The sequence below is a fragment of the Myxine glutinosa genome, chromosome 1, assembly GCF_964187855.1.
Source record: "Myxine glutinosa chromosome 1, kmMyxGlut1.1, whole genome shotgun sequence".
NCBI lineage: Eukaryota > Metazoa > Chordata > Myxini > Myxiniformes > Myxinidae > Myxine > Myxine glutinosa.
This window is the reverse complement of record NC_136261.1, coordinates 429733654-429856649: the sequence shown is the minus strand read 5'-3', so window position 1 is coordinate 429856649 and position 122996 is coordinate 429733654. Positions and strand designations below refer to the sequence as shown.

Sequence of the window (122996 nt, the reverse complement as noted above, 5' to 3'; positions counted from 1 at the left end):
TATGTCGACCGACTCCCTGGGTGGCCATGCATCTATTTTTTCACGCGTTACCCCACGTCACGTGACCTCATCCGAGCTCTCCGGTTATTCTTTGTGGATCTGGGTGTCCCAGTTCGTCTTCGAACCGATGGCGGCCCACAATTTGCATCCTATGAATTCCGAAAATTCATGGACCGTTGGGGAGTTAACCATGGCTTCTCCACACCACACCTTCCACGCTCGAATGGACATGCAGAAGCAGCGGTCAACGCCATTAAGACACTGGTCGCTAATACGACACACAACGGCAATCTCAACGATGATACATTTTGCTCGAATGGCGAAACACACCACGCACATCTGGAAATTCGCAGCTCAAATTCTCTTCGGGCATCCAACACGTACTGCTGTTCCTGGACATCAGCGCACTTTCGCACTCGAGTGGCAGATGGCTGCTGCCGAGTGTGATGCTGAAGCCGCCGAGATACGGGCGGAAACCAGCAGGCATCGTCCAAACCTCTCACGCCATTTCGTGTCGGCACCGAGGTGTTGGTTCAAGATCCACAGACGAGGCGTTAGGATAAGACCGGTGTGGTCATCGGTGTTGGACATCGCCGGGACTATCATGGAAAATTTTCGTCGGGTAGAGTTTGTTGGAGGAACGGGTGTTTCCTTCGTCAGTATGTCCCTCAATGCTCCGCTATGGATGGTGAGGGTCAAAAGACATCTACTGTTGGAAGCAAGGACAGACCACCTTCCGACCCACCGAAGCGAGTGAGATTTGACTTACCACAGCGAGCAGGCGCCCGTCCGAGCGCATGGACTATATGCTCTCGTTGCTCGGTGAGCACTCTCCGGATTTTCTGTTCCGCGAGCTGTTCCTTCGCCAGCTGCCTCACCCGGTACGCCTCGCCCTGGCTGGCACGTTGATCACGGATTCCCGCGCCCTCGCCAGGGAAGCCGATAAGATCTCCTCGGCGGGCCAGCACATCGGCGCGGTTACCTGGAGCCCGCCGCCATCCGAGGCGACGCCCACGACACCCGAGCGCACTGCGTGGTTGGAGGCCGAACTGCCGGTGCAACTGGTGGCCGCCACGCCGCACCGCCCGCTTCCGACACGACGGCCGGGGCCTCCACCTGACCGGGCGTGGTGTTATTACCATGCCAGGTTCGGACACAAGGCTCGGACGTGCCGGCCCCCGTGCACTTTCGGCAGGTCGGGAAACGGCCGGGCCGGCGTTCATTCCCAGCCATGAGCGCCGGCCACTCGGGCAACTTGCTGTTTATTCGGGACAAAGCGTCTGGGCGGCGTTTCCTGTGTGACACCGGCGCCCAACTGAGCGTCATACCCGCCTCCGAGCAGGACAGGCGGGACGCCGTTTGCGGCCCCTCTTTGGTCGCTGCTAATGGCTCGGCCATACGCACTTTCGGCCCACGCGTCGTCACCCTCTGCTTCGGCAGCCAGTGTTTTCAATGGACTTTTGTGACCGCCTGCGTCCCCATGGCTTTGCTGGGCGCCGACTTCCTCTGCGCGCACGGGCTGCTGGTCGACGTCAAACGTCGTCGCCTTGTCAATGCCGAGACCTTCAGCTCCCTGGCGTGCACGATGAGCAGCTCCGCGCCGACCGAACTGGCGTGCGCCCTCCTGGCAGCGAACGTGTTCGTTCGCCTGCTCGTGGAATTCGCCTGCTCGTGATACGGGGCTACCACCAGGTACATGTCCGGGCGGCCGACGTCCCGAAGACGGCCGTCATCACGCCGTTCAGCCTGTTCGAATTTTTGCGGATGCCGTTTGGCCTCAAGAACGCGGCCCAGGCGTTCCAGCGCTTGATGGACGGCGTGCTGCGCAACCTGCCGTTTCTTTTCATCTATCTGGACGATATCCTCGTTGCCAGCACGTCCCGTGCCGAGCACCTCCTCCACCTCCAAACACTGTTCGGTCGCTTCAGCGAGCACGGCTTAATTGTCAACCCGGTCAAATGCCACTTCGGCGCGACGACCGTTGACTTTTTGGGCCACCGCATCACCAAGACCGGGGCCGTGCCGCTGCCGACCAAGGTCGAGGCCATCACCACGTTCCCACGTCCCTGTTCCATCAAGGCCCTCCAAGAGTTCCTCGGCATGGTGAATTTTTATCACCGATTCGTGCCCCGCGCTGCTCAGCTCATGCGGCCCCTTTACGAGGCCCTCCGGGGCAAGCCGGCCAAGCATGACATTGTTTGGTCCGCGGCCATGGATGCGGCCTTCGCCAGCGCCAAACGGGCCCTCGCCGACGCAACGCTGCTGGCTCACTCGGTGCTCAACGCGCCCATCGCCCTCACTACGGACGCCTCCAACTACGCGGTGGGCGCCGTCCATGAGCAATGGGTAGACGGGGTTTGGCAGCCACTCGCTCTTTTCAGCCGGCAACTCCGGCCGAACGAGTTAAACTACAGAACGTTCGACCGCGAGCTGCTCGGGCTATTCCTGGCCTTTCGCCATTTCCGACACCTCCTGGAGGGCCGCCCGTTCACGGCTTTCGTCGACCACAAGCCGTTGGTCTACGCAATGGCTAAGGTCACGGAGCCGTGGTCGGCCCGCCAGCAGCGCCACCTCTCCGCCATGTCGGAGTTCACCACGGACATCCGGCACGTCGCCGGCAAAGACAACGCCATGGCCGACTGTCTTTCTCGGGCCAGTGCGAACGCGGTCCACCTCGGCGTGGACTTCACGCTCATGGCGGCCGACCAGACCACCGACGCCTCGGTGCAGGCACTCCGTGCGGCGGACACGGGCCTCCGCCTGGCCGACATTCCCTTCGCGGGCACCGTCCTGCTCTGGGACGTCTCCCAGGGCCAGCCTCGCCCCATCGTGCCCGTTTCCTGGCAGCGCCGCATCTTCGCCTCCATCCACGGCCTTTCTCACCCGGGCCGGAAAGCTTCTCAGAAGCTGGTGTCAGCGCGTTTCGTCTGGCACGGCCTTCGACGAAACATCCGCGACTGGGCCAATGCCTGCACGGCCTGCCAGCGGGTCAAGGTCCACCGCCACACCCAGGCCCCGCTGGCACCTTTAGCCGTGCCTGAACGGCGTTTCGACCACGTCCACATGGACCTGGTGGGTCCCCTGCCCCCCTCGCAGGGGTTCACCCACCTGCTCACCTGGCTCACGCCGCTCACCTCACCTGGCCGTGCCCCTCGCCTCCACCACCACCGCCGACGTGGCGCAGGCATTCATCGCCACCTGGGTCGTGCGCTTCGGCGCACCAGCGGACATCTCGTCCGACCGCGGCCCACAGTTCACGTCTGAGCTTTGGGGCGCGGTCGCCCGTTCGTTGGGGGTCACGCTGCACCGCACCACGGCCTACCACCCCCAAGCCAACGGGTTGTGCGAGCGGTTTCACCGCTCCATGAAGGCCGCACTCATGGCCGGCCTTCAGGACGACGGTTGGGCCGACCGGCTGCCGTGGGTCCTTTTGGGCCTTCGCACGGCCCCCAAGGAAGACCTCCAGGCGTCCGCCGCCGAGCTCGTCTACGGCCAGCCGCTCCGTGTCCCGGGTGAATTCGTGCCCGACGCTACCAGTCCCTGGTCCGCTGCTCGCCAGCACTCGGACCTCCAGGAGGCCGCCCGACGATTTGCCCCCGTGCCGACGTCCCGCCACGGTGGCCCCCAGTCCTACGTCACCCCGGCGCTTCGCACAGCGGAGTACGTCTTTGTGCATCATGACGCGCACCGGGGGCCACTCCGGCCGCCATACGACGGGCCCTTCCGGGTCCTGCGACGGGGCGACAAGTCTTTCATCGTCGACTTCGGCGGCCGGCTGGACCGGATTTCTGTGGACCGCCTCAAACCGGCGCACATGGACGTCGACCGACCACCACGGTTGGCCCTTCCTCCACGGCGAGGCCGCCCCCCATCCACAGTTCCCCCCGCTCGACCACCCACCACCACGTCGGACCCCTCCCCACGACCCTCCAGGGGTCGCTTCGGCCGGGTCATCCGGACCCCCCTTAAATTGACCCTGCCGGTGCAGGTCGATTCTGGAGGGGCGTGTGTAGCGGTTACCGCTGAATGCACACAATCGCCTTGCACCGGCCAGAACATGGCCAGACGCACCTCTCCCGGGCATGCCCGGACTCACTGTTCCCGGGCACGCCCGAACCTCCCGGGCACGCCCGGTCTCGTCTTTCCCGGGCATGCCCGCTCTCGCCTTTCCAGGGCTCGCCCAGAGTGTCCGGGCATGCCCGCTATCGCCTTTTCAGGGCTCGCCCAGAGCGTCCGGGCATGCCCGCTCTCGCTTTTCCAGTGCTCGTCCAGAGCGCACGGGCACGCCCAGCCTCGACTTGCCAGGCCGCAGCCAAACACGCCCGGGCAGGTCCAGACTCGCCTTTCCAAGGCTCGCCCTTGACACCCGGGCATGCCCGGTATAGCTTTTGCCGGGCAAACTTCCCGACATAAATGTGTATATATATTGCTGCCCGATAAACGGGCTGGTCAGAATACCTGAGCTGTTTTGTTTCAATAAAGCAACTCGGACGAATTCCGTCTTTGGTCGCGTCAATTCTTTCGACTCGCGTTGGAGCGCAGTACCTTCAGTGTCACATTAATGGTAAGAGTAAGTTGAATGCCAGACTCTACCGGTCGTTCCGACTGAGGTCGACTCGGGACGAGTCTGGTCAGAGAGGGGGGTCGTGTTCCGGTTTTTGTAAATAAAGCCACCCCCCTATAGTTAGTTGCACCACAACATGTAGCCTCGCTTCGTCAGTTATTTCTTATTAAATGTGAAGTATAGTCTCCTTCCCAGTGTTACTATGCGTTGAGGCAGGTAGAGAAAGGGTAGGCCTCATTGAAGCTTGGAATGCCATGTCATGGGCCTAGAACAAGTCTATGAGGCCAGAGGAAGGAGCTGGAGGGCATGGCTTGTAAGCAGCGACCAGCCAATGGGGGCTAAAGGGAGTGGCCAATAACGGCGGCCAATGGGAGCCAAAGGGAGTGGCCAATAACAGCTGTCAATGAGAGCTAAGGGGAGTGACTAATGAGGGGCTGTCACGACACGTGACCCCGGGCGGCCCATGGAGGCCCATGAAACATTATAGTGGGGCTCCGGGGGATATAAAACCCGGCCCAGACCCCCGAACTCTCTCTGGCCGTGGACTCTGATGCTCTCTGGACTCTCTGGCAGGCTGGCTCTCTCTCTGGCCCTGGACTCTCTGGCAGGACGATCTCTCTGGCCCTGGACTCTCTGGCAGGACGATCTCTCTGGGCCCTGGACTCTGACGATCTCTGGCTCTGGATTCGCCCTCTGGTCTCTCTCTGTCCCGATATTCTGAACGTGCTCTCTGCCCTGACGACCTCTGCCTGGACTCCCTGCATGTGCGCTTTGCCTCGGTGACTTTGGGACATGCTCCGGGGATTCCCGTTACGTGCACGACTGAGATCGACGTCCCTGCCGTGAACATCCTCGGGGGGGGGGGGGGGGGGACCTGCCCAACGACCCGTCTACGCAAACTGCACCAAGCAGCTGCACTTTGTGCGCGTTCCCCTCTTCCTCACCTTCCCCGAACGAGTCTGAGGGCCCTTGTCTGGGGAACGTAAGTAAGGCTGTTTCATGTTCTCCACTGTGTCCCCTTTTCTATCACCATTGTACATTTGTGAATAAATCCTGTGGTTTGTTTCCAACTTGGCCATCTTTGTCCCTTCACCATTGGCCTAGCATTGCACGAGTTAAAACCGCTCGATCGGGTTCATAGTGATTAACGGCACGAGTTACACGACGCAAAAACCGCTCGGGCATACCAGACCAGCATGACTCGTGCGAGGTTCAGGCCCCGTTTGCACAGCTGCGTGTGTCGAAGGTACTCGGGTTGTGACTGGTAACCCTTCCACACGTTAGCTGCAGGCTCGGCAGCTGGAATTGACCAGCAATCCGTCCTCCACGAGTTTCACATGGGGGCGGCCTTGTGGACTCGAAGCTCGAGGGGGAGCATGGCTTAACCCCCCCCCCCCCTCAGTACTTCGATGAGCTCGAGATCCGCAACAATATATTTTATGATTTGAATGAAAATTAAAAATTTTTAAAACTTAAATTGTAAATGTAATCATAAATTACATAAATTAAATTATATAAATTATGTAAATATTAGAATTTTTTTTCCATAAAAAACAGGGTGGGGGCTGGGGGATGCCAGATATCGCCTAACCCTACTCATAGGGTGGGGGGGGGGGGGGAGATGCTCGAGAATGCCTTACCCTCCTCTTAGGGTGTGGGAAGGGGGAGATGCTATTGATTGCCTTACCCTCCTCTTAGGGCGGGGGGGGGGGGGGGTGGTGGAGATGCTAGAGAATGCCTTGCCCGCCTTTTAGGTTGTGGGGGGCAGGGCGGGGAGGAGATACTATTGATTGCCTTACACGCCTCTTATGGTGGGGGTGGAAGGGAGATGCTAGATATTGCCTTACCTTCAACTTATGGTGGGCGTGGGGATGCTCGAGATTGCCTTACCCTCCTCGAAGGGCGTGTGTGGGGGGTGGGGGGGGGGGGGGGGGAAGGATGCTAGAGATCGCATTACCCTCCACGAAGGGCACTTGGTGGGGGGGGGGGGATGCTAGACATCGCCTTACCTTCCACTTAGGGGCGGGGAGATGCTGGAGGTCACCGTACCCTCCTCGAAGGGCAGGTGGGGGGCGGGGGGAGATGCGCGAGATCGCATTACCCTCCACAAAGGGCGTGGGTGGGGGGAGGGATGCTGGAGATTGCCTTACCCTCCTGTTAGGGTGGGGGTGGGGGGGAGATGCTAAAGGTTGCCTTACCCTCCTCTTAGGGCGGGGTGGAGGGGGGGGGGGGGGGGGGAGATGCGCGAGATCGCATTACCCTCCACAAAAGGCATGGGTGGGGGGAGGGATGCTGGAGATTGCCTTACCCTCCTGTTAGGGTGGGGGTGGGGGGGAGATGCTAAAGGTTGCCTTACCCTCCTCTTAGGGCGGGGTGGAGGGGGGGGGGGGGGAGATGCTAAACATCGCCTTACCTTCCACTTAGGGGCGGGGAGATTCTGGAGATCGCCTTACCCTCCTCGAAGGGCGTGGGTGGGTGTGGGGGGGGGGGATGCGAGAGATCGCCTTACCCTCCTCTTGGCATGGGGCGGGGGGAGGGGGGAGTGAATGCTCGAGATCGCCTTGCCCTCCTCGAAGGACGGGAGAGGGTGGAGATGCTAGATATCACCATACCTTCCACTTATGGGGGGGGGGGGGAGGGGGGGAGATGCTATAGATCGCCTTACCCTCCTCGAAGGGCGTGGATGGGGGGCGGCGGTGTTAGATATCGTATTACCTTCCACTTAGAGAGGGGGGGTGAGGGAGATGCTAGAGATCGCCTTACCCTCCTCGAAGGGCGTGGGGGGGGGGGCGATGCTAGATATCGCCTTACCTTCCACTTAGGGGGGTGGGGGGGAGAGATGCTGGAGATCGCCTTACCATTGTGGCCAGCACAAGGGGCAATAATTCCGCGCACCAGTGGGTGGCGCGAGCGCCCAGGCGGGGATCGAAGGCACATGCCCCGCCCTTCGACCGATCGGTCACGCCCGGGGACTAGGCGTGGCCTCGGCACATATATGCGGGCTCGAAGCTCGAGCCCGGTCAGCCCGCCCAGTGCTGCAGTACGAGCTTTGGAGTAACGACTCTTTGTTATAACAAACGCGTTGTGGCCTACCTCTCTGGCAATCGAGTCGTGTGTGCGCAGCATCACACTTCACCATCCTCGAAGGGCGTGGGTGAGGGGAGGGATGCTAGAGATTGCCTTACCCTCCTGTTCGTGAAGTGGGGGTTCAGGGGTAATTCTAAAGATGTCTTTGTCCTGTTGGGGGGAATGTGAAAGATGGCCCTATCCTCCTGTTTTGCAGAGGCGGACGGGGAGGGACATGCTGATGTTATAATGGTCTCTTTTCAACATGCGATGTTTGGACAAATTTCTGTCCTTACCTCTAATCCTTCCCAGGGAAACTCATTTCTTGCACTGCATTAATGTATTATTTATTGCAAATATATAATCCATCGGACATAATCCGTAACTGTATATATTGTAATACTTTGTGTTGTTTATTTTTGTGCACTCGTCATTTTGACAGAATTTCCCCCGAGCTGGTGTCGTAAAGGAGGAAACAAATATAAAGTGCTGTTACTGGAGGCTCGTAGATCTACCAGGATTTCGGTTTCGGTGTTTCCAAGAACAGTCGGATGGATGGATGATTACAATCGAGGAGGAGCGGAACGAGGTGGGGCGGGAAGGGCGGAGCGGGACGAGGCGTGGCAGGCCGGGAAGGGGCGGGGCGGGACGGGATGAGGCGGGGCGAGACTGGTCGGGGTGTGGCAGTCCTGGAAGGGGAGGAGCGGAGCGGCGTGAGAGGCGGGTGGCTCTCCGAAGGGCGCGGCATTCTGGAAATGGTTCTGATATTCTTTCGTTTTGTACTAGGTCAATATAAGGGTTCTGTGTAACTCCAAACTTCGTGCCAAGTCAACAATTGAAAAGCAACTGAACTAAACGTAATTATTCTCAAGCGCCGTGAACGAGGGTGATAAAATGGCCGATCTGTGGCTTCAGTTCTTCATCTGACGCCAATTGGCCAATGAGCCATCAACTACCACGTGGTGGAGATTGGTGAATCCGAGTAGGCAGAAGAAAAAGAAGATTGAATTGTGTGCACAGGAAGGATTCAATAACGACGAAAACCTCCAGGTGATCTTGTAAACCTTGAACTGCAACTGTGACGAAGATACCCATGATCGGATAGGATCGATCCGTGTCCTTTTTGGTTTTGTGTCCGCGATCTTTTGTCCTCCGTGCTCGGCTCCGTGTCATTTTGTCCTCGTTGCTCGGCTCCGTGTCATTTTGTCCTCGTTGCTCGGCTCTGTCATTTTGTCCTCGTTGCTCGGCTCCGTGTCCTTTTGTCCTCCGTGCGAGGCTCCGTGTCCTTTTGTCCTCCGTGCGAGGCTCCGTGTCCTTTTGTCCTCCGTGCGAGGCTCCGTGTCCTTTTGTCCTCCGTGCGAGGCTCCGTGTCCTTTTGTCCTCCGTGCGAGGCTCCGTGTCCTTTTGTCCTCCGTGCGAGGCTCCGTGTCCTTTTGTCCTCCGTGCGAGGCTCCGTGTCCTTTTGTCCTCCGTGCGAGGCTCCGTGTCCTTCTGTCCTCCGTGCGAGGCGCCGTGTCCTTCTGTCCTCCGTGCGAGGCGCCGTGTCCTTCTGTCCTCCGTGCGAGGCGCCGTGTCCTTCTGTCCTCCGTGCGAGGCGCCGTGTCCTTCTGTCCTCCGTGCGAGGCGCCGTGTCCTTCTGTCCTCCGTGCGAGGCGCCGTGTCCTTCTGTCCTCCGTGCGAGGCGCCGTGTCCTTCTGTCCTCCGTGCGAGGCGCCGTGTCCTTCTGTCCTCCGTGCGAGGCGCCGTGTCCTTCTGTCCTCCGTGCGAGGCGCCGTGTCCTTCTGTCCTCCGTGCGAGGCGCCGTGTCCTTCTGTCCTCCGTGCGAGGCGCCGTGTCCTTCTGTCCTCCGTGCGAGGCGCCGTGTCCTTCTGTCCTCCGTGCGAGGCGCCGTGTCCTTCTGTCCTCCGTGCGAGGCGCCGTGTCCTTCTGTCCTCCGTGCGAGGCGCCGTGTCCTTCTGTCCTCCGTGCGAGGCGCCGTGTCCTTCTGTCCTCCGTGCGAGGCGCCGTGTCCTTCTGTCCTCCGTGCGAGGCGCCGTGTCCTTCTGTCCTCCGTGCGAGGCGCCGTGTCCTTCTGTCCTCCGTGCGAGGCGCCGTGTCCTTCTGTCCTCCGTGCGAGGCGCCGTGTCCTTCTGTCCTCCGTGCGAGGCGCCGTGTCCTTCTGTCCTCCGTGCGAGGCGCCGTGTCCTTCTGTCCTCCGTGCGAGGCGCCGTGTCCTTCTGTCCTCCGTGCGAGGCGCCGTGTCCTTCTGTCCTCCGTGCGAGGCGCCGTGTCCTTCTGTCCTCCGTGCGAGGCGCCGTGTCCTTCTGTCCTCCGTGCGAGGCGCCGTGTCCTTCTGTCCTCCGTGCGAGGCGCCGTGTCCTTCTGTCCTCCGTGCGAGGCGCCGTGTCCTTCTGTCCTCCGTGCGAGGCTCCGTGTCCTTCTGTCCTCCGTGCGAGGCTCCGTGTCCTTCTGTCCTCCGTGCGAGGCTCCGTGTCCTTCTGTCCTCCGTGCGAGGCTCCGTGTCCTTCTGTCCTCCGTGCGAGGCTACGTGTCCTTCTGTCCTCCGTGCGAGGCTACGTGTCCTTCTGTCCTCCGTGCGAGGCTCCGTGTCCTTCTGTCCTCCGTGCGAGGCTCCGTGTCCTTCTGTCCTCCGTGCGAGGCTCCGTGTCCTTTTGTCCTCCGTGCGAGGCTCCGTGTCCTTTTGTCCTCCGTGCGAGGCTCCGTGTCCTTTTGTCCTCCGTGCGAGGCTCCGTGTCCTTTTGTCCTCCGTGCGAGGCTCCGTGTCCTTTTGTCCTCCGTGCGAGGCTCCGTGTCCTTTTGTCCTCCGTGCGAGGCTCCGTGTCCTTTTGTCCTCCGTGCGAGGCGCCTTGTCCTTTGGCCTCCGTGCGAGGCGCCGTGTCCTTTTGTCCTCCGTGCGAGGCGCCGTGTCCTTTTGTCCTCCGTGCGAGGCGCCGTGTCCTTTTGTCCTCCGTGCGAGGCGCCGTGGCCTTTTGTCCTCCGTGCGAGGCTCCGTGGCCTTTTGTCCTCCGTGCGAGGCTCCGTGGCCTTTTGTCCTCCGTGCGAGGCTCCGTGGCCATTTGTCCTCCGTGCGAGGCTCCGTGGCCTTTTGTCCTCCGTGCGAGGCTCCGTGGCCTTTTGTCCTCCGTGCGAGGCTCCGTGGCCTTTTGTCCTCCGTGCGAGGCTCCGTGGCCTTTTGTCCTCCGTGCGAGGCTCCGTGGCCTTTTGTCCTCCGTGCGAGGCTCCGTGGCCTTTTGTCCTCCGTGCGAGGCTCCGTGGCATTTTGTCCTCCGTGCGAGGCTCCGTGGCCTTTTGTCCTCCGTGCGAGGCTCCGTGGCCTTTTGTCCTCCGTGCGAGGCTCCGTGGCCTTTTGTCCTCCGTGCGAGGCTCCGTGGCCTTTTGTCCTCCGTGCGAGGCTCCGTGGCCTTTTGTCCTCCGTGCGAGGCTCCGTGTCCTTTTGTCCTCCGTGCGAGGCGCCGTGTCCTTTTGTCCTCCGTGCGAGGCGCCGTGTCCTTTTGTCCTCCGTGCGAGGCGCCGTGTCCTTTTGTCCTCCGTGCGAGGCGCCGTGTCCTTTTGTCCTCCGTGCGAGGCGCCGTGTCCTTTTGTCCTCCGTGCGAGGCTCCGTGTCCTTTTGTCCTCCGTGCGAGGCTCCGTGGCCTTTTGTCCTCCGTGCGAGGCTCCGTGGCCTTTTGTCCTCCGTGCGAGGCTCCGTGGCCTTTTGTCCTCCGTGCGAGGCTCCGTGGCCTTTTGTCCTCCGTGCGAGGCTCCGTGGCCTTTTGTCCTCCGTGCGAGGCTCCGTGGCCTTTTGTCCTCCGTGCGAGGCTCCGTGGCCTTTTGTCCTCCGTGCGAGGCTCCGTGGCCTTTTGTCCTCCGTGCGAGGCTCCGTGGCCTTTTGTCCTCCGTGCGAGGCTCCGTGGCCTTTTGTCCTCCGTGCGAGGCTCCGTGGCCTTTTGTCCTCCGTGCGAGGCTCCGTGGCCTTTTGTCCTCCGTGCGAGGCTCCGTGGCCTTTTGTCCTCCGTGCGAGGCTCCGTGGCCTTTTGTCCTCCGTGCGAGGCTCCGTGGCCTTTTGTCCTCCGTGCGAGGCTCCGTGGCCTTTTGTCCTCCGTGCGAGGCTCCGTGGCCTTTTGTCCTCCGTGCGAGGCTCCGTGGCCTTTTGTCCTCCGTGCGAGGCTCCGTGGCCTTTTGTCCTCCGTGCGAGGCTCCGTGGCCTTTTGTCCTCCGTGCGAGGCTCCGTGGCCTTTTGTCCTCCGTGCGAGGCTCCGTGGCCTTTTGTCCTCCGTGCGAGGCTCCGTGGCCTTTTGTCCTCCGTGCGAGGCTCCGTGGCCTTTTGTCCTCCGTGCGAGGCTCCGTGGCCTTTTGTCCTCCGTGCGAGGCTCCGTGGCCTTTTGTCCTCCGTGCGAGGCTCCGTGGCCTTTTGTCCTCCGTGCGAGGCTCCGTGGCCTTTTGTCCTCCGTGCGAGGCTCCGTGGCCTTTTGTCCTCCGTGCGAGGCTCCGTGGCCTTTTGTCCTCCGTGCGAGGCTCCGTGGCCTTTTGTCCTCCGTGCGAGGCTCCGTGGCCTTTTGTCCTCCGTGCGAGGCTCCGTGGCCTTTTGTCCTCCGTGCGAGGCTCCGTGGCCTTTTGTCCTCCGTGCGAGGCTCCGTGGCCTTTTGTCCTCCGTGCGAGGCTCCGTGGCCTTTTGTCCTCCGTGCGAGGCTCCGTGGCCTTTTGTCCTCCGTGCGAGGCTCCGTGGCCTTTTGTCCTCCGTGCGAGGCTCCGTGGCCTTTTGTCCTCCGTGCGAGGCTCCGTGGCCTTTTGTCCTCCGTGCGAGGCTCCGTGGCCTTTTGTCCTCCGTGCGAGGCTCCGTGGCCTTTTGTCCTCCGTGCGAGGCTCCGTGGCCTTTTGTCCTCCGTGCGAGGCTCCGTGGCCTTTTGTCCTCCGTGCGAGGCTCCGTGGCCTTTTGTCCTCCGTGCGAGGCTCCGTGGCCTTTTGTCCTCCGTGCGAGGCTCCGTGGCCTTTTGTCCTCGCGAGGCTCCGTGGCCTTTTGTCCGTGCGAGGCTCCGTGGCCTTTTGTCCGTGCGAGGCTCCGTGGCCTTTTGTCCGTGCGAGGCTCCGTGGCCTTTTGTCCTCCGTGCGAGGCTCCGTGGCCTTTTGTCCTCCGTGCGAGGCTCCGTGGCCTTTTGTCCTCCGTGCGAGGCTCCGTGGCCTTTTGTCCTCCGTGCGAGGCTCCGTGGCCTTTTGTCCTCCGTGCGAGGCTCCGTGGCCTTTTGTCCTCCGTGCGAGGCTCCGTGGCCTTTTGTCCTCCGTGCGAGGCTCCGTGGCCTTTTGTCCTCCGTGCGAGGCTCCGTGGCCTTTTGTCCTCCGTGCGAGGCTCCGTGGCCTTTTGTCCGTGCGAGGCTCCGTGGCCTTTTGTCCGTGCGAGGCTCCGTGGCCTTTTGTCCTCCGTGCGAGGCTCCGTGGCCTTTTGTCCTCCGTGCGAGGCTCCGTGGCCTTTTGTCCTCCGTGCGAGGCTCCGTGGCCTTTTGTCCGTGCGAGGCTCCGTGGCCTTTTGTCCGTGCGAGGCTCCGTGGCCTTTTGTCCTCCGTGCGAGGCTCCGTGGCCTTTTGTCCTCCGTGCGAGGCTCCGTGGCCTTTTGTCCTCCGTGCGAGGCTCCGTGGCCTTTTGTCCTCCGTGCGAGGCTCCGTGGCCTTTTGTCCTCCGTGCGAGGCTCCGTGGCCTTTTGTCCTCCGTGCGAGGCTCCGTGGCCTTTTGTCCTCCGTGCGAGGCTCCGTGGCCTTTTGTCCTCCGTGCGAGGCTCCGTGGCCTCTTGTCCTCCGTGCGAGGCTCCGTGGCCTCTTGTCCTCCGTGCGAGGCTCCGTGGCCTTTTGTCCTCCGTGCGAGGCTCCGTGGCCTTTTGTCCTCCGTGCGAGGCTCCGTGGCCTTTTGTCCTCCGTGCGAGGCTCCGTGGCCTTTTGTCCTCCGTGCGAGGCTCCGTGGCCTTTTGTCCTCCGTGCGAGGCTCCGTGGCCTTTTGGCCTCCGTGCGAGGCTCCGTGGCCTTTTGGCCTCCGTGCGAGGCTCCGTGGCCTTTTGGCCTCCGTGCGAGGCTCCGTGGCCTTTTGGCCTCCGTGCGAGGCTCCGTGGCCTTTTGTCCTCCGTGCGAGGCTCCGTGGCCTTTTGGCCTCCGTGCGAGGCTCCGTGGCCTTTTGGCCTCCGTGCGAGGCTCCGTGGCCTTTTGGCCTCCGTGCGAGGCTCCGTGGCCTTTTGTCCTCCGTGCGAGGCTCCGTGGCCTTTTGTCCTCCGTGCGAGGCTCCGTGGCCTTTTGTCCTCCGTGCGAGGCTCCGTGGCCTTTTGTCCTCCGTGCGAGGCTCCGTGGCCTTTTGTCCTCCGTGCGAGGCTCCGTGGCCTTTTGTCCTCCGTGCGAGGCTCCGTGGCCTTTTGTCCTCCGTGCGAGGCTCCGTGGCCTTTTGTCCTCCGTGCGAGGCTCCGTGGCCTTTTGTCCTCCGTGCGAGGCTCCGTGGCCTTTTGTCCTCCGTGCGAGGCTCCGTGGCCTTTTGTCCTCCGTGCGAGGCTCCGTGGCCTTTTGTCCTCCGTGCGAGGCTCCGTGGCCTTTTGTCCTCCGTGCGAGGCTCCGTGGCCTTTTGTCCTCCGTGCGAGGCTCCGTGGCCTTTTGTCCTCCGTGCGAGGCTCCGTGGCCTTTTGTCCTCCGTGCGAGGCTCCGTGGCCTTTTGTCCTCCGTGCGAGGCTCCGTGGCCTTTTGTCCTCCGTGCGAGGCTCCGTGGCCTTTTGTCCTCCGTGCGAGGCTCCGTGGCCTTTTGTCCTCCGTGCGAGGCTCCGTGGCCTTTTGTCCTCCGTGCGAGGCTCCGTGGCCTTTTGTCCTCCGTGCGAGGCTCCGTGGCCTTTTGTCCTCCGTGCGAGGCTCCGTGGCCTTTTGTCCTCCGTGCGAGGCTCCGTGGCCTTTTGTCCTCCGTGCGAGGCTCCGTGGCCTTTTGTCCTCCGTGCGAGGCTCCGTGGCCTTTTGTCCTCCGTGCGAGGCTCCGTGGCCTTTTGTCCTCCGTGCGAGGCTCCGTGGCCTTTTGTCCTCCGTGCTAGGCTCCGTGGCCTTTTGGCCTCCGTGCTAGGCTCCGTGGCCTTTTGTCCTCCGTGCTCGGCTCCGTGTCCTTTTGTCCTCCGTGCCCTTTTTTCCTCCGTGCGAGGCTCTGTGTCCTTTTGTCCTCAGTGCGAGGCTCTGTCCTTTTGTCCTCAGTGCGAGGCTCTGTGTCCTTTTGTCCTCAGTGCGAGGCTCTGTGTCCTTTTGTCCTCAGTGCGAGGCTCCGTGTCCTTTTGTCCTCAGTGCGAGGCTCCGTGTCCTTTTGTCCTCAGTGCGAGGCTCCGTGTCCTTTTGTCCTCAGTGCGAGGCTCCGTGTCCTTTTGTCCTCAGTGCGAGGCTCCGTGTCCTTTTGTCCTCAGTGCGAGGCTCCGTGTCCTTTTGTCCTCAGTGCGAGGCTCCGTGTCCTTTTGTCCTCAGTGCGAGGCTCCGTGTCCTTTTGTCCTCCGTGTCCTTTTGTCCTCAGTGCGAGGCTCCGTGTCCTTTTGTCCTCCGTGTCCTTTTGTCCTCAGTGCGAGGCTCCGTGTCCTTTTGTCCTCCGTGCCCGGCTCCGTGTCCTTTTGTCCTCCGTGCCCGGCTCCGTGTCCTTTTGTCCTCCGTGCGAGGCTCCGTGTCATTTTGTCCTCCGTGCGAGGCTCCGTGTCCTTTTGTCCTCCGTGCGAGGCTCCGTGTCCTTTTGTCCTCCGTGCGAGGCTCCGTGTCCTTTTGTCCTCCGTGCGAGGCTCCGTGTCCTTTTGTCCTCCGTGCGAGGCTCCGTGTCCTTTTGTCCTCCGTGCGAGGCTCCGTGTCCTTTTGTCCTCCGTGCGAGGCTCCGTGTCCTTTTGTCCTCCGTGCGAGGCTCCGTGTCCTTTTGTCCTCCGTGCGAGGCTCCGTGTCCTTTTGTCCTCCGTGCGAGGCTCCGTGTCCTTTTGTCCTCCGTGCGAGGCTCCGTGTCCTTTTGTCGTCCGTGCGAGGCTCCGTGTCCTTTTGTCCTCCGTGCGAGGCTCCGTGTCCTTTTGTCCTCCGTGCGAGGCTCCGTGTCCTTTTGTACTCCGTGCGAGGCTCCGTGTCCTTTTGTCCTCCGTGCGAGGCTCCGTGTCCTTTTGTCCTCGGTGCGAGGCTCCGTGTCCTTTTGTCCTCCGTGCGATGCTCCGTGTCCTTTTGTCCTCCGTGCGAGGCTCCGTGGCCTTTTGTCCTCCGTGCGAGGCTCCGTGGCCTTTTGTCCTCCGTGCGAGGCTCCGTGGCCTTTTGTCCTCCGTGCGAGGCTCCGTGGCCTTTTGTCGTCCGTGCGAGGCTCCGTGTCCTTTTGTCGTCCGTGCGAGGCTCCGTGTCCTTTTGTCCTCCGTGCGAGGCTCCGTGTCCTTTTGTCCTCCGTGCGAGGCTCCGTGTCCTTTTGTCCTCCGTGCGAGGCTCCGTGTCCTTTTGTCCTCCGTGCGAGGCTCCGTGTCCTTTTGTCCTCCGTGCGAGGCTCCGTGTCCTTTTGTCCTCCGTGCGAGGCTCCGTGTCCTTTTGTCCTCCGTGCGAGGCTCCGTGTCCTTTTGTCCTCCGTGCGAGGCTCCGTGTCCTTTTGTCCTCCGTGCGAGGCTCCGTGTCCTTTTGTCCTCCGTGCGAGGCTCCGTGTCCTTTTGTCCTCCGTGCGAGGCTCCGTGTCCTTTTGTCCTCCGTGCGAGGCTCCGTGTCCTTTTGTCCTCCGTGCGAGGCTCAGTGTCCTTTTGTCCTCCATGCCCTTTTGTCCTCCGTGTGAGGCTCCGTGTCCTTTTGTCCTCCGTGCGAGGCTCCGTGTCCTTTTGGCCTCCGTGCGAGGCTCCGTGTCCTTTTGTCCTCCGTGCGAGGCTCCGTGTCCTTTTGTCCTCCGTGCGAGGTTCCGTGTCCTTTTGTCCTCCGGGCGAGGCTCCGTGTCCTTGTGTCCTTTTGTCCTCCGGGCGAGGCTCCGTGTCCTTTTGTCCTCCATGCGAGGCTCCGTGTCCTTTTGTCCTCCGGGCGAGGCTCCGTGTGCTTGTGTCCTTTTGTCCTCCGTGCGAGGCGCCGTGTCCTTTTCCACAAACATTGATCCGTTCGGATCTTCTGAGGAAAAGGTTTGTTCGGAGATTCTCATTTTATTATTTTTTCTGAGAAAGATATTCTGTAAAACGATAATTTGAAGTGATTCTTCATAATATTAATAGAGAGATCGGGCGAACATGATGATTATACATAGCACGATATGACAAAGCGATGTGGATGGATTTTTTTTTTTTTTTTTTTTGTATACAAGATCGAGGCTCGTGAAAGAGCGAACATTAATCACACAGAATGACAAACCGACACATAAAACAAATAACATCGGGAGCGGTAGACAAGATGGGGAGAGAGGGAGAAGGACACAAACACAACATTTGAGAGCAGGGATCGAGAGACATGGAGAACGAGAGATCTTTGGGGGGGAGGCATGGGACGGGGGGGGGGGGGGGTGGGAGAGGTATAAAACATATGGACACTGCCAGGACTTCCGGGAAAGAAGTTGGAATTTCAAACAAGGTGGATCTGGGGTGAATTAGTGGGGGTAGAAAAGATCAAGGTTTTGGATGGGGAAGATAAAAGATGGTGGTGAACAGCAGTTTTAAAGACCTGGAGGGAGGAGTGGGATTGAAGGGAGTGTGGGAGTTTGTTCCAGAGGTGGGAGAAAAGAGGAATGAAAGAGTGAAGGTGAGCAGAGAGCGGAGATTTCGGCAGTTTAACCATCAGAGGGTTGCTGGCAGATCTTGTGCGACCTGTAGGAATATTTGGGGGACAGAGCACAGACAGGGCTGGGGGGGGGGGGGGGGCTAGGCCGGAGAGGAGTCGGTAGAAGACAGAAAGACCACCTACCTGCCTGCGGTGAGTGAGTGAAAGGCCCTCAGAGATAGCTTCATCGTGGGAGATTCCAATGATTCTGAAGGCTTTGGTTTCAACAGCGTGAAACCGAGCTAGATGTGAGGCAGGAGCACCAGCCCATAGGGGAGAACAGTATTCCATTGAGCTGCGGATGAAAGCCTTGTATGTGGTGAGGAGCTCAGGTGTGCCTAGGAAAGGCTTCGCACGACGGAGGATGCCTCGGGGGATGAGATGGGTAAGTGAGAAGAAAAAGAAGCTGATTCGATTTAGGTTCAGGTCCGAATCCAGATCCGGTCTATCAGTGGATACAAAACGTTACCTGTTTATCCTGGTGGAGGTTTGTGCGATACAGAGTGTCGTTCTACTTCGTTACCTGTGAAACTAATCCTGGTGTTGGCTTCATGTTTAATGTGGCTGCTTTAAGATGTTAGGGTGACGCCGTTAAAATAACACCAGGTGGATTGACTCAGGTTGTCGTCCTTTTGAAGTCGGAAAAATGAGTGCCAGCCTCCCAGGAACGGGGGGCACTGCATCAGGGGGGTGCGAAACTGGAAGTGGGTTGTATCTGAGGGAAACAGGTCTTAGGTCACGTGATATAAATCATCAATTTTCAACCAATTCATTTCATGTATATTTATATATATATATTGGGGGAAATGCCAGGGGCATAGAAAAGGCCTCTTTATGTGGTGTGTGCCATGTGGCAAACTATAGAAAAGGCCCCTTTATATGGTATGTGCCATGTGGCAAATTATAGAAAAGGCCCCTTTATATGGTATGTGCGTTTAAAATCAGAGGGGAGGGGGGGGGGGGATGTCAATAACTTCAAAGTTCCAACAATAAGAACCAAGTTCCAGAGGAAGAACCAAGGAATGCTCTATAAATGTTCATATAAAGGGCCCTACATTTGGCAAATGAAATGCATTTACTTCTTCATGCACCTGTGTGAATCAAATTGGCATTTTTCCCAAGAATGTCCCTTCTTTTCTGTAGTTTGCCACACATGGCACATACCATATAAAGGGGCCTCTTCTATAGTTTGCCACATGGCAGATACCATATAAAGGGGCCTTTTCTATAGTTTGCCACATGGCACATACCATATAAAGGGGCCTCTTCTATAGTTTGCCACATGGCACATACCATATAAAGGGGCCTTTTCTATAGTTTGCCACATGGCACATACCATATAAAGGGGCCTTTTCTATGTCCCTGTTATTTTCCCCAATAATTAATGCTGACAGACTGGACAGCCAGCTTAACGTGCATCCCTGGGCCCAGACGAGACAGCTTAAAGGTGAGTGTGCATACCTGTAGACAATACCACAAGCCCTTCCCACATTGGACTAAATAACTAAATAACCTTCACTGTTTCTTAAAATACACAGTTTTGTTGAAAAAAAGGAAACGGGGTGACTTTTTATTAAAAAGCGTGTGTGTGTGTGTGTGTGTGTGTGTGTGTGTGTGTGTGTGTGTGTGTGTGTGTGTGTGTGTGTGTGTGTGTGTGTGTGTGTGTGTGTGTGTGTGTGTGTGTTCAAATTGGCATGTCATTTATTTATCATGGTAAAAGGTACATATTTCATTTTATCACTCATTTTGGGAGCTCAAATGTTTCGTGTCGTGTTCAAATTTGATGTGACGTAGATATAATCTGGTGATGTCACGGCCGACACATTTTTGCATGGCTTTGGTACCTTAAAATTTGTCACAATAGCACTGTGGACATGACTCGTAATGATGCTGAAAATCAGGTTTAAGAATTGATACGTTTCAAATATGAACAAACTGTATTTTGTTAATCATGCAAGACTTTATTCAAGATGATGTAAAATACTTGAAAAAGAAAGAGGAAAAAAATTATTTCATATTCCAAGTCGCGTGTGACCATATTCCAGGTTTCACACTGTGGTCGCTTCTTTGGTATTTCTCAATCCGCTTTAAGTCTATATGTATTGTGTACCTGCATATGCTGGGATTCTGCTGGTGGACTATGCATCCCCGAGGCTCGGCCCTTGTGCGAATTGTTTTCATGTACAGACTTGGCATTTAATATGGAATATTTTTTTTTTCTTGACTTGGGTTTACTTTCTTAACTCAGTATATCAATCTGGTGAGTTTATTTTACACTTTGGTGATTTATTTGTTAAAAGAACCATGTCACTGATTGTCTGTCGCAGCAAGAAGTCAACAACAGGATTATATCACAGGTGGCTTGGCAAAATGTACGGACAGGTGCATTTGATGATTGGCTTCACAGTCAGGTATACAAGGGTTGTTGCGTTCTGTATTAGTGGAAAACAACTGCTGCACGTTTGCAAAAGTTATTGCCGCTTCCTCTGGAGATGGTCCGTCAACTCGACAATGCTGTTTGTCATGGAGTGGTGGCTTCACGAAATTACGGCATGAAACAGCGTGGTATTGCTCGGCAGTATGGCATCACTCAAGGTCAGGTGTCAAAGATCCTGAAACGAAATGCTCAGAGGGGTGTCCCTACTCCAAGACCGAGGCCAGGACGTCCCCGCAGAACCACAAGGAGGGATGATTGCCAGCTGCACCGGTTAGTCCGCAATGGTCGTACCAAGTCAGCTAATCGGCTTAGGGCTGAGTGGCAGCAACTGACAAATGTGCCTGTATCCAGAAGGCTAGTCAACCAACGACTGGTTCAAGCAGGCTATCGTGCCAGGCGTCCCCTGAGAAAGCCACGCCTGACCAGACAACACCGCCAGCGCCGATTGCAGTGGGCCAGAGAGCACCGTCAATGACAGCCAGGACACTGGAATCACGTGATCTTCAGTGACGAGTCTAGATTTCTGGTCTATCGTCAAGATGGCCGCATCCGAGTGCGCAGACAAGTGCATGAAGCCTACAACAAAGATTGTATAGTGCCAAGAGTCCAAGCTGGAGGTGGTGGGGTGACCGTTTCGGCTGCTTTTCATGCAGGGGTCAAAACTGACCTGGTTGTTCTGAATGGAAACCTTAACCAGTTCAAGTACAGGGCCATTCTGGAAGAAACATTGCTTCCATTTGCTCGTGCAGCCTTTCGGGGAAACTTTGTCTTCCAAGATGACAATGCATGGCCTCATCGTGCTCGCATGATCCAACACTTTCTTGCTGACCGTGGTGTAGAGCATATGGAGTGGCCTGCCATGTCCCCGGATATGAATCCGATAGAGAACTTGTGGGCAGAATTAACGTGTCAAATCGACCACTTGGACCAGCAGCCGACCTCTGTGCGTGAATTGCAGCAGGCTATTGTCACTGCATGGCAAGCAATTCCTGTCCAAACATTGGCAAATCTCGTGAACAGCATGCCTCAACGTGTACGTGCTCTCCTGAATGCTCGTGGGGGTTACACGAAGTACTGAACTGTAATTTTACTGTCCGTAATCCCAGTCGTAATTTAAGTTTTGTTTTTGTTTAAAAATTTTTTGGCTAATGTGCAAAATAAAGATACTTCTGGAAAACGTACAGAAGTTTAACACAGTACTGTCCATGAATTGAGTTCGATATCAGTTTACATCACTTTCAAGGATCAATTTATTTGTTTCGAAATGTCAAATGTGGTTTTTGTTTCTTTTAAAGGTCACATTAACAAAATCTAGAATAATTTCAACATAATTCCAATGAACTTTTGATTCCAAGACATCTTGAAAAGTATGTTCACCCTGAAGGAGCTGCGCTCCAACGCGAGTCGAAAGAATTGACGCGACCAAAGACGGAATTCGTCCGAGTTGCTTTATTGAAACCAAACAGCTCAGGTATTCTGACAAGCCCGTTTTTGGGGCAACAATATATATACACATTTATGTCGGGAAGTTTGCCCGGCAAAAGCTATACCGGGCATGCCCGGGTATCAAGGGCGAGCCTTGGAAAGGCGAGTCTGGACCTGCCCGGGCGTGTTTGGCTGCGGCCTGGCAAGTCGAGGCTGGGCGTGCCCGGGCGCTCTGGGCGAGCACTGGAAAGGCGATAGCGGGCATGCCCGGACGCTCTGGGCGAGCCCTGGAAAGGCGATAGCGGGCATGCCCGGACGCTCTGGGCGTGCCCTGGAAAGGCGATAGCGGGCATGCCCGGACGCTCTGGGCGAGCCCTGGAAAGGCGATAGCGGGCATGCCCGGACGCTCTGGGCGAGCCCTGGAAAGGCGAGAGCGGGCATGCCCGGGAAAGACGAGACCGGGCGTGCCCGGGAGGTTCGGGCGTGCCCGGGAACAGCGAGTCCGGGCGTGCCCGGGAACAGCGAGTCCGGGCATGCCCGGGAGAGGCGCGTCTGGCCGTGTTCTGGCCGGTGCAAGGCGATTATGTACATCCAGCGGTAACCGCTACACACGCCCCTCCAGAATCGACCTGCACCGGCAGGGTCAATTTAAGGGGGGTCCGGATGACCCGGCCGAAGCGACCCCTGGAGGGTCGTGGGGAGGGGTCTGACGTGGTGGTGGGTGGTCGAGCGGGGGGAACTGTGGACGGGGGGCGGCCTCGCCGCGGAGGAAGGGCCAACCGTGGTGGTCGGTCGACGTCCATGTGCGCCGGTTTGAGGCGGTCCACAGAAATCCGGTCCGGCCGGCCGCCGAAGTCGACGATGAAAGACTTGTCGCTCCGTCGCAGGACCCGGAAGGGCCCGTCGTACGGCGGCCGGAGTGGCCCCCGGTGCGCGTCATGACGCACAAAGACGTACTCCGCTGTGCGAAGCGCCGGGGGGACGTAGGACTGGGGGCCACCGTGGCGAGACGTCGGCACGGGGGCAAATCGTCGGGCGGCCTCCTGGAGGTCCGAGCGTTGGCGAGCGGCGGACCAGGGACTGGTAGCGTCAGGCACGAATTCGCCCGGGACGCGGAGTGGCTGGCCGTAGACGAGCTCGGCGGCGGACGCCTGGAGGTCTTCCTTGGGGGCCATGCGAAGGCCCAAAATGACCCACGGCAGCCGGTCGGCCCAACCGTCCTGAAGGCCGGCCATGAGTGCGGCCTTCATGGAGCGGTGAAACCGCTCGCACAACCCATTGGCTTGGGGGTGGTAGGCCGTGGTGCGGTGCAGCGTGACCCCCAACGAACGGGCGACCGCGCCCCAAAGCTCAGACGTGAACTGTGGGCCGCGGTCGGACGAGATGTCCGCTGGTGCGCCGAAGCGTGCGACCCAGGTGGCGATGAACGCCTGCGCCACGTCGGCGGTGGTGGTGGAGGTGAGGGGCACGGCCTCCGGCCACCTGGTGGTCCTGTCCACCATGGTGAGCAGGTGGGTGAACCCCCGCGAGGGGGGCAGGGGACCCACCAGGTCCACGTGGACGTGGTCGAAACGCCGTTCAGGCACGGCGAAAGGTGCCAGCGGGGCCTGTGTGTGGCGGTGGACCTTGGCTCGCTGGCAGGCCGTGCAGGCATTGGCCCAGTCGCGGATGTTTCGTCGAAGGCCGTGCCAGACGAAACGCGCCGACACCAGCTTCTGAGAAGCTTTCCGGCCCGGGTGAGAAAGGCCGTGGATGGAGGCGAAGATGCGGCGCTGCCAGGAAACGGGCACGATGGGGCGAGGCTGGCCCTGGGAGACGTCGCAGAGCAGGACGGTGCCCGCGAAGGGGATGTTGGCCAGGCGGAGGCCCGTGTCCGCCACGCGGAGTGCCTGCACCGAGGCATCGGTGGTCTGGTCGGCCGCCATGAGCGTGAAGTCCACGCCGAGGTGGACCGCGTTCGCGCTGGCCCGCGAAAGGCAGTCGGCCACGGCGTTGTCTTTGCCGGCGACGTGCTGGATGTCCGTGGTGAACTCCGACACGGCGGAGAGGTGGCGCTGCTGGCGGGCCGACCACGGCTCCGTGACCTTAGCCATTGCGTAGACCAACGGCTTGTGGTCGACGAAAGCCGTGAACGGGCGGCCCTCCAGGAGGTGTCGGAAATGGCGAACGGCCAGGAATAGCCCGAGCAGCTCGCGGTCGAACGTGCTGTAGTTTAACTCGTTCGGCCGGAGTTGCCGGCTGAAAAAAGCGAGTGGCTGCCAAACCCCGTCCACCCATTGCTCATGGACGGCGCCCACCGCGTAGTTGGAGGCGTCCGTAGTGAGGGCGATGGGCGCGTTGAGCACCGGGTGAGCCAGCAGCGTTGCGTCGGCGAGGGCCCGTTTGGCACTGGCGAAGGCCGCGTCCATGGCCGCGGACCAAACAATGTCATGCTTGGCCGGCTTGCCCCGGAGGGCCTCGTAAAGGGGCCGCATGAGCTGAGCAGCGCGGGGCACGAATCGGTGATAAAAATTCACCATGCCGAGGAACTCTTGGAGGGCCTTGATGGAACGGGGACGCGGGAACGTGGTGATGGCCTCGACCTTGGTCGGCAGCGGCACGGCCCCGGTCTTGGTGATGCGGTGGCCCAAAAAGTCAACGGTCGTCGTGCCGAAGTGGCATTTGACCGGGTTGACAATTAAGCCGTGCTCGCTGAGGCGACCGAACAGTGTTCGGAGGTGGAGGAGGTGCTCGGCGCGGGACGTGCTGGCGACGAGGATGTCGTCCAGATAGACGAAAAGAAACGGCAGGTTGCGCAGCACGCCGTCCATCAAGCGCTGGAACGCCTGGGCCGCGTTCTTGAGGCCAAACGGCATCCGCAAAAATTCGAACAGGCCGAACGGCGTGATGACGGCCGTCTTCGGGACGTCGGCCGCCCGGACAGGTACCTGGTGGTAGCCCCGTATCAGGTCAATTTTCGAAAAGATGACCCGTCCCGCCAAACGGGCGGAAAAGTCCTGAATATGCGGGATCGGGTACCTGTCGGGGGTGGTAGCGTCATTGAGACGGCGGTAGTCGCCACACGGGCGCCATCCACCCCCCGGCTTTGGCACGATGTGCAGTGGCGAGGCCCACGCGCTATCGGAGCGCCACACGATGCCGAGGTGCTCCAACGCGTCGAATTCGGCCTTTGCCACGGCGAGCTTGGCTGGGTCGAGGCGGCGGGCCCTGGCGTAGACCGGCGGGCCCGTAGTGGGTATGTGGTGCTCGATCCCGTGCCGCACCGCGACGGCCGAAAACGTCGGCCGCGTGAGGGCCGGGAATTCCACGAGCAGGCGAGCGAACTCGTTCGTTGCCGGGAGGGCGCACGCCAGTTCGGTCGGCGCGGAGCTGCTCATTGTGCACGCCAGGGAGCTGAAGGTCTCGGCGTGGACAAGGCGACGTCGTTTGACGTCGACCAGCAGCCCGTGCGCGCAGAGGAAGTCGGCGCCCAGCAAAGCCACGGGGACGCTGGCGGCAACGAAAGTCCATTCAAAGCGCTGGCTGCCGAAGCAGAGGGTGACGACGCGTGGGCCGAAAGTGCGTATGGCCGAGCCATTAGCAGCGACCAAAGAGGGGCCGCAAACTGCGTCCAGCCTGTCCTGCTCGGAGGCAGGTATGACGCTCAGTTGGGCACCGGTGTCGCACAGGAAACGCCATCCAGACGCTTTGTCCCGAATAAACAGCAAGTTGCCCGAGTGGCCGGCGCTCATGGCTGGGAATGAACGCCGGCCCGGCCGTTTCCCGACCTGCCGAAAGTGCACGGGGGCCGGCACGTCCGAGCCTTGTGTCCGAACCTGGCGTGGTAATAACACCACGCCCGGTCAGGTGGAGGCCCCGGCCGTCGTGTCGGAAGCGGGCGGTGCGGCGTGGCGGCCGCCAGTTGCACCGGCAGTTCGGCCTCCAACCGCGCAGGGCGCTCGGGCGTCGTGGGCGTCGCCTCGGACGGCGGCGGGCTCCAGGTAACCGCGCCGATGTGCTGGCCCGCCGAGGAGATCTTATCGGCTTCCCTGGCGAGGGCGCGGGAATCCGTGATCAACGTGCCAGCCAGGGCGAGGCGTACCGGGTTAGGCAGCTGACGGAGGAACAGCTCCCGGAACAGGAATGCCGGAGAGTGCTCGCCGAGCAACGAGAGCATATAGTCCATGCGCTCGGACGGGCGCGTGTCGCCGAGCTCGGGCAGCTCAAGCAGGCGCCGTGCGCGTGCTGCCGGTGAGAGGGCGAAAGCGCCGAGGAGGAGCGTCTTCAGCGCGTCGTATTTGTCAGCAGCCGGCGGGTGCTGGAGGAGGCTCAAGGCGCGGGCCGCGGTGGTGGAACCGAGCGCCGCCACAACATGGTGGAAGCGGGTGTCGTCCGCGGTGATGCCTCGCAGGGCGAACTGGGAGTCCGCCTGGGCGAACCAAACAGCCGCGTGAGTCTCCCAGAAGGTAGGCAGTTTAAGCGTCACTGCTGTATCCATGTCGGTAGGTCACCAATGAAGGAGCTGCGCTCCAACGCGAGTCGAAAGAATTGACGCGACCAAAGACGGAATTCGTCCGAGTTGCTTTATTGAAACCAAACAGCTCAGGTATTCTGACAAGCCCGTTTTTGGGGCAACAATATATATACACATTTATGTCGGGAAGTTTGCCCGGCAAAAGCTATACCGGGCATGCCCGGGTATCAAGGGCGAGCCTTGGAAAGGCGAGTCTGGACCTGCCCGGGCGTGTTTGGCTGCGGCCTGGCAAGTCGAGGCTGGGCGTGCCCGGGCGCTCTGGGCGAGCACTGGAAAGGCGATAGCGGGCATGCCCGGACGCTCTGGGCGAGCCCTGGAAAGGCGATAGCGGGCATGCCCGGACGCTCTGGGCGTGCCCTGGAAAGGCGATAGCGGGCATGCCCGGACGCTCTGGGCGAGCCCTGGAAAGGCGATAGCGGGCATGCCCGGACGCTCTGGGCGAGCCCTGGAAAGGCGAGAGCGGGCATGCCCGGGAAAGACGAGACCGGGCGTGCCCGGGAGGTTCGGGCGTGCCCGGGAACAGTGAGTCCGGGCATGCCCGGGAGAGGCGCGTCTGGCCGTGTTCTGGCCGGTGCAAGGCGATTATGTACATCCAGCGGTAACCGCTACAACCCCCACAAAAAAAATATTCCATATTAAATGCCAAGTCTGTATATATATGTTAATTACACCTAATTTGTGTCAGGTTTTGTGAAACGAGATTGATATGAAAACTTTCATGTTGTCTTTGTTGTTAAATTTATTCTTGTTTCTTCAAACAAATCGCGATATTCTTACCTCATACCAACGCACGTCCGAGTGTATGCGCATGCGCTATTCAATAATTACACCTAATTTGTGTCAAGTTCTGTGAAACGAGATTGATATGAAAACTTTCATGTTGTCTTTGTTGCTAAATTTATTCTGGTTTCTTCAAACAAATAGCGACTTTAGTCCGCAATGTTCTTACCTCATACCAACGCACGTCTGAGTGTATGCGCATGTGCTGTTCAAAAAGGCACCCAACAACAACGTGGTCCTCATAGAGCTGCTCATCGCAGCTAAAAACTGCATTTTGTTCATTGTGCCAGACTTTATTCAAAACTATATAAAAGATTTGAAAAAGAAAGAAGAAAAAAATATTCAAACCAAATGGGACTTGAACCCCAATCCTCATCTGATGCCCGGAAGTCTGATGCCTCGTCCATTAGGCCAATAAAGGGGCGCCATTCGAATTCTCCACCTCATATTTCCATAGAAGATGTTGTAGCGGTTACCGCTGGATGTACATAATCGCCTTGCACCGGCCAGAACACGGCCAGACGCTCCTCTCCCGGGCATGCCCAGACTCACTGTTCCCGGGCACGCCCGAACCTCCCGGGCACGCCCGCTATCGCCTTTCCAGGGCTCGCCCAGAGCGTCCGGGCATGCCCCCGCTATCGCCTTTCCAGGGCTCGCCCAGAGCGTCCGGGCATGCCCGCTATCGCCTTTCCAGTGCTCGCCCAGAGCGCCCGGGCACGCCCAGCCTCGACTTGCCAGGCCGCAGCCAAACACGCCCGGGCAGGTCCAGACTCGCCTTTCCAAGGCTCGCCCTTGATACCCGGGCATGCCCGGTATAGCTTTTGCCGGGCAAACTTCCCAACATAAATGTGTATATATATTGTTGCCCGAAAAACGGGCTTGTGAGAATACCTGAGCTGTTTTGTTTCAATAAAGCAACTCGGATGAATTCTGTCTTTGGTCGCGTCAATTCTTTCGACTCGCGTTGGAGCGCAGTTCCTTCATTGGTGACCTACCGACATGGATACGGCAGTGACGCTTAAACTGCCTACCTTCTGGGAGGCTCACGCGGCTGTTTGGTTCGCCCAGGCGGACTCCCAGTTTGCCCTGCGAGGCATCACCGCGGACGACACCCGCTTCCACCATGTTGTGGCGGCGCTCGGTTCCACCACCGCGGCCCGCGCCTTGAGCCTCCTCCAGCACCCGCCGGCTGCTGACAAATACGACGCGCTGAAGACGCTCCTCCTCGGCGCTTTCGCCCTCTCACCGGCAGCACGCGCACGGCGCCTGCTTGACCTGCCCGAGCTCGGCGACACGCGCCCGTCCGAGCGCATGGACTATATGCTCTCGTTGCTCGGCGAGCACTCTCCGGCATTCCTGTTCCGGGAGCTGTTCCTCCGTCAGCTGCCTAACCCGGTACGCCTCGCCCTGGCTGGCACGTTGATCACGGATTCCCGCGCCCTCGCCAGGGAAGCCGATAAGATCTCCTCGGCGGGCCAGCACATCGGCGCGGTTACCTGGAGCCCGCCGCCATCCGAGGCGACGCCCACGACGCCCGAGCACCCTGCGCGGTTGGAGGCCGAACTGCCGGTGCAACTGGCGGCCGCCACGCCGCACCGCCCGCTTCCGACACGACGACCGGGGCCTCCACCTGATCGGGCGTGGTGTTATTACCACGCCAGGTTCGGACACAAGGCTCGGACGTGCCGGCCCCCGTGCAATTTCGGCAGGTCGGGAAACGGCCGGGCCGGCGTTCATTCCCATCCATGAGCGCCGGCCACTCGGGAAACTTGCTGTTTATTCGGGACAAAGCGTCTGGACGGCGTTTCCTGTGCGACACCGGCGCCCAACTGAGCGTCATACCTGCCTCCGAGCAGGACAGGCTGGACGCAGTTTGCGGCCCCTCTTTGGTCACTGCTAATGGCTCGGCCATACGCACTTTCGGCCCACGCTTCGTCACCCTCTGCTTCGGCAGCCAGCGCTTTCAATGGACTTTTGTTACCGCCAGCGTCCCCGTGGCTTTGCTGGGCGCCGACTTCCTCTGCGCGCACGGGCTGCTGGTCGACGTCAAACGACGTTGCCTTGTCCACGCCGAGACCTTCAGCTCCCTGGCGTGCACAATGAGCAGCTCCGCGCCGACCGAACTGGCGTGCGCCCTCCCGGCAACGAACGAGTTCGCTCACCTGCTCGTGGAATTCCCGGCCCTCACGCGGCCAACGTTTTCGGCCGTCGCGGTGCGGCACGGGATCGAGCACCACATACCCACTACGGGCCCGCCGGTCTACGCCAGGGCCCGCCGCCTCGACCCAGCCAAGCTCGCCGTGGCAAAGGCCGAATTCGACGCGTTGGAGCACCTCGGCATCGTGCGGCGCTCCGATCGCGCGTGGGCCTCGCCACTGCACATCGTGCCAAAGCCGGGGGGTGGATGGCGACCGTGTGGCGACTACCGCCGTCTCAATGATGCTACCACCCCCGACAGGTACCCGATCCCGCATATTCAGGACTTTTCCGCCCGTTTGGCGGGACGGGTCATCTTTTCGAAAATTGACCTGATACGGGGCTACCACCAGGTACCTGTCCGGGTGGCCGACGTCCCGAAGACGGCCGTCATCACGCCGTTCGGCCTGTTCGAATTTTTGCGGATGCCGTTTGGCCTCAAGAACGCGGCCCAGGCGTTCCAGCGCTTGATGGACGGCGTGCTGCGCGACCTGCCGTTTCTTTTCGTCTATCTGGACGACATCCTCGTCGCCAGCACGTCCCGCGCCGAGCACCTCCTCCACCTCCGAACACTGTTCGGTCGCCTCAGCGAGCACGGCTTAATTGTCAACCCGGTCAAATGCCACTTCGGCGCGATGACCGTTGACTTTTTGGGCCACCGCATCACCAAGACCGGGGCCGTGCCGCTGCCGACCAAGGTCGAGGCCATCACCACGTTCCCGCGTCCCCGTTCCATCAAGGCCCTCCAAGAGTTCCTCTGCATGGTGAATTTTTATCACCGATTCGTGCCCCACGCTGCTCAGCTCATGCGGCCCCTTTACGAGGCCCTCCGGGGCAAGCCGGCCAAGCATGACATTGTTTGGTCCGCGGCCATGGACGTGGCCTTCGCCAGTGCCAAACGGGCCCTCGCCGACGCAACGCTGCTGGCTCACCCGGTGCTCAACGCGCCCATCGCCCTCACTACGGACGCCTCCAACTACGCGGTGGGCGCCGTCCATGAGCAATGGGTGGACGGGGTTTGGCAGCCACTCACTTTTTTCAGCCGGCAACTCCGGCCGAACGAGTTAAACTACAGCACGTTCGACCGCGAGCTGCTCGGGCTATTCCTGGCCGTTCGCCATTTCCGACACCTCCTGGAGGGCCGCCCGTTCACGGCTTTCGTCGACCACAAGCCGTTGGTCTACGCAATGGCTAAGGTCACGGAGCCGTGGTCGGCCCACCAGCAGCGCCACCTCTCCGCCGTGTCGGAGTTCACCACGGACATCCAGCACGTCGCCGGCAAAGACAACGCCGTGGCTGACTGCCTTTCGCGGGCCAGCGCGAATGCGGTCCACCTCGGCGTGGACTTCCACGCTCATGGCGGCCGACCAGACCACCGACGCCTCGGTGCAGGCACTCCGCGTGGCGGACACGGGCCTCCGCCTGGCCGACATCCCCTTCGCGGGCACCGTCCTGCTCTGCGACGTCTCCCAGGGCCAGCCTCGCCCCATCGTGCCCGTTTCCTGGCAGCGCCGCATCTTCGCCTCCATCCACGGCCTTTCTCACCCGGGCCGGAAAGCTTCTCAGAAGCTGGTGTCAGCGCGTTTCGTCTGGCACGGCCTTCGACGAAACATCCGCGACTGGGCCAACGCCTGCACGACCTGCCAGCGAGCCAAGGTCCACCGCCACACCCAGGCCCCGCTGGCACCTTTCGCCGTGCTTGAACGGCGTTTCGACCACGTCCACGTGGACCTGGTGGGTCCCCTGCCCCCCTTGCGGGGGTTCACCCACCTGCTCACCATGGTGGACAGGACCACCAGGTGGCCGGAGGCCGTGCCCCTCACCTCCACCACCACCGCCGACGTGGCGCAGGCGTTCATCGCCACCTGGGTCGCGCGCTTCGGCGCACCAGTGGACATCTCGTCCGACCGCGGCCCACAGTTCACGTCTGAGCTTTGGGGCGCGGTCGCCCGCTCGTTGGGGGTCACGCTGCACCGCACCACGGCCTACCACCCCCAAGCCAATGGGTTGTGCGAGCGGTTTCACCGCTCCATGAAGGCCGCACTCATGGCCGGCCTTCAGGACGACGGTTGGGCCGACCGGCTGCCGTGGGTCCTTTTGGGCCTTCGCCCGGCCCCCAAGGAAGACCTCCAGGCGTCCGCCGCCGAGCTCGTCTACGGCTAGCCACTCCGCGTCCCGGGCGAATTCGTGCCTGACGCTACCAGTCCCTGGTCCGCCGCTCGCCAGCGCTCGGACATCCAGGAGGCCGCCCGACGATTTGCCCCCGTGCCGACGTCCCGCCACGGTGGCCCCCAGTCCTACGTCCCCCCGGCGCTTCGCACAGCGGAGTACGCCTTTGTGCGTCATGACCCGCACCGGGGGCCACTCCGGCCGCCGTACGACGGGCCCTTCCGGGTCCTGCGACGGGGCGACAAGTCTTTCATCGTCGACTTCGGCGGCCGGCCGGACCGGATTTCTGTGGACCGCCTCAAACCGGCGCACATGGACGTCGACCGACCACCACGGTTGGCCCTTTCTCCGCGGCAAGGCCGCCCCCCATCCACAGTTCCCCCCGCTCGACCACCCACCACCACGTCAGACCCCTCCCCACGACCCGTCAGGGGTCGCTTCGGCCGGGTCATCCGGACCCCCCTTAAATTGACCCTGCCGGTGCAGGTCGATTCTGGAGGGGCGTGTGTAGCGGTTATCGCTGGATGTACATAATCGCCTTGCACCGGCCAGAACACGGCCAGACGCGCCTCTCCCGGGCATGCCCGGACTCACTGTTCCCGGGCACGCCCGAACCTCCCGGGCACGCCCGGTCTCGTCTTTCCCGGGCATGCCCGCTCTCGCCTTTCCAGGGCTCGCCCAGAGCATCCGGGCATGCCCGCTATCGCCTTTCCAGGGCTCGCCCAGAGCGTCCGGGCATGCCCGCTATCGCCTTTCCAGGGCTCGCCCAGAGCGTCCGGGCATGCCCGCTATCGCCTTTCCAGTGCTCGCCCAGAGCGCCCGGGCACGCCCAGCGTCGACTTGCCAGGCCGCAGCCAAACACGCCCGGGCAGGTCCAGACTCGCCTTTCCAAGGCTCGCCCTTGATACCCGGGCATGCCCGGTATAGCTTTTGCCGGGCAAACTTCCCGACATAAATGTGTATATATATTGTTGCCCGAAAAACGGGCTTGTGAGAATACCTGAGCTGTTTTGTTTCAATAAAGCAACTCGGACGAATTCCGTCTTTGGTCGCGTCAATTCTTTTGACTCGCGTTGGAGCGCAGTTCCTTCAATGTTACCAAAAAGGCCCGCTTGCATGTGAAATCCCCATTTCCAAACGCATCACAATAATAACTCGATCACAGTTCATTTCCAACCTCATGACCACACAAAAACACAATACCTTTACACAAGAAGAAGTTAATGTATTTTATTTGCAAGATGTAGGGTGCCCCTTTTGGATCAACTTTTCTAGAGCATCCATTTGCTCGTGAACATTTGCTAAGAACTGTGATTTGCTAAGAGCATTTGCTAAGAACACGAGTAGTCCAGCATGCACACGAAATGTTTTGAATGTCCCTTATTTTCTGTTTGGCATTTTCTTCAAGCTATGGAATGTCACTTCTTTTCTATACTTTGCCACATGGCACATACCTTATAAATGGGCCCTTTCTATGCCCCTGGCATTTTCCCCAAGAATGCCCCTTCTTGTAACATGCATTAGAAATGAGGCGATTATGATGGGATATGATATATGTTTGAGATAATGAAGGGTATAGACAAAATAAGTGCAGAATAATTATTCAGCAGAGATAGTCACAGGACCAGTAGACTGTGGGCCCAGAGACCAATATCGTTTTAGTTTTTTGATTTAGTGACCTACCTCTGGGGTGGGGGCAAACATGATGGTAAATGAAAGGCTATAGTACCACGAGCAACATACTTTTTTTCACAAGCGTAAATGTTGCACATAAACGAGAACCGCTGGCCCAAAATATCATTATCGATCAAGTATACATTATTTAAAAAAACACATAGAGTTCAAATAACAACACAAAGTGTATGTAATTGAGTTGAAGATAGTATTATAGTGTAGCAGCATAGCAAACCTGTTGTGCATTTTGTGATACAAGCACCAAATTTGGCACAAATGTACATTAATATGTTGCGAACATTTTCAGATATTGGGCCACTTGAAATTCCGTAATTTTTTTTTTCAAATTTTTTCAAATTTCGTAATTTCAAATTTTTCGGGTGACACCGTCACAATTTCGGTCTTCGAGGCCGGCCGATATAGTGGGGCGGCTTAGCCCAAATATTCAAAAGAATTGTGCATTTTGTGATACAAGCACCAAATTTGGCACAAATGTACATTAATATGTTGCGAACATTGTGTGGTCAGCAATGAAGATGAGAGTCTGAATTACATGTATGCAAAAGACCTTGTGAACCAGTGAAGCAAATACATGGGTAAGCATGAATTAAATCTAGGGCATGATATAATTTCCATGATGTTTACCTCTACACTCAATGGTGGAAGGAGGTAATGTTTTGATCCCAGCTTGTCTGTATGGCTGTTTGTCTGTTAGTCCACAAAATTCCAGACAAAGCTTGTAGTAGTGGTAGTTGTAGTGGTAGTGGTGATAACAGAAATTGTTATATAGAACTGAACTTATATTATTATTATATGCAGAAAATAACTTCATTTCTATATGCCCTGCAGTGGACAGGTTAATTGGTTTATGCACTGAAGGGGTCACCCTGGTGTGCACTGCTGTGTTCTGCCTCACTGAGTTGTTCAGGTATGATGTACTCAGCACAAGCTTCCGGTCGGCCTGTCACGGTGGGGGTGTGGGGCCTGTCACGGAACGTCAAAACAAACGGCCTGCCGGGGCCGCCCAAAAGTCGGGCGTGAGGGGCGCGTCCACTAATGGAACGCCTCTCGCTTCCCAGATCGAGGGCCACGTGGTCAGGAGAACCTCGTCCCTTCCGGTCACACTTTGCCTATCGGCCGGCCTCGAAGACCGAAATTGTGACGGTATCACCCGAAAAATTTGAAATTACGAAATTTGAAAAAATTTGAAAAAAAAAATTACGGAATTTCAAGTGGCCCAATATCTGAAAATGTTCGCAACATATTAATGTACATTTGTGCCAAATTTGGTGCTTGTATCACAAAATGCACAATTCTTTTGAATATTTGGGCTAAGCCGCCCCACTATTAACATAAATATGTATTGATTCTGATTTAAAAAATATAAAAAAATGAGTGACACAAAGGTTTGCATGGAATTTTATTTCCTAAATTGCAGTGATCTAATATTGATGTCACTTTATACAAGTATGCCATCTTTCAAGATGAGAAATGCTTTTGGACCATGAGCACAAAATAATTCTTCACAGCAGTGAGGAAATTTTTCACAATGTGAATCAATTGCATGTTCCTGGTATTAAATTTCCGAGCCTAAAATGGACCACACACACTAAACTCATTCATTTTCTGTGTCAGGTTCCTCTACTTCCCCATCACTGCCATCATCAGAATCACTATCCTCACTATCATCATCTAAGTCATTGTGTCCAATGATATTGCAACAGTTATTTCGAGCACAGTTGCACAGATCTGTACATGGAACATTGTTTTGAAGACAGGTACAAGTATCAGCATCACCACATTTACTTTTCTTGCTGTTACCAGTGCAGTAAGGTAACTCCATAACTGTCTGGAGCAGGCGGAAGGTTCATCCAGTTGATGACTAGCTCACCGCTTTCCATCTTCCACCCATGCCCATCAGGAAGGGTATCTCTGCATTTGGTTGTAGGCTCCTCTTTTAAATACCTGAAAATATTGAAAAGGTGAAAAAAAACATTCAGCCTCAGTTGTTACCTTCCAATGTTATGTTGTGCTGCAATGAAGGTATTGAACAGTAACATTAAATTGTGGAGTCTGCCTCATAATGAGATCTGCTTCATTCCTTTTTCAGCCTTGTGTACATAGTAAAATGCATTTTGATCATGGAATATAAGATATCTCTGAATTAAACACATATTCATATTTTGGTTTTTTCACAATATTTGATCATTGATTTGATGTTTAAAAAACACTAACAAAAGGATATGAGCAAGGCATTTATTTCCTTACTGACTCCCAAAATATAGTATTATTTTTGCACCTGATTAACTTTACACATAATTATGACAGGTTTACATGTTGCACACAAGTCTTACAAATTATATCTTTCAATGAAACTGGAAACGTTATGGAAGACACATACCTGCTTGGTAGTTGGCCCGTTTGATGTGTTCCCTCAGAGCATCTTGGTTGAGAGGCATTGTGATTTCAGATTTACGTGCCAGTTGGAACATGTTGTACCTGGCCTCGTTGACAGTTGTGACGCTGTGTTGTCAATACAATTTGCAAACAAATACCTCCAGTGCTGCTACTAAGTCGAGCTGTATGTCAAAATGCTCGCCAAGGTCCTTCAAAGCATTGCACAGCTCCCTCTCCTTAAGAAGAAGATTAAAGGCTTTTTTCTTTCCCTTGCCGTAAAATGAGCTTACGCTGTCACACCCAGTGAAGCAATGTAGGCCTATTAATGCCTGGCTGACATCATCTCCGATACTATCACGAACAGACTGCAGGGCATGGAGCAAGTTGGCTTTGTTGGTCTTGACCAGAGACCCTTGAGAATTTGCGAGTGAGAGTGGTAACGGACCCAAGGAATACGTCAGTAGCTCCTGCAGATTAATATTCCTGTACCGTCCAATCATGACCAGTCTTGCTAGCAGATTTCTGTCGGCTTTCAGGGAGACATCCTTTCCATGTACTCTGTGTTTTACATTCTTAGACATACTGGTAAATGTCTTCAGCTTCATTTGCTTCATGCGGACAAACAAGTCCACTTCTCCTGTTTGTAGACGCTCTCTGGACAACATGGTGAATTCTGTTTCACCCCTTTCATACGCAGTCTGCATATCAGTTTGGACATCTTGTGTCGCTACTGCACCTGACGTGATGTGTATCAGCTCATCTTGTTCATAGTCGAAAGGATTGACCATACTGTTGTATCCACAATTTTCTTAACATCTGCCTTATCCCGTTTCATACGGCTTTGCAGGAGGTCTGATCATGTTGTGCTCTGCTCTTCTTTGCCTGCCAGGGCCTCACATTCTCGAGCGATTAAGCCTCTTGCATGATGGGACCATATCCACCTGTTTACAGTTCGTTTACTGGTTGTAATACCTGTCATACCTCCTTTTGTTTTTGAGTCACGGTTTGCTGTCTGTTCAATAGTTTGGTCATAAGCAAGTTTGGCGAAGGCATTATTGCTCCCCTGAACAGCAAAGTCACCTTCCAGACATTGCTGATGTATTGTTGGTTGGGTAGTTGCAAGATCAGACATTTCAAGCCAGTACACAGGAAGGTAGCTACTATAATTGAGGTGGTCATATGCAAACACCCATGGTAGCATACGTCTTACACTTGCCAAGTGAAGTTCCCAATTTGCTTCACGAGTACCTCTCAGGAAGAGCAGGAGAACTTCTACCATCTCAATATACGAACTCCAGCATCCAAAGGTCTGCTTCTTGTTGCAAGCTTCTATGAATTGACTGTAAGATGTCTCAAACTGATGAAATCTTTCTCCATTCAAGATTTCTTGATATTCAGGTGTGGGGATGGCTTGGGCCAAGTCTGCCATCAGCTGTTTTACTCTGTTTGCCTCTTCAGGAATGGTGTCCAGATAAGCATTGAGTCGCATTTGATGCATTGCATCCACCACCAGCTTGTGAGCTCTGCTCTGTTGTAGTGCTCACCAGTCATCACCCCATTTACCGAGCCTGTCGCAACAATCTCCGATTCTATCACGATATCTTGAAGGCCAGCATCTCTAAAGCGCTTTCCCAAACAACAAAGAAAGGACATAGCTGTGTGAAAACCACCAAGTCGTATGACCAGCCTGTTCATAAACTGCGCATTTCTCCACCTAATCAGTTGTGCCTTCGCATAGATTGCTTGATCCATCACAACGACAACCGTCTCCAAGCTAGCTGATCGGCAATCTCGACACTTCTCTGCAGAATTGTAAGGACTGTGTCCATTTCTGTGGGGCTCCCATCAATGACAGGTAAATAGCTTATTACAGACTTTGGTGGAACCTCAACTTGGGAAAGGAGCTGGTTGAACCCAGTCCAAGAGGGCAAGATCTTGTCTGTTCTGAATTTTGTGATGTAGTAGGCTCGGTCGACCTTCATAGGATTTTGCAGCAAGGATGCATTAGCAGACTGAAGGAGTGAAACATGCTCTGCAAACGGCACTGGACCTTCCTTTTTTCCCCCATAGTATGTAGCTAGATTCACCACTGGCGGCTGCATTGACCTGTTTCTTGTTCTTTTCACAGCTGGATCTTTAGTGCTAGAGGACCTAGGTTGATTAGTTCTTGGACTGATATTACTCTGGACAACAATGCCATTTGTGTTGTGGGTAGTTCCACGTCCAGGTAACGTTTCTTCTCCAAAGTCATTGTTATCCCATACTAACGTGGTTGGAATCCCTGGCTGTATGGTGGATGGAAGGGAATCTTCACCGTGACTAACCTCTTGTGTAGCAAGTGCTGTATCATGATTTAAAATCACAAAGTTTGAAACAGAGTGTCCCAAACCATTTAACAGTCCTATCAACTGGGCTGATCCTGATAGATGACGCACAGTCATACAACAACAACAACAACAGGCATTTTAAGGCCATTTTCCCTGCAAGAGCGGGGGTTAGCCTTGCGGTCCCCATGACATGTCATAGCAAGTGACATATGCTTAGGCATCAGTTTCCGTCCTTTAGAAGCCAGAGAAATTATATCCTGTGATATGGACAGGAGTTTTCTATGGATTGGTGCAGATACATCTCCCATCTTCCCCGTGTCTGGTTCGTCAGATGCGCCAACTGCCCATGCTAAAAAATTGTATGGGCTGCAGGGCACAATTGCTTCTGCCTCTTTCAAATTCAGATGTTCTCCTGGCGGTGGCCATGGCATAGTAGGTTTGACTTCTCTGATTGTTTGCCCGAGATCTAATGCTGTCACGTAAGTATTGCGCAGTGCATTTGGATCAGCATACACATAGCCCATTTGTGATTGGTGGCCTGCTTGTGATGGTGCTTCTGTGTCATCTGTTGTCGAAGCCATTTCACTGTGGGTCGTGCTTTGCGTGGCTTCTTGAAGGTTTGTCTGCTTTCCCACAAGAGTAGCTGTGGAAATGTCATTAACATAGACGATGTCTCCTTGTGATTTCATGTGAGGTGTTATAAAACATAGCTGTGGAAATTTCTTTGATAACCTGTGCTTCAAGTATCCAGACTTATATGAATTTGCCTCAACTCCATGGCTTATCTTAATTTGTTTGATGAATAAGTCATTCACTTTTTTAAGTCTCATGATCTCTTTGTTGTCAATGATGCAAGTTTTCACTGTCTTGCTGAAAACTTCAAATGCTTCTGAATAAGAAGTATCACTTCCTGTTTGTGTGTTGGCTGGCCTGGTCAGGTAAGGTGTAAAGTCCCTGCAGCATGAGTTGTGGTACCTAACTTCGATTGCCACACAATCCTTGTCTTTAATCTGCATGAGAAGTGACACATTTCCACTGTCTTCTGCTGCTTGCTGTAAATGGACAGCATCTATGGTTGAACATGTGACGAGGTGTTCCTTTTTTCTCTTGCCGGTGGATCTGCATCTCATAGTTTTTTCTTTCTGGCATAGGATACATATGTTTGGTAGAACATGCTGTGATCTTGTTGGCACTGGAGGTCTACCAAAGCTGGAACGAAGAGCCCGTCTCTTTGTTGGTTTTGTATTTTCTGCTTCAACTTTTTCTCCACCGACATCAGCTTGGGGCACGGTTGCTGAAAAAAAGAAAACACACACACACACACAAGGAAACAAAAATTAATGTGGAAAACCCATAATACCAGTAATATAAGAACATTGGAGAATAATTGATTTTTAACAAATTTTAACCTTATAAAGTGCAAGTTTTAAACCTACCCGTAGAGGCTAAGTCATCGGCTTTCTTTTTCATGCTTTTCATCACCCTTTCAACACGTTGGGAGTCTGTAAAGCGTGCGTAACACGGCTGATGGAATCCTCCGAGAAGTGGTATTGTTGGCGACAGCGCTGTTGGAATCTGCACTGAATCCTGCCGAGTGTTGAGCAACGTAATCTCTCGCAATTTTTGCTTGAGGACCATCCAAAGACTTCCATTTGTTGACATATTCTAAGAAACGGGACCATGTTTTGTCTGAAAATTGGACAATTTTGCACTTTTTGGACGGGAAGATGCACATAAAACACTCTTTTTCTTGACTATTTTCGTCACTCGAAGACAACACGTCCTCATCACTGGAGGCTGCAATGTTGTCTCAAGGCCTTACCGCACCGTTCCGGTTCCGGTTTGGCCAATTGCCGATGATATATTGAACACGTCTTCCGATTGGTTATTTTCCGTTCGAGGATACGCGCACATTTTAAACATGTAAATAATTATTTAAAATCTAAATTACTCATTAACGTACCAAAATCTTTCGTGTGAAAAGTGACGGAATGTTTCCTTTAATATTCTCTATAAATTCATACCAAAATCGTGTCCACCTGTTTTGTAGGTCATGCAAGAAAGCAATACATTACTACGGCTGTGTGCCTACTAAAGTTTACTCTGGGTTTATTTTTGTGTCTGTATATAAAAACTCATTCATTCGATGCTGATTGAGAAGAAAACTTACAAAATGGGACAGTGGTGAACAAACTGGATGTAAAAGTCCACATTTTTGGATAACAATTGATTGGATTGACAACGGAAATAACTCAAAAAATTCCAAACAGAGTGAAGAAAATAACATGTATAATTTTTCTGTGATTAACATAAGCATTGTATCCCTGGCAGATCATCGATGAAATGGAGAACTTCTTGGAATGGCTCAAGTCCCGAGGCCTGAGAGCAGAAACAGCCCAAGCAGTGATCGATAAGCTTGGAATTGAGAATCGGAAGGTTTTTCGGGCTTGTACCGAGTCGGATGCATTGCGGACCGAGCTCCTCTCTCTCTCCAAAGAGAAATTACAATTTGCATTGTATGCTGACTTCTCTAAATTTATGAATTCTTTTTCGAAGCCGCAAGATGTCCAGATTGCAGGTTCTTCTCTTTTGGGAAGTATTTTCGTCAACTTGGAGAATGTTATTCCGGAACTTTCCAGTTCCTGTGAAAAGATTTTCAGATCCCAAAATGTGCAGCTGGAAAATGTTCCTGGTTTATCTGGAATCGGGTTCAGTGATTTCTGCAATCTCCGCTCTCAGGATGATGGATCAAGAGCCATGTCTGGTATGTGAGTTTTTTAAATGCAACATCGCATGTTAACAAATATCTTGATCGTCTGCCATTGTTTTTTATGTATTCTTTTAACTTGTGTAATCTGTTTTGGTGCAGTTTTGTATTGTCTAATATTAATGGATTTTTGATGCATGGTACAAGGTAAATTTTAGCTCACCTAGAACATATTTCCGGGGAGCTTATGGGATGGCACGTCGTCGGTCTGTCCATAAACACATGCAACTTCTCTGAAACTGCTGATGCGATTGTGACCAAACTTGGCTAAGATTATATTTTGTGTGTTGGAACTCAAGTTTGTTCAGGGCATTGAAAAAATAATCGAGGTCTCAGGGGGTCTACCAGGGGTCAAAGTGGGTCCAGGTTTGACACCCCCAAACCCCGAAATTAGAACTACACAAACTATTTCGATGAAACTTGACCACAACCTTCATCACCCGTGATGTACCAAAGTTTGTTCAGGCATTTGAAAAATCCGTGTCTATTTCCCCAATTTTTTTTCTTTTTTGGAAATTGCATTAAATTCCAAGGTGTTCCGTGTTTAACGGTGCATTTAAGTTATCTGCATGCAGGAAGTAAATTGTTACCTCTCTTTAGCCATGGAAGGCTTGTCCTTGTTATTCCACGCTTTTTGAAAAATATGAAGACACTCCATCGTCGTCGTATTGTAATCAGCTATGTCCATCCGTATGTCTGTCAGTCATTTTGTCTCCTCCTGACAGAGTGTGTCAAAATTCACTTACTTGGTTGTTATGATCACCACCTGGCAATAAGGTGCAAGAATATTGAGTATTATTTTGACCCCGCAACCTGGGTGCATTACCAAAAATAGGTCAATACCCCTGGCACTCACCTTGTGGAATAAACAGTATATTACACTGACAAAAGGTATTTTAAACCAGTTTCAAAGCTTGCGAGAGACAGGGCAGCATGTAGAATAATACTGACATTGCAACGCGGTGCTATGCGCGTGACTTGTGTTGCCGATAAAGGAAGCAACAACGATATAAACACAAGCATCTTTATTCAAAGGGTCAAACTATAGCACTGACGTGCTCGGGGCTGCGTGCCCCGTGTATATCCTGAGGCCACGCCTACCCCTCGGGCGTGGTCGACGCCCACGGTGCGGGGGATGATGCCACCACGCCAGTGAGCTTTTGTGTCCGCCACACGTGCCCCCCCAGAATTCCCGCGCACCTGGAGGGTCAGTTTGTTGGGGCAAACGGATGACCCGGCCAAAGCGCCCTCTGGCGACTGGCGGCATCTGGGGTGCAGGGATGCCGGCTGGGATGCCTCCGGCTGCACCCGGGATGGGTGCAGGACCGGGGGGCGGCGTGCCAGCGGGGCTGGGCGGTGCCGGGGGTCCGCCCGCCGGGGGGCGTCCCCGACGTGGGGGCCGAGCCACCGGCGGTGGGTGGTCCACGTCGAGGTGGGCCAGCTTGAGACGGTCCACGTCGAGGTGGGCCGGCTTGAGGCGGTCCACGGAGACCCGGTCAGGAGTGCCGCCGATGTCCAAGGTGAAATGTTTCACCCCGGTCTCCAGCATGCAGAAAGGCCCGTCATACGGGGGCCGCAGTGGTGTCCAGTGGGCGTCGTGCCGGATGAAGACGTTCTCCGCGGTGCGAAGCTCCGGCGCGACATGCGTAGGTGGGTGCCCGCGGTGTGCCGTGGGCACCGAGGCGAACCTCTGGGCGGTCTCCTGCAGCGCGGAGCGCTCCTGCGCCGCGGGCCATGGTGCAGTGGAGTCAGGGAGGAACTCGCCCGGCACCCGCAGCGGTTGCCCGAAGACCAACTCCGCCGCGGATGCGCGCAGGTCATCCTTGGGCGTCGTCCGGAGGCCCAGCAGGACCCAGGGGAGCCTGTCGACCCAGCCGCCATTGCGGAGGGTGGCCCGGAGTGCGGCCTTCAACGAGCAGTGGAAACGCTCGCACAGGCCGTTAGCCTGGGGGTGGTAGGCCGTGGTGCGGTGCAGCTGGACCCCGAGCCCCCAGGCGACCGCCCCCCAGAGCTCCGAGGTGAACTGGGGGCCGCGGTCGGACGAGATGTCTGAGGGGGCACTGAACCGGCGACCCAGGTGGCGATGAACGCCTGCGCGACGTCCGCCGCCGTTGTTGACGCCAAAGGCACGGCCTCCGGCCACCGGGTGGTGTGGTCCACCATGGTGAGGACGTGGGTGAAACCACGCGAGGGGGGGCAGAGGTCCCACCAGGTCCACGTGAACGTGGTCGAACCGACGTTCCGGCACCGTAAACGGGGCCAATGGGGTTTGGGTGTGTCGGTGCACCTTCTTGCGCTGGCACGTGAGGCACGTCCTGGTCCAGCCATGGACGGCATTCCAGAGGCCATGCCAGACAAACTTGTCGGCGACCAACCTCTGGGAGGCCCTCGTGCCTGGGTGGGACAGGCCTTGGATGGCGTCAAAAACCTGGCGCTGCCAGCCCGCGGGCACGATGGGGCGAGGCCGCCCGAGGGAGACGTCGCACCAGAGGGCCGTGCCCGCACCGTCGAATGGCACCTCGGTGACGCGGAGGCCCGTAACGGCTGTCCGCAAGGCCTGGACGTCGGGGTCGGTGGTGGTCGGTGGCCTGGTCCGCCGCCATCCGGGCATGGTCGATGCCGAGGTGGACTGCGTGGGCGACGGACCGGGAAAGGCAATCTGCCACCGGGTTGTCCTTCCCCGCGACGTGCCGGATGTCCATCGTGTATTCGGACACGGCCGAGAGGTGACACTGCTGCCGGGCCGACCACGGCTCGGTGACCTTGCCCATCGAGGAAACCAGTGGCTTGTGGTCGACGAAGGCCGTGAACGCACGGCCCTCGAGCAGATGGCGGAAGTGCCTGACCGCCAGGTGAAGCCCGAGCAACTCGTGGTCGAAGGTACTATAACGGCGTTCAGGCGGGCGGAGCTGCAGGCAGAAGAACGCCAGCGGTTGCCAGGCACCACGCACCCATTGCTCGTGCACCGCACCCACAGCGTAGTCTGAGGCGTCGGTGGTGCGGGCGATTGGTGCATCGGGCGCCGGGTGCGCGAGCATGGTGGCGTTAGCCAAGGCGAGCTTCGCGCCCACGAACGCCGCGTCCATCTGCTCGGTCCAGGTAACGTCACCTTTGCCCGGCTTCCCTCGGAGGGCCTCGTGCAGGGGGCGCAGGAGCTGGGCGATGTGGGGCAGGAACCGATGGTAAAAGTTCACCATACCCAGGAACTCCTGGAGCCCCCAGATCGTGCGGGGGCATGGAAACCCTTTCACCACCTCCACCTTGTCCGGTAGGGGAACGGCCCCCGTGCCTGGTGATGCGGTGCCCCAAAAAGTCGATTTCGGCGACGCCGAACCGGCACTGGGCAGGGTTCACGATCAGGCCATGCTGGACCAGGCGTTCGAAGAGCATGCGGAGATGGCGGAGGTGCTCTTCGCGGGACGCGCTTGCGACGAGGATGTTGTCCAGGTAGACATAGACGAAATCCAGGTCATGCAAGACGCTGTCCATCAGAGGTTGGAACGCCTGGGCCGCCTTCTTCAAACCGAAGGGCATCCGAAGGAACTCGAAAAGGCCGAATGGTGTAATGACGGCCATCTTCGGGATGTCCTCCGGCCGGACGGGGACCTGGTGGTAGCCGTGTATGAGGTCCACCTTCGAAAAGCAGCACATTTTCGCCAACCGCGCGGAAAAGTCCTGGATGTGAGGGACCGGGTAACGGTCGGGGGTGGTGGCATCGTTGAGGCGTCGGTAGTCCCCGCAAGGCCGCCATGCCCCGCCAGGCTTCGGCACGATGTGTAGCGGCGACGCCCAAGCACTCTTGGAGTGCCGCACTATGCCCAGCCGCTCCAGCGTAGCGAACTCAGCCCTCGCCACCGCGAGCTTCGTCGGTTCGAGGCGGCGGGCCCGGGCATAGACCGGCAGCCCGACGGTGGGTATGTGATGTTCCACACTGTGCTTTACGGCCACCGCCAAGAAGGTGGGCCGCGTGAGGGCCGGGAAGCTGGCGAGGAGGCGGGTGAACTCGTCCGCTGCCGGGAGCGTACAAACCAACATCGCCGGGATCGGACCGCTCAGCAAGCCACTTGGCGAGCCGCTCGGTGAGCCGCTCAAGGAGCTGCCCAACGAACTGCTCAATGTGCAAGCCAGCGAGCTGAACGTTTCCGCCTGGACGAGGCGCCTGTTCTTAACATCCACCAACAGCCCATTTGCACACAGGAAATCCGCGCCGAGCAGTGCCTTGGGGACACGAGCGGTTACTAAAATCCATTGAAAGTGTTGCCCTCCGAACCGCAGGGAGAGGCAGTGCTTCCCGAAGGTGCGTATGGGCGTACCATTGGCTGCAAGCAGCGCGGGTCCCGACCCGCGGCTCGCTTGTCGGATGTGGAGGCGGAGATAACGCTCACCTGTGCGCCCGTGTCGCAGAGGAAGCGACGCCCGGACAAGGTGTCCGTGACAAACAGGAGGCTGCCGGAATGGCCGTCGCTCAGGGCCGCTACCGAGCGCCGGCTTTGTAGTTTCCCGACTTGCCGAAGGTGCACGGCGGGCAACAATTCCTCGCCTTGTGGCCAAACCTGGCATGGAAATGGCACCAGGTTTGCGGCGAAGGCGGAGGCCGCGGTTTTTGCGGTGGTGGTGGGTGGGGCATGGCGGCGGCCACGCGTTGTGCATCAGCCTCGAGACACACGAGGTGTGGTGCATCAGCATCAGGGTCAGCCCCGGGATCTGCGACGGCCGCACCGAAGCTCGCCCGCGTGTCACACGCCGCAAAAAACTTGTCGGCCTCAACGGCCAGCGCTCGGGGTTCCTTTATCTTTGAACCGGCCAACGCGAGGTGTACCTGGGCCGGTAGCTGGCGTAAAAAGAGCGCCCGGTATAAAAAATCCAGTACTTTGTCCCCCAGTAGCGACAGCATATGGTCCATTTGGACCGATGGTCGCGTGTCGCGGAGGTCGGGAAGGTCCAGTGGAAGGTCGACCCGTTCGTCCTCTATGAGGCCAAACGTGGCGATGAAGCGACACTTGAGCGCCTCGTATCTGTGGTCGGCCGGTGGGTTTCGCAGAACGGACACGACGCAGGCGGCTGTGCCGGGCCCGAGGGCAGCGATGACGTGGAAGTAGCGCGTCTCGTCCGCCGTGATGCCACGAAGCTGAAACTGGGCTTCGGCTTGCATAAACCATATCTCCGCCTGAGCTTCCCAGAACTCGGGGAGTTTCACCACGACCGCGTTGCTGCTTGTATGGCACGTTCTGTAGTTCAGCGTCGGCGGAACTAGTCGAGGTCACCAATGTAGCGCGGTGCTATGTGCGTGACTTGTTTTGCCGATAAAGGAAGCAACAACGATGTAAACACAAGCATCTTTATTCAAAGGGTCAAACTGTAGCACTGACGTGCTCGGGGCTACGCGCCTCATGTATATCCCGAGGCCACGCCTACCCCTCGGGCGTGGTCGACGCCCACTTGGTGCGGGGGATGCTGCCACCACGCCAGTGAGCTTTCGTGTCCGCCACAACATAATCATAAGACTTCAAACAAACAAACAAAAAAAGACCTATTTTGGGGGGCAACCCCCCCCCCCCCCCCCCCAACCCCATATACCTCCTCAGACCCCAATTCTTCTAATGCCTTAAATAGACATTGGAACATCAAGGGTGATTAAGGTTGTGGTGAAGTTTTATTGTAATTGTGCATGTCGTTTCGGAGAAAAGAGCAAATACCGACTTTGGGTGTGGGGTGGCAACATGCCAACTGTACCTTAGACCCCGATTTTTTTTTTTATGCCATCAACAAATGTTGGTACATCACAGGTGATCGGAACGTTGTGGTCAGGTTTCATCGGAATTGCATGTGCAGTTTCTTCCAAGAAAGCAAGTACCTATTTTGGGGGCAACCCCCCGCACTCCTTAGATCCCCTCATGGGCCGGTATTTTTAACTCACCTGCAACGAAGTTCAGTGGAGCTTATGCGATGGCGCGTTGTCAGTCCATCAGTCTGTCAGTCCGTAAACACTTGAAACTTATTTTCCGAAACCATTGTGGGATTGCGACCAAATTTGGCACAAATGATATTTGTTGTGTAGTGACTAATGTTTGTTCACGGCATTAAAAGAATCCGGATCTAAGGGCATTTACCCGGGGTCAAAGTGGATCCAGGTTTAACCCCCCAAAATAGGAATTTGCTTTTTCCTGTGAAACTACACACACTATCCTGAACCCACTTTGACCACACATAGACCCCCTTTGACTTCGATTTTCATCGTGCCCTAAATAAACTTCGGTACATCATGGGTGTGATGAAGGTTGTGGTCAAGCTTCATTGAAATAGTGTCTGTAGCTTCAGAGGAAAAAGCAAATTACTATTTTGGGGGATCAAACCTCGATCCACTTTGACCCCTGGAAGACCTTAGACCTTGATTTATTTTTAATGCGGTGAACAAACTTTAGTCACAATACAACAAATATAGTTTGGGCCAAATTTGCTCGCAATCCCATTCGTGGTTTCGGAGAAGTTTCATGTGTTTAAGGACTGCCTGACGGATGGACGACGCGCCATTGCATAAGCTTCTGTGAACTTGGTTCAGGACATTCAGAACTTCATTATATAAGCTCCCCTGAAAACACACACACACACACACATCTCGTTTTTTCATTTCTGTTCCTCACAATTCTATCCCTCTCTTTCACACACACACACACACACACACACACACACACACACACACACACACACACACACACACACACACACACACACACACACACCCATCACCTGGTGTTGGCCAAATGGTTAGGGCAGAAGGCTTGGAATCCTAATGTCCTGACTTTGAATCCCCTTGAATTAACGCCAGGTGGGGTTGAGTCAGCCTGTCATCCTTCCGAGATCGGCAAAATGAGTACCAGATAACTGGTTATAGAGAGGCATTGCATCAGCGGCAGATGCACCCACTGAAAATGATGCAACCAGCAGCAAGGTGGCTGTACACCGAACCACCACCACCACCATCACTTTAGAATTCAATCATTATCGTGTCCGAATCCACTTTTAGATCTTCACCAAAATCGAATCAATTAGTCCTTGTTGCACACACCTGTCCACCAAGTTTCGTCCAAATCCGTTCTTATCTTTTTGAGACATCGTGCTATGTATCGTTTTTGGCCGCATCTCCCAATGGTAAAGAATCACTTTTAAAATTATATTAGCCGGATCCAAATCAGGATCTTCACCAAAGTCTTATTATTTCGTCCTTGTCACATAAACTACCTCTGCCAAATATCGTCCAAATCCGTCAAGTTTTTGAGATATCTTGTTCACAGACGGACAAACAGACAGACAAAGGCACAGGGGTGAAAACATAACCTCCATTCACCTTCGGTGGCAGAGTTAAATATTGTTGCACGTGCACGCATAATCCACCCGTCCAGATCGCAATTTGTGAAGGGAGATAAACAGCCAATTAGTTGTACTTGTCGAAACGTCTGATTAGCCTGTGACACACCGCACATGTCTCGAACATCCAATTTAAATGATGCAATTGCATAGAATCGCAGTGTCACACAGAATTGTTAAAGGCGATTCAGCACGTTGCTTCTCATCGTAGGTTGATCCACGTGATCTTGCATAAGATTCAACAGCGATCAAAATGATTCCTTTGAGAGTCTAACGCTGGACAAATTTAATATTGCCATATTTCTTCAGAGGATTGCATCTATCCTCGAAGATTCACAATGCATGTTGGTGAACTGCCCTATTACTACCCTCTTCTTCCTCCTCTTGAACTTATACAAGCACTCCTAACGCATCTACAGTCACGTGAAAAAGTAAGTACACCCCATGTAAAGTTTTGACCTTTTCCACATATTTCAACATACAGCTATTTGATCTTCATTTCAACAATATTGATAGATAAAGGTGATATAATATAACAAATATCATGAAACGTTTACATTTTGAAGTCCATTGTATAATTTAAATAAACGTAAATGCAAATTTCGCATGTGGAAAAAGTAAGTACACCCCTACATTTATCACTACTTCAAATACCTAAAATTAGAATCCGGTGCACCAGCTCATGTGCAAATGATTAGAACATCGTTGGAAAAGTTCGAGGAGGAACCTGTCTTATTTAAACCTCAGATATTTAGTTTGGTTTGCTCTTTGTTGTTGAAGTCTGCGGCATCACCATGCCTAGATCAAACGAGCTCTCTGAGGCCTTCAGAAAGAAGGTTATAGATGCCTACGAGTTTGGGAAGGGATTTAAAAAGATCTCCAAACAATTTGAAATCAATCATTCGACTGTCCGCAAGATCATCTGCAAGTGGAGAAGATTCCAAACAACTGCCAACTTGTTCAGGACAGGCCGCCACAGCAAGTTCAGCCCGAGAGCAGACCGCAAGATGCTGAAAGAAGTCTCCAAGAACCACAGAATGTCATCACGGGACCTACAGGTAGCTCTTTCCACTGTTGATGTCAAAGTGCATGAGTCTACCGTTAGAAAGAGGCTGCACAAATTTGATCTACATGGGAGGTGTGCCAGTAGGAAACCTTTGCTGTCCAGAAAGAACATCAGGGCAAGACTAAAGTTTGCCAATGAACACCGAGGCAAAGACCAGCACTTCTGGAACAATGTGCTCTGGACAGATGAGTCAAAGGTAGAGCTATTTGGCCACAGTACCAGAAGACATGTTTGGTGAAAACCAAAGACAGCATTTGACCATAAGAACCTGATACCAACTGTAAAGCATGGTGGTGGAAATATTATGGTTTTGGGCAGCATTGCTGCATCAGGGCCTGGGCAGCTCACCATCATAGAATCCAATATGAATTCTTAATTGTACCAGAGGGTGCTTGAGGATAATGTGAGGCCATCTGTCAGAAAGTTGAAGCTCAACCGAAGGTGGTCCTTGCAACATGACAATGACCCGAAACATACCAGTAAATCCACCAAGGAATGGCTGAAAACAAAGAAATGGAGGGTTCTGGAATGGCCAAGTCAAAGCCCGGATCTAAATCCCATCGAGATGTAGTGGGGGGATTTGAAACGAGCTGTGCATGCAAGAAACCCCTCAAACATCGCACAGCTGAAAGAATTGTGCATGGAGGAGTGGGCAAAAATTTCTCCCAGTCGATGTCAGAGACTGGTAGACAGTTAGAAGAAACGCTTACTTGAGGTTGTTTCTGCCAAAGGGGGCAATACCACCTATTAGAGCCAAGGGTGTACTTACTTTTTCCATATGCGAAATTTGCATTTATGTTTATTTAAATTATACAATGGACTACAAAATGTAAATGTTTCATGATATTTGTTATATTATATCACCTTAATCTGTCAATATTGTTGAAATGAAGATCAAATCGCTGTATTTTGAAATATGTTGAAAAAGTCAAAACTTTACATGGGGTATACTTACTTTTCACGTGACTGTACATCCGTAGCATTATCTCGACATTTGGAAATGTATCCGCAACTTTCTTGTCCATCAACAGTTTGTAAAGGAAATGTTCTCTCCCTATGTTATCATCTTCGTATTCCAGTAAATGAGTGAAGAAGGCTGAAAATTGCACAAGTTCAACACCAAGTGTTTGATCTAGATCATCCTTGTACTCAGCAACCAATTTTGCTGCATCTGCTTCGATTTCATCACAGTCCAGTGATTCCAGTTTTTGCAAGAAACCGAAAAGAGAACAGGTGTTTTCATAGTCTTCCAATCGTTGCTCCAATGAACTTAGAAACTGATCAATTGCTGGAAGAAAATTCTGAACTCGAAATTTTCAGACAGTGAGAGTGCAGCTTCTTCAGATCGTCCATATGTGGAGGCCCCCTGGTTGTGGAGGCCCCTGGGCAACTGCCCAGCTTGCCCATTCATAAATCCGGCCCAGTCTCTATCTCTTTGCTGATGACTCCACTCTCTACCGCTCCATATCTCAACCCTGAGATCGGCAGGTGGCATCCTCTTCACTCCCTACGGACTTGGACAAACTCACAAACTGGTCAAACAAGTGGAACATGTCTTTTAAGTCTGGCAAATCTCTCACTCTCACAAAGACTCTCCAAAAAGACCATCTGGAAAAACCCTCCCATTTACTTTCTCAACAATCCTCTCGAAGAAGATCTGTCACTCAAGCTTTTGGGTCTCACAATCTGCCGTGATCTTTCCTGGGAAAACCACTTTTCTAAGATGGCCTCCAAAGACAGTCGCCGACTGGGCATCCTCCATCGTGTGACGTCCTTCCTTGGCACCTTTGATCTCCTTACCACATACAAAGCTTTCATCCACAGCTTGATTGAGTACTGCTCTCCCTTTTGGGTTGGTGCTCCTTTCCTAACACCTAGCTCGGTTTCACGCTGGGGAAACCAGAGCTTTCAGAATCATTGGAATCTCCCGCGATGAAGCTGATTCTGATGGCCTTTCACTCACTCACCGCAGACTGGTGGTCTTTCTGTTGGTGGTCTTTCTGTCTTCTACCATCTCCTATCTGGCCTAGGTCCCCCAGCACTGTCTGTGCTCTGTCCCCCAAATATTCCTTCAGGACACACAAGGTCTGCCTGTATTCCTCTTCTGGTAAATCTGCCAAAATCAAGACTCTCTGCTCACCTTCACTCTTTCGTTCCTCTTTTCTCCCGCGTCTGAAACAAACTCCCACACTCTCTTCAATCCCACTCCTCCCTCCAGGTCTTTAAAACTGCTGTTCACCACCATCTCTTATCTTCCCCCATCCAAAACTTTGATCTTTTCTACCCCCGTTAATACAACCCAAATCCACCGCTTTCAATCTCCGACTTCATTTCTGAAATGCCTAGTAGTGTCAATTTGTTTTATACGTTGTACCATACCTTCCCTCCCCACCCCCAGCCCTCTCTCTTCCACAGATCTCTGGATGTCCCTGTTCTCTACTGTTGTTTTGCTTGTTTCATTCGCTCTCTCTCTCTCTCTCTCCCCATCTTGTCTCCCGCTCCCTTCATTATGTTTTATTTGATATGTTTTGCGTTTACTGTTCGCTCTTACACAAGCCTCGATCTTATATACAAAAAAAAGTGAAGCTTAGGTGAGCAGGTCCTGGTGGCCTTACTTGAAATGGATATGGAGGAGCTCTTGGCCCAGGAAGCTGTATATGAATATAACGTTGTGGGAGAAGGTCCAGGAGGGGAAGCAGGAGAGGTGCTGATAGCGATTGAGGACCCAAGCCTCCCCCCTCTCAACCCCTCCCACCCTCCTCCCCAACCCCCACCCCCACCTCCCCACTTCCCGACCAGCCCCTGGAAAAGGCAGCACCAATAACACAGAATAGTGGGACACCATTGCCTTTGACTCGATAATGTTGTTGATTAGTCAACTAATCGCACAGGTGATGATTAAAATGCAGGAGGGACAAGGTGGCTGGCATTAGGCATGACATGCATGCAGGGCAGGTAGAGGTAAAGGTTGATATGAAGGCTATGGGCAATGAGGTAGCCGCAACACTCGAGGCTGTACTGAGAGGGGTGAGTGAGCATGTGGATGGTGTCCTGAACGAGATGGGAGCAGGTGAGGCTAGAATGATGGAGATAATTGTGATAAAAGAAGAGGTTAATGGACTTAAACAGGGAGTACAATGACCTGTGGATGAGCAAAAAGAACTGAAGCAAATCAGAAGTAAAACAGGATCTCAGGGCAGCTCGAGAAATGCCCTTAGATTCTGTATTTGGACTTTAACAGCAGGAAGGATGTAAAAAGAGAAATGTTGGCAAGTAAGAAAATAATTTAAAATGGGACATAATGGCCGGACACAGAAGATAAAATAAATGGGAAGAAGGATTAGAGATGAAAGAACGGAAAATGAAAGAAATATTGGAAGACACTAAAGTCATCTCAAGCACAAGAAGACAAGCGAGAGGGCAAAGAATGTTGAGGAGGAGATCATGGAATATGTAGAAACAATGTGTAAAGATCGGGATAACACATGGCAGGTGCAGGTGGAGAGGATATGAGCGATCAAAGCGGACCACGACGAGGTGAAGCTGTGTGAAATGGAGCAAATTCATGGTGTGAAAGGGTGTGTGCCGAGCTTGGGTTGAATAAAGAAGCCGGGGTTCCTTGGAGTGCCGAGCCTGAGTGTAATGGAGTGTGTGCCGTGAGCGGGCAGAGTGGAGTGCATGAACGAGCGAGGTTACGGGTCATGCATCGATTCAGACGGGGGTAACCGTTAGCTTGACTGAGGGGAGGGGTGAGGTTACCGAGCGGGAAATATTTTAAATGTTAGTATGTTCTCATCCTGTGCGTGGGAGATTAAAAAGAACAGGTTTGTAATCCGTTCCGGTCCAAGGGAGGGTACATTTCAAGGCACTCCATGTCACTGTGTGTTAACGGTCTGTGTCGGGCAAAACGCCCGAATGCAAATGATTGAAAAAAAAAATTGCCAAGAAATGGTGTGCGGCTGAGTGTGCGCGGCACAAATGCTGCATCCGGCACAATTGGCAAGAACAGCTGCGGGATCTCCGTGGAAAGGCTCATATCTAAAGTTGTGTGTGAACTGTCATGGAGAGACTCATGTGTGTGAATGGAGTGAGATTGACTGTGGAGTGGATCGTGTGAATAAATGGTGTGCGTGAGACGGCTGGTGTGTGTAAGTTGTGTACGCTGGGCCATGAGGCGATTTGGGGATGTACCACGTTGTGGTGAAGTGGTGTGGTTGTGGTGAAGTGGTGTGGTTGTGGTGAAGGTTTCGGGGCTGTGCATATGTGTGTGACGTCTGTGGGGGTTCCGCAGCGTGAGCAGTGGATGTGGAGAACACGTTCGGGTTCCCGTCGGGAATCCGCCGAATGTGAGTGCGAACATTTAAATCCATTGGCAGGTTCCAGATGTGCCGCAGAACTTTCCCACAGAGGGGGAATTACATAGGATAGAATATTTAGTGCGGAAGCGGGTTAAAACATGGAACTCCAGAGCAATCGCTGCTGTTTGAACGTGTTGGGCACCCGAGGAGAAGATGCCTACCTGTACATGCCATGGAAGGATCACCTGCCGAGATAAATTGTCTTGCCAGGTTTGGCGGTCTCAATCGGTGTCAGTCGTTACATAACATCCCGTTAGGCCGCGAAGCTAGTTCAGAGGTCGGGGAGAGTCCGAGAAATTCCAGAAAATGTTTCAAATAATTTTTCAATCTTTTTTTCATGGAAATTGAATTAAATACTTAAACACTGCTGAATACAAATCGCCGCCATGTTATTTCCACGAACCTTCAGGTTAGCATGTTTCAACAGCGCTTAACATCCGGAATTTTTATTTGTATAAATATTTAACTTCATGAGTTCACCTGGAACGATTTTCCAGGGAGCTTATGTGATGGTGCGTCATCAGTCTGTCCATCCGTCCATTTTTCCGTAAACACTTGCAACTTTTTCTCCTCAACCGCTGACTGAATTGTGACGAAACTTGGCACAAATTATGTTTGTTGCGTTGTCACTAAAGTTTTTCACGGCATTAAAAAACTGGGTCTTCCGGGAGTCAAAGTGGATCCACGTTTAACGCCCCCAAAATAGGAATTAGCCTTTGACTCTGAAATTACACAACCTATTTTGATGAAACTCGACCACAACCATCATCACCTTTGATGTACCAATGTTTGTTCATGGCACATAGAAAATCGAAGTCTAAGGGGCTCAATGGGAGTGGATTGGGGGGGGGGGGGCAAGTGTGTCCAGGTTTGACCCCTCAAAATAGATATACAGTGGTACCTCGGCTTACGAGTGCCCCAACGTACAAGTTTTTCGGGATACGAGCCGTCACTCGGGCGGTTTGTTGCTTTGGGATACGAGCCGAGATCCGATGTACGAGCTCAAAAAATTTATTTTTTTGAATTTTCCGGTTGTGGCTTCCGGTTCCGGTCACGCGGTTATCTTGCCGTGAAAGCATCTCTGCTTGGATATAAAACACGCAATCGTCGAAATACATGAGCGAGGAATCTCCTTGCTCCAGCCGGTGACGTCATCGGCGGGGATCCCCGCCTCCAGAGTGGCTGGTCACGTGACCGCCAAAGCGTGTCGCGCGTGCGGGTATAATGAGCTACACCTGTGGATCACGTGACCACGGAAGCACGCCTCGCTTGAGAGGCATGGCTTTCGGTTTGCGTTTTGCTTTATAAGGCGCGATAAATGGGCTTTTGAGTGTTAGCGGTTCATGGCGGTTGACGGTTCATGACGGTTCATGGCGTTGACGGTCAAAAACCCATTACATCAATTTTACCAGGCACTGTACAGTAAGTACAGTGGACACCAAATGCACGGTGGAAGGCTAGAAGTAGAAGATCGTCCAAGACAAGTGAGAATAAGCCATACTTTGGAGGAGATGACGTCATTCGCTGGTCCGATAACCAAAGATGTGGTATAAAAAACCAGGTGAGCTAACAATGCAGCAATGAAGGAATTCGGCCAAGGCACCGGCACACAACGACCTACCTACATCGAAAGACTCAATGCCAATGGTGACAGAAGCCAAGACGGCCGGCTTAAACACCACCGAAAGACCACGGTGTACCAACTTACGATGCAGAACATCTTGCACTTAATATGATGACAACAGGTGCCATCCTCTGACGTACCATTACAGGTACAGGTACAGTACACGTGAGCACAGAGCAAAAGTTCACTGAAACCGAGATTAAGAAAAAAGAAAAAACACCTCGTGGTCCGTGCTCGATATCCGAGTTTCAATCTTTTCAAACACATGATGCTCTCGGTCACGGTATCTCCTGCGAGCTGCTTCTCCTTCAACCACACAAACAACAACTTCTCCATATCTTCATGGATAGAGGTCCGGAGCTTTGAAATAATCGTAACGCCCTTGGCTGGCGTTATAGCCTTTATGGACTCCTTCTGCTTCAAAATCGTACATATCGTAGAAGGAGTACGATCGTACTGCCTCGCCAAGTCGACAACACGCACACCTCACCTGGCATGCTCTTCTCCTCTGCTTAATAAAACCAGTTTATTTCTTTACATTCTCTTGTATTATGTACAGTATATACGAGGTCGTGCTTGTTTATACATTATTTGTTATTTATAAAGTACATTTTTGTTATTTAAAAGCACCTAACAAAAAAAATTGGTGTTTTTTTTTTGAGGCTGGAATGGATTAATAGCATTTCAATGCATTTGAATGGGAAAATTTGCTTTGACTTACGAGCGATTTGGCTTACGAGCTCCGTCACGAAACGGATTAAACTCGTAAGCCGAGGTACCACTGTATGCTTTATTCTCTGAAACTACACACACAATTTTGATGACACTTGACCACAACCTTCACCACCCATGCTGTACCAAAGTTTTTTCATGGCATTTAAAAAAATCTGCCCCTTTGGGGTTGTGCAGGGGGCAGTGTCTGCCCTCCAAAATAGGTGTTTGCTTTCTTCTCAGAAACTACACATCCAATTCCAATAAAACTTGACCACAACATTCTGTTCATCACCCATGATGTACCAACGTTTTTCCCCAGCATTTACAAAAATTGGGTCTAAGGTAGTCTCTGGGGGTTGGGGGGCGTGGGTGAGGGAGGTGGATGGAGGTTGATTTTTATTTTGTTTGTTTAAAGTCTTATGATGACATGTGTATGATTGTACATGCTGCCCTGTCCTCCAGCATCCATTCAAATTGGTTAAAAACGCCCTGATATGGTTTAAAAGACTTTTAGTCAGTGTAGTATACTGCTTTGTTCTACCAGATGAGTGCCCGGGGTTATTGCCCCTCTGTTTATATTGAAATAGAAGTATACATTTCATGACGTAACATGTTCTATGATCTCTCAAGATGGATCTCAGTCTCATTTCCCTCCAAACTACTGATGCTGATTTGTACACAGGTGATGTCTATCCTGTAAATGTGGAAGGAAGACAACACAACAATGATTCATCTGTCACAGAAGATGCAAAATGTGCTTCGGCAAAGAGAGGTTCAGATGATATTCACATGACAAACAGAAGGGCTGCCTGTTTTGCAACTGGTGAGTGGAAACGTAAAAAATTAACTTTGCAGAAGAGATCTTTTGTGTTGAGAAAATATTAAATTTTTGGAAAAGTGTTAAATATTTAGCATTTTGATTTTGACCAAAAAAAAGAAAATTGTTGTGTTCTTTCTTTCTGTAGAACAATCCAGAAGTAATAAGGGACAAATAAGGTCCAGGCGCAGCTTGACAGTGAAGAAGAAGCCTTTTTTGAAGAAAAAATCACGAAATCAAGACTCACTTCCTATAAAATACAAGTGCATGTCTGGGCCTTACAACACCAATATTAATATTAAATTGAACAAACACAAAAAGGTTGTAGAAAGGCGAATACGTTATAAGTGTAATGTGTGCAGAATGGATTTTGCTTCAACGAATAACATCAAAATACACATGAGGATTCATACAGGGAAACATCCCCACAAGTGCTCTGTCTGTGATAAAGGTTTCTTGACAAAAAGCAATTTGAAGAAACATAGGAGGATCCATACAGGAGAGCGACCCCACAAATGCTCGATATGTGATAAAGGTTTCCCTCAAAAAGGCAGTTTGAAATTACATATGAGGATCCATACAGAACGACCTTACAAATGCTCGATATGTGACAAAGGTTTCTCTCATAAAGGCTCTTTGAAATCACATATGAGGATCCATACAGGAGACCAACCTCACAAATGCTCGATATGTGATAAAGATTTCTTTGAAAGCAGCAGTTTGAAATTACATATAAGGATCCATACAGGAGAGCGACCTTACAAATGCTCGATATGTGATAAAGGTTTCTCTCAAAACAGCCATTTGAAATTACATATGAGGATCCATACAGGAGAGCGACCACATAAATGCTCGATATGTGATAAAGGTTTCCCTCGAAAAGGCAGCTTGAAATTACATATGAGGATCCATACAGGAGAACGACCTTACAAATGCTCGATATGTGAAAAAGGTTTCTCTCAAAACAGCACATTGAAATTACATATGATGATCCATACAGGAGAGCAACCTTACAAATGCTCGATATGTGATAAAGGTTTCTCTCGAAAAGACAATTTGAAATTACATATGAGGATCCATCGAGGAGAGCAACCTCACAAATGCTCGATATGTGATAAAGGTTTCTCTCAAAACAGCAAATTGAAATTACATATGATGATCCATACAGGAGAGCAACCTTACAAATGCTCGATATGTGATAAAGGTTTCTCTCGAAAAGACAATTTGAAATTACATATGAGGATCCATACAGGAGAGAAACCTCACAAATGCTCGATATGTGATAAAGGTTTCTCTCAAAACAGCAAATTGAAATCACATATGAGGGTCCATACAGGAGAGCAACCTTACAAATGCTCGATATGTGATAAAGGTTTCTCTCGAAAAGACAATTTGAAATTACATATGAGGATCCATCCAGGAGAGCAACCTCACAAATGCTCGATATGTGATAAAGGTTTCCCTCAAAAAGGCGATTTGAAATCACATATGAGCATCCATACAGGAGAGCGACCTTACAAATGCTCGATATGTGATAAAGGTTTCTCTCGAAAATACCATTTGAAATTACATATGAGGATCCATACAGGAGAGCAACCTCACAAATGCTCGATATGTGATAAAGGTTTCTCTCGAAAAGACAGTTTGAAATTACATATGAGGATCCATACATGAGAGCTGAAATCTGTAATACCAGGATATGAAAAATGAGATGAAGAGGATTTGGAAATTGAAGAAATCTGAAATTGTTCCAGTGATAGTCAGAGCAACAGGGAATCCGGATGATCAAGAAAATCCCAAAGAAGTACTTATAAAGCATTCCGGGGAATATCATGACAAATAATCTACAGGTGGAAGCTGTCAGAGGTTCAGTGAGGATTCTGAAACGAGCCCTTGGACCAAAGCTATGAGAATGAAGTTTCATAAAGTGGTTAATGAAAAAGAATCCATGACCAAAAAAGGAGGTGGGGATTTTGAGTTCTGGGAGAACTTCCTTCCACCTTCTAAATAAAACCGGTCTGTGGAGATAACAACCAACGAGAGCATCCGTACAAATAGACCATGGGCCGAGTCCACTAATTCTGCTTGGTTTTCGAATTCCGTGTGCTACGATGAGAAGTATCTGCATATGTGCTTGATATGTTTAATAAGTGTATATGAACCATTAATGAAGTGTTCCCATGTTCGAAATTTGCACATTAATGAGCAACAGCCAAAAACAAAGAGGAAGATAAACTCCGTTGGTGAGGACTTCCTTTTCCCTAGCAACGGTTGCATAGATGCTTCTAAATCGAGATTTTGAGCATTGCAATCCTCTGATCATGCAAATGTATGATTTTGCAAATCATCTGATGTTATCAGATATTATTTTGTGGATTATTTCATGTACATAATTCCTACGGTGTCCGTTGCTATGGTAAAAATATCCTTAGCAACCAGGATTTCACAAACTGATTATATGCATCAATTGATTCACTAAAAGTATAAATGTGCCCTGTAAATTAGACTAGCCAGGCTCAAAACATACTGGTATACTTTGGGGACTCGTGATCCCACCCCACATCCCTATATTTATAACTTGGAATACAAAAATGAAGCATTAAAGAAACAAATATTTCAAAAAAACAGAAATAATTTTCACACATATACTTTAATGGGTATTTATATTTGTGTAGTATCCCCATACTACCTTTCTCTATTTTTGTCCTCTTGAGATATACAGACACAGACACACATAAACACACACATACTTTTACACAGATGACACGTGCACATCCCTATCATTCTTTTTTATATTCCAAATGATCCTCATTCACTCTTTTTCTTGTAAATATTTCCTGTTTTCTTCCCCTTTCTCTCCATTTAACACACACACACACACACACACACACATACACACACACACATACACACACACACATATGCACACACACACACACACACACACACACATATGCACACCCATGCAGACACACACACGCACTCCTTTTATAAGTCACATTTTTCATAATCTTAATTCATCCTCTTCCCCCCCCCCCCCCCTCCTCCTCTGTCTCTCATTCTCTCTCAAGCTGTGTGCATCCCTATCTGAAACAGCACTAAATAATGGCAAAACCCACTCAAATAAACCATTTATGTTAAATTTATAAACGGCTCGTGTGTTTCACATATTCTCTTTGACATGCATATGATATTATTGATGTAAACAAGTTTGTATGAGGACATCATAGTCTGAATCATTACATAAACGTGCAACTCCTCCAATTCCTCTGACTCTCGGCAAGTTAGTGCACATTAAGTACTGTACATATAATTTGGTTCAATAATAAATGGGAAAGGATAGATATTGTACTTGGCATGCATATTCATTGTAATTTTCCATATGAAAACCCAACCCTACAGGACAAAAGTTCACATTCTTAAAGGACATTCGTTTTGTTTTAACCCGCAGTATAAACTGTTCTCGGCGAAAAGAAAACATAGATATAATCTTTTAACTATGAAATGCATAATTTCCGAGTCTTACATTCATCTGTAATACAAAATTTTGTATTAATTAATCTTTCATTTTCAAATGGATATGACCCCATTGTATAGAAAGTGGCAAAACCTTTGTTGTTAAATGAAGAAAAAAGAACCAACACGCAGAGATTTTTGTTGATACAATAACATAATGCATACCTGTCAATCATATTTGTGCATTCAGTAGCAAAACATCAAAATAAATCAATGACTTATATAGACTCAAGTTATAAAAACCCACAGAGTATACGGAAGTAATTAAGCATCTTCATCTGATTCCAGAGTGTCAATTTCTTCCTCAATCTGGGTCAAGTCAGGAACAGATACCTGATTTGCACAGACATCGGTGTCTGGACTGATCATGATGATGATGTGATCACTGTTACTTGCAGCGTACGAAGAGTGTAGTAGAAGTCTCATATCGGCTTCTTGTGTTGAGAACAGACTTGGGATTTGCAAAATTTCCTCATCATTGCCATGATTTCCAATAGAATGACACTCAATGCAATGTCCAACAATAATTGTGATGTCATCAATCAGCTTCCCAGTCTTGCACCACTGTTTGAACAGAAACTGGAGCAGATTTTCCTTGTTGTCACCACAACATCGAAACTTGGACCCATTGTTTTGGAGTCCTCTGATCAGGAGAAAATATTTCACTAATCTGGGTCCCTCCCTCTGCTCGTCTTCCTCTTTCAGCATTCTTTATGCTGCCAGACATGTATCTGTCTGGAACAAAGTGCACAACTTTGGACTTGTTCATCTCTGCCTGTTTCACAAGGACTTTCAACATTTCATCAGCAAACTGTCCAAATGTTGGCTGTGGTTTGAAGACTCTGATGAGTGCCATCGAATCCCATACACACATTGAGCGAAATGCGATCTCCTCAACTGATCCCTCCAGGAAGTGCATGAGTTTGTCTTTGTTGGTTTTCACAGGAAAGCCATCCTAGTTTGCCAGTGGTGCAGGAAATGGACCCAATTAATGAACCAGCATCTCTTTGATGTCGACCTTTCTCACTGAACCAACAACAATCAGCCTGCGGACAGATCCTGGTCAGCTATCAAGGCGATTTCTTTACCCTTCACTTTTGTTATGGTGGACTTATCTGTTTCCTTGAAAGTCTTCAGCTTCATCTTCGTCATGGTGTCATGAAAACCAATATCATTTGATTGAAGTCTCTTCTGGCAGAATGTTGTGAAGGCAACTTCACCTTTTTCCCTAGCCTCATGAAGGTCTGCAACGACCGATGTGATGCAAGCTGACCTGATGTTATGTAAAACAGCTTGTCTCATTCTAGTGAAGGATCAAAAGGGTTGACCATATTTTGAATTGTATCCATGATGTTCTGTATGTTCTTCTCATCACGCCCTTTTTGTGTTCTGTCTAAGTCAACATGGGCCCAACATGGACTGTCATGACCAACCATCGCCATCTCCTGACAATTTCTCGCAATGGCAGTTCTTTCATATTTTAATAATGTCCATCTGTGCACTGCACCCTTGAGTGTGAATTCAGTCACTCCTCCTTTTGTCTTGGAGTCTCGGTTTGCAGTTTGCTCAATTATTTGGTCACAACCAATTTGAGCAAACCCATGCTTCTGTTGTGTTTGTGCAACAAAATTCCCAGCTTGAAACTCTGCATAGATGTCAGGGTGACTCTGTCTCAAGCAGCACATCTCAAAACAATACGATGTCAGATACCTTGCATTATTGATTCTGTCATATGAAAAGAACCAAGGTGGAATGGAACAGATGCTCGACAGGTGAAGGTTCCAACTGGCTTGCCTTGTAGCCCTGATGAATATAAGCAAGTCATCAACCATTGGAATATATATGCTCCAAAAGTGGACCGTCTCAATATTCAGGTTGTCCATGATGAATTCTCATAGCCACTGACAAGCTCCTGAAATTTCTTTGAGTTGACACGGTCGTCAAAGTCTTCAGCTGGGAATGCCTTCTGCAGGTGAATTGCAAGCTGGGAAGCGACAATTCTCTCCTCTTCTGATACAGTTTCCAAGTATGACTGCCATCGGAGTCGTTGCAGTGCTTCACAAAGTAATTTGTGAGATCTTATGCTCCTGTTCTAATTATGGCCACTTATTACTCCCCCGACAGACCCGGTAGCAATCACTTCAGACTCGATGATCATGTCCTGTAAGCCAGCATCATAATATCGCTTCCCAATACTCATTAGGCACAACATCATCTTCAATGACTCATTAGGCACAACACTGGCAGCAGCATCCATGTTGACTAGCCGAAACCCGTGGAACATCCACGGAAGGGAGGATGTGGTGTATGGATAGAGTGTACCATTATGGATGGCATAGGGGATTTGCTTGTCCGAGTAAGAGTTGGGAAGAAAGATGAGAATGATGAGTGCGTATATGAACAACGTATTTATTGCAATCTGCTTAAATGACAACGCTACGTTATACTTTTGAAAAATGAATGGATTCGTAATAGGAATCGGCACAGCACCACTCTGGGATTGTCCACTCAGTGGACGGCTTGCTGTCGCCTTCGACTGTCCAATCAGTGGACGGCTTGCTTCGCCTTCGCCCAGCAGATGCCAATACGATGGGGTCGTAAGATGGCGTCGTATCGGCAGTTAATCGGATGCTTTTGGGCCCCAACGTCGGCTAATTCAGATTTTTCGAGTATGCCTGTACGTGATAAACAAAGGACGCGGTTCGGAGATGGTAAATCCATTAGGGCCGTGGGCATCGGGTCACTGGGTGCGGCGTAGAAGGGATAACAAATTTGAGTCCTTACGCTATTATTATATAGATGTCTGCTGCTGTGGGTGGCCAGATCAGCTGAGGATTGGCACAAGTTCCATCGGATATTTTGAGCCTTTGAATAAATGGCCTGGTCCATGACTACAACAATCTTACTGAGTCCCAACCCATCTGCTATGGCAAGGCTGTGGCATTGGATCGTGTACCCTGTGTTTAACTGAGTCGGACTGGCATCCATGACAGGTAAGTAGCCAATATTTGTTTGTGTTGGAATAGCACCTATTTTAAACAATGTGTTGAAACCAGTCCATCCAGGTAAGGCCCTTTCATTTGGGTTTGCCGTCTTTGTGAGAAAGTATGCGCTATCGATTTTCCGTGCAGTTTATTGGACATGGATATGGTTCTCCAAGTCCGGTTGGACATTCTCAGCATATTTCCGGGGCTCTTTCCTTTGACCTCCACGATAGAATTCCATGTTGGTTGATGGTGGCTGCAGGGATCGTTTCGTCATTCTCTGCGCAGATATTGCTTCATCAAGCGAGTCATCAGTGGATACCTGCCTTTGAATTATTATACCATTGGTATTGTGGGTGGTTCCTCTGCCAGATACTTCTTCACCGTAGTCATTGTTATCCCGTGCAATCGTTGCATGGATATTTGTCTGGATATTTGGACGTATGAAATGCTCTCCTCGCTGAATCTGAAGTTGGGCCAGAGCTGTATCATGTTCAAGGACCTGGGAAATGGAAGTACAATGTCCCAGGCCATTCAACAGCCCGATAAGCTGAGCAGATCAAGTTATGTGTCCAACCAATATAGCCAACGCAGAGTGCTTAGGCATGAGCCTCCTTCCATTGAATGCAATGTTCATTATATCCTGGTAAGTTGAAATAATCTTCTTACTTCTATCTTCACCAACGTTTACATGTGCAATTTATTGAGGAAGTTTATCGGACGCTCTTGTTGACCATGCCATGAAGTTCAATGACTCATTCGGCACAACACTAGCAGCAGCATCCATGTTGATGTCTGCTGCTGTTGGTGTTCAGATGAGCTGAGGATTGGCACAAGTTGCAATGATACTCCTCTTCAGTGATTGTGCAGCATGGTAAAGAACTCTATAGTTATGCCCTGCATTCATATGAGATGTGGTTTCATCTTGGTTTGTGTCCGAGTCATCTGTCTCATCTGTGCTCACATCAGAGGAGAGTGGGAGAGCAACCTCCTCTCATACCTCCTCTGTGGACAAATCTTCCACAATCACGAAATCACTCTTGTTGCTGCGAGATGATCTCAAAAACTTCAGAAATGGGTATGTCTTCTGGTCTCTTCGTTAGATAAAAGGATTTGTATCCAATATCTACCCCCTCTACTTCACATACCCATTTCTTAAATGAAGATAGTAATTTCTTCAAGTGCAGCACTTCACGTTTCTTTATTATTCTTTCTTCTATGACTGATACACAGAAGTGTTTGGGTTCTGCCTCAGGTTTTTTTCAAGACCCTCTTCATTCTCTTTCCTATTCAGAAATATTTTGCAGCTCTGGTAACAAGTTAAATGGTACCTAACTTCTAACGCTACAAGATCCTGTCCAAGTATATGCAATAAAATGCTCATCTTTGTGCAATTCTGCAGCATTCACCAGCTTACCCACTGTTTCTATTTCACACTGGATAAGTTTTTCTTTCTTTCCTTTTTTGCTGAAGTGTTCAATGATGTACCTTTCTTTGCTGCAAATGATGCATTGGACTGGCAAAAGGTGAGAAGCCCTAGATGGTACAGCATGTCAGTCAGGTCCTTTCTGTCGGAGAAGTTGAAACTCGCGTGCTACTTCCTCACTCTGCTTTGCTTCTTGCTTCTGAATTTCACTGGTTGCAGCAGCTGCATTTGAAAAATAATTAAAGCAACAAAGTGAAAAGGGAGGAAATAGCATTGAGATCTAATCAATGAATAGCTTTATGTTACAATATTTTAATTTCATAGATTCTATATGTATATTATAGAGGCCAAAACAGTCATTAATTTTGTGTTTCATTATGCATGGTGATACAAACAAAAAGCTTAACCAAGACATACAACATGTAAGTATCTCCATATCAACAAGTTAGTGCAGTGGTCATACGTACGTCTGTTACGTCATACGTACATCAACACACAAGTGGTGCTAAAACGTGGTGAAGTTTTCATCCGATGGGCAGTGAGTGGGCCTATGCAATTTGTCGTGTGCAGGACTGTAGACAAATTGGTTCCAATCTTGGTCTTGTCAGTGAAACACATAAAACATGCACAGTGATATCCAACGGAGTTTGGAACAACATCGAGAAGATCTGGTGCCAAAACAAGCTCCAAATATAATCGTTTGATTTTGTTTTGGTGGCAATTGTACTTTCTCGAGTTCCCAAGCTTTTCCACTCATGAACACTTACACGAAAGTTTTGCAAACTTATGTCCGAAATAGAAATTAGATTTGTCTGCACATTGGTCCACAACGTGCATGCAGCACGCCATGTTGCTATGTCCCAACAACGTGTTCATGCACACACTGTACGATAACTGGGATTGGTTAATTTTGTGGAGCCTGTGTTACAACCGTCATAATTGGTCGAGTAAAGCTTACAATGACGTCATTATTTCAGAAGAATTGCCTGCTGCAAGGGTAATTGTATCGTCCTTATTACCTTCACAGTACATTGAGAAAATGTGCTGGTTTTAAAAATGGGAACATTCACAAATGTTCTTAGAAATCTTCCAGCTGATTAAAATATTTTAAGTAAAGTACTTCTCTGACGCAGACCATGGAAAGTAAGATTTTTGAGGGCTCGGCCCATGGCCTAAAATGTTATATTTGTGACGGATTTTATTTCGAAACGGAGCTTGAACTTCCATGGTGCAACCCACGCTGGAGCGATCACATAAAAGGTGCCACGCTGGGTTGTTTGTGTCACCCTTGTAAGCGATCCTCAGCAGTCGGCAAGGTATTCAGTGAACCAGTATGGAGAAAGCTGTCCTGAAAGCATACATCCCTGGGCATCTACCTTGAAAGCACAACTCCTCAGAGTACCATCAGTAACCCCTGACAACCAGCCGGCATCCCAAACCCCTTGATGAAAGCCATACAGCTTGCTGTCACCAGAATGTCCACAGCAATGACTGCAAACTGGAGTCAAAAGGCAGCAAGAATCTCAAAATTGTAACCCCATCGGCATCCTCAAACTAAGTTTAAATAAAATGACAGCTTTAAAAAAATGTAAAACTTGTTAATTTGGTTCTTCATCTTCTCATAATGTAGAATTGTTGAAAAATTGATGTCAAAAACTTAAATGGAAACAGAACTTAATCTCTCAATCTGATCTTGGATCTCATCGTGTTCCTTTCAAGGCCTTCCTTTGGTTTCCAGTTTGTAATTATTGTCTCTGTCCTTGCCATGTATCCAGCCAAGTTCCATTTGAGTTTTTTGATTGTGACCAGTGTTTAGGAATTTTGTTTTCTGCCTGATTTAGTTGTTTTTCTTGTCCCGTTTTGGTTATTCTCATATGGCAACTTTCCATTGTTTGAACATCAATTTTTACTCGATCTTTGCGGTAGTCCACGTTTCATTGCCATGTGTAATATGGGGAGAACACCCATGTGGTAAAATTGTTTATCAGAATAAGACTTCTACTTATGTTTTTCATGAAACTTGTATTTGTGAAGGGTTTCACAATAAAGAGAAGTCCTCAAAGCACAAATGCAGTGTCTGTGTGATTGTGAATATGTAATGGCACATTATGATCAATTATTAGTCATTTGAGAGTTTGGAGTTGTCCACATCCCGAAAAGTAATCCTGATTAAACCGAGAGTTGTTCACCAAAACACATGAAAGCCTTGCAGAGCACTTACCATCATGACATGACTGCACTTCATGCCATCGATGATTGCTGCCAAGCAGCTCAGTTACACAGGTCTCAAAGCGAAGGCCACACAGCTGGTTGCTCCCACATTTTTCTCAACATCAATGGTGATGCAATGTTAATGGAGGGAAAAGCTTTTAACACAGATGTGAAGAGTTGAAACGAACCACCCCCCCCCCCCCCCCAACACACAAAAAAGGTTGAGATTCAAGTCGATGTGGCCAGGATCTAACGAACAGTCTAAATATATATATATATATATATATATATATATATATATATATATATCCAAAAACAGATCCTTGAAACTACAGAACAATGAGCCTGCTCCCAATCATCAGCAAGGTCATGGAATCCATCATCACTTCTGACATTAAATCCTTCTTCTTCTCCAAAGGCTTAATCTTAGATCATCAATGTGGATTCAGACCAGGCCACTCTACTCTGGACATGTTGCTTCTGCTGTCTCAACAATGGATGGAGGTCCTCAATGCCAAACAGGAAATCAGAGCTGTCTAACTCGACATATCACATGCCTTCGATACGGTCTGGCACCCAGCTCTGCTCACCAAACTCTCCTCCTATGGTATCCATGGAAATCTCCACGCTTGGCTTGCGGACTTCCTCTTTGTTCATAGTCAACGTGTGGCCCTGAATGGATTTCTCTCATCACCCCCTTCTTGTTCTGGCTGGAGTTCCCCAATGTGGTGTTCTGGCCCTGTGCTTTTTCTGGTCTTCATCAATGATCTCTCTGACTCTCTGGAAAATCCTCTCTATCTCTTTGCTGATGACTCTACTCCCTGCCGCTCCATTCCTCATCCCTCAGATCGGCAGCCTTCAGCATCCTCACTCTCTACAGACCTGGACAAAATCACAGACTGGTGAAACAAGTGGAACATGTCTTTCAATCCTGACAAATCTCACACTCTTACTATGTCTCTCCAAAAAGACCGACTGGAAAAACCTCCCATCTACTTTCTCAACAATCGTCTCCAAGAAGTTCTGTCGCTCAAGTTTTTGGGTCTCACTATCTGCCATGATCTTTCTTGGGAAAACCACATTTCCAAGCTGGCCTCCAAAGCCAGTCGCCGACTGGGCATCCTCCGTCGTGTGAAGTCCTTCCTTGGCACACCTGAGCTCCTCACCACATACAAGGCTTTCATCCACAGATCAATGGAATACTGTTCCCCCATCTGGGCCGGTGCTCCTGCCTCACACCTTGCACGGCTTCACACTGTTGAAACCAAAGCGTTCAGAATCGTTGGAATCCCTGCGATGAAGCTAACTCCGAGGGCCTTTCACTCACTCACCGCACGCAGGTTGGTGGTCTTTCTGTATTCTACCGACTCCTCTCCGGCCTTGCTCCCCCAGCTCTCTCTGTGATCTGTCCCCCAAATATTCCTGCAGGTCGCACAAGATCTGCCAGCAACCGTGTTATGGTTAAACTGCCAAAATCTAGGCTCTCTGCTCACCTTCACTTTCATTCCCCTTTTCTCCAGCCTCAGGAACAAACTCCCCCACTACCTTCAATCCCACACCTCCCTCCAGGTCTTTAAACAGCTGTTCACCACCATCTCTTATATTGCCCCACTCAAAACCTTGATCTTTTCTACCCCCATTAATTCACCCCAGATACACTTTTTCGAAATTCCAACTTCTTTCCTGGAAGTCCTTGCAGTGTCCATATGTTTTATACCTTTCCCACCTCCCCCCAAGCCCTCTCCCTCCCACAGTTCTCTCGATGTCACTGCTCTCAAATGTTGTGTTTGTGTCCTTCCCCCCTCTCCCAATCTTGTCTACCGCTTCCCTTATTTTTTGTTTTATGTGTCGATTTGACTTTTTGTGTGATTAATGTTATCTCTTTCACGAGCGTCGATCTTGTATACAAAAAAAATAATTCACGCTGTAAAGTCCAGCAGTAGTCGCCCATCATGTTTGGATTGAATCGGCCTTGATATCGAGTCTCCATGATGGCAATTTCCTGGTAAAACCTTTCCTCATGTTCATCACTGACATTGCCAATATTTTGTGGAAAGAAGTCCAGATGAAAATGGAAGAAATGCATCTTGAGTGACATTCGAGTACCGAGTGCTTGGTAACTCTTCAACATCTTGTCCACAAGCTCTTCATAATTTGGTGCTCGAAAATTTTCAAGGTAATTGTTAGCAAGAGCCACAAAGCTATCCCAAGCAAGGCTTTCCAGCTCAGATAGTCTCGTTACAAAGTCCTGATTAGTGAGTACAAGAGGAATTTCGGCTGTGGCTGATATTCCTATGGTATGCTGGTTTCAAAAACTGGATGTGCTCGTGAAAATTGGATATCATAATCGAAATCTACAGGTTCATGTTGGTTAGAATCACCTTAATATATACTTGTGTAGCGGTTACCGGAAGCATGACACAATTACCGTGCACCGGCCGATGACGCAACCGGCGAGCGATCACGTGTCCGGACTCGCCCGGGCGTGTCCAGACTTGCCCTTCCCGGGCGAACACATGCCTTGCATACCACGCCCCGTCGAGAGGCGTGACTTACCTATTTTGCATACCACGCCCCGCCTGAGGCGTGGCTTTTGTGTATTCAGTTTGCGATATAAATTGCCGCCCGTTTGAGGGGCAGATTCAGTGTGCTTTTGAGTTCTTTGGTTTTGAGCTAAATAAATAGCTCGGTGAAACTGCGTTCCGGTGTCGTCCATTTTGTCTGGCTTTATCTTGCGAGCACAGCTCCCACAATTGGTGACCCCTTTCTAAGAACACGGCGATGGAGTCAGCTGTAGCTTTGAAGCTCCCGGGCTTTTGGGAGTCGCACGCGGCCGTTTGGTTTGCTCAAGCGGATTCTCTCTTCGCCCTGCACAAAAATTACGGAGGACACGATGCGCTACCACCATGTGGTCTCTGCGCTCAACGCCTCCTCTGCTGCCTGGGTCCTGAGCTTCCTCCAGCACCCGCCGAACGCTGACAAATACGGCGCGCTCAAAGGCCTACTCCTCGGTGCGTTTGGACTCACGGAGACCGAACGCGCATGACAACTACTACACCTCCCGGAGCTGGGCGAGGCCCATCCATCCGAAAGCATGGACCACATGCTTGCTCTTCTCGGTGACCACAGCCCAGACTTCCTCTTCCATGAGCTGTTCCTTCAGCGGCTACCCGGGCAGGTTCGGTTAGCTTTGGCTAACTCACCCATCACGGACCCTCGCGCCCTGGCCAAGGAGGCCAATAAATTTTTCTCGGGCATGCGACATGTCGGAGCGGCCACCTGGAACCCTGGGCCGACCGAGGCAATGCCCATGCCATGACCGGCGACACCACCGGCCGAGTCCGTGCTACTGATGGCCGCCGCGACACCCCGTCGACCGAACCCGAAGCGACCGCCGGAGCCTCCACCAGAGCGGACCATGTGCTATTATCATGCCAGGTTTTGGGGAGAAGACCAGAACGTGCTGCCCACCGTGCACTTTCGGCAGGTCGGGAAACGCCCAGGCCGGCACTTGCTGCCTGCCATGAGCGTCAGCCATTCAGGCAGCCTTCTGTTTATCATGGACACAGAGTCCAGGCGGCGTTTTTTGTGTGACACAGGCGCGCAGCTGAGCGTGATACCCGCCTCAGTGCAGGACAAACAGGCCGAGCTGTGCGGCCCCACCTTGGTCGCCGCAAACAGCTCCTCCATCCGCACCGTCAGTTCGCGCAGCGTTGCATTCTGCTTCAGGGGCCAGCGCTTCAGGTGGGACTTCATCACGGCGAACATGCCCATGGCCTGGCTGGGTGCAGATTTTCTTTGCGCGCATGGGCTTTTGGTCGACGTCAAATGGCGTCGGCTCATCAACGCAGAGACCTTCAGCTCACTCGCTTGCTCATTGAGCGGCTCCGCTCCGACCAAGCTAGCCTGCGCGCTCCCGGCCGTGGACGATTTCACCCGCCTACTCGCCGAGTTTTCCGCCCTCACACAGCCGACGTTTTCGGCTGTCGCCGTCAAGCACGGCATCAAACACCACATCCGGACCACAGGTCCACCGGTCTCCGCCAGGGCTCGTCGCCTCGACCCGGCCAAACTCGCCATGGCGAAGGCGGAATTTGATGCGCTGGAGCGATTGGGCATTGTTCGACGCTCGAATAGCGCATGGGCCTCGCCCCTGCACATGGTGCCCAAACCGGGTGGCGGATGGCGACCATGCGGCGATTACCGCCGCCTCAACTACACCACCACCCCCGACCGGTACCCGATACCACACATACAGGACTTCTCCGCCCGTTTGGCGGGGCGGGTGATCTTCTCCAAGGTCGACCTTATTCGGGGCTACCACCAGGTACCTGTCCGGCCGGCTGACCTTCCGAAGATGGCTGTAATTACACCTTTTGGCCTCTTCGAATTCCTCTGAATGCCGTTCAGCCTTAAGAACATGGCCCAGGCCTTCCAGCGGCTGATGGACAGTGTGCTGTGCGATCTCACCTTTCTGTTCGTCTACCTGGATGACATTCTCATTGCCAGCACTTCCCGGGCGGATCACCTCGTCCACCTGCGTGTGCTTTTCGAGCACCTCGGCCAGCACGGCCTCATCATCAACCTGGCGAAATGCCAGTTTGGCGTAACGGCCGTCGACCTCTTGGGGCACCGCATCACGAAGCGCGGGGCCGTCCCACTGCCTACCAAGGTGGAGGCAGTCACAGGTTTCCTGCGCCCCCGCTCCATCAAGGCCCTGCAGGAATTTTTTGGGATGGTAAATTTCTACCACCCGTTCGTGCCTCGCGCCACCCAACTCATGCGCCCCCTGTACGACGCCCTCCGGGGCAAGCCGGCCAAGCACGACGTCGCCTGGACCACAGAGATGGATGTGGTGTTCACGGGCACTAAGCTGGCCCTCGCCAACGTGACCATGTTGGCGCACCTGGCACTCGACGCACCCATCACCCTCACCACGGACGCTTCCGACTACGCAGTGGGTGCCATGCATGAACAGTGGGTGAACGGGGCTTGGCAACCGCTGGCCTTCTTCAGCCGGCAGCTTCGCCCTAACGAGCGCAAGTATAGCGCTTTCGACCGCGAGCTCCTCGGCCTTTACCTGGCTGTTCGCCACTTCCGCCATCTTTTGGAGGGCCGCCCGTTCATGGCGTTTGTGGACCACAAACCCCTGGTCTTCGCCATGGCCAAGGTCACAGAGCCGTGGTCGGCCCGCCAGCAGCGCCACCTCTCCGCCGTGTCCGAATTTACGACGGACATCCGGCACGTCGCGGGGAAGGACAACGCTGTGGCCGATTGCCTCTCCCGGTCCGGCGCGAACGCCGTCCACCTGGGTGTGGACTTCGCCCGCATGGCGGCCGACCAGACCGCCGACCCCGTGCTGCAAGCCCTCCGGACAGTGGGCACAGGCCTGCGGTTGGCTGACATTCCCTTAGAGGACACAGGCACAGTTCTACTGTGCGACGTTTCCCTGGGTCAACCTCGCCCCATCGTGCCCACCGGATGGCAGCAGCACATTTTTGATGCCCTCCACGGCCTTTCCCACCCGGGCCGGAAAGCATCACAGAAGCTCGTGGCAGCAAAGTTCGTCTGGCACAGGCTCCGTAAGGACGTCCGTGACTGGGCCAATGCCTGTGTCACCTGCCAGCGCGCGAAGGTCCAGCAGCACACCCAGGCCCCGTCGGCACCATTCGAGGTGCCCGCGCGGTGCTTCGTCAATGTGGACCTGGTGGGACCCCTTCCCTCCTCGTGGGGCTTTAACCACCTGCTCACAATGGTGGAGAGGACCACCACGTGGCCGGAGGCCATCCCGCTGGCATCAACAAGATCCGCCGATGTGGCGCAGGCCTTCATTGGCACTTGGATTGCCCGTTTCGGCATGCCCTCGGACATCTCCTCCGACAGAGGCCCGCAATTCACCTCCGAGCTTTGGGGCACGGTCGCCCAGGCCTTGGGGGTAAAGCTTCACCGCACCATGGCCTACCACCCCCAAGCCAACGGCTTGTGCAAGCGGTTCCACCACTCGATGAAGGCCGCTCTCAGAGCCAGCCTCCAAGATGACGGTTGGGCCGAGAGGCTCCCGTGGGTCCTATTTGGCCTCCGAACGGTCCCTAAAGAGGACCTCCAGGCTTCGACCGCAGAGCTGGTCTACGGCCAGCCACTGTGCATGCCGGCCGAATTCATCCCTGATGCCACTGGCCCCTGGTCCGCGGCTCGCCAACGCTCGGACCTCCAGGAGGCCGCCAGGAGATTTGCCCCCGTGCCCACATCCCACCACAGCTGCCCCCAAACCCACATACCCCCAGCACTTCGCATTGCAGAGTACGTTTTTATCCGGCACGACGCACACTTGGGACCGCTCCGGCCACCGTACGATGGACCTTTCCGGGTCCTGCAGAGGGACGGCAAGTCATTCATCATCGACATCGGCGGCAAGCCGGACCGCATCTCCATGGACCGCCTCAAGCCGGCCCATTTGGACCTCGACTAACCTCCACGGTTGGCCCTTCCTCCACGACGGGGCCGTCCCCCGTCAACCAAGCCCCCCGCCCGACCATCCACCGCCACGCCGCCTACCACCCCCACACGAATCGCCAGGGGTCGTTTCGGCCGGTTCATCAGGACCCCCCTCAAACTGACTCTCCCGGTGCAGGTTAATTCTGGGGGGGCGCATGTAGCGGTTACCAGAAGCATGACACAATTACCGTGCACCGGCCGATGACGCAACCGGCGAGCGGTCACGTGTCCGGACTTGCCCTTCTCGGACGAACACTTGCCTTGCATACCACGCGCTGTCGAGAGACGTGACTTACCTATTTTGCATACCACACCCCGCCTGAGAGGCGTGGCTTTTGTGTGTTCAGTTTGCGATATAAATTGCCGCCCGTTCGAGGGGCAGATTCAGTGTGCTTTTGAGTTCTTTGGTTTTGAGCTAAATAAATAGCTCGGTGAAACTCCGTTCCTGTGTCGTCCATTTTGTCTGGCTTTATCGTGCGAGCACAGCTCCCACACGAGAAGCATAAAACTTTTAAAATGTTGTTGACCAGTGTTATGGTTGTTATTTTTGGAGGTGGTTGCACGGCGGGCCTTGTAGATGTAAAAAAACGTAGGGGAAAAATCACTTGAGAAAAAACTTGCTCCAAACTTCTGGGGCGGGTAGAAAATGTCAGACATCACACAAATCATCTACCTTAACGACAAGCTTTAAATCTACCTTGATAAAAAAAATCTCCATTGATCAACAAACGTGAACCAAAATTCAATAACGTTTGTACAGCCTCCTTCTAAAGACTGCGTTCCCCAGTGGATGCCACAATACCCAACGTTACTTCCGGGGCCATCCCAATTTACCTAATCCAAATTTCCGTGGGCCCAGTCATACTGGTGCAGTTTAATGACATGGATCGGTGGACCTTCCCCCACACACACACATAAACCCCAATAATCAAAAGCATTCATTCCAACTTTGCAAATCCATGGTTTAAATGTTATTACACATGTGTGATCCTCAATTAGGCAGTGGGGAGGTACCAAACAACCAAGATGGTGGGGACGCTTCAGGCTGTGGTGCCCGCAGTCCAAAAACAAGTCACCCGACTCACGACTTCTTCATCGAACTCCCTTCCCCCTTTAACTATTCGGTCCTTGACAACCAAACAGCACCCTCGCTATACCTCCCACTGCGGAGGGTCTCCGCACCATCTAGGCTCTCTCAGCCTCTCCTGGGTCGCCAAGGGTCTCCCTGCCATTGGTCGCCCAACCAGACCCCCCCTCCGTTGGGTCCCATTTCCAGACACCACTGGCTGCCAGGGACAAATTACCTCAGAGGGGGCCGCAGTCACTGCTCCTCCAGAGCTTGATCCATTCCTGTTTACATTCACACCTTCCCCACCCATAAAATCCAACATGTCATTCCCTCCCCCGCTGCCATTCAATTCTCAAACACTGGTAGTGCAAAAATGGTGGTTGTGTTCATAACTGCCATGGCCTGCATACATCTTATAATCCACATTCACTCTCCAAACTCAACTCAACCCTTGACACAAAACAAACATAAACACAACAAGACAATTCTGGTTTCCAAACCGATTTACCAACCATTGGGTCACTCTCACCTGCTCCCATCCGAATTACCCATGTCCCAATTTCTGTGAAAGAACCGAACACTTGGGACAGTAAACATCAAGGACAGTAAACCTTACCTTAAGTGCAGGTCGTCGCAGGTTGGTCGGGTCCAAGAGTATCATCCACCACTCCTAATTTCCCTTTTTCCCATTGGGTCAATCAATTTTCCACAAATTTCTCCCTTTTGTCCGGCTGACCTGGCAAGCATGTGGATCCGTCTTCTCCGGTGACCTCTACTACACTACTACATTTGGCTATGACAGGTCCGCCCCTTACCATGCAAGGGCTATCGGATAAGTTGAACAGCCAAACCGCCAGCATAGGCCCACAAGTGTCCACGCGGATGTGACCCACCATTAATCATTTGGCCCCCTGTGAGGACAACGTCTCCACTAGCCCAAGCTGGCCAATGTGGTGAGCACCTGTTGCCACTTTATGGCCACAACCCCGCAACCCAATAATGGAGCCATCGCCCCCTTAGCCAGTTGGAGACTGGCTCCTGCTACCCTATATATTTTGTCCCAGCCTCCAACACTTTGGTCTAACACACCTGGATCAATAATGGTGCCACTGTGCAGTGTCCACCATGGCCTCACAAAGATAAGAGATGGTGGTGATCAGCTGTTTTAAAGACCTGGGGGGAGGAAAGGGAATGAAGAGAGTGTGGGTACTTGGGGGATAGAGCACAGACAGGGCAGGGGGAGCTAGGCCAGAGAAGATTCGGTAGTAGAGACAAACACCACCAACCTGCCTGTGGTGAGAGGGAAAAAGTCCCTCAGAATCAGCTTCATCGTGGGAGGTACCAATGATTCTGAATGCTTTTGTTTCAACCGCGTGAAGCTGAGCAAGGTGTGAGGACCCAAAAGTAATTGGAGCGTGCCCAGACCCCAAAGACCCTGAAGACCCAAAACACCCCAAAGACCCAAAAGACCCAAAACTCCCCAAATACCCAAAACACTCTGAAGACCCCAAAGACCCTTAAAAACCCAGAAGAACCAAAATATTTGAAAGACTCTTAAAGACTCAGAGGAAACAAAAGCCGCTGAAGACACCGAAGACCCAAAAGACCCCAAAGTCCCCAAAACAACCCAAAGACCCAAAATACCCTTAAAGGCTCAGAGGATCCAAAAGACCCTGAAGACGCAAAACACCATGAAGACCCAAAAGACACTGAAATGGTCAAAGATGCCTATCTCTCTGAAACGATGTGTGATGAGGTGCGCGGAGCGCACTGAGTCACACTAGTCTTGCTAATAGGCAACAATTTACAGTTGTAAAAATCTCTAATTCTTCATTGAGACAGATCAGCCACGGAGTTCTTCAAGGATATATACTTGGGCCTCTTCTTTACCTTCGCCACGAAAGGTGGATGGATGTTATGTTTTCACCCAAGTCTGTCTGTTTGTCTGTCTGTTTGTCTGTCTGTTTGTCTGTCTGTCTGTTTGTCTGTCCGTTTGTGAACAACATACCTTGAAAAGTTGTGGACGGATTTTGAAAAAATTTGGCAGAGATGTAGTGTATGTGAGAAAGACGAAATGATTAGATTTTGGTGAAGATCCGGATTCGGATCCGGCTATGCTAAAAAAATTTTTGTGATTCTTCACCATTGCGAGATATGGCCAAAAACGATACATAGCAGGATATCTCAAAAAGTTGTGGACGGATTTGGACGAAACCTGGTGGAGAGATTGGCTGTCTGACAAGGACGATTCGATTTGATTTTGGTGAAGATCTGAATATGAATTCGGATATGAGAATTATTTATTTTTAAGTGAATCTTCACCAATGGGAGAGAGGGCCAAAAACGATACATAGCAGGATATCTCAAAAAGTTATGGACGGATTTGGACGAAACTTGTTGGACATGTTGTGTGTGTGTGTGTGTGTGTGTGTGTGACAAGGAAGAATCGATTCAATTTTGATGAAGATCCAGATCCAGATCCGGCTCGTAGAAAATTTTAAGTGATTCTTCACCATTGGGAGATTGGGCCAAAGACGATACAAAGCAGGATATCTCAAAAAGTTGTGAACGGATGATTTTGATGAAATGTGATTCCATATTGTGGTTTTCTGGTCTACTCTGGGATACAAAACGTAAACTGTTCACCTGGCGAAGGTATGCTCTCTTCTGAGTGCCGCTCTCGTTTCTTATTATATGTTAATGACCTACATACTTGTTCTTCTTCATTATCGTTTTTCCTTTTTGTTGATGATACAACTATCATCTATTGCAATTCTTCTCATGACTCTTTGATCGAAATTCTCAACAATGAACTCATTAAGGTTTCTTTCTGGTTTAAATCAAACAAACTCTCTTTAAATCCCAATAAAACCAAGTGTTGAAGGAGCTGTGCTCCCACGTAATCGGAAGAATGGACGTGACAAAAAGCTGGAATTCGTCCGAGTTTCTTTATTGTCACAAAGCAACTCAGGTACTCTGAAAAGCCCGTTTATCGGGCAGCAATATATATACACACATTATCCCGGAGCGTTTGCCCGGGAAAGGCGAGAGGGGGCGTGGCCGGGCGTCCTGGCCGCGGCCTGGCAAGTCGAGGGCGGGCATGCCCGGGCATTACCGGGCGTCCCGGACGTGGCCTGGCAAGTCGAGAGCGGGCGTGCCCGGGCATGCCCGGGCGTCCCGGCCAAGGCCTGGCAAGTTGAGCGCGGGCCTGCCCGGGCGTCCTGGACGAGCCCGGCATGGTGATCGCTCCGCGTCCTTGGTAGGTGCAAGGCGATTGTGTAAACCCAGCGGTAGCCGCTACACACATCCCCCCAGAATCGACTTGCACCGGCAGGGTCAATTTGAGGGGGGTCCTGATGACCCGGCCGAAGCGAGCCCTGGCGGGTCGTGGGAGGGGGTCCGGTGTGGTGGTGGGCGGTCGAGTGGGGGGCACCGTGGACGGGGGGCGGCCTCGCCGCGGCGGAAGGGCCACCCGTGGTGGGTGGTCGACGTCCACGTGCGCCGGCTTGAGGCAGTCCACCGCAATCCGGTCCGACCTGCCGCCGATGTCGATGACGAACGACTTGTCGTCCCGTCGCAGACCCCGGAAGGGCCGGTCGTACGGCGGCCGGAGTGGCCCCCGATGTGCGTCATGACGCACAAAAACATACTCCGCTGTGCGAAGCGCTGGAGGGACGTTGGACTGGGGGTCACCATGGTGGGATGTTGGCACGGAGGCAAACCGTCGGGAGGCCTCCTGGAGGTCCGAGCGTTGGTGAGCTGCGGACCAGGGACTGGTAGCGTCGGGCACGAATTCGCCCGGGACGCGTAACACCTGGCCGTAGACGAGCTTGGCGGTGGATGCCCGGAGGTCCTCCTTGGGGGACGTGCGGAGGCCCAAAAGGACCCACGGCAGCCGGTCGGCCCAACCGCCGTCTTGAAGGCCGGCCATGAGCGCGGCCTTCATGGAGCAGTGGAATCGCTCGCACAACCCGTTGGCTTGGGGGTGGTAGGCCGTAGTACGGTGGAGCTTGACCGCCAGGTTGCGGGCGACCGCGCCCCACAGCTCGGAGGTGAACTGCAGTTTGCGGTCCGACGAGATGTCCGCCGGTGTGCCGAAGCGGGCGACCCAGGTGGCAATGAAAGCCTGCGCCACGTCGGCGGTGGTGGTGGAGACGAGGGGAACGGCCTCCGGCCACCTGGTGGTCCTGTCCTCCATGGTGAGCAGGTGTGTGAACCCCTGTGATGGGGGGAGGGGGCCCACCAGATCCACGTTGACATGGTCGAAACGTCGTTCGGGCACGGTGAAAGGTGCCAGTGGGGCCTGGGTATGTCGGTGGACCTTGGCCTGTTGGCAGGCTGTGCAGGTGCTGGTCCAATCGCGGACGTCCCGTCGAAGGCCGTGCCAGACGAATCGCGCCAACACCAGCTTCTGGGAAGCTTTCTGGCCCGGATGGGAAAGGCCGTGGAGGGAGGCGAAGATGCAGCGTTGCCAGGTAGCGGGCACGATGGGGCGAGGCTGGCCTTGGGAGACGTCGCAGAGCAGGCCAGTGTCCGCGAAGGGGATGTCGGCCAGGCGGAGGCCCGCGTCCGTCGCCCGGAGGGCTTGCACCGTGGTGTCGGTGGTTTGGTCCGCCGCCATAAGCGCGAAGTCCACGCTGAGGTGGACCGCGTTTGTGCTGGCCCGAGAAAGACAGTCGGCCACGGCGTTGTTTTTGCCGGCGACGTGCCGCATGTCCGTGGTAAACTCCGACACGGCGGAGAGGTGGCGCTGTTGGCGAGCCGACCATAGCTCCGTGACCTTGGCCATTGCGTAAACCAACGGCTTGTGGTCGACGAACGCCGTGAAGGGTCGGCCCTCCAGGAGGTGGTGGAAATGGCGAATGGCCAGGTGTAGACCGAGGAGCTCACGGTCAAACGTGCTATATTTGAGCTCGTTCGGCCGGAGCTGCCGGCTGAAAAAAGCAAGTGGCTGCCAAACCCCGTTCACCCATTGCTCATGTACGGCGCCCACCGCGTAGTCGGAGGCATCCGTGGTGAGGGCGATGGGAGCGTTGAGCACCGGGTGAGCGAGCAGTGTTGCGTCGGCAAGCGCCCGCTTTGAGCTTTGGAAGGCCGCGTGAATTGCTGCGAACCAGACGATGTCGTGCTTGGCCGGCTTGCCCCGGAGGGCTTCGTAGAGGGGCCGCATGAGTTGAGCAGCGCGGGGCACGAAGCGGTGATAGAAATTCACCATTGCCAGGAATTCCTGCAGGGCCTTTATGGAGCGGGGACGCGGAAACGTGGTGATGGCCTCGACCTTGGTTGGCAGCAGCACAGCCCCGTTCTTGGTGATGTGGTGGCCCAAAAAATCAACGGCCATCGTGCCGAAGTGGCATTTGGCCGGGTTGACGATGAGGCCATGCTCGCTGAGGCGCCCGAACAGTGTTCAGAGGTGGAGGAGGTGCGTGGCCCGGGACGTGCTGGTGACGAGGATGTCGTCCAGGTAAACGAAGAGGAAAGGCTGGTCACGCAGCACGCCGTCCATCAGGCGCTGGAACGCCTGAGCCACATTCTTGAGGCCAAACGGCAGCCGTAGGAATTCGAATAAGCCGAACGGCGTGATGACGGCCGTTTTAGGGACGTCGGCCGCCCTGACAGGTACCTGGTGATATCCCCGTATGAGATCGATTTTTGAAAAAATGACCCGTCCTGCCAGACGGGTGGAGAAGTCTTGGATGTGTGGGATCGGATACCTGTCGGGGGTGGTAGCGTCGTTAAGGTGGCGGTAGTCGCCACATGGGCGCCAGCCGCCCCCGGGTTTTGGGACGATGTGTAGTGGCGGAGCCCACGCGCTATCAGAGCGCCGCACAATGCCGAGGTGTTCCAAAGCATCGAACTCGGCTTTGGCCACGGCGAGCTTGGCTGGGTCGAGGCGGCGGGCTCTGGCGTAGACCGGCATGCCCGTGGTTGGTATGTGGTGCTCGATCCCATGTCGTACTGCGACGGCCGAAAACGTCGGCCGCGTGAGGGCCGGGAACTGTGTGAGCAGGCGAGCAAACTCGTTCGCCGCCGGGAGGGCGCATGCCAGCTCGGTCGGAGCGGAGCTGCTCAATGTGCATACCAGGGAGCTGAAGGTCTCGGCATTGATGAGGCGGCGCCGTTGGACGTCCACCAGCAGACCGTGTGCGCAGAGGAAGTCGGCGCCTAGCAGAGCCATCGGCACGCTGGCGGTAACAAAAGTCCAAGTAAAGCGTTGGCCGCCGAAGCAGAGGGTGACGTTGCGTGGGCCAAAGGTGCGGATGGCCGATCCGTTGGCCGCAACCAAGGAGGGGCTGCAAACCGCGGACTGCCTGTCCTGATCGGAGGCGGGTATGATGCTCAGTTGGGTGCCGGTGTTGCACAGGAAGCGCCGTCCGGACGCTTTGTCCGTGATGAAAAGTAAGTTGCCCGTGTGGCCGGTGCTCATCGCTGGTAATGAACGCCGGCCCGGCCGTTTCCCAGCCTGCCGAAGGTGCACCGGGGTCGGCATGTCCGGGCCTTCTGTCCGAACCTGGCATGATAGTAACACCACGCTTGGTCAGGTAGAGGCCCCGGTCGTCGTGCTGGAGGTGGTCGGCTTGGCGTTGCGGCTGCCAATTGCGTCGGCAGTTCGGTCGTCGACCATGCCGGGTGCTCGGGCACCATGGGCATTGCGTCGGATGGCGGTGGGCCCCAGGTCGCTGCTGCAATGCGTTGGCCTGCCGCGGAGATCTTGTCTGCTTCCCTGGCAAGGGCGCGGGGATCCGTGATCGTCGTGCACGCCAGGGCGAGGCGTACTCGGCTAGGCAGCTGATGGAGGAATAGCTCCCGGAACAGGCATGCAGGAGAGTGCTCGCCGAGCAGCGAAATCATGTAGTCCATTCGCTCGGACGGGCGCGTGTCGCCGAGCTCGGGCAGGTCGAGCAGGCGCCGTGCGCGTTCCGCCGATGGGAGGGCGAAAGCGTCGAGGAGGAGCTTTTTAATCACGCCATATTTGTCAGCGGCTGGCGGGCTCTCGAGGAGGCTCAGGGCGCGGGCCGCGGTGGCTGAAGCGAGCGCTGCTACCACATGGTGGAAGCGGGTGTCGTCAGCCGTGATGCCTCGCAGGGCGAACAGGGAGTCCGCCTGGGCGAACCAAACAGCCGCGTGAGCCTCCCAGAAGGTAGGCGGTTTAAGGGCAACTGCCGTGTCCATGTCAGTAGGTCACCAATGAAGGAGCTGTGCTCCCACGTAATTGGAAGAATGGACGCGACAAAAAGCTGGAATTCGTCCGAGTTTCTTTATTGTCACAAAGCAACTCAGGTACTCTGAAAAGCCCGTTTATCGGGCAGCAATATATATATACACACATTATCCCGGAGCGTTTGCCCGGGAAAGGCGAGAGGGGGCGTGGCCGGGCGTCCTGGCCGCGGCCTGCCAAGTCGAGGGCAGGCATGCCCGGGCATGCCCGGGCGTCCCGGATGCGGCCTGGCAAGTCGAGAGTGGGCGTGGCCGGGCGTGCCCGAGCATGCCCGGGCGTCCCGCCCGAGGCCTGGCAAGTTGAGCACGGGCCTGCCTGGGCGTCCTGGACGACCCCGGCATGGTGGTCACTCCGCGTCCTTGGTAGGTGCAAGGCGATTGTGTAAACCCAGCGGTAGCCGCTACAGTGTATGTTTTTAGGAAATCCACCAAACCTCTGTCTGATACTATTTCCTCTTTCTACATGGACAATGAACCCATTACTTTTGTTCATTCGTCGAAATTTCTCGGTGTTCTCCTGGATGACAAACTTTGCTGGTCGAATCATATTTTATCGATTCCTAAGATTATTTCTCGAAACACGAACTTTCTGTATAAACTTCGAACCTTCCTTCCTCCTTATATTTTATTCTCCCTCTATAATACCTGAATCCGCCCTTACCTGAACTATTGTAACATTGTTTGGGCGCGCTCCAGTTACAATCAGCTGCACTCACTCTCACTTTTTCAAAATCGCGCAATAACGATCTGCACCTTCTCTCACCCACGTGACCAAACCGCACCTTTTTACCAAACTCAACACATTGACGCTTTGTCATATTCATAAATTACATACAGGGATATTTATGTACAAACAAATTAATAAACTTCTTCCACAAGTTTATTCATCTTACTTTACAGTTGTCCATGATATCCACTGTCATTTCACGAGAGATCACAACATAACAAATTCCCACCTTTTACCCGCACAACGTACTCCATGAATACTCTGCGTTATTTTGTGCCACGTGTTTGGAATAGAATTGATGGAGCAGTGAAGGCCCCAGCCGTCTGTGTGTCGGTTTAACTCTTCCTATAAACAAAGTTTGGTCTTGAAGGAACTGCGCTCCAACGCGAGTCGAAAGAATTGACGCGACCAAAGATGGAATTCGTCCGAGTTGCTTTATTGAAACAAAACAGCTCAGGTATTCTGACAAGCCCGTTTATCGGGCAGCAATATATATACACATTTATGTCGGGAAGTTTGCCCGGCAAAAGCTATACCGGGCATGCCCGGGTGTCAAGGGCGAGCCTTGGAAAGGCGAGTCTGGACCTGCCCGGGCGTGTTTGGCTGCGGCCTGGCAAGTCGAGGCTGGGCGTGCCCGGGCGCTCTGGGCGAGCCCTGGAAAGGCGATAGCGGGCATGCCCAGACGCTCTGGGCGAGCCCTGGAAAGGCGGTAGCGGGCATGCCCGGACGCTCTGGGCGAGCCCTGGAAAGGCGAGAGCGGGCATGCCTGGACGCTCTGGGCGAGCCCTGGAAAGGCGAGAGCGGGCATGCCCGGGAAAGACGAGACCGGGCGTGCCCGGGAGGTTCGGGCGTGCCCGGGAACAGTGAGTCCGGGCATGCCCGGGAGAGGCGCGTCTGGCCGTGTTCTGGCCGGTGCAAGGCGATTGTGTGCATCCAGTGGTAACCGCTACAGTCTTGTATTATTCGGCCAAGTAAAAAAAATAAAAACAATGTTTCTTGTCCCCGCCCGCTTCCGTTTTAGTCGCCGCCTACTTTTATTTACTATTTAATACTTTTTTTTTTAAATATATACTTGTTTTAAAAAAAATCGTTTTGCGAAGAAACTCGGTCTAAAACTTGCCGTTTCCGGGCGTTTGCTGATCGTATCTTGTGCATTGATGATCTGAACTATTATGGATTCTGCCCTCTAACGGAACTTCCTGGTTAATACATGCTAGGCTTAACGCAGACACTTTGTGCTAAAGAGGGTCAAAGGCAATTCTCGCAGCGGTTGTGCACTGGACAAGTGTAATTTACGTGTAAACATCTTGCATTTCATACTTTTAATGGTACAAATTTGAGTGGGGAATATGACGATATTCGTGTGTGTAAGCATACGTTCGTCGACAAAAGGTTTGAAGTCTTGGTTCGCGAGATCAGTTGTAGATGAGAAGTGAACGTTGAACGATCTCTTCGCTAAGTTTGCCAGTGGAGAATTTGACGATGGAGATGACATTGGTGATGGATACCAAACAACGAAAGTAAGTTGGCGTCGTGATATAGCGTATTATATTTAAGCCATATCAAGACATACATTTTCTAGTGGACTTGTTTTTAAATACTTGGTGCATTAAAAAATCCATATGTAGCTGTAACGCTATACTTGGATGGCCTAGTACTAGTTGTAGTTTCGTGTATTCTGAAGTGTGAATACAGTCAGGCCATAGTCCTACCCTATGATGTAGGTTTAATGGTGGGAGGTGGGAGTACAACGCGGGTCTCTGAGTGAGAAGCTAGGTATCTAGGCCCTGTTGTAGTTAATAAAGTAGGCCGAGATTAGGCCTACGATATAAAGTAGGCCTGAAATTACAGGCCTTTCGGTAACAATCAACACTGGCATGTTTCACATTACATTGGACAAACTATAGAGTCTTTAAGTCAGCCACAGTGGTCATTCAATTCATGGCAGCCATCTTGGAAAAAAATAGCAAAAAAAATGAAAATAGTAAATAGTAAGGGCCTCCCTCCTCCTTTTTCAAAAAAGTCCGGACGAGAAACATTTTTATTTTTTTACTTGGCCTAATTTGTTTCCTTTCTACTCGTTCATTTCTTATTCACTTTTGCAAGTCTTGCCTTGTTGTTATTTAATTCTTTTTATTTGTTTACTCTTGTTATTGTTATTCATTGTATTTTTGACTATTTTCGCTTCATTTTTTACCATTCGGTATCTTAATCTAATTTATTGTTTATCATTTATATTGTTCGTCCATCGTCATATCGATGCAAGCCTTGGTTTCTGAACATGCCTCCATATTTGCTTCCTTTATGCATTATCTTTGATTATATCCCAATGAGTTTTTTTAAATTCCGAAGTATTACTTCTGAGAACGATCTTCAAAATGTGTTTCAGGTTCAACCCTGGACGGCTGGGTTTTTTTTTTGTTGTATACAGAGTCGAGGCTCGTGAAAGAGCTAACATTTATCAAACAAACAAATCAAACAAACAAGCAAACAAAGTATATAAAAAGGGGAAGGGTCGACAAGATGGGGAGAGAGGGGGAGGAAGCACACAAACACAACATTTGAGAGCAGGGACATCGGGAGATGTGTGGGAGGGAGAGGGTCTGGGGGGAGGCAGGATAGGTATAAAGTGCAAGGACACCAAGGACTTCCAGGAAAGAAGTCAAAATCAAGAAGTCAAGTCACCTCAAAAAAGTGGATTTGGAGTGAAATTAGCGGGGGTAGAAAAGATCAAGGTTTTGGATGGGGGAAGATAAGAGATGGTGGTGAACAGCCGTTTTAAAGACCTGGAGGGAGGAGTGGGATTGAAGAGAGTGAGGGAGTTTGTTCCAGAGGCGGGAGAAAAGAGGAATGAAGGAGTGAAGGTGAGCAGAGAGTCTTGATTTTGGCAGTTTAACCATAAGAGGGTTGCAGGCTGATCTTGTGCGACCTGTAGGAATATTTGGGGGACAGAGCCCAGAGAGAGCTGGGGGAGCAAGGCCGGAGAGGAGTCGGTAGAAGACGGAAAGACCACCAACCTGCCTGCGGTGAGTAAGTGAAAGGCCCTTGGAGTTAGCGTCATCGTGGGAGATTCCAATGATTCTGAATGATTTGGTTTCAACAGCGTGAATACAAGCTAGGTGTGAGGCAGGAGCACCAGTCCAGAGGGGAGAGCAGTACTCCATTGAGCTGCGGATGAAAGCCTTTTATGTGGTGAGGAGCTCAGGTGTGCCAAGGAAGGACTTCGCACGACGGAGGATGCCCAGTCGGCGACTGGCTTTGGAGGCCAGATTTAAAATGTGGGTTTCCCAGGAAAGATCATGGCAGATAGTGAGACCCAAAAGCTTGAGTGACAGAACTTCTTGGAGAGGATTTTTCAGAAAGTAGATGGGAGGGTTGTCCAGTCGGTCTTTTCGGAGAGACATCGTAAGAGTGTGAGATTTGTCAGGATTGAAAGACATGTTCCACTTGTTTGCCCAGTACCGACCCGGGTTCGAATACCGACCCAGGTATAAACTGCCATGCAGGTGTTTCGCAGGCAGGTGATTCATCAATGTGTTCATCTTTATTCCACGGATTGTCGTAAAGCCGGACGTCCTCTGTGCTAGCATTAATTGGTGAACGTTAAAGATCCCACGGTGTCCTTCAGGACGAACAGGTAACCCACCTGGAGTGTCATTGATAGATCTCGCCTTGAGGGCACCACCTGTTTGTTCATGATTTTGTCTCCCATTAGGTACCAGGTAAGTATGATTTGTTCATCACAGGACATGATGCGACACCTTCCCAGGATTCCGTCCTCACGTGATGACGCGAACTTTAACTTTGTGACGTCACCATGCCCATTGACGAATCGTTATTTTATCGCTCGATTGTGACGTCATCACAAGAATCTTTTTCATGCGATTGGTTCGCACAGGTGACATGAAACTACCACCAGGTGTACATCCTGACGTGTACAGAGAATTATCTTCCGGTAAGTTTGTTGTGAAGCCGACAGTTTTGTTTCATTTATTATTTTCGTTTATTTAAGTGAACAGTTTGTTATCTTGTCGAACAGTAAGTTATCTATCTATAATTCCAGCAATCTCTGTGTGTGTGTGTGTGTGTATGTGTGTATGTCTGTGTGTATGTCTGTGTGTTTGTATGCGACCGCTGTTTCTCGACAACTACCGGTCCGATATACTTGAAACTTGCCAGGTATATTGCTGGGGACCCGAGGATGTGCCTTTTCAAGGTTTTAAATTAATCGGAGAAGTACTTACCGAGCTATGTCCAAAAAACGCTTCAACCAATCAGAGAGCAGCGAGCTATCACGTGTGCCGAACGTGGCGAACAGACACTGCCTCGGACGGCACATTTGAGAGCGTATTCATTTATTTCACGTTGGAAAACTATGTTGCCGTTAAACTATGTTTTAAAACTTCTTCTTCTTCGTAACTTCTTCGTAAACTTCTTCGTAACTGCGATTTGCGACCTTCCGGACAGTGAAGACTTCACTTCCGGCAGCCAATCACAGAACGCTTTGTTGCGTAGGCGTGGCCGTTGTGAGAGCGAGCGGAGCTGAGCGCATGCGCCATTACGGTACGGTTCGTAATTCGATTTCTTCCGGAGAAAATAATAATTTCTCGATTTCTTATGCGCATTATTTCTCCCAATTCAGTCAGAGCGAAGGGCGGAAGCGAAGAGCGTTGTTTTTTTTGTTTACGGGCGTACGGGCGTACGGGCGGGGTAGAGCGTACGGGTAGCGTTTTTTTTTTTTTGGCAAGGAACGGGCACCCACGTACGGGCAATGCCCTAGTCATTATAATACAAGTTTAATGAATCACTATTATGAATGTCTATTGGTGTCCATTTAATATATTTTCAGGTAACCAATTGAGGAGGTGACATGATGGATGATGTATGAACGAGGAAACGTCAAATCACATGTCAGAACTTACCCCTGAGACGTTACAAAAAGTTACCCTTAAAGGGATCCCAGCACTCACCTGTGCAGTGGAGAACAAAACTGATGATGTAGCATTTTGTGTGAGAAGAATTAAATGAATAAGAAGAAGAACAATTTGTTGAGAAGGTACCTGTATGTCATGTCACATGTGGAAATTGTGAAAGAGTGAAATCATCACGTGTCCAACACATGTGACAAAAATGCAGCAACGAACTCTGGGATCATCAGGTGTCGATCCACCTTGGGTTATCCGGTACTAAATCCATAGACCATAGAAATCAGTGCTTCGTTTGTGTGAAGGAACGAGATCGCACAGGTGAACATCAACTACTACCTGTGAGTACGAAGGATCGACAAAATGTGATATGGGAGCAAGAAAAGGTACTCGGTGATGATGATATGGTACACCGTATCCAGGTATATGGTAACAATTGTATTAACATGATTGATGATGACTTCAGGTACCACAAGTCCTGTTTGTGTACAAATATGACAAACTCTCACCTGCAGATGAAACACACCTGTGATCCAGTACATGATGATACTCTGCAGTAGTTCACCTCTTACAAAGATGGTAACTTATCTGAAGATCCGAACACTATCATCTTTCTGAGTTCACTTCACCACAAATACAGGTGCTGGTTGTGCGTACCTGGTATAGTGAATACCACTTCATACAGGTGCTCCATTCTCAAAAAGGAACGAAGAATACCACGCAGACCGTGGATCAAAGGTCATGATAGTCCCACAAAAAGGTAAATCTTCGATCATTTGTTCATCAGATATGTCAACAGGTTATCTTCTATCAAAGGTTACCTGCCTGAAGAAAAGTGCAGAGGAAAGTGGTGACGAATCCACAACCACAGGTGCTCATCCTGAAAAGAACGTTATCTTCCACCATTCTGCTAAATCATTCCGGAATGATGTGAAGGACACCTCGGAGATACGGAGAAGAAGAAGAAGAATCCAGAAGATGATCCATCGCTGTTTATTCATCGCTTTGATTCTGAACCTGAATGTGTACCTGTGTCCCTCTACAATCATGTGACCTGGGTGGTGACTGATGCAACTCCAGAGATGAATGAGTCAGACTTAAAGTGGAACCGAATGAGAGAAATCGGGAAAAAGTGCTCAATGTGGATCAAGGTATTTGTGCACCTGTAGCAGGTATCCCCACGAGCATTTCACACCTTAAAACAAACCAGGAGTAAAGAAGGAGTTAAAATGTTGAACCGTTTTATCAATATCATCAGGTATCAAATAGCCAGAGATGTTTCGCTTCCATGTCACGGACTAGTGAGGAGGACCAGGATCAAGGTGAGCTCTTGATTCCCACAAACCCTAAAGGTGGAAAATTCACTCAAAGTGCCAATGGTAACCTGGACTTCCATGAACACACTGGAAGGTACAACAACGCGTGGCACCACCCACAAAATCTACCAACATTCAGGTAACGATGATGAGGTGTTGAAAGCTGTTACATCAGGACCATGAACCAAAACACCTGGAGAGTTCCATGGGCAGGAATTCAGCTCTTCCAGACTAAGGTGAGTGGTCTAACCTGGAGAGATCGACAGCAAAGTCGTTCCTTGTGCGGCCGGAAACTTGTACAAGAACCAAGAGGGACCAAGGTGTCTTGTGTACATCAACATGGTCCTCGTACTAAAAAGGTGTGTGGAAGGTGAAAGAGCTGGTAGTTGGGAACAGCACCTTGAGGTATAAACATGCTGCCATACCTGATATCGACTGGACACAGTAAACACGTGGCAGGTATCCCACAATATCTGATGGTGATGAAGAAGCATCAACCACCAGATATAGGTACAGAATTCCAACAGGTACATTTCACTGAGTGAAACTAGCGAAATGTTCAATGGTATTTGGACTGAAGAGGCATCAGAAAAGAACCAGGTATGGTGTTTAATCATGGATTCTTCTTCTTATTTTGAATGCGGCACAAGGTGTCAGGGTAGCATCATTGACTGAGTGCAGGGACCTGTGACGTTGATGACCAATGACCTGTGCAGGTGACGGTGGATTTGTTCTGTAATTTGTTCAGGATGCCGGCGATAGCTCACCTACTCTTCACGAAGGACACCTTGGGATCTTCAACGTTCAACAACTAATGTCGGTGGACGGGATCCCGTTTAATGTTCATCCGAGGGACGGTACTCGCATTGATGGATCATCCTACCTGTGAAACACCGTGATGAGCCCCCTACCACGCATTCATGGATCATCCTACCTGTGAAACACCCTTGTTTTCAATTCCACTGCACATTGTTCCTTATTGTGACGTCACAAAGCACGCTTCGTACATGTTTTATCGTAGGTTTTTCACTCACGATATAAACAAGAATACAAACGTAATACCTGGGAAGTTTCATCATTCAGGTTGTAATATCAACATTCAATTGCGTCGACACGTAAAATAAAAAAAGAGAAGTGAATTGGTGAATGTATAACATGAAGGTGTTTACCTGTTCTTTGTTTAAATATCCAGGGATAGCGAGATCGAAGTCCGCACTACCAAGAGTTGTCGGGTCGAGTTTCCACCAATTGGAGAAATTCGAGGGTGAACTCAAACCTGCCCCTCCCGGAGTGCAATGTCGCCCTGAGGGCAGCACCTCTATGATCACGGTTTACCTCCCGCCAGGTGAATATGAATTGAAGACCATAGAATTATAACCAGGCTAAGTCACATTTTATTTTATTTTCCCCGTTTTTCACGTTTTTCACGTTTTTGAAAATATTTTTCACGTTTTTCTCGAAATGACTAAAATGTGATTTCGCCTGGTTAGAATTCTATGGTCTTCAATTGTTAATCACAGACGCCTTCTCTGGAATTTGCAGTCACCTGATGACGCTAAATTAACCTAGTGACATCACTACACTGGCGATGAAATGATGATTTTGTCTCTGTGTTTTGATTGGATGGAAGAGATTTCCACAAAGATTAAGATTAAAACCTCCGTGAGAAACAATGAGAATCTGACGTTTCAGGTGTGAACCATTCATCGGATCAAAAGAGAGAGTAACACCCAAAAGGTCACCTGGCCATGTTTCGAAAGGTGTGATTCGCGATACCTGATGAACGTTCTGTTAATTCCATCCAGGGATCCACATTCTACCTGTGATCCAATCCAAACCCACTGTCACCTTCACGATTAGCGCCGGTGCTCCATTCCAGGTAAACACAAAGGGTTTCATCTACCTGGATGGACTTTCTTCACTCAAACATCCCATTCATTGACGCTTTGAAGAAGAAGAATCTATTGCATCTGAGGAGAGTGAAGGGTTCGGGTTAAAGTTCATTTCACATCAAAAAAAGATAAACAATGAACTTATTAAATTATATAAACTTTATTATAATATAAACATTAATCAGTAATCTCATCATCATGAACAGGTGAATCACATCGTCATGAACAGGTAAATGATTTGATTGATTTGAACCCAAAATAAACGGATCAGTTCGTGATGAAAGTTTATTTCACCAAATGTACAAAATGAACGAAATCACCATGATCCCAAACCCCAATAGCGGGTTTAACGGGGACCATGAAGTTCCCCCTGAACACGTGCAGGACCCGCGAGTCCCCGAAACACGTCAACTCTCCCGCCTCGCAATCCAAGAAGAACCCAAACCGTTCATGATCCCCCAGCACGGACAGGGAGGTACGTTGTTTGTTGTGATATGCGGAGTATTCGTTATCACATTAATATAAACACCAAGACTCGGGATTCGCTCCCAACCCGCTCTCTTCTGCTTTTCTCCCCATGGAGTTTAAACAGATTCCGATTCCGCACGAACTACTCGACCCCACATCGACCTCCCAGTAATGGCGACCTGAGGAGAAACAATCACGGGAAACAACTTGTGGATAAACATCAAACCGATCAGGATGTTTCCGGTAGTGAATCCAGGTCCCGGTTCGAGTCGCCGTCCTGAGATCCCCGGAGATCTTGATCTGTCGATGTGCAGAATTTGGGTCCAGACTTGGGGTCCGTCCATCTGCGGACACCACACGGGGTCACGGACATTGTTAGACAAACGGACAAAAACAAACACATTTATCTCTTTAAAACAAAAAAAACATTTATTACAACAATTGTTTTGTTTATTCACTTTACGATTTAACAACTTTATTTGTTTCGCAATGAACAACTTACATTATTTATTTATTTATTTCACCGAGAACAACTTCGAGGGGGAGTGGATCGGGAGGGGAGAAGACGAGGGAGGAGATCTGTGAGTGAGGAGAGAGGATGAGGAGGGGACAGAGGTTGAGGGGCGGCAGAGGTTGAGGGGAGAGGGGTCAGAGGTTGAAGAGGGGGGAGGGGAGGGGAAAGGAAAATCCTGCAGGTGTGACTGTTTAACAGTTCGACACACATTGATGAGTCACTCTGCACCTGTGAAACACCGGGATGACGGTTTATAACTCGGTCGGGATTCAAACCCAGGTTAGACACCTCAGAGCGAGTGTGGATACCTCTCAGACATCGTGCTTGTCCTGTTACTTTCATCCTCCATTTGCTTTCCGATTCCGGAGATGTCTCCATGAAGCGAGCCACCGCATCACCATGGAAACCAAGTGGTTTTAGCACTCGACGTTGATTATTTTACACGTATATTTATCTCACCTGGAACGAAGTTCAGGTGAGCTGATGCGATGTCGCGTCGTCCGACCGTCTGTAAACACTTCAAACTTCTTCTCCGAAACCGCTGATGGGATTTTGACCAAATTTGGCAGAAATGATATTTGTTGTGTTGTGACTAAAGTTTGTTCAAGGCATTAAAAAAACTCGCCGTCTAAGGGGTTTACCGGGGGTCAAGTGGATCCAGGTTTAACCCCCAAAATAGGAATTTGCTTTTTCCTCTGAAACTACACAAACGATTTCGATGAAACTTCACCAGAACCTTCATCCCCCATGATGTACCTGTGTTTATTCAGAGCAATAAAAAAAATCTGCTCCTTTGGGGATCTACGGGGTGGGGGGTGGGAGGTGTTGCCCCGGGATGGGTGGGGTTGCCCCGGGGTGGGAGGGGTTGCCCTGGGGTGGGAGGAATTGCCCAGGGGTGGGAGGGGTTCCCCCGGGTGGGAGGGGTTGCCCCGGGGTGGGAGGGGTTGCCCCGGTGTGGGAGGGGTTGCCCCGCTGTGGGATGGGTTTGCCCCAAAAATATGTATTTATTTGTTTGTTTGTTTTCTAGTCTTATGATTATGTTAGTATTATTCTACCTGCTAACCTGTCTTCGAGTAACCATTGAAATTGGTTTAAAATACCTGTAGTCGGTGTATTATACTGTTTATTTGACCAGGTGAGCGCCCCGATGTTTTATGTTGACGAGAATATAAGATCCATCGCTTCGCTGACGGAAATACCAATCTTTGCTGAGATGGTTAATCTATGGGGGAACAAAAAATGGTTTCCTGGAAGATCCTGCTCTCCGTTCAGGTATACCCAACGTCACGTGTTGGCATTTGCAGTTTCGACACGCGTGTCCACGTAACCATACAAAAAATATTTTTATGTTTTATGTATCACAAACATTCCCAGGAGGTACCCGAATCCACCGTAGTTTGATTCATTGAAATCCATTAATCCATTCTCAAGTTATAACATGTCAAACAGACACACAGGCAGACAGACACACAGACAGACAGACAGACAGACATGACCCCTTTTATAATATAGATATAAGATAGATGTTTAGCAATCTACTGACAGCTGAGTTTCTCCATTCTGCTTGGAAGAATTAGATGAAGAAGAAGAGGAAGGGGAAGGGACTGTGCTCTGTTGATGCCGATTCTCCAGAAGAAGAAGAATGATTATGGCTGAGTTTCTCTGTAATGTTTTCCAAGTTTGAAGAAGAAGATTTATCAGAAGCAGATCGTTTCTCTGTAATGTTTTCCGAGTTTGAAGAAGATTTATCAGAAGCAAATCGTATCTCTAATGTTTTCCGAGTTTGAAGAAGAAGATTTATCAGAAGCAGATCGTTTCCCTGTAATGTTTTCCGAGTTTAAAGAAGAAGATTTACCAGAAGCAGCTCGTTTCCCTGTAATGTTTTCTGAGTTTGAAGAAGAAGATTTATCAGAAGCAGATCGTTTCTCTGTGATGTTTTCCGAGTTTCAAGACGAAGATTTATCAGAAGCAGATCGTTTCTCTGTGATGTTTTCCAAGTTTGAAGAAGAAGGTTTGTCAGAAGCAGATCGTTTCTCTGTAATGTTTTCCGAGTTTGAAGAGGAAGATTTATCAGAAGCAGATCGTTTCTGTGTAATGTTTTCCGAGTTTGAAGAAGAAGATTTATCAGAAGCAGTTCGTTTCTCTGTGATGTTTTCCGAGTTTGAAGAAGAAGATTTATCAGAAGCAGATCGTTTCTCTGTGATGTTTTCCGAATATGAAGAAGAAGATTTATCAGAAGCAGATCGTTTCCCTGTGATGTTTTCCGAATATGAAGAAGAAGTTTATCAGAAGCAGACCGTTTCCCTGTAATGTTTTCCGAGTTTGAATAAGAAGTTTCTCGTTGAGTATGAAATGCAAAGCTCGAACCAACATGATGGAAATCCAACACGAGGTCGATGGACGTTATTTTTATACTGGAAGAGTCGACCTGTCGCTTCACTGATGGACCAATTAGTCCTCATGTCTTTTGCTGCTAGAAGGGGAAGGAGGAGGGAAGAGGAAGGAAGAGGAGGAAGGGGGGAGGAAGGGGGGAGGAAGGGGGGAGGAAGGGGAGAGGGAGGAGGAAGAGAATGGAGGGAAGGGGTGGGAGGAGGAGGGCAGGGGGAAGTGGAGGAAGGAGGAGGAGGAGAAGGGGTGAGGGAGTGAGGAAGGGGAAGGGGGAGAGGTAGGGGGAGGGGGAGAGGTAGGGAGAGGGGGAGAGGAAAGAGGAGGGGAGAGGGGAAGGGATGGACTGCATATATTTGGGGGGGGGGAGGGCTTTTACAGGACCCTCAATTTGGGGGAGAAGGAAAGGAGAACAAATTTACCCGTGCAAACAGAGCTTTAACATCAGCGTTGCCCAAGTAAATAGGGAAATTGTGATAACCTCTGCCACCACACATTTACATAGTGTTCATGCCTTCCCACCAGACCCCACACTTCCTCTTGATGCCGAGGGCACATTGCCGATGTTATCCTCAACCCCCCCTTCTTTGCCTCCCAGGCTCCTCTCCCGCCCAGGCACCAGTGTGATGCCGTGGCCACATTGCCAATATCACCCCCCCCCCCCATCCTACTGTCCACGCTCACAAGTGATGCCATGGCTACATTGCCGATGTTACCCTCTCCCCCCCATGTCCCCGCATGATGCCGTGGCCACATTGCCGATATCACCTCCCCACCACCCTACTGCCCACACCCACAAGTGATGTCATGGCTACATTGCCGATGTTAGCCTTCCCCCCCCCCCCCCCACAAACCCCCCTATGCCCCCACGTGATGCCATGGACACATTGCCAATGTTAACCTCTCCCCTTCATGAAGTTGTATTTGTACCCTGAGTCTGGAGATTGTAACTAAAAAGACGTGGCCGTGGATAAGGAACAATGGCGGACAGACAATGGTGTATATATACACTACTCACAATAAGTTAGGGATATTGTCAGGTTCTTCGGTGTGGTTGGTTTTGTGTATTAATTATGTTGAACAAAGTTGTTGGTCCTAATTTTATGGTTATTAACGAGTGTGAAAAAACACAGCATTCTTGATTTCAATACCATAACCATAACCCCGATAAAACAAATAAACTCACTCCCACAATATCCCTCTCACTCCCACAATATCCCTCTCAGTCCCACACAATTTCAATATCATAACCCTAACCCCTATAAAATAAATACACACTCCCACAATATCCCTCTCACTCCCACACAATTTCAATACCCTAACCCTAACCCCTATAAAATAAATACACACTCCCACAATATCCCTCTCACTCCCACACAATTTCAATACCCGAACCCTAACCCCGGAAAAAATAAATAAACTCACTCCCACAATATCCCTCTCACTCCCACACAATTTCAATACCATAACCCTAACCCCCATAAAAAAAATAAACTCACTCCCACTATATCCCTCTCACTACCACACAATTTCAATACCCTAACCCCAACCCCCATAAAAAATATAAACTCACTCCCACAATATCCCTCTCACTCCCACACAATTTCAATACCATAGCCCTAACCCCCATAAAAAATATAAACTCACTCCCACAATATCCCTCTCACTCCCACACAATTTCAATACCCCAACCCGAACCCCTATAAAAATATTAACTCACTCCCACAATATCCCTCTCACTCCCACACAATTTCAATACCATAACCCTAACCCCTATAAAAAAATTAACTCACTCCCACAATATCCCTCTCACTCCCACAATATCCCTCTCACTCCCACACAATTTCAATACCCGAACCCTAACCCCGGAAAAAATAAATAAACTCACTCCCACAATATCCCTCTCACTCCCACACAATTTCAATACCCCAACCCGAACCCCTATAAAAATATTAACTCACTCCCACAATATCCCTCTCACTCCCACACAATTTCAATACCATAACCCTAACCCCTATAAAAAAATTAACTCACTCCCACAATATCCCTCTCACTCCCACAATATCCCTCTCACTCCCACACAATTTCAATACCCGAACCCTAACCCCGGAAAAAATAAATAAACTCACTCCCACAATATCCCTCTCACTCCCACACAATTTCAATACCATAACCCCAACCCCCATAAAAAAAATAAACTCACTCCCACAATATCCCTCTCACTCCCACACAATTTCAATACCATAACCCCAACCCCTATAACAAAAATAAACTCACTCCCACAATATCCCTCTCACTCCCACACAATTTCAATACCATAACCCCAACCCCTATAAAAAATATAAACTCACTCCCACTATATCCCTCTCACTACCACCCAATTTCAATACCATAACCCTAACCCCCATAAAAAAAATAAACTCACTCCCACAATATCCCTCTCACTCCCACACAATTTCAATACCATAACCCCAACCCCTATAACAAAAATAAACTCACTCCCACAATATCCCTCTCACTCCCACAATATCCCTCTCACTCCCACACAATTTCAATACCCGAACCCTAACCCCGGAAAAAATAAATAAACTCACTCCCACAATATCCCTCTCACTCCCACTATATCCCTCTCACTCCCACACAATTTCAATACCCGAACCCTAACCCCGGAAAAAATAAATAAACTCACTCCCACAATATCCCTCTCACTCCCACTATATCCCTCTCACTCCCACACAATTTCAATACCCGAACCCTAACCCCGGAAAAAATAAATAAACTCACTCCCACAATATCCCTCTCACTCCCACAATATCCCTCTCACTCCCACAATATCCCTCTCACTCCCACACAATTTCAATACCATAACCCCAACCCCCATAAAAAAAATAAACTCACTCCCACAATATCCCTCTCACTCCCACACAATTTCAATACCATAACCCCAACCCCTATAACAAAAATAAACTCACTCCCACAATATCCCTCTCACTCCCACACAATTTCAATACCATAACCCCAACCCCTATAAAAAATATAAACTCACTCCCACTATATCCCTCTCACTACCACCCAATTTCAATACCATAACCCTAACCCCCATAAAAAAAATAAACTCACTCCCACTATATCCCTCTCACTCCCACACAATTTCAACACCATAACCCCAACCCCTATAAAAAATATAAACTCACTCCCACTATATCCCTCTCACTACCACCCAATTTCAATACCATAGCCCTAACCCCCATAAAAAATATAAACTCACTCCCACAATATCCCTCTCACTCCCACACAATTTCAATACCCCAACCCGAACCCCTATAAAAATATTAACTCACTCCCACAATATCCCTCTCACTCCCACAATATCCCTCTCACTCCCACAATATCCCTCTCACTCCCACAATATCCCTCTCACTCCCACAATATCCCTCTCACTCCCACACAATTTCAATACCATAACCCCAACCCCCATAAAAAAATTAACTCACTCCCACAATATCCCTCTCACTCCCACACAATTTCAATACCATAACCCCAACCCCTATAACAAAAATAAACTCACTCCCACAATATCCCTCTCACTCCCACACAATTTCAATACCATAACCCCAACCCCTATAAAAAAATTAACTCACTCCCACAATATCCCTCTCAATCCCACACAATTTCAATACCATCACCCTAACCCCTATAAAAAAAAAAAACTCACTCCCACAATATCCCTTTCACTCCCACACAATTTCAATACCATAACCCCAACCCCTATAAAAAAAATTATCTCACTCCCACAATATCCCTCTCTCTCCCACACAATACAATACCCTAACCCCAACCCCTATAACAAAAATAAACTCACTCCCACAATATCCCTCTCACTCCCACACAATTTCAATACCATAACCCCAACCCCTATAAAAAAATTAACTCACTCCCACAATATCCCTCTCACTCCCACACAATTTCAATACCATCACCCTAACCCCTATAAAAAAAATAAACTCACTCCCACAATATCCCTCTCACTCCCACACAATTTCAATACCATAACCCCCAACCCCTATAAAAAAAATTAACTCACTCCCACAATATCCCTCTCACTCCCACACAATTTCAATACCCTAACCCTAACCCTTATAAAAACAAGTACAAAAAGTTTTAATTAAAACAAAACCCACGTCGATGTTACACAATGCCTAGATGCAGCTGTGCCTATAACGTCGATGTTATAGGCACAGGACATTCCTGTTGATTCGATTACTTGATGTTATTTTTGTGCAAAGTGAAAATATATCTCGGCAATTTCCCGTGTGTGGCGACGAATTTTAAATATATCTCGGCATTTTCCCGTCTGTTATTTCAGGCGGTGTATGACTGACCATGCCGCGATTTAAAATATATATATCTCGGCAATTTCCCGTGTGTGGCAACACGTGAACTAAGCTATGCTCCTCTCTCCACATTATTGTGACGACGTATAAATTAAATATTTCATCGTGACGATTGTCATCAAATGGACGAATTTTTAATATATCTCGGCATTTTCCCGTCTGTTATTTCGGGCGGTGTATGACTGACCATGCCGGGATTTAAACAAAATATATATATATCTCGGCATTTTCCCGTCTGTTATTTCGGGTGGTGTATGACTGAGCATGCCTGGATTTAAACAAAATATATATATCTCGGCATTTTCCCGTCTGTTATTTCAGGTGGTGTATGACTGAGCATGCCGCGATTTAAAAAATATATATCTCAATGGACTTGAAGTTACAGGCCTTTGAGAATTCATTTCGTTCTATAAAGGGCACCTTTCATCGGATTTTCTTCCCGATTTTTTTCAACCGAGTCTAAAACTATGTTAGCGACTGTGAAAAATGAAATGATATATCGAATTTGATTTGAAATAAAACTGTGTGAGAGAGGAAGACACCACGGGGATTACAAAACAGGCCTCAAAGCTATGCGAGTTAATAAAATGGTGGATATTTGTTTATATGAAGGCTCTCCCAGAATGGGTGGAGCTATGGTTCCCAGAATGGGTGGAGCTTTGAGGTTTTGTCTTCTCTGCAAGAACAAGAAGAAGAAGAAGAAGAAGAACAACAACAACAACAACAGCAGAGGGCACTCTATGAGCAGCGTCTACGACGCGGCTAAAAATAAACTCACTCCCACAATATCCCTCATCTCCCACAATATCCCTCTCACTCCCACAATATCCCTAACTTATTGTGAGTAGTGTATGTCGATATATCTACTTATGTGGAAATGACGTCGTATAATGAAAGCAGATCACACAAAAAGGGGGAAAATAAAATAGCACAACAAAGGCGAGGCACTGGGAGGTGGGGGGTGGGGGAAGGGATGGGCTGCTTCGTTCGTTGAAATACGTACTTTTTAGCTCACCTGGAACAAAGTTCAGGTGAGCTCATGTGATGGCGCAGCGTCCGTCCGTCTGTCTATAAACAGTTGCAACTTCTTCTGCAAAACCGCTGATGGGATTTTCACCAAATTTGGCACAAATTATATTTGTTGTGTTGTGACTAATGTTTGTTCACGACAATAAAAAGCGGGGTCTCAGGGGGTCTGCGTGGAGCCATATTTCCCCCCAAAATAGGTATTTGCTTTTTCCCTGAAACTATGCCCACTATTTTGATGAAACTCCCCCACAACCTTCACCACACGTGATGTACAAATGTTTGTTCAAGGCATTACAAAAAGAGGTATGTGTGAGTGGACCCCAAAATAGGTATGTTTTTGTTTGTTTGAAGTCTATTGATTATGTCAGTATGATTCTACCTGCTGCCCTGTCTTCTGGCAACCATTGTAATTGGTTTAAAATACTGTTAGTCAGTGCAGTATACTGGTTATTCTACCAGGTGAGTGCCAGAGGTGTTGCCCATATTTTTACTCTTGAAAGGAAGGAACTAAATAAAATAGACTCAATCTGAGGAGGGAGCAGGGGTGTTCCACCCATTACCAAGCTGCTTGGAGAGTGCTTACCAAGCTGCTTGGAGAGTGCTTACAAAGCTGCTTGGAGAGTGCTTACAAAGCTGCTTGGAGAGTGCTTACAAAGCTGCTTGGAGTGCTTACCAAGCTGCTTGGAGAGTGCTTACCAAGCTGCTTGGAGAGTGCTTACCAAGCTGCTTGGAGAGTGCTCACCAAGCAGCTCAAGCACTCAAGCAAGCTTTATTACACAGAAACCGATCTGTTCTGACGCAGGGCATACTTGAATTGAGTGGACAAAATGGGGGGATTTAAGACCCCAAGTTGAGCGACCTGAACGCAGGCTGACCAAAGATAAGCCTGTTAGTGTAAATTATCTTAAAAACACACAAACACACAGTTTTCATTCATTTAATCCCTTGGAGGTGGAGAAGTATGCATGCAAAGTTTGGGGGTGCTACGTTTCAAGGTTTTGGAGTTATGCAGGAGACGGGCGGGCGCGCGTACGCACGCACGCACGCACGCACGCACGCACGCACACACACACACACACACACACACACACACACACACACACACACACACACACACCTATTTATTATTATAGATATATGATTCCACAATGTTTGTTGATGTAAGATGTTTACGTGAGGAATTGGGAAATATCCCACAAGTTCCTTCAGGATTGTAAATTTTATCTGGGATGAACGAGAAATTTATACCGGATTATGTTTCAGAACGAACCAGGATTTGTCAAGAAAGATCTTGTTCTGATTCCATCATTAGTGAGAGGTGGAGGGAGAGGGGGATAGGGTAGTGGGGGAGAGAGAGAGGTGGATGGGGTAGTGGGGGAGAGAGAGAGGGGGATGGGGTAGTGGGGGAGAGAGAGAGAGGGGGATGGGGTAGTGGGGGAGAGAGAGGGGGATAGGGTAGTGGGGAGAGAGAGGGGGATAGGGTAGTGGGGGAGAGAGAGGGGAATAGGGTAGTGGGGAGAGAGAGGGGGATAGGGTAGTGGGGAGAGAGAGGGGGATAGGGTAGTGGGGGAGAGAGAGAGGGGGATGGGGTAGTGGGGGAGAGAGAGAGGGGGATGGGGTAGTGGGGGAGAGAGAGAGGGGGATAGGGTAGTGGGGGAGAGAGAGAGGTGGATGGGGTAGTGGGGGAGAGAGAGAGGGGATGGGGTAGTGGGGGAGAGAGAGAGAGAGAGAGGGGGATGGAGTAGTGGGGGAGAGAGAGGGGTATAGGGTAGTGGGGAGAGAGAGGGGGATAGGGTAGTGGGGGAGAGAGAGGGGAATAGGGTAGTGGGGAGAGAGAGGGGGATAGGGTAGTGGGGAGAGAGAGGGGGATAGGGTAGTGGGGGAGAGAGAGAGGGCGATGGGGTAGTGGGGGAGAGAGAGAGGGGGATGGGGTAGTGGGGGAGAGAGAGAGGGGGATTGGGCAGTGTGGAAGAGAGAGAGAGGGGGATGGGGTATTGGGGGAGAGAGAGAGAGGGGGATGGGGTAGTGGGGGAGAGAGGGAGAGGGGGATGGGGTAGTGGGGGAGAGAGGGGGATGGGGTAGTGGGGGAGAGAGAGGGGGATAGGTTAGTGGGGAAGAGAGAGCGGGGGATGGGGAAGTGCGGGAGAGAGAGAGGGGGATGGGGTAGTTGGGAGAGAGAGGGGGATAGGGTAGTGGGGAAGAGAGAGAGGGGGATGGGGTAGTGGGGGAGAGAGAGAGGGGGATGGGGGTAGTGGGGGAGAGAGAGAGGGGGATGGGGTAGTGGGGGAGAGAGAGAGGGGGATGGGGTAGTGGGGGAGAGAGAGAGGGGGATGGGGTAGTGGGGAAGAGAGAGCCGGGGATGGGGAAGTGCGGGAGAGAGAGAGAGGGGGATGGGGTAGTGGGGGAGAGAGAGGGGGATAGGGTAGTGGGGAAGAGAGAGAGGGGGATGGGGTAGTGGGGGAGAGAGAGGGGGATAGGGTAGTGGGGAGAGAGAGGGGGATAGGGTAGTGGGGAAGAGAGAGAGGGGGATGGGGTAGTGGGGGAGAGAGAGAGGGGGATGGGGTAGTGGGGGAGAGAGAGAGGGGATGGGGAAGTGGGGGAGAGTGAGAGAGAGGGGGATGGAGTAGTGGGGGAGAGAGAGAGAGGGGGTGGGGTAGTGGGGGAGAGAGAGGGGGCTAGGGTAGTGGGGATGAGAGGGATGGGGTAGTGGGGAAGAGAGAGAGGGGAATGGGGTAGTGGGGGAGCGAGAGGGGGATAGGGTAGTGGAGAAGAGAGAGAGGGGGATAGGGTAGTGGTGAAGCGAGAGAGGGGGATAGGGTAGTGGGGAAGAGAGAGAGGGGGATGGGGCAGTGTGGAAGAGAGAGAGGGGATGGGGAAGTGGGGAAGAGAGAGAGGTGGATGGGGCTGTGGGGGAGAAAGAGAGGGGGATGGGGTCATGGCGAAGATAGAGGGGGGGAAGAGGGGGGTGGGGTAGTGGGGGAGATGGAGGGAGAGAGGAGGGAGGACGGGATGGGGATGAAGAAAGGCCTTTAATCAGCAAACACAAGTTTGGACTATCCCCTCCTCCTGGTTGGACATCGTTCAAATAAACAAACTTTGGGTTTTGTGACACTTGACAAGAGGGAAAATCGAGTTGGAAAATAACTAAGTGGAATAGAGTGAAGGAAAATATAAAGAGGGAAATAAAACAGAAGAAAAAGGAAAGAATGAAAAGAAGAAAATATGGAGTTTTAAATTATCTGCAAATGGAAGGAAGAAGAAGAACCCCCTCCTCATTTCCCTTCACTTACAAAGTCTTCTCAAGTTGTTCTGATCCAGCTCCACCTTCTCCGGATGCTCCACCGGTCCTTCTGTGGAAATGACTAAAGATTAACAAAAATTACAAGATGTGAAATTCTATTGTTTTTATGTTTATGAAGATTTATTTTATCTTTTAACGAAAAATCTGAACACAACAAACATGGGGGAAGAGACATGGAACCTCCATTTTTATTAAATAAAACACAATTTTCATCGATTCATGAAGGAAATTTCACAACATTGTTCTTACATTTCCCTCTAATGTAGTAAAATCGAGTGATCGCTAATTCGTTTTCTCCACAACTTAGAATGAATCTTTCGTTCTTCACTGGAATTAAACATCACATGATTCCAGGAACATGTGAATGATTTAAGAAACATGTAAATGATTCAAGGAACATGTCGATTATTCAAGGTACATGTGAATGATTCAATGTGCATCTATCTATAATGCCAGTAATCTCTGTGTGTGTGTTTGTACGTTTGTTTGTCTGTGACCGCTGTTTCTCGACAACTACCGGTCCGATATACTTTAAACTTGCCAGGTATATTGCTAGGGACCCGAGGATGTGCCTTTTCAAGGTTTTAAATTAATCGGAGAAGTACTTACCGAGCTATGTCCAAAAAACGCTTCAACCAATCAGAGAGCAGCGAGCTATCGCGTGTGCCGAACGTGGCGAACACACTCTGCCTCGGACGGCACATTTGACAGCGTATTCATTTATTTCACGTTGGAAAACTATGTTGCCGCTATGTTGGCGTTAAACTATGTTTTAAAACTAATGAAAACCATTTGGGATTTGGGGTGGATTGTCACTGTACTCGCAAGCCGTTCGCCGTTCGCTTTGGCGTTGCGAATGAACCAAAACATTTCATGGACCAAACCATTTCATGTAAAGCGTTCGCCGTTCGCTTTGGCGTTGCGAATGGACCAAAACATTTCATGAACCAAACCATTTCATGTAAATAGAGGGGGGGGGATATAATTTTAGATATATATATAGTACGGGCATTGGCAAGGAACGGGCACCCACGTACGGGCAATGCCCTAGTATAAATGATTTTAGGAACATGTGAATGATTTATGTTGATGTGAGATCGTTCTCGGTGAAATTAATCTGTTGATCGTTCCGTGATAGGTCATTGCACCTGTGAAAAAATTATAGATTTTAAAATTCCCTTTACCAACTCAGTATTTTTTAGCTCACCTGGAATTTAGTACGGTGAGCTTATGCGATCGAGCATTGTCCATGGGTAAGTGAGTGAGGGAGTGAGTGAGGGAGTGGGTCTGCAAACATTTCAGTCATTATCGCTTGAACCAAACACTAAGTTTGGACATGAGCTTCACATCTGATGCCTAATGAAGGTGAATTAATCAAATCAAAATCTGCGCTCAATAAGGGGAACAACGGGGGGTTTGACCCCACAAATAGGTATTTGCTCTCTTCTCCGAAACTACACACACAATTTAGAAAAACTTGATCACAACCTTCATCACCCATGATGTACCAAAGTTTGTTCACAGCATTTAAAATATCAGAGTCTGAGAGGGTCCGTGGGGGGTTGAGCGACTGTTGCTCGTGATCCAGGTGAGCTTCAGGACCCGCGGTCCTATTTTTCTTTAAGTTTCCCTGGATTGACCCAATGGTTGATCGATCCAAAATGGAAATGACAGAATTATTTTGTCCAGCCTTTCATAATGTTCATTGATCAGTTGTTTTTTATCATAAGAATAAATAAATTGTTTGAAGATGGAAGTGAGAACAACTCATTCACCTGACATGTTTCCACGTGACGCATCACCGTGTAATCAGTGAGTGTGTTTCATGTACAACACCTGGAAATATTAAACAAAGGTTTCTGCTTCGTTTGTGATGTTCCGTGAACACTTCACTGTACACAATTCATTTTAACAACTTTTACACAAAGATTCTCCACTTTTACAAACTTTTACAATTACAGTTCATGAGAAGAATAAAACAATGAATGAATGATCAGTAACATCGACTTGGATGTTAAATTTTGCACAAACACCAAGTTCATGTCCTGATTCTTCACAATCTCAACTAATGACCTCATTCACCTGTAAAATGTTTGTTTTCGCCACAAAATAAGATTTCTCTCCCTCACGGGCCGATCCCCCTACAATCCCAGATCACAACTTTGTGGATTTCATGTTATGAATTTTATAATTCATGAAAAAGGATTGAAATCCTCGGCACACCTGAGCTCCTCACCACATACAAGGCTTTCATCCGCAGCTCAATGGAATACTGTTCTCCCCTATGGGCCGGTGCTCCTGCCTCACACCTAGCTCGGCTTCACGCTGTTGAAACCAAAGCTTTCAGAATTATTGGAATCTCCCGCGATGAAGCTATCTCTGAGGGCCTTTCACTCACTCACCGCAGGCAGGTAGGTGGTCTTTCTGTCTTTTACCGACTCCTCTCCGGCCTTGCACCCCCAGCTCTCTCTGTGCTCTGTCCCCCAAATATTCCTACAGGTCGCACAAGATCTGCCAGCAACCCTCTGATGGTTAAACTGCCGAAATCTCGGCTCTCTGCTCACCTTCACTCTTTCATTCCTCTTTTCTCCCGCCTCTGGAACAAACTCCCTCACTCCCTTCAATCCCACTCCTCCCTCCAGGTCTTTAAAACAGCTGTTCACCACCATCTCTTATCTTCCCCCATCCAAAACCTTGATCTTTTCTACCCCCGCTAATTCACCCCAGATCCACCTTGTTTGAAATTCCAACTTCTTTCCTGGAAGTCCTGGCAGTGTCCATATGTTTTATACCTCTCCCACCGCCCCCTTCCCACGCCCCCCCCCCCAAAGCCCTCGCCCTCTCTCAGATCTCTCGATGTCTCCATGTCTCTCGGTCCCTGCTCTCAAATGTTGTGTTTGTGTCCTTCCCCCTCTCTCCCCATCTTGTCTACCGCTCCCTATGTTATATGTTTTATGTGTCGGTTTGTCTTTCTGTGTGATTAATGTTCGATCTTTCACGAGCCTCGACCTTGTATACAAAAAAAAAAAAAAAAAAAAAAAAAAATAATTATGTTTGTCTTGTATTTCTGGTCCATGATGTTTTTTATTACAACAAAATTAACGAGCACGGCACCTGGTAGAGCACATACCTCCGCCAGGCTGAAGAGTTTATGTTTTGTATCCACTGAAAGACCGGATCTGGATCCAGACCTGAACCAAAGTCGAATCAGCTCGTTATTGTCGTACCCAACCAACTCATTCACCAAGTTTTGTCATAACCCATTCACAACTTTTTGAAATATCGTGTTACGCAGTATATCGTTTTTGGCCCCAACTCTCAATGATGTGGAATCAGTTAAAAAATTCTCTGTTCCAGATCTGGATTCGTATCTTCACCAAATCGGATGAATTCGTCCTTGTCACACATCCAACCTATCCACAAAATTCCGTCCGAATCCATCCACAACTTTTTGAAATATCGTGTTACGCAGTTTATCGTTTTTGGCCCCAACTCTCAATGATGTGGAATCAGTTAAAAATTCTCTGTTCCAGATCTGGATTCGTATCTTCACCAAATCGGATGAATTCGTCCTTGTCACACACCCAACCTATCCATAACATTCCGTCCGAATCCATCCACAACTTTTTGAGAAATCCTGCTCACAGACAAACAAACAAGACAGAGACAGACACATAGACAAGGGTGAAAACATAACCTCCATCCACCTTCAGAGGCAGATGGAATACGTAGAATGTAAGAAAGTTATTTCCTGGAAATTTATATTTTGGGAGTAGAACATATTGTTACAGATCGCGGTTAGGATGTTATAGACCGAGCGGTGGTTTAAAACCGCGACCTAACAAGACTCACCCGATTCCACCCGAACGTTGGTTGTATCGCACCCTAGCTGCTCAATGAGGGAAAAGACAAAAACGACGCAATGCAAAAAAGGAAAACGAAGACAAAAAAAGGTTGAAAATACTACTAAATTTATTTACTATTTACACACAAGCAACAAAAAGCAATTCAGTTTATTTACAAGTACAAGACGCAGATGACACAGTGCAAATTTAGCTTATCTACAGACTTAATTAACCCAGGACAGAACAAACAGAACACTGACTCACGCGGGGAATTGATGATAGGTCTGGCGGGAGATGGATGGCTGGCGGGATAGGGAGGTCCACTGGTCCTTCAGCACGATTGACTCGTTGGGCAGCCGCCGCTCCTCCGCGGCCGTGCCCCAAACTGCCGTCCAGGCCTCACGCTGCTGTGGCTGCTGTTTCGGTGGCTCCAGCTGCAGCAAATGCAGTTGCGGTGGCTCGAGCTGCAGCAAATGCAGTTGCGGTGGCTCGAGCTGCAGCAAATGCAGTTGCGGTGGCTCGAGCTGCAGTTCAACTCTGGACTTCTTGGTTGGACTCAACTCCTTGGACTCCCTCTCGTCTCTCGGTAAAGGCTCATCTCTCACCCGTCTGGTCCACACCCTCACTCTTTCTTCTTTTCTCTCACTCCTCACCACCGCAACCACTGACCCTCCTCTGGCAACCGACTCAGACCAACTCATCTCCTTTTGCCACACCCCTGCCTTGGGTTATATAGGCCCCCGCCCCTCAACCTTTGCGAACCTCCCCCACCGCTCTTCCTCCGCCCTCTGTAGCCAAACCCCTGGCTCATGGTTGGTCGAGCGGGGCTGGTTCACTCCTCCCCCTCTATGACGAGGTGGAGACACGCCTTTCTTCCCCAACCCTGCCTCGTGGCCAATGGCGGCAATTGGATCGGAGGGGAGGTAATATGGGCAATCAAGGCTTTTGGGGATGGGAAGGAAAGGGAGATTTTGGGGATGGGAAGGAAAGGGGGTCTATTCTCTTTCACTGGTGCAATGGAGTACTTTTAATTAATGGGAGACACAGCCTTATCCTAAAACACAGAATAAGAGATAACTATCAAAAGAAAAGATATATCGTGACCTACATGTATGTTTTTCTATGGACTAACTACGGGAACGCCCTTTGACCTTTATACAACCACAACGGAGGGAGGAGGGGTATCACAATAATATCACAATATCAACATGTGATATTCCTACTTGGAATAGTGACATTTATTTGCCTACATGACATACAATTACCTGCTGATATTAATACAGCATGAGTGAAAAAATGTATCACAACTACACTCATGATCAGGGGATTGAGTTCAACCCCGGGAGATAGGGGGATCAGGGTAAGACAAATAATCTGATTATGTTACATATTAAGGGATTTTCTTTATTTACCTTTTAGGAAGCTTGTTAGTTTGGTATATAATGTTAAATGTCATCGACATATAACTATGTCATAGATATGAATATATACAAGGAGTAGCAGACTTGTTTGTTGGTTTAGTAGTTATATTGGCAATTGTTTTAGTGGTGGCTTGCTTGAAAGCCTTAGTGACGGTGTGTTTGAATAAGGTAACCAACAACACGATGATAACGCATGAAGTGACAAATGAGGAAAGAAATGTGGAACCAGAAAAGGAAGACTTTTATGGCGACATAAATACTGAGATTAAAAGACTAAATCAAGTGATGTTGCAAATGAATACAGTAGAATTAAGATAATGGCATAACGACAATGTTATGAGTTGTGTCAATTACAATATCAATGAACTCATATCACCACGAGTGACACACTGTGAGAAAAAAAAAAAAAAAAAAAAAAAAAAAGAGGGAAAAGCAAAAGTGGAGAGGAATTATGGTAATAATACATTATGCTTAATTTGTTGGTTTGGGAAAATTGTTGTTGGGAATTAGGTATTCCCGTTTGTGATTGTAATCATATACAATGCTATTCTTAGTTTAGTAATAAAATACATACCTGATTGAATATTATTTGTGTGACGCATATAAATGAATATAACTTTTTGAGTTAAGGAAAAACAACAAACTGTTGAATGTGAAACTGTCGGAAGATATACATGATTATGCTGATTTCATGGTAAGATGTACCCTATCTGATTCAGTGTGTGCGGAAAGCAGATTCAGATATGACTGAGCATAAGGATAAGACGAGATCACATTTTGGAGGGATTGCTAACGGAATTGGGAAGAAGAAAGAAAGAAAATTTGTGGCTAAAAAATGAAGTTAATCGTGGCATACACCCTCTTTCTCAAAGAATGATGAAGACATTCTCCCGTGTAACTTGGAGATGAATGCTTACCTTCACCAAGGAAATTTATGTGACCATTTGCCTGGATCACACTGCAACATATGAAAGAAAGGCGATCACTTACTCTTGTTCGAAGACTTCGAACATTCACCACATCAGAAGTTGCAGGACAACGACATTTTACCTGCAACCTCTGTGAAATGCGGGGACATATGTTATTACTTCACCAACGTCCGGGGAACCAGCATGGAGCTGCAAAAAACGGCTGTGCCCTTGTCACAACAGCTGTGCACGATTCTGCTGGATTGCTCCTGGTAAGGACCATGAATGACCTGAACACCATGGTCCCAACATCATTGTGGATGCATCCGGCATCCCTGTTCCACATCTTGCTGGCCAATCAATGTCACACCAATACTTGCTGCCCACTCACAATAAGGGAGGAGGCAAGTCGACTACAACTGGGTGAAGGCCTTGTTCAGGAATTACTATGGTTTACAGCAAAAAGTGGCAAGAATGCTACAAGGAGAGCAGGGTCAGTCTATGACTCCGCAATGTTACCACAACAGCGAAATCCTACACGAAGTAGTGCAGGAGCTATGAAGACATTAGGAGAAAATGTTTCATACCTGGATTCAAACACAAGTGATCAGCCCTTCCTTTCAAACAAAGTCAACATTTGTGTGGAGGCAAACGTTTTTGCCAGATGGTGCAGATGCTTTACAAAACTTGAAAATGAAGTGAAATTGTTGTATCTTGGTGATGGTGAAGTGTTGTTTTGAAAATATATTTGTGATGCAAATGCAATAGATTGAACAATATGGAAGGAGTCAATGACCAACGAAATGTTTTGTGATTCTTGCAGGATGACGGTGTATGCCTAAGGGAATTTGATTACCAAAGTTATGATTATTTACTTATACTTGTAATGATGTTTACTTGTAGTGATTGATTGTTTACTTATATTGATGTTTAGATTAATGGTTAATATAAACAAAAACAAAAAGATGAGGGAATTGTGGAAGTGTAATTCAGTGTAACTTATTAATTGGCACTGGTAACTTATTGGTTGACCTAGTAACAAAGCAGATGCATTTTACATGCAAACTCTGTGGGGGACGGGTTTGTAAATGAGTTAGGAATGTGCACGAACATGATGGTCTCTTGAAACACCTGGTCACAGCCCCAGGCTGGAGCACCCCCCTATTGTTTGATAAATGGAACTCACAGCAGGGGGGGCTAGCTGGCGCCAGGAAGGCGACCGGTGACGTCGGCGGAGAGGAGATTACGAGTTCAGCGGACAGAGGATTAAGTCGAGTTGGTCCATATAAGCGGGAGCTGCGGCTGGAGTCGAGAGTACTTGCTACGTGAAGCGCTGACCGAACGGGAGTGTCGGATGGAGAGAAGGACCAGCGAAAAGAGTTAACCTGATCCATTATATTATGCGGTATCATTTTGGTAATTGGATGAAGTGAATACAGTTTAATAAACTAGACCTTTTGTAACCTGTGTCCGGTCTTTGGAGTCCTGTGAGTCCCCCAGTACATATTCCCTGACAATCTGGAGGCACCGCTGGGATCAATTGTACACACAAACAAGTCTTCTTTAAAAGGTGAGTGTGTCTTGTTTGGTCCAATATGATTTACGAACTTGGAAGTTATGGGTACATACATGGGGGAGCAGGTGGTCTGGGGCTTCTTTGCGCACCGATGCCGCGATATAGGTGGCGTGAGCCATCACGAATGGGATTTCGATAAACGACTGTAGCAATTTATTCGTTTTTTTCTAAATGATTTCTGTAAATACGTATTTTTGCGCTGGTTATTAAAGGGCCTTACTGTGACCTGGAAGCGGGCGGAGCAAGTGTGCACCTTGCGACCGCTTGTTTCAAGGACGTGTAAGGCCGGTACACTCGTTTACACACCCGCACACGGATAAAGTACTACTTTTTTTTTTTTTTGCACTTGTTCGAAGCACTTGACTTGCTCGGGAAACGGAATTATATTTATATATATATATATTTCCAATATGGTACACCGGCCACAACGATTTTAGCGATTATCCGAGTTTTTTTTTAAACGATTTCTGTAAATACGTATTTTTCCTGCGCTGTGTAATTCTTCTGACACGCGCCACGAAGAAACGCACCACTGATGTGCATGAAGCGACTTGTTTGCCGGTTCGGTAAGGTCCGTCCGTACACGTGTACAATCGTGTACACCCGTTTTAAATAAATAATTTTTTTCAGTTTTCCCGCCATGCCTATAAATTCATGACAGACAACCCCCCTCATGCCGGTCCAGAATTATGATGAAAGATGGCGATTGAGAAAAAAAATTGCATCAAATTTTGTCCAGGTCCATCAAGAAGCCTTTGAGACATGCTTCACGGTTGAATAAAAAAACCACCGTTTAGAGTACTTCTTTTTTTTGTTCAAAGCACTCGACTTGGAGCCAGCGACTTGCTCGGCGGGGGATATAATTTTAGATATATATATAGTACGGGCATGCCCTAGTGAGAGATAATTACAGGAAATGGTGTTTGTGAGTAACAACCACCCTCTGGTCGAGGCTCATAGAAGGGGTGATGCTTACTGATTCGGCACGCTCACAAAATATGGGATTTTAATGGCAGAGATGCCACGAAAGATCAGGAAGGGAAGGAATGGAAAATTTGTCAAGGTTTGAAATTAATCGGACAAGGGGGTCCCAAGGTATGGTCACCGTACTCGCAAGCCGTTCGCTTTGGCTCTGCGGATGGACCGAACCATTGCATGTAAATAGGAGGGTGGTTCTGTGGTCGTTCGTTTTGGCTTTGCGAATGGACCAAACCATTCCATGCAAATAGGAGGGTGGTTCTGTGGTCGTTCGTTTTGGCTTTGCGAATGGACCAAACCATTCCATGCAAATAGGAGGGTGGTTCTGTGGTCGTTACTGCCACGTGGTTTCAAAGTTTTGTTGTTGGAACTTGTTGGAACTTGTTGTTGGAACTTGTTGTTGGAACTTGCTGTTGGAACTTGTTGGAACTTGTTGTTGGAACTTGTTGTTGGAACTTGTTGTTGGAACTTGCTGTTGGAACTTGTTGTTGGAACTTGTTGTTGGAACTTGTTGTTGGAACTTGTTGTTGGAACTTGTTGTTGGAACTTGCTGTTGGAACTTGTTGTTGGAACTTGTTGTTGGAACTTGTTGTTGGAACTTGTTGTTGGAACTTGTTGTTGGAACTTGTTGTTGGAACTTGCTGTTGGAACTTGTTGTTGGAACTTGTTGGAACTTGCTGTTGGAACTTGTTGTTGGAACTTGTTGTTGGAACTTGCTGTTGGAACTTGTTGTTGGAACTTGTTGTTGGAACTTGTTGTTGGAACTTGTTGTTGGAACTTGTTGTTGGAACTTGTTGTTGGAACTTGCTGTTGGAACTTGTTGTTGGAACTTGTTGTTGGAACTTGTTGTTGGAACTTGTTGTTGGAACTTGTTGTTGGAACTTGTTGTTGGAACTTGCTGTTGGAACTTGTTGTTGGAACTTGTTGTTGGAACTTGTTGTTGGAACTTGTTGTTGGAACTTGTTGTTGGAACTTGTTGGAACTTGTTGTTGGAACTTGTTGTTGGAACTTGTTGTTGGAACTTGTTGTTGGAACTTGTTGTTGGAACTTGTTGTTGGAACTTGCTGTTGGAACTTGTTGTTGGAACTTGTTGGAACTTGTTGTTGGAACTTGTTGTTGGAACTTGCTGTTGGAACTTGTTGTTGGAACTTGTTGTTGGAATGTTTTGGGGACATTCGAATGTCAAGTGAATCGAATGAGAATTCAGGAATTATTTCATTATTAACGATTAATGAAGTACTTATTTAATTAATTACATTTCTTATTACATTACAGTAATTACATTACAGTAATTACCTGAGGTAATTACAGTAATTACAGTTCCGGTAATTACAGTAATTACAGTAATCATTACAGTAATTGCAGTAATCTTATTACAGTAATTACATTACATTAACTCAGGCACCTTTTGAGTAAGGAAGCTGATATTTGGACATGACACTGACCGAGTGATATGGCTGTCAAGGAAAATTTGATTTATTGATTAATCATTTAATAAATTAACTCGTTGATTTATAAATGACTTATTTAATTAAAATTCCTCAGAGATACATCTTCGGATGAGATACTTGCAGATTGGTTATGCTATGAGCCAATTGATTAAGGAAAATATTTTGTGATGGCCATATTGGCAATTTCATGGCCATATTCGTGGCAACTCAGTTAGTGCCACTGCACCTTTAAAATGCATCCCTGCGTTCATTTTTCGATCGATTGAGTTGAAATTTTGAACAATCGGATCTGGACTGTCGTTGTTAACAACTCTAGCACGCACTCGTCCAATCAGGATGGAGCGGTATGGTCCCCGGATTATCACTGCCCGCAGTTTTAATTAATTTTACTTTTTCTCTTGGGCATATAATTTTGAAGACATGCATGTCATGATAGAGGAAATGTTTGTTCTGTTAAACGGAATAAATGTTGTTTATTTGTGTGGGTGTGTATTTTTGGGTATTTGGATATATTTTCACGACTAATTCCAGTTATCGTCCTGCAAAAGGTCTGCTCGTTCTTTTCCTTTGAGTCGTAAATTCCTGTTGAACTCTCATTAAAAAGCGGAATTAAGTACGCTGTGTGATGATGGAGATCCTTGATGACGAATCAGGAATAGTGAATGAGCAGACAAATATCACGGATGGTACACCAGATAGGGAAAATGTAGATGAAACCCCTTTTGCTCAGGTGCTGTGTAGCGCTGCACAAAGATCCATATGAGCGGGGCCTGGGTGCTGTGTAATTAGTACACAAAGAACCAATTACTAGGGTGCTGAATAAACACAAAGATCCATTTTTGGAGCTGGTTCTCCCGGTGCTGTGATTTATTCAAAGAACCAAAATCTTGTAAGAATTAAGATATGATTTGTCGACATCATAAATACTTTAATATATGTAACGATTTTTGTAACGATCATCCTGCAAAAGGTCTGCTCGTTCTTTTTCCTTTGAGTCGTAAATTCCTGTTGAATTCTCATTAGAATGCGGAATTAAGTACGCTGTGTGATGATGGAGATCCTTGATGACGAATCGGGAATAGTGAATGAGCAAACAAATATCACGGATGCTGCGGCTGGAGCAAGGGAAGCGATTTTTGAATTGTTCAGTGATTATTCGATATTGTTATGACTTATTGTCAATAGGTATACTAAGTGGCCATAAGGTAGCCTGTTGCTATGTACAGTTTTATTCTATTGTTGATTATACCACATAGCTGTGGTGATAAAGGAAATGTTCGTTTTAAATAGATGATTATGATAGGACCATGACTATAAAATCATGATGATTATTATGAATGATATCATAGGGTTCAAATGCAGAATGCTGCATGAACTTGGGAAAGAACTTTCAAGCCCTATGGGATAAATTGGGTATTACAAGCGATGGAGTTTCAAAATTTAGCATGATTGAAGAAATTTTACAGTCTTATTTCAGGAGTTTTACGAAATTTATATTGCCAAGAGATTTTGGATACTATTAAAAGAAAAATGATGAGATATTTTTCCCAATGAACTTTAATATCTGCCATCCATTTCGGCTGTCTCACGAATGAAGGATGAGTTGCCTTTAGTGGTTGCAAAGAAAATTTGTGGAGACCAGGCAAAATGGGGAAATATGTCAGATATGACCCTAGGACAGGACGGTGATTCATCAATTGACATGAGGTACGAACCAGAGGTGACGACCGATGAGTCGATCTCAGTCAATGGATGGACCTGTCCTGACATCATTGGGGAAAGGGCTTATGCAAGGAGTCATTCAAAATGATTAATTTGATTTATTGATGAATATTGATGAATTAATTGAAATTGAATAATTGATTGAATTGTTAATTGATTGAATCTAATTGATTGAATTTAATTGCATAAATTGAACTGAATAAATTGAATTGAATATATTGATTGTTTGATTGATGAAAATGCGGTCTCAAGAAAGAAGCTTTGATATCTTTGCGAGATATTATCAATGTGGAGACAACCTGGGAAAATTGAGCAAGGTGGTGAGTTTATATACAGATATATATGTGCGGTTACCATTGTGTGATTTCCCCGTCAAACAGAGCGGACACCTGAGGATTCACCCACTTCATACTGACCCTCCGGCTCATCTGCAAATACTGATCTGTGAGATTGGATTGTGCAAAAGCCACAGCTGAGGGAGATTCTCTGGAAATCACCGTGCGAACAGGTGGAGAGATCCTTCCTGGAGGTACGAGTGAAGCTTTAGAGGAACCTGGAACAAGCTACAACACATCCAACGCTACTTTGATAAAAGGCAGAATGGGAAATGGAGCCTGCAAGAACACACAAGGACAACCAGAGATTCCACAAAAAGGTACTTGTACACATCATATGTACGTACGACCGTTATGGTGCCGAAGCTATAAGGCAGGTCGAGAATTGGTATTTGTGGACAAAGGGACATGATGAGGAGTTTCCAAGAGATGGTACATTTGAGCGAAGTCGATTGGAAAGATTGGAACAAAGATTGAAAGCCAGGAAGAGACAGAATCTAACGGTAGACTGGCTTGCATTCCATCTTTGGGATGGTGAATCCAGACAACGGGAACAGCAAGAACGGATAACGGAACTAGAACTTAAAATAAAAAGGATACAGGATACAGTGGAGGAGACAAATGCACAACTGCCCTCGAAATTAGGAATGAAAGTCACAGTTGTCCCATCTGATTTCCAGTTGTCTCCCCAAAAAGGTCGGTACAGAGAATTTTTTCGTGTTTCAGGAGATAACGAGAGATTGCAGTGGCAACTCAGGGATGTAGAGATGCAGCCCAGCAATACAAGTGCACAGGCGCACAGATCAGACAACGACAGAAACAGGTGTTTCGAGTGTGGAAAGATGGGACATTGGAGAAGAAGATGTCCGTATGTCAACAGGAAGACAAGGTCATGGGGCAAACCAAGATCAAGCGTACCAGTGCTTACCGGTACCTCAGACAATGATTAGGCCTTCATTGCTGCAAATCCCAAATGATGATTGGCCTCAACAGATTCGATTACTGGACAAACATGAACAACTGTCAATGATTCTTGTGTCTGAAAAGTTTTCAGAGCAAGAATGATTCATTTTTCTTTTTGCTTGTTAACAAATTAATAATTAATTGATCAAATGCCAAAATTGGATCTTCTATTTTGGGCACAGCAATTTTAAATTTACAAAGTTTGGAACAATTGCGTTGCAATTGTTGGCAAACCAAGTAACAAGAGTCACATGATGATCAGGTGGGAATTTCGGACTATTGTTCCGCACGATTGATAGGTCAATGGTCGACTGACATGCAAATGGGTGTGTAGTCAAAATTTGGATAGATTATTGTGAAGGCAGAAAGGGTAATTTCAATTTGACATCATAAGGGTTTTCTAAGAATGGACTTTTGGTTTATTTGTCTATAAGCATTTTGAATTTGATTGACAAATTTTATGAAATTGAAATAAAATTGACACCCATCTGATCTGTAAATAATGGTTCCAACGCAAACAAATATGCATAATGCATGTGTGTGTGTGTTTTTGTGTATCAATCTTACAAGATTGTTGACACCGACAGTGTGCCTGTCTGGAAATGGATAGTTATATGTGGATGGGATTGGGATATGTGGATGGGATTGAATATCCAGAGAATCCGTAAAATAAAATAGAAATATAATTTGATTATGAACATTATCTCTTTTGTCAAGGGAAATGGAATATAAAAAAATTTGATGTGCTGGGTTATGAGCAGCCATTAATTAATAGTAAAATTGTGAGTAATTTTGGGATTCCATTTTTGATAGAATGTATATGAGAATAACATCTATTTATGGATATGAGCTTCATAAAAGGAAATGAGGAAGTACAAAATCATCCAAATTTGGGAGAGGTCTTACACTGACTTCCCAGAATACTCTGCTCATGGATTTTATATATATAAACTTGAATTTTATCAGCATATAAATTGTGCTGTATGTATGGATGTGTTTTAGGCATAGATGATATGGGAAAAGAGTAAAGAAAATTTTGCTGGTTTGAACTATTGTGGGTTTTTCAGTTCTGGAGTTTAAACAAAGTCACTGGTTAACAGCTGAGAAAGGATAGTAAATAAATTATTCTCTGCTGGGCAAATTAAGTACGATATTACTAAGACTTATGAGAGCTATTGTTCCGCCTTACAGCAGTGGAAAATTATTGGAAAAAATTAGATCCAACATAATGAATCTATAAAAGAATGTGATAGGGATAATATCCTCAATTTGTACTAATTATTTGATTGTGGGTAAAGGAATTAAGTCATCGTAGTGGATTGTTAACAGCAGCCTGAAAATGTCCTGAGAGTGTGCATCCATGTAATCAGAAATCCCAGATTTGTTTTTACAAACAACATTTTGGTAGAGGTCTTGTGTGGAACACTTCCTTGGTAGATAAAAAACGGTACTGCATGCTGGCAGCCACTTTTGCGGCCAGTTAGGCCAAACAAATTGAGAGGAAATTGTAGTTAAATACGTAAGTTACACATGGCTATTTGTAAAAAAGGAAATTTGTTGAGATGGGAAACATTTTTTCGAAGGTTTATTAAGGTGTTATAATATGACATGTGGCAAGGCAAACTATTGGATGGGAAAATTAGATCTGGCTATAGAATAAATTTATTGACCCCTTGAAGTTAATCCTTCGAATCATTGTTTCACTGGCATTTTTGTTCAAATTGGAAATAGTTTGGTAGAGCTTTGGTTAAAACCTTTGGTTGCGGTATCTTGGAACGAATTGATAAACCATAGGAGATTGATAAGAATAGAAACAAATATGGACCCAAAATAGAAAGTTGGATTCATGCCTCTCATTGCAAGCAAGCAAATGGGGCTAAGGTGGACGATCCCACAGAAAATGAGGCTGCACCTAGCAGCCCAGCAGAACATTCAGTGGTAGAAAAATGATAGTCATGATTTACAGTCATTTGAATTACATTTTAACACCCCTTGCATTGATAAACATTACATTTTCAACATGTGATATTCCTACTTGGAATAGTGACATTTATTTGCCTACATGACATACAATTACCTGCTGATATTAATACAGCATGAGTGAAAAAATGTATCACAACTACACTCATGATCAGGGGATTGAGTTCAACCCCGGGAGATAGGGGGATCAGGGTAAGACAAATAATCTGATTATGTTACATATTAAGGGATTTTCTTTATTTACCTTTTAGGAAGCTTGTTAGTTTGGTATATAATGTTAAATGTCATCGACATATAACTATGTCATAGATATGAATATATACAAGGAGTAGCAGACTTGTTTGTTGGTTTAGTAGTTATATTGGCAATTGTTTTAGTGGTGGCTTGCTTGAAAGCCTTAGTGACGGTGTGTTTGAATAAGGTAACCAACAACACGATGATAACGCATGAAGTGACAAATGAGGAAAGAAATGTGGAACCAGAAAAGGAAGACTTTTATGGCGACATAAATACTGAGATTAAAAGACTAAATCAAGTGATGTTGCAAATGAATACAGTAGAATTAAGATAATGGCATAACGACAATGTTATGAGTTGTGTCAATTACAATATCAATGAACTCATATCACCACGAGTGACACACTGTGAGAAAAAAAAAAAAAAAAAAAAAAAAAAAAAAGAGGGAAAAGCAAAAGTGGAGAGGAATTATGGTAATAATACATTATGCTTAATTTGTTGGTTTGGGAAAATTGTTGTTGGGAATTAGGTATTCCCGTTTGTGATTGTAATCATATACAATGCTATTCTTAGTTTAGTAATAAAATACATACCTGATTGAATATTATTTGTGTGACGCATATAAATGAATATAACTTTTTGAGTTAAGGAAAAACAACAAATTGTTGAATGTGAAACTGTCGGAAGATATACATGATTATGCTGATTTCATGGTAAGATGTACCCTATCTGATTCAGTGTGTGCGGAAAGCAGATTCAGATATGACTGAGCATAAGGATAAGACGAGATCACATTTTGGAGGGATTGCTAACGGAATTGGGAAGAAGAAAGAAAGAAAATTTGTGGCTAAAAAATGAAGTTAATCGTGGCATACACCCTCTTTCTCAAAGAATGATGAAGACATTCTCCCGTGTAACTTGGAGATGAATGCTTACCTTCACCAAGGAAATTTATGTGACCATTTGCCTGGATCACACTGCAACATATGAAAGAAAGGCGATCACTTACTCTTGTTCGAAGACTTCGAACATTCACCACATCAGAAGTTGCAGGACAACGACATTTTACCTGCAACCTCTGTGAAATGCGGGGACATATGTTATTACTTCACCAACGTCCGGGGAACCAGCATGGAGCTGCAAAAAACGGCTGTGCCCTTGTCACAACAGCTGTGCACGATTCTGCTGGATTGCTCCTGGTAAGGACCATGAATGACCTGAACACCATGGTCCCAACATCATTGTGGATGCATCCGGCATCCCTGTTCCACATCTTGCTGGCCAATCAATGTCACACCAATACTTGCTGCCCACTCACAATAAGGGAGGAGGCAAGTCGACTACAACTGGGTGAAGGCCTTGTTCAGGAATTACTATGGTTTACAGCAAAAAGTGGCAAGAATGCTACAAGGAGAGCAGGGTCAGTCTATGACTCCGCAATGTTACCACAACAGCGAAATCCTACACGAAGTAGTGCAGGAGCTATGAAGACATTAGGAGAAAATGTTTCATACCTGGATTCAAACACAAGTGATCAGCCCTTCCTTTCAAACAAAGTCAACATTTGTGTGGAGGCAAACGTTTTTGCCAGATGGTGCAGATGCTTTACAAAACTTGAAAATGAAGTGAAATTGTTGTATCTTGGTGATGGTGAAGTGTTGTTTTGAAAATATATTTGTGATGCAAATGCAATAGATTGAACAATATGGAAGGAGTCAATGACCAACGAAATGTTTTGTGATTCTTGCAGGATGACGGTGTATGCCTAAGGGAATTTGATTACCAAAGTTATGATTATTTACTTATACTTGTAATGATGTTTACTTGTAGTGATTGATTGTTTACTTATATTGATGTTTAGATTAATGGTTAATATAAACAAAAACAAAAAGATGAGGGAATTGTGGAAGTGTAATTCAGTGTAACTTATTAATTGGCACTGGTAACTTATTGGTTGACCTAGTAACAAAGCAGATGCATTTTACATGCAAACTCTGTGGGGGACGGGTTTGTAAATGAGTTAGGAATGTGCACTAACATGATGGTCTCTTGAAACACCTGGTCACAGCCCCAGGCTGGAGCACCCCCCTATTGTTTGATAAATGGAACTCACAGCAGGGGGGGCTAGCTGGCGCCAGGAAGGCGACCGGTGACGTCGGCGGAGAGGAGATTACGAGTTCAGCGGACAGAGGATTAAGTCGAGTTGGTCCATATAAGCGGGAGCTGCGGCTGGAGTCGAGAGTACTTGCTACGTGAAGCGCTGACTGAACGGGAGTGTCGGATGGAGAGAAGGACCAGCGAAAAGAGTTAACCTGATCCATTATATTATGCGGTATCATTTTGGTAATTGGATGAAGTGAATACAGTTTAATAAACTAGACCTTTTGTAACCTGTGTCCGGTCTTTGGAGTCCTGTGAGTCCCCCAGTACATATTCCCTGACACCTCTATGGGTAGGTTTAAAACTTGCACTTTATCTATCTATAATTCCAGTAATCTCTGTGTGTATGTATGTATGTATGTATGTATGTATGTTTGTCTGTGACCGCTGTTTCTCGACAACCACGGGTCCGATATACTTGAAACTTGCCAGGTATATTGCTGGGGACCCGAGGATGTGCCTTTTCAAGGTTTCATATTAATCGGACAAGTAGTTACCGAGCTATGTCCAAAAAACCATTCAACCAATCAGAGAGCAGCGAGTTATCACGTGTGCCGAACGTGGCGAACAGACTCTGCCTCGGACGGCACATTTGAGAGCGTATTCATTTATTTCACGTTGGCAAACTATGTTGCCGCTATGTTGGCGTTAAACTATGTTTTAAAACTAATTTGCGATTCTTTCGCTTTCCTGCGCGTTTGTGCACGCTATGGCGATTTCTTTACCAAACTCCGCAAGCCGTTCGCTTTGGACCAAACCATTTCATGTAAATAGAGGGGGGGGGGGGGGGTTGTCACCGTACTCGCAAGCCGTTCGCTTTGGACCAAACCATTTCATGTAAATAGAGGGGGGGGGGATATAATTTTAGATATAGATATAGCACGGGCATGCCCTAGTAAGGTTAAAATTTGTTAAAAATCAATTATTCTCCAATGTTCTTATATTACTGGTTTAATGGGTTTTCCACATTAATTTTTGTTTCTTTGTGTGTGTGTGTTTTCTTTTTATACAGCAACCATGCCCCAAGCTGATGTCGGTGGAGAAAAAGTTGAAGCAGAAAATACAAAACCAACGAAGAGACGGGCTCTTCGTTCCAGCTTTGGTAGACCTCCAGTGCCAGCAAGATCACAGCATGTTCTACCAAAGATGTATCCTATGCCAGAAAGAAAAAACTATAAGATGCAGATCCACCCGCAAGAGAAAAAGGAACACCTCGTCACATGTTCAACCATAGATGCTGTCCATTTACACCAAGCAGCAGAAGACAGTGGAAATGTGTCACTTCTCATGCAGATTAAAGACAAGGATTGTGTGGCAATCGAAGTTAGGTACCACAACTCATGCTGCAGGGACTTTACACGCTACCTGACCAGGCCAGCCAACACACAAACAGGAAGTGATACTTCTTATTCAGAAGCATTTGAAGTTTTCAGCAAGACAGTGAAAACTCGCATCATTGACAACAAAGAGATCATGAGACTTTAAAAAGTGAATGACTTATTCATCAAACAAATTAAGATAAGCCATGGAGTTAAGGCAAATTCATAGCAGTGTGGATACTTGAAGCACAGGTTATCAAAGAAATTTCCACAGCTATGTTTTATAACACCTCACATGAAATCACAAGGAGACATCGTCTATGTCAATGACATTTCTACAGCTACTCTTGTGGAAAAGCAGACAAACCTTCAAGAAGCCACGCAAAGCACAACCCACAGTGAAACGGATTCGACAACAGATGACACAGAAGCACCATCACAAGCAGGCCACCAATCACAAATGGGCTATGTGTATGCTGATCCAAATGCACTGCACAACACTTGCATGACAGCATTAGATCTCAGGCAAAGAATCAGAGAAGTCAAACCTACTATGCCATGGCCACCGACAGCAGAACATCTGAATTTGAAAGAGGCAGAAGCAATTGTGCCCTGCAGCCTGTACAATTTTTTAGCATGGGCAGTTGGCGCATCTGATGAGCCAGACATGGAGAAGATGGTAGATGTATCTGCACCAATCCATAGAAAACTCCTGTCCATATCACAAGATATAATTTCTCTGGCTTCTAAAGGACAGAAACTGAAGCCTAAGCATATGTCACTTGCTATGACATGTCATGGGGACCGCAAGGCTAACCCCCGCTCCTGCAGGGAAAATGGCCTTAAAATGCCTGTTGTTGTTGTTGTTGTTGTATGAGTGCATCATTTATCAGGATCAGCCCAGTTGATAGGACTGTTAAATGGTTTGGGACACTATTTCAAACTCTGATTTTAAATCATGATAGAGCACTTGCTGCACAAGAGGTTAGTCACGGTGAGGATTCCCTTCCATCCACCATACAGCCAGGGATTCCAACCACGTTAGTATGGGATAACAATGACTTTGGAGAAGAAACATTATCTGGACGTGGAACTACCCACAACACAAATGGCATTGTCGTCCAGAGTAATATCAGTCCAAGAACTAATCAACCTAGGTCCTCTAGCACTAAAGATCCAGCTCTGAAAAGAACAAGAAACAGGTCAATGCAGCCGCCAGTGGTGAATCCAGCTACATACTATGGGGGAAAAAAGGAAGGTCCAGTGCCGTTTGCAGAGCATGTTTCACTCCTTCAGTCTGCCAATGCACCCTTGCTGCAAAATCCTATGAAGGTCAACCTATCCTACTACATTACAAAATTCAGAACAGACAAAATCTTGCCCTCTTGGACTGGGTTCAACCAGCTCCTTTCCCAGTTTGAGGTTCCACCAAAGTTGAGGTTCCACCAATTTACCTGCCATTGATGGGAGCCCCACAGAAATGGACACAGTCCTTACAATTCTGTCGAGAAGTGTCGAGATTGCCGATCAGCTAAGCTTGCAGACGGTTGTCGTCGTGATGCATCAAGCAATCTATGCGAAGGCACAACTGATTAGGTGGAGAAATGTGCAGTTTATGAAGAGGCTGGTCATACGACTTGGTGCTTTTCACACAGCTATGTCCTTTCTTGGTTGTTTGGGAAAGCGCTTTAGAGATGCTGGCCTTCAAGATATCGTGATAGAATCAGAGATTGTTGCGACAGGCTCTGTAAATGGGGTGATGACTGGTAAGCACTACAACAGAGCAGTCAGAGCTCACAAGCTGGTGGTGGAGGCAATGCATCAAATGCAACTCAATGCTTATCTGGACACCATTCCTGAAGAGGCAAACAGAGTAAAACAGCTGATGGCTGACTTGTCCCAAGCCTTCCCCAAACCTGAATATCAAGAAATCTTGAATTGAGAAGGATTTCAGCAGTTTGAGGCATCTTACAGTCAATTCATAGAAGCTTGCAACAAGAAGCAGACCTTTGGATTCTGGAGTTTGTATATTGAGATGGTAGAAGTTCTCCTGCTATTCCTGAGAGGTACTCGTGAAGCAAATTGGAAACTTCACTTGGCAAGTGTAAGACGTATGCTACCATGGGTGTTTGCATATGACCACCTCAATTATAGTAGCTACCTTCCTCTGTACTGGCTTGAAATGTCTGATCTTGCAACTACCCACCCAACAATACATCAGCAATGTCTGGAAGGTGACTTTGCTGTTCAGAGGAGCAATAAATGCCTTCGCCA

General features: G+C 49.7%; 2 protein-coding genes across 5 annotated transcripts in view; one reads left to right on the top strand and one right to left on the bottom strand.

Moving 5' to 3' along the window:
* The first annotated feature begins 8297 nt into the window (after positions 1 to 8297).
* Positions 8298 to 65952, top strand: LOC137418287 (uncharacterized). 2 transcript variants are annotated; one of them, XM_068104307.2, is made up of 4 exons: positions 8298 to 8680; positions 39578 to 40010; positions 55823 to 55963; positions 56106 to 65952. In XM_068104307.2, the coding sequence occupies exons 2-4, from the start codon at positions 39590 to 39592 to the stop codon at positions 57629 to 57631; spliced, it is 2088 nt and encodes a 695-aa protein (XP_067960408.2). In that variant the 5' UTR covers positions 8298 to 8680; positions 39578 to 39589; the 3' UTR covers positions 57632 to 65952. The 2 variants fall into 2 exon arrangements, with proteins under 2 accessions (XP_067960408.2, XP_067960406.2); XM_068104305.2 differs by lacking the exon at positions 8298 to 8680 and adding an exon at positions 16436 to 16700.
* Positions 65953 to 89877: 23925 nt separating this feature from the next.
* The window catches only part of LOC144888247 (E3 ubiquitin/ISG15 ligase TRIM25-like), a 950979-nt gene continuing 917860 nt past the window's right edge, over positions 89878 to 122996 (bottom strand). For 2 of the 3 annotated variants that reach the window (XR_013621957.1, XM_078770681.1), the window contains exons 2-3: positions 101817 to 101876; positions 89878 to 90548 (exon numbers count right to left, since the gene is read on the bottom strand). Coding sequence is in view for 2 of the 3 variants with exons in the window: in XM_078770681.1 (XP_078626807.1) it covers positions 90253 to 90548; positions 101817 to 101876 (356 nt within the window). In the remaining variant the exon portion in view is untranslated. Of the gene's footprint in view, positions 90549 to 101816; positions 101877 to 105936; positions 106415 to 122996 lie in introns of those variants that run through there. The other variant, XM_078770680.1, reaches the window with a different exon arrangement.

What these genes read in the sequence shown, in the direction of transcription:
- LOC137418287 (XM_068104305.2), top strand. Translation starts at nt 16,575, where the DNA reads ATGCGAGGCTCCGTGTCCTTTTGTCCTCCGGGCGAGGCTCCGTGTGCT. An exon ending in TCGGATCTTCTGAGGAAAAG is followed by an intron (nt 16,701 to 39,577) that starts GTTTGTTCGGAG and finishes TATCCCTGGCAG; the next exon opens with ATCATCGATGAAATGGAGAA. An exon ending in TGGATCAAGAGCCATGTCTG is followed by an intron (nt 40,011 to 55,822) that starts GTATGTGAGTTT and finishes ATTTGTACACAG; the next exon opens with GTGATGTCTATCCTGTAAAT.